The sequence below is a fragment of the Hakea prostrata genome, chromosome 3 (genome assembly GCF_041222555.1).
Source record: "Hakea prostrata isolate BN-2017 chromosome 3, UWA_Hpros_2, whole genome shotgun sequence".
In the NCBI taxonomy this organism is placed as follows: Eukaryota; Viridiplantae; Streptophyta; class Magnoliopsida; order Proteales; family Proteaceae; genus Hakea; species Hakea prostrata.
In genome coordinates, this window is record NC_142602.1 from 22,704,514 (window position 1) to 22,842,833 (window position 138,320).

Consider the following 138,320-nt stretch of genomic DNA (forward strand, 5'->3'; position numbering starts at 1 on the left):
CAGAGCCAAAAGGTCACGAGTTCAAATCTCTCCATTAGTATCAGAGCCAGAAGGTCACGAGTTCGAATCCACCCATTGGTATTAGAGCCAAAAAGTCATGAGTTCAAATCTCTCCATTGATATCAGAGCCAGAAGGTCACGAGTTTAAATCTTTTCATTGATATCAGAGCCAGAATGTCACAAGTTCAAATATTTTCATTGGTATTCGAGCCAGAAGGTCATAATTTTTTTTAGAGAATTTTTGGAATATGAGTAAATTTTCCAAATTTATAGGGTATGGTATTTCCTGGGTTTATTGTGTTTATAAATACTTTCACCCGCTTATACAGTTGTTTGATATTGAATTCTTGGTTTCCTACATAATCTAGCCAGCATTGCGGTGTATGGTGGTTTTGGCACTGATATTCTGGAGATACTGCAGGAGAATGTGAAATCTAGAAGAAAAAGAGAGGTCAAATTTTTGCAAGGATATAGTGAGGTCATCCTCAAAATTAGGGAATGAAGTTCCAGTAATCAAATCTGAGCCCTCTGAAAGTCCATTAGTTCAGTGTGTATAGTTAGTCAATTAATAAACTAGACATCATGGGTCTCACCATTCTGTGTCATACACTGTTCAACATTAATGCATTTAGACCTGGCAAGGAGCTTAGGTTTACTTCAATGTGGAATTTCTAGGTTAGTATGTGGATAGAAGAATTACACGAGGTGGTTTGTTTATCAAGGTGATGTTGATCTAATTGAATTCTTACTCAACTTAAGAATTTAATGGTAATTATTCTTAGTACTCCTGTACGGGGAAACAATACTATGTATAAACATATTTTTCTTTTATTGTATGTTGTGTTCTTTTTCCCCATAAAGCAACACAAAATGGTGTTCACTGAAAAATGAATTCTAGATTAATAATTGGGGTTGGTCCAATCTGAAACTTAGGCAACAGAGTTTGATATTTTCTAGTACCAAGAGCCACCTAAAATACTGTATTAGACCTACTGAGTAGGATGAGAATTGGGTTCAACTCATTTAGATCATCCTTCTTTATCATCATTGGCCCATGGTAACTGGTGACCACAATGTCACCAATCGGATGACTTTTTATTCTTTTTTTTTTTTTTGAAAGAACGACGGATGCAAGCACTTAGCCCTTGTGCACAGTCGGACTACGCAAGCACCATGCAAGCATTAGCCTGCCACCAAAGGCCTAATAGAGGCCACCAAAGGCCTAATGTAGTCCACAGAGGTCGGTAACACTCATGCCTAGGCCAAAGAACACACAACTGTCCAATGCAAGAAAAAGAGGAGCAAAGGGAATTCGAACCAAGGACATGAGGTTTACCAAACCACTTAGAAGTAAGCTTGGGACCACTAGACTACCACCCCGGTGGTGATGACTTTCTGATTCTATATCCAAAGAGTTACATTTGAGAAATCTGTCTTTTTCCAATAGGAAGCACCTCTACCAAAACAACCATTAAGATGCAAATGAATCCAGGTAACTCCATACATACTAATAATAAAACTCACTCTAACTTACAAGATATCAACAATTACACTATGCTAAGATTTTCATTTTTTGGTACGTAAGTGTTTTTAGGCTAGAAAGTGAAAAACAGAGTTCAAATAAAAATATTAAAATATCCAGTGCTGATATCAAACAACTTAAAAAGTATGCAATGTCCATATGAGTTCCAAGATATTCTTTCCAGGGGATTCATTGTTCCAAGGAAAGTAGACGACTCAGGTCAGAATAATTTCACATTTCATTTATTTGGTAATTGAAAAAGGAATCTAAGAAGGAAGAAAATGACGAATCAATGAAATGAAATCTTGATTGATCTTCATGGGAACTCGAGTAAGGAGTAGTTCTTTTGGAGTTTCTAAAACAAAATTGCACCGAGCACCAAAACAACAGAATCTTACGGCAACCAGAGCAAGAACATCATTAAGATAATAAGATGTCAACAAGAGACTTACAAGAACAATCTGATGTTGAAATTTGTGGGTTATTCCGTTCTTCAGAAAAATCTGATATTGTCTTTCTAGAAATGAACATTATCTAACTTCATCCATTTTTGCATTTAAGATGTAACTTATCAATTTCTATCCAGATTTAGACAGTTCAAACCCAAAACTTATGAGTAAAGTCCTTCCTCCACGGATGCTTAATCAAATTGGTGGCATGGGTGGGTTACAAAATCTGATGAAGCAAATGGGTTCTTCAAAAGATATGAAGGGGATGTTTAGGGGGGGAACAAGTAGTACTGTTAGTTAAATGGAATCCAGATTGAAGCTATTACTGAGAACCGAGAAGAGCATACCTGCATAAGGTTTGTACAGGATCAAAGCATTATTACAGGCAGATCAATTGTACCTTTTCAAATATTTAGTGTGTCAACATCAGTAGAAGGAGTTGAAGATCGACTGCTCTTCTTCACTCAATAAGGACACAAAACCCAGAGAATCTGTTTGGATGAGGACTCTCCCTACTTTCATGTCTCGAGCCCACAACATGGCTTCATGAACCGCTAAAGCCTTCCTGCATAACGGTTCCCTGAAAGTCATTGGAATTGATGCAACTTGAATCACCTCTCCCTGTAAATCACGAGCCCCAAAACCAATTCTGCATTTCTGGTTCTCCTGGGCACAATTGCATCTAATTAGCACTTCTAGTCCACCCATTATGGGGACCTCTCCTCCCATCTATCTCTTATCGACCTCCTTCTGTTCTTCCCTAGTGAACCCCTTTGCCTCCATTTTGCAAACGCATAGGTGCTCTTCTGGATCACTTCTAGAGTTCTAGTGTTGTAGGGCCTTTGTCCATGAAGATCAACTCATTTATGGAAAGCCAAAGATTTCAGCTTGTGAAGGCTAGTTTAGATAACACTTCCCTCCCTCTAGCTTTTGAAGAAAACTTGAAAGTTCCCCATCTGTCAATAACACTCTGGAATGGTGCATCTTGTTCCCTGCCAATAAGAATTCCAAATTGCTACCCAACCACACTGATCTTGCAAAAGTACAGTTAAAATTAAAGCACATGATTAGTAATTTCCACTGCTGCTTTACACCTTTTACAAGAATATTCCACCTTGACTTGTCTCTTCCTCAACCCTTTTCCAGAGGCAGCCCCTCAGCACAAGCCCTGCATAGGAAATTGCGAATCTTAGGTAAAGTAAGGCCTGCCCATATCCTTTTCCACACTCGAAAACTGCCTCGACCTTCGATCCCTCAAATTGACTTGCAGGTGATATACTGATTTAGTGTTAAAACTTAAAAGTGCCATTGCTCGTCCCACCGCAGACCACTCTATCATCCCTTGGATATAAGGGTATGTGTATTTTCCTTATAGCTACAGCTTCTCTATGTTCAAGCCACTCAACTTGATGAACTTCTCTTCACCCTCCAGATGTACTGTCAATTAGTTCCTCAACCTTTGTGAGTCATCGAAATCTGAAAGTTTTGTAGTGATAGGATTCACTTTGATGACCACACATCAATTTCACTACCACTCTCTCTACCTTCCACATTAGACCTTTTATTTCGTACTTTTCCATGCCAATAAAGTATTAGCGTGTTGGTGGTAGCTCTCAGTAGTCATTTTGACTGGGTTTCTTACCAATGAAAAAAAAAATTAACTGGGTAAGTTTTGGAATGCTAAAAAAAAAAAAAAAGCCAGGGGGAAAACAAACCCTTGGGGGCGCTTGTGGTTCGAGACTGGGATTTTAAAAAAAAAAAAAATATAAAAACAAAAAACACAAAAAAAAAATTCATAAGATTAAGTGTTTGGTTGTGGAATGAAATCTGTGAATTCATCCTAAAAATTTATTTGATCGACATGATTTCTGTGAATGTACAATTGTATAACTTTTTTGAAATCTCTGGATTTCACCCCTTACCCATAAATCTACAGATTCACCTTTTTACACTAAAAACGTGAATCTGTAGATTTCATGAATCTAGAGATTTTTACAACCAAACGGGTATAATTCTCACATTCATGAATCCAGAGATTTGAAATCTCTAAATTCATGTAACCAAACAGACCCTAAATGTAATTTAATAAGGTACAACCGTACAATTTATTTTTTAATTTTTTTGAGCTGGCGTAGTACAACTTTTACTGCCATATATGGGAAATTTTTTTTTTTTTTTTTCGAGCTGGTGTAGTACAATTTTTACTATCATATTTTTAATCTCTATTGTTAATATCCAGATTAATTCTGATATGAACTTGAATATGCTTTTAATATAGTGGTGGCAGTTTTAGTCGTCATTCCATTAAAAATGTTTTAATGCGCCATCATTCCATCGAAATTGTTTTAGTGCTGCAGTAGCACCGTGCACTTTACGGTTCAAATCGAAATTTGTGGTTGAAATGAAATCTTGTCTATTTGTTTGGTCATGTTTAGCATAAAGGATCTTTTATGGGTAAAGTTAAATTCCACAAATTTTGATGTATTTATTGCCCAACACCCATATAGAGCTCGTCCTTCCACAGCTTCCCTATCCACTCCCCCTCTTAGGCCTATGGACCCCCAATTCTTATGATTGAATTGATGATGACCCAAAAGGAATTTTTTATCTTATCTTAAATCTTAAAACCCTAGCAAAAAAATCAAAATAAGTGGCCCATATGAGAGGTGACTCAAACTGGCCAGAACCACAAAATGAAGCAAAACCCACATTCCAGAATATCTTCCCAATTATCTTAATCACGTTCCAAAATATCTACACAATTATCTTATTCATTACGAATAAAACACGGCAAAATCTTAATCTCACTTTATCACCTTACAATGTTGCCATTATAGTCTGAAAAACATCTCAAGAAGCAAGAACCAGAAAAAATGCCCAATTTACAGAGACTTTGTTCTGAACCTGTCATCCAGATGACACAATCATCAATATCTACAGATGAAAGAAAACTAGTGGATGGAGTAGAAATCAAGATAATCTAATCAAATTCCAATCTCATATGTTCTAAATTAATCTAATCCTTACATTCAGAATTAAAAATATCATTGTCAAAACACAAAACGGGTCAAAGAAGCAGAGTATGGGAAGACATGATTGATTCCGTGAATCTCTTCTAATCCATCCATTCGGTTACTTTTGATTTGAATCCTTATCTGCTACACATGAAATGACAAAGCTTTGAGAAAAGGCCAACCATGTCATCATCTAAGTGGGGATTGACCTTTACAGTTGTATGGCGAACAAGAAGAAGCTGCTTTGCAACGAAACACACGAAAATCACATTTTGGCGAAACAGAGAGCATCAGAAGCCGTGAAGTGCCGTCGTGCACTACAACCGCTCCTTCTTTCTCTACCAAAACACCTGAGACGATCCTTTCGTAACCTCCGCCGCCACCAGCGGCCACGTATGCCACCAGCGCCGCCTGTACGGGCCCCAAACTCGGATTATACGCCGCCGATTCCATGTAGGACCCTCTATAGATATTCCCTTCCGCATCCATTAGCGCCACCCCTGATGGGCACTCGCTGTAGGGAGCATGAGATTGATTCGCTGCCGCCAACGCTGCGGATTTCAATTTCTCGTAATCTGCAACTTCGCCGTTCTCGGTGATGTCGCCATTAACGACGTCGTTGACGAAGGCAAGACCGTTGTTACGTGGTTCTAGGAGCAAAGGAACGTCTCTTTCAAGGAGATCGTCAGGGCCGAATCGTTGAGGGAGAAAGGTGGAGAGTGGCCGGAATGAGAAATCTAATTCTCCATTCTCGATGGAGGTGATGAGGATCTTGATCTCGGAAGCACCGCGAATTTCCTGTAAGAACTGTCGGCAATGGCCGCAGGGAGCGGCTGAGAAGGCAATGTATTTCAGTTGTGTTTCGCCATGGATGGCAGCGTTGGTCACCAAGAATTGCTCTGCGTGCACGGTATGGTGCAAAGGAAGACCAGAGAACTCGAGGTTTACCCCCAAGAAGATCTGACCTTTGGAACCTAATCCGACAACCCCGACATGGAAATTGGATATTGGAGGCCTGGCCAACTTCTGGGCTGATTTCACAAGGCGTGGTAGAAGTTGCAGAACGGTAAGCCCTGATTCTTTCACCATTGATTCCACTTCTTCTGCTTCAATCACGAATTGGTTTCTCCCCATTTCTTCACTTTTTCTCTCTCCTTATCTTTTCCACAAAGGATTCACTAAGAAAGATTGGTAAAATGAATTGGGTGCTTAGCTAATGTGATCTAATGAGTTTCAAGCTTATCTTGGTCTAGCAATGGCGGCTAAGAGAGGAAGGGTGGGAAGGAGAAAATTATAGACTTTGTTGCTTCCCCTTGTAATGGGGAACTGGGGATTTGAGAATTGAAATTTCAGCAAATCCAGTGAAATGTGGTGTGAAGTGAGAAGAACGATCTACAACTTATAAGAGTGGAGGCTGACAGAGATGAGAGAGAAGTTCTAACCGTTAGAAAACCAATCGGTTCGGTCTGAATTCACCGAGATCTCAAATCTTTCTTTCTTTTGGTAAACCGATACCGGTTCAAATTCAAACCGAATGAATAAATTAAATTTGGCCAATTTCCAGTGAGGGGCAAGAGATTACGTGTAATGCTACAGTCCACACCAGTACTTCCTCACACAGAGTCACCGTTTGTGAGATTCATGATGGGCAAATATGTACTTACACATGTTCATGTTTGAAGGTGAAGGAACCACGCCACTAGATGGCGTTTATTTTTTTCTATCCGCCAAATAATATATATAAAACTAGAATAGCGGTGGAGGGAAAAGCCACGAAGCGATAAAATGGCTGTACCTCTCCGCGTAGGATACGCCGTACAATACAGGCGACCAGTTGTGGTGCGTGCCTTTCGTTCTCCTGCAACTGCTGCTGCTCCAAACCCCACTGCGAGAGTGAAGAACTGGAGCCTTGGAACGGCTCGTCGTTTGGTATTAGGTTTTGGTGTCTCATTTTTTAGTCAGTTTATGAGCATGGCAGGTAAAGGTGGAGGACAGTCTTTCTTGGCTTCAGCAAGACAGAAAGGTGCCGTTGAACAGGTGAACTTCGATCGTTGCCTTCTGTATCTAATTAGTCGTCAATTACCTTCTTTTTCACGATTTTAGTATCTGGGTTTCTGTTTAAAATCTAAGTAGATTGTGATAGAATTAACCCACATGAAATTTTCACCTCAAATCATTGGTTTCACGATCGGAGTGACAAATTATGAATAAGTTATGTCTCCATGGCGTTTCTGCTTGCTTGGCTTCCTCCTAATTTTGGTTTTGTGAAAATTGGACTGGTGAATGGATGACAGTCATATCCATTACAACCTGAGCATGTATCAAGTTTCGACTTTTATTAATTCGTGCATGCGTGTGTTTTCTTACTGGCTCCGGGTTTAAGGTTTGCTGGGTTGGCGAGATATGCCATTGGAAGGAGAGTTGAATTCCCATTTTGTGTTCAAGACTGACTAGATGTTATGGATAATGCGTACGTTGCAAGTCTCTGCTATGACGGAGCATGAATTTCTATATTAATGAATAAAACCCAATTTGGTATCTAATTGCAACAGTGTGATTTCCTCTGGGATATCAATTTGTTATCCTCTGTAAGTTCTACTGGTGGGAGAGTTTCTGCTCCTTCGTCTGAATAATATTGATTTATGGGCGAGTAATTAGTCAAAATGGTGTCATAAAACAACCCTAAAGAAAACGGAAGAAGAATAATATGATCTACTTTTGTTTTCTTTTTCGATGTGATGACAGTGAAGTGAATGATTTTGTGATGTAATTATGTGAGTAGTGTATATGCTGCATCTTTAAGATCTCCCGTCATTCACTCCTTATTGGTATTTTGGAAACTTTGCATTCAGTTGTTATGTGTTTCACACCCTTCCAAGCGAAGAGAGAATAAGTTTGCAGCAGTTGCATCTAATATGGGAATTTACCTTTGATTCTGTGTGTGTTCCATGTTATTCATGTACCTGTGATTTGTTCCAATTTTCCTAGATTTCCATTGTTCTGTTTGAGCTTCCACTTGCATCAGAGTTGATATTGTCATGTCTTGAATGTCACTGCTGTTCTTAGAAATCTTTGGACTCCTAATGGATTCCTGATGTACCTTTTCTTTTTCTGGTGTGAAAGGTGCTGACAAACGTGGAATGGCCAGAACAATTTCCTTTCAAAGAGGAAGATTTTCGGCGATTTGATGAGTATCTATTCTAAGCTTATTACTTGTGCTGGATTATCACCTTTGGCTGGTTCCCTGAGTATTTCTGCTTTACCATCCTATGTGATATTCTGGAAGCGCCCCCCCCCAAAAAAAAAAAAAAAATGCTATTCTGCATTTGATGCTCTTATTTTTGTTTTCCTGCATTGTGAACACCCACCTTCCATGATTCTTAGCCAATTACTTTCTTTAAGCTAGTGGCTGAAGTTACTACATTGCACTAAATAAGGGATACCAACAAATAACAACAAAAGGTTGGTGGAGAAAATTTTAATAACAACAATGATCAATGCAATATTTAATATCGAGCAAGTTAAATCAATATGTAAAGGTTTCCATCATGATTTTGTCTCTTGAATAGCACTTATTTCAATAACCTTTATTATATATGTAAATTCTAAAGTTCACGGGTGACTTTGGTAGGTCGCCAGATTCATCGTTTTATGAGACTCCACGCTTTGTGACACACATTGATGATCCAGCCATTGCTGCTCTGACTAATTACTATTCCAAGGTCTTCCCTCCTAGTAATAGTCCAGGAGTAAGTCTTCTGGATTTATGTAGCAGTTGGGTAAGATTCATGATATTCTATATCTTAGGACTTCTTAAAAAAATAAATATGTTGATCTCACTTGGTAACTAAAGTTGGAGGATTTTCTTTTTCTCTTTTTTTTTCCTGGATCTAGGTGAGTCATTTTCCAGCAGGTTACAAACAAGAGAGGATAGTAGGCATGGGTATGAATGAAGAAGAGCTCAAACGGAATCCAGTAAGTTGATACAATTTTTAGATGTGCTGAAGTTTATTTCTCATTTTGTTGGATCTTTATATTAATCATATATGCTAACATATGTTGAAGGCTATTTTCATGGTTTAAAAGAATTGAGTGCAACTCTGAAAGTCTCAGCAATATACCCTAATTATATAGGGGGGCCAGGAATATAATTATCACTAAAATGGGTTTCTATATCATCAATGTATTTAAATGATGAAGTTGGCAATATTTTGTAGCAGCTATTGTCAAAAAACTGTGAACAATTCACTTGGAATTGATAAGAACATTGGAAAAGCAATCACTCTAAATGAATTTCTCCTATCGCCAATAAACACAATTAGAAGTATGACTTTTGAGGAACTCCAAGAAGTTGGAGAAGATTTCTCTGTTATTTTTAAGTCATGTTTTGTATTATGATGCCACTTTTTCGATTTATAGATATCTGTTGTAGAATTTATATGCCATCCTGTGCTTAGATTTAAACTAGTGTAAACATTTAATTGGCATTGATGCAAATATGCAATAAGAATCTGGAAATGCTGTATACCTATATTTCCTTTTTCATGTTTTAGTGGATTTTGTTCTATGGTTACATTTATATGGAAGAAAGGTTAGTGATAATCTCTAAAATGCAGCTTGAGTCTCTATCCCCTGTGTAACTGTTACAGTAGATGATCTGTGTGCTCCTTTGAGTCCCAGACTCCCAATGTGTAATCATGCTTGTTTTAATTCTTTGACTTTTAATTCTGAAAACTTTTTATCTTCCAATATTTCCATTACTTGAAACATTTTGGAATGACTCCACAATTATTTCTATTTCTTTTAGTACATCCAAGGCAAACCATATTAGTCTTGATGTGTTTATTGGTCTCTTTGACATCGACAAACCACTTGGTTTGATGTATTGATTGCCTCATTCCTCTGTCTTCTTTCAGTTTTTTGTTTCCCATCTCATTTCCTATCTGTCTTTTCCGCATCTCTTCTCCCTCTTTTCTGTTTAGATATCTGATTTTGTTACTTTGTTTTGTTTAACCCAATTACTTTGAAAGAATGCTTTGGACACAACACAGGAATTCCTATCCCCTTCATCCACTCAACTTTGTTCTTTGACCAACATCCTCTTCTGTCTTTTAGTTCTTATTAATAATTGAATCTTAACTGAGCTTACTAAGCCTTGTGCCATTTGAAGCATGAGTCTCTAATGTTTTATCTTGTGAGCTAAAGAAACTTTCAAAGAAGTTTTAATATTTTCACTGTTTTTGCAGGTTTTAACAGAGTATATTGTTCAAGATTTAAATATCAATCCCAAACTTCCGTTTGAAGACAAGTCTTTTGATGTTATTACTAATGTGGTATGGACATTTATTTGAATCTTATCTACTCTTATTGTCTCACCTCTGATTTCTCTAATTTTAAAGTTCACTTTTGTAGTTACGAAGTAAAAACCCTCAGAAAAAATCATTATAAACACATCTTGAGTCATTAGTAGAACAAAGGAAAAAGTCAATATCCGTACCACAATAGCACTTGTTATGGAATCCACACTCAGTCGGTGGTATGATTCAACTGAATGTCTGAGCAGAATGCTACGAGTCTAACATTCTTCAGGCTCTGATCATCATTAGGTGGATGGACTTAAGAGTGAAGACTTCATAAAATATCATCATATCTAGATATCGCTCTCTCAATTAGATGGGGGTGGCATTGCCTTCTGTGTCAACCTGTAATGTCTTGCAGGTTAGTGTAGATTACTTGTCAAAGCCAATTGATGTTTTCAAGGAGATGTATCGTGTTCTCAAGCCTGGAGGTCTAGCCATAATGAGGTAAGGATTGACTGTGCTACTTAAATTTTCTTTGGTTATATTTGGAAAGTTCATCACTTGTCAGAGGAATTCTGTTTAGAAGTTATTCCTTGAATTTCCTATAATATGACAGAATTTTGCTTCACTATTATAGCTGTGTATGCTAATCTGTAATTGGAAAAAATATAAAATATATCTGCTTGGATAAACTATTCTAGTTGAGCTGGTATTCGTATTATATTTTCCTTTTTCCTTTTTTGCCCCCCGGGGGGATGGAGGAGGTGGATTTGGAGAAACTTTGATGGATCAAATGGTGCATAACATGCTTATTTTCATTGTATGTCACTGCCAGTTTTAAATAGCGATCACAGTCCTCTAGCCCAAGGTTTGAAAACTCATCTCGTTTTGGTGTTTTGGTCCTACTGAGATGACCTAAATTTCGGTGAGATTTCACTGAAATAACATAGACAATGCCAAGTTTTATTTTCATTTTTATTTTCTTGATACATCTATGGCAGGTGTTCATAACTGAAGCATGGAAATGGCATTTTTTATTTTATCTATAATAAACGTTGTGATATTTATTGTTTCCCTCTTTGTACTCATTCTTTGATGGGTTTTTGTCCCTGTTCTTGTGCTTATCAGCTTTTCTAATCGTTGCTTTTGGACAAAAGCAATCTCTATATGGACATCAACTGGTGATGCTGATCATGTTCTGATTGTCGGGTCTTACTTCCATTATGCTGGAGGCTTTGAACCTCCTCAGGTACTTGATGCCAAATTTTTAATTCAGTACCATCAGAATTTTGAATTTGTGCTTTATTGATATCATATAGTCTAAATGCTCAAGAACTCCTCCACTTGATAATTAATATTATATTAGAAGTGGCATTGATTAACAATTGTAAAAATCATTTTCCTATTGGTAGCGTGAGTCAACATTTTAAGTTATGCTATCCATGGATGACACTTTAGGTTATTTGAGGACCTTTTCTTCCCCCTTCCCTCTTCCTATATGAATCCATCCATAAATAAATCAATCCTTCCTGTCTGCTGCACCCTTTTAATAGCCTTTTATCAATTTGATTTCCAGCATCTCTATCACTTGGAGGCAGTTCTTTTTGCTGTAGACCTGATGTGTAGTTCCCTCAGACATTTCTGCATGGTTGATGCCATTCTTTAGTTTCAGTGCAAAAATTTTCAGTGTCAATCTTGACATGTGCTGGTGATATCTCAACTTTGAGATAGAAGAAGTTCATGATTCTCTTCTTTTATGTTACCTTGTTCTTATGCTGGTCTTTGACTCCATAGCATATGCTGATCCTAGGTTGTTTGGACAAACAATTTTATGCCTTGTTAAATGATTCCTTTTGACTATTTACTTTGTGGAAATGTGAACTAATTAGATAGGGCTTTAATTGAGCTGAGTAGAGTTATATTAAGACCTTGAATGCATCGGGAAATTATCCATTCTAAGTTAGTCTAGAGCCTGTATGTCACAATGATGACTATTGCAAGAATGTGGTTTGCATCTGTCTATTCTTTGGCCACTGATACATTTGAATCCCTTTTTGTTTTCATGAGTCAAGGAAATTTTAGTTGATTAAGATGAGGCCTAGTTTTGGTTGAGTCGAGTCATGTTGTATGAGCCTGAATTTGTATGGAAATCATTTGTCTGTCAAGTCCTTAATGGGTTCAATTTTGAAGTGAGCTTACTACTTCCTGCTGCTAATTGAATTGTTGTTGGCAAATCCATTGGAATTACTCATTGAGGATGTAGATCCTGTGTTGGAAAGTTAAGATGTCTGCCCTAGATTATTGCAAGAGCAAAACATTTGAGTGGTTCCTAATGCAATGAATCCCATCTCCTTGTGTAGATTATATCCATTTGTTGCTGTACTATTCTTACCTTTAAGATAACATTCACACCTATGGTTTCCTTGTGTAGATTATATCCATTTGTTGCTGTACTATTCTTACCTTTAAGATAACTTTCACACCTATGGTTTTCTCTGCCATTACTTGTCAGCACTCAGAAGGCAATTTATATGATCTAATTTTTTGATCTTAGAGAAGTATTTGACTGATACATTTGCAATTTCTTTCAGGCATTGGATATATCTCCGAATCCTGGTCGTTCAGATCCAATGTATATCGTGTATTCTAGGAGAGTTGCTGCAGCCTAGTCATACATGTTCAGTACCTTTATGCACATAGTTTGGAAGTGTCAGAGAAAATTCAGAAGTGGAGCTGAACATTGAGAAATTCATTATTTTTGTATTGTATTTAAATGCATTGAAAATTTTGATTTTTGAGTGAAATTTAAAATTTTCTTGGTAAATATTTTCTGACCTGTAAGTATGGTCTAATTGCACCTTCCCTCACCTGAAAGCTGATTGTGTTAGACTTAGCATGGAAAAGACGTCCTTGCCCCTTGTCTGCTCCTTCCTCAAAACTAATTTTCAAGTTAAGGAGTGCCAGTTTTGCTGATGTGGTGTATGGAAGATCTCTAAGAAGGGAAGAAAATTCATTATCTTTCCACTGTAGTTTCAAATGCTATTACTTCTTTAGTTTTAAACTCTGACCAAGAGTCTTGAAAATCTTTGATCTCCAAATTAGGGGAATTTTCAACCAAACTAGCTTTGAAAGCTTTGTTTTAACTCAAAATTTTTGACTTCAAAAATGAGTTTTTCTTCTTGGTGCAATTTCTTTTGGAAAATCAACATTCATCCTAAATTCAAGATTTTTTTGTGTGTTTGTGTTCAAGAATTCCAATTAATGCTACCTTATCTCGGGGGCTTTAATTTAACCTTTCTTGTGTGTTTATCTGGTGATGGTGCATGTTAAAGCAATCTAGAGGGGATAAGTTTGTTACTAGTGGATTAGCCTAATTTTTTTAATTATTTATAAATTTAATATTAAATTGACAAATTTAAATAAAAATAAACAATTGTAATCAATTCACAACATAAAGAGTTTTATGGTGATTTGACTTTGCAAGTTTGCGTCCCTCCTTTCTTGGCCTCAATAGAGATTTCACTAATAATTTTATTTCACTACGATGGATGGAGAATTAAACCCTTAAAATTTGTGTTCAGTAGGATAAGAGCACATTTTCTACAATTCTAATCAAAATCTAAACTGAAATTATACAACTAACAAACGTATTCAAGAATGAAGATATGAAATTACCTAACAAGCGATCTGACACTTTATCCCTTTTGTGAGAGTGATGCAATGATGGAATGAATGCACAAGATGAATGTATGTGCCATCAAGGAGACCCTAAATGCCTTCAATCACTTCAAGTTTGGCTCTAATGAGTTTGCTTTGACAGCTTAGTATGTTCTTCAAAAGTTAAGAGAGTGTGAGAGGCAAAAATAAGTAAACTTTTAATAACTTGAGAGCTTGAGAGAGTATAGGGAGCTAGTAACCAATGCACAAGGTAAAGGCTATCGAATGGGAGTGGTTGGGCTTATATACGATGACATTCAAATCATTAGTCCAACCCCCCAACGGCTATGTCTTGGCTAGATAGCGCCTTCAACTTAAAAAATAGACGAACCGTAGGCATATAGTTGTTGCTCGGATGTCGTCTTCTCAAACAAATTGATCCATCTAAGCTATTGTGATGCACACAATCTTTAGAGCACTAAGTGGATTTTAAGGGCTTCTTGGTCCTCCTAACCAGCCCTATGTCTACTCACACTCACCCAACATGTCTGAGGTCAATTAATAACATGATGCATATAATTTCGATGAAAATGATTGCAATTACATTAATGTGTGCATGAAAGTGTCCTAGACCGTAGTTTACTAAATATTCTCCTTGAGCTTGAGTTAATTTCCATTATTTATCTTGAGTCTTCTTCTACTCCATTTTTCATGCTCATCTTGACTTTGTCTTTATGTTCATCTTAAATTTGACTTGGTCTTCACTTGACTTGAGCTAAGGCAATTAGTCTTGAGTTGGGCTTGATCCATTTGCTCTCATATTGAATTAGATACTTACAACTTAATATAACCATTAATATATTGTGTTTTATTATTTAAAAAATGGGTAAATATCACTTATCAAACTTCAACGTTTATGGTAGATACACATTAAGTTACACATCATCCCCCTCTGGGAGGTCTTGGAACTTCTCCACGTGCAAAAATCCAACCAAACTTCAACGTTTTTACCATTCCCAAGCTCTCAACCTCCTAGCATAAACAATTCGTGTTTGAGGTGAAAATACTATAAAATAGGGTTTTAGAGTACAAAAGTGTGAAATTTCCCCGAATCTAGGTAGTGGGCGGTTGATCAAACCGGTTAACCGACCCAATCAACCAACCACATATCTTCTTCATATGATTGTCGATTATGACGGCTTCAAAGGGTAGGATCCTCAAAACATGCTTGACTCAATGATATCGTTTATCTTGGGTTTGTCCTCTAAAATAGGTTTCCGTTAATGCCAAAATCTCCTCTTTATACCTTATGGGTTGATTTTCTCTCTCCTCTTGAAATCAATCAATGTTGTTGAGTCTTCTTCTAGTCCTCCTAGGTTCAACTTCCAAACTTCTAGTCTCAATTCAAATGATCCAAAGTTGCTTCCTACTTGTGCTTCAGGTTTGCGGACCTAACACGATGGATTATCATATTAGAATTTTAGGAGATTTCACAAGCACTCTACAGGAAAATCTTGGTAGTGTCATAATTTCTGGCCCCATCATCCTTCCAATCGGAGGATTTGAGAACTTCTATTTCAAATGGATGCAATTCAAATTTATCACTAAAAGGATCTATGGATGCTAACCAGAGGAAGACCTACCCTACCCCACATTTTTCGAAAATTTTGATTAATTTCTTTAATTTTTTCAGTTTTTTCTCTTTCCACAGGTGAAATATTACAATTTAACCTCCCAGAGGCTGATGTCACATGGATGGGGCCATGCGCCCCCCCCCAACCCCCACATTTTCCAACATGACATTGTCCCAACAGTGCAAATTCCAATTGGTACCTCTTTATTTATTGTGAATGGACTAAGCGCATTTCAGTGGCAGGGCCTTTAGGACTCAGACCTCTTTGTTTCATCTATGCTCTTCATTTTTATCTGACTCGTAAACCTATATTCAGACGAATATTTTCCATTATGATGATTACATGTTATTCCATATGGACTATGCATAATGAGGGGGTCCAGACTTGTGAAGCCTTGCAAAATCTCAGTCACCCATCTTGCCCTTTTATCTATATGAGACATGAGTGTGAGATTCACATTGCCTTTCTTCAGCACGAGACCTTTTTATCCTCATGTAAGTTATATGTATGCATAGGGGGAGGAGGCCCAGGAGGGATAGGCTGGGTGGAGTCAGGAGTGGATGTGACTCCGCAAAATAGCGCACGCGTGTCAACCTAGGTGCCTGTCTGGTTAGTTCAGGCTTCTCTTGAGAGAGACCAGAATCAGCAGATCAGCGATCAACTCTCATAGTGACGGCAAGAATGCTCACGCCGTGGTTGGTGTTGTGAAGTACGAACGAATTCGAGCATGAGAGCCCAAAACCTAGCTTCTGCACCTCCCCATCACTACCAGCTACCTCAGAACCCGATCATTCATCCTCCATCTCACTCATCCGTCATGCATCCCCCACCCACTGTCATCCCCGACGTGTCCCCGACGGCGATGCAACATCTTCATCATCAACAACAGCCGCCGCCGCCTTCCTACGATCCCTATTATCTCCATTACCAACAGCCGTTCCAGCAGCCACAGAGCTTGGGCTATGACAACCAAGGAGGCCAAGATATGCAGCACATCCGCACCGTCTTCGTGTCCGGCCTCCCTGACGATGTCAAACCCCGAGAGATCCACAACCTCTTCCGCCGGCGTTCAGGCTTCGACTCCTGCCAACTCAAGTACACCGGCCGCGGCAATCAGGTCCCCCCTTCTCCTTATTACTCTACTTTGCAGATTTTCTTGGCCAAGTTTCTTACCTAGGGTTTTGGTGGAAGCGAAAATTTCAGCTTTTAATTTTTTTAAGTAGTTCAAACATCTTCACCGGATAAATTCCAAATTGGTCAATAGTTATCTGGTTCTCACTTCGTCAATAGGTAAAGTTTGGTTTTGGACTCAGAATTTCTAAATTTTCTCTTGGCTCTGTAAATTTATCTTTTTCAATACCTCATTTCTGAAACTTGCATAACTCCAACCATTCATGTGCGGGTTAGTTTGATATAGTAATCCTGGCAACCTGATTAACATGGCGTGCTGGGTGAGCTTGGTCATCGAACTTATTAGAATTCCTACTGGACGATTTATCGCTCTTCCCCCACCAAAATCAGAAAAAGAAGAGTTCAGTGTGCAGTGGCTGCATTGGAAAACTAAAAAGTTTAGACTTTATCAAAGGTTGTCACTATATTTTGTTTATTTACTTTCTGCTCTTAATCTTTGCCCTGCTCCAACGTATCTTGTGTTCTCCTCTTCATAGCTCAGATTAGGTTTTTGTTGGACAGATGCTGTTTGAATTCAACTTCAATTCTCATCCTGCTTAATCTTCTGGTTGGTATCAATGAGTCAATGACTTTGCTTCCAGAATGCCTCTATGTATGTCTAAGATTATAGTTGTTGCAGGCATAAGGTAGTCTTGCTATTTTGATTTCTTGTGTTACTCCGTCAATCCATTGAATGGTCCAACTAAGATCGGCAATAAATATTTTGACGTTTCACAGCATAATGCCAAAAGTTCCTCCACCTCACCCAATAAAAAGAGAACAGAAAGCAACTCCCCCCGTGGGAGAAAAAAAAAAAAAAAAACAACAACAACAACAACAACAAAAAACCCCTATCTGAAGGATTTTCATGTTTCAAAATTTGAAACTGTTCTTTCTTGTTTGCAGGTTGTTGCTTTTGCTTCCTTTTTCAATCACGAGTCTGCAATGTCAGCGTTGAACGCGTTAAATGTGAGAATTTGCAATAACACATTAACACATGGATCCTAGTTTGATGTTTTGTAGTCTACACTTCTTCTTTTTTGTTCTTTGTCATTTCTTATGTGTTTATGTTAAAATTTTAGATATGTACCTGCATGGAATCTTGTGTGTGGGTATGAATTATACTGTGAAATAGGGGGTCTGAAAATTGAAGATATGCTTTTTAATTTTTTTTTTTTGAAGTAACAAATATGAAACGTTGAATCAGAAAATGTATACATTTGATGCGTTCTGAGTTGTTTGTTCTACCTACTGATCTTAGGGTGTACCTTTTGACCCTCAAACTGGAGCTGTATTACATATTGAGCTGGCAAGGTCAAATTCAAGGCAAAAACGTACAGCAGGTAATGTGATGTATGTCACACTGTTTGTGTCTTCTTTCCCAGAAAACAGTTGTATATTGGAGTGTTGTGTGTTTTTTTTTTTTTTTGGGGGGGGGGGGGGGGCTGCGGATGTGGACTACAATATCTAAGAAATATTGTAGGGAATCAGATTTTAAGGCTTCAAAATGGTTGTCAGCGTATTGGAAGCTAGTTGAATGTGCGAATGGGGGTTTCTTAAGTTTTTGTTGAGTTGCCAATGGACATAGGGTTTTGTCATTTTGGACATGGGTATTGAAAATTGCAGCAGTAGGATGAAATAATAGCGAACAACTTAAGCTATAGTATTATTAACTTTAGTGGACTGGCAAGCATTGACCTCTGAAATGAAGGTGAATTGAGAGTGGTGGAAATTGCTCCCTGAACTCAGTTCAGCCTTCTAGAACTATAACAACAATAAATGTGGCAGTAAATATATTGTGCTGGATCTTGTGGGTTGGGCAACACTAGATGCCAATTGGCAGGCTTTCATTGCAGCCAAATTTGGTGAACATAAATGCCCTACTCTCTCCTATCAATTTGTTGAGATGTTAGACTGCACATAGTTTGCCATTTGCAGGAGAAGTATGATTCAATATGTATTGTGTGGCTAAGATCAACTAAGTGTGACTTGTGACTGGCCCAGGGACAAAGACGTATCTGCTTTTAGGCTTAGATTAGTAGGTTATGTTGACTTTTATATAATTTGTGGAAATGGATTTTTCATTTTCAGGGGGTGGAGCCTATGTTGTTATTGATAAAAGACTGAAAACAGCATCCGATGCTCAAGACAACTGGAGCAATGATGGTAACTAAATATTTCATATCAAGAGGTTTAGTGACAGGAATTGAAAAAGGAGGTCTTTCATAGTTAATCCTAAACTTTCGATTGTGTTCTTACATTTGATTCAGACTCTATCTGCAAATTACCCTTTTTCCTGTCAGAATACCCACATCTCAGTTTTCTCTTCACTGACTAAGTGTTCAGCATTCACTAGAGAACACAGTCACCTTAACTTAATTCTGCAGCTCACTTGCACATGTTTTGGCACATTTTTGCACATTCAGGAGATGGTGGATCGGATGAACCATCTGGCGATAAACTATATTCCGGCAGCAAGGGTGATTTAGCTACTGCAGAGAGGTTCAATTGCATTCATAAGGAGCAGTAGTTTAGTTGGAATGCTGAATGGCTAAATATTCTATATTATAGTCCTGTTACCTAATATCAGATGTTGTAGACTCGTGTTTTTTTTGAACTCTGTCTCTGTGTGAAACCTAATGTCTTCACACATTGCAATTTTCAGTGGTGAGACAAGGGTTGACTCTGGTAATGCTGGAGCTGCTGCAAATGTAAGTATGGTTTATACATTTTCTGTCCTGCTGTTCAAGCACCTTCAGATACATTAGTCTTCTGTAGTACTCACAGTTGTCAAGCTTAAGTTTAATACATGGTTCTGATTTTCTTTTATGACTGGTCAGTTCTTGTTTATATTTTGCTGTTGCAGGAGCAGTCAGAAAAGACTGTTACAGGACAAGTCCAACCATGTTCTACTTTATTTATTGCAAATCTAGGTCCAAATTGCACGGAGGAAGAACTGAACCAAGTTTTAACTCAGTAAGCTTTTCTAGGTCCCATTATATGCATTCATATCTGGGAAAAAAAGTAGTCATTTGTGTACTTATTATTCAATTAGGTTCTCCCCTGGTATTTTCGGGGGCAACCCTGGGACTTGAACTGGTTTATGGTTCCCTTAGATCTTATGACAGTAAAGTCCATTTTTGTTACTCCTAGATACCCTGGATACCATGTAATGAAGATGCGTGCCAAGGGAGGAATGCCAGTTGCCTTTGCTGATTTTGAGGTATTAATGATCTCTTTCGGTAATGTATGTTTTCCTTTTAATTTATTTTGTCCATAACAACAACAAAAGATGATATGAAGTTTTGAAACCTGAAAAGCAAATAGTAACTAAGTGGGGAAAAGATGATTGTACCAAGTTTTTATTTTTCTCTTCCAATTCCCTTTTTGTTTAGTTTATTTGGAACTGACAGTAGGACTGTAGGAGGTCCGCTTGTTGGATCCCCTTGATCCAAGCTAAATCCAATCGGAAAATAGCCCAAGCCAACCTGATATAAATTAAATCTACAATGACTCAATAGTCCAAGAAGAAAACGACCTGATCACATCGCTACTTGTGTAAACGAACAATTACGTAAAATAAAATGCATTGTTAACAAAACAAAGGGTAATCATGAAAAGGTTATGTCCTGTCTACCAAAAAAGATAACAAGTACTAAAGAATTATGTAATTACTGAAGATATATATTAGGAAGGTAGGACAGGATATGGTTGCATCATTTAGTGTGGAAAACCAGATTTTATCTCTTAAGTTATAAGACCATATCAATGCCTTATTGGTAAGTTATGATTTGAAGGGGCTCATATCAAGCTGACAACTCAAGTTGCTGTAGTCAACTCACCTTTTCCTTAATTACAGTGGTGAAAATTTTCAACTGTTTAATGGTCGCAGAGGTTCAAGACATCAATTCAATGACCATCCTAAACCACATAATAATAAATCCTTCTTAACAAACGGAATCCCCAAAAGAAAATAGCACTTTGGCTTCTGTGGATCTCTACACTGAAATTCTAGAAGACTTGGTTAGACTCAAATGGTTTATTTCACCCCTAAAGTCTATAATGTTCCTTACAGTCCCAATGGCCAAGGTCACCAAGTTACATAATCCATTTGGGTTTCCTTCAAGAGTTTTATATTTTTTTTTGAACTCCTGTAGAGGGTATAGGTTATGACTGTGCTTCTGCTGCATTCTAAAATTTGTTAATTATTTACATGGATCTCTTTTGGAGAACCCAATACACTAGTGGCATATGACCTTCTCAACTCCTCAAGAAGTCTATTATTCTCTACCATACCCTGTACAAGACTGTGTGTTCCTTACCTTGTGGGTGAAAAATCCCTTTATTCTGCAGTTGAACCATTTTGGTTAAGAATTTTGGGTAACAGTTAGGACTTCATTAGATGCGACATGTCGTCACTAAATTCGCTTGGCCTTGGATTCCCGCATATAAATTTATTTTGTATGTAATATATTGGTCCAATGCCCAGATATAGTTTTGTGTGAAGGGATTCTCTATTCCCCAACTTCTTTATCCGTGGACCAAACTGTAACAGGGTGCTCTGTTTCAACTGCTATTGAAACAATAGAGCTTGAGTCAAGAAAATGGAGGAAGAAACATCACAATACTGATTTCAAAACTCGAAATTTAGTTTGCTCCAGAACACAAAGAAATCTAGCAGCTTTTGTTTATTATTAAAAGCCAGATGCAAGTCCAGGAGGACCTGAAATTATCTGACATAAAGAACTTGAAAAATTATGGTTGAAACTGGGAACTGTTGTCCAACAATGTAAAGAAATCAAGCAAGAGACAATCTGACCTTGGTGTTGGTGGTGGAGAAAAATAAAAAAGTTGACGACGTACTAGTACTACAATGACTCAAGACAATAGTTAGAACTGAACTAATTCACGTCTATGTGACCATCCATGAATCTGGATTTGCTCCATATTAGGTCAGTGCAAATGGGGGTGTGGTATGCAGACTCCAAACTGAAGCATAAAGAATTTGAACAATGTCATCCTGACCCAAATAATTAGCTTCTGGAATGACAACACTTATTGTTTAATGCTGGAGTGAAGATTTCTCGGAAGAAGAAGGCAGCATAGATCATACTGGACCTACACCTTGATGAAGAATAATAGATCTGCAATGAAACAGTTAGAAAAGCTTCAGGCAGGGTGGCTGTGGTTGCTTCAACCCTGCTTTAGGCTGTAACCTAATTTTCCTCCTTAGATGCAGGTCATGGTGAGAGATGTTCAGTTGCAGGGGCAATAATGGCCAGTAAGGTGGGAGGGCTGCCAGCAGTGGAGGGTGGAGTGAATGCGGTAAGGTGAGGTAGGGGTGGAGTGGTTTAGGTTGCAAGAGGATGGATAAGGTGGATTTTAATAGCAAAAATGAGAGAAAAACATTGTTGCCTATGATAGTCTTTTATGATTTTTGGGCCTTTTTCATTTATTTTACATGAAAACACGTTCAAAAATGGCAAATGGAAAAAAAAATTTCTAGGGAAATGAAATGGAAACTTTTACTCAGATATTATACATATCATAATAGTTGAACTCTAAGACTAGGTTATTATCTTTACTGGTATATGGTTACCTGTGCAACTTGGAGTTCGGATATAGGAAACTTTTCAATCCATATGGTTGGATTCTGGACATGTGTCCAATTTTAAAACAACATCCCTTCTCTTTTTTTCTTCTTCTTCAAATTTGCTAAATAGAGCTTAACACTATTAAAAAAGAGCTTTTTTTTTTTGTAATTGAACACGAGTCAAGAATCCAACCATGTGGTTGGAAGTTTCCTCTTCATGTGGGTAAAGGATCCAGATTCTCTACTTGAGCAAAGATCATGACCACTTTCCAGTTGAATTATGTACGGTCATACGAGCAGAATCACTAATCTTCCTATTCTCATTGGCAGGACACTGAACATGCCACTGAAGCCCTGCAGAGGCTGCAAGGCAGTATGCTACCATCATCTGATCGTGGTGGCTTGCACGTAGAGTATCCTTTCACTTTGTTATCTATCTTTTACTTCATTTCTCTTGAATGCTCATATCCTGTGGTACTTGATATTGGATCTATCTCTTCCAACTGACATGGTTAGCTGGTGATATTTCTTAACTGGGCAATTCAGATATGCAAGGTCTAAGATGAGGAAAACTTAAGGGAAGCACTTGATATTGCTGAATATCAAAATATACCAGGTTTTTTGTTCTCAAGATTTTTCCTGAGTTCCTTTCTGACATAGGAGTTGCAGCTTAGGACTAGCAACACTGCACCTTTGACCTTTACTTCCCAGCAATGCTATGGAAGTCTATTTTAGAAGTTTAGGTGCATTAGCTGATCTTTTGTTTCAACTCCTGTTATTTTCCAAAGCTAGATAACACCCACATTTGATATTGTCTATTGGCCCGTGCTTGTATAATATGAGAAACAGGTCCTTGCTGCCTTGGTGATCCATAGCTGAATTCTGTAAGTGAGGTTGGCAGTTGGTAATTTGTCTTTTGGTGCATTATTGCATACGTAGGTTTGCTGGTGGACTGCTCTGCTGCAACTTCCCGTGCACCCCAACCCCACCATGCGCACGCACACGCCAGCCCCAAACTCCCACCCCACCAAATATCCATAGTCAGGGTTTCTACCTGATTTTACAATCGATATACATTCCCTGGTCCCTCCTTCCTCAAAGAAAGAGAAAAGGAACAATGTTTTCTTGAGTTATTATATTTTCATTTATTACTTAAACCTTTATTATTTTTTTCTTTTTTCATTTTCTTGGTAGTTATTGATCAATTATTAATTCAATCAGAATGTGTCTTTGATGAAGAAGCTAAACCTAACAGCCCCTATAAGGGAAAAGGACGTATTCCTTCAATTATTATCAAGCAATGATGATTTGGGTCATCAACCCTTTGCGTACTGGTAAAAACCTATTTTTACAGTATGTAAATTAAATTCAGATCCATTACCCATGGAAAGTGGAGAGGTTAAACTTGATTCAAATCTCCCCGACACATTACCCTTATCCTGACATATCTTCAATTTTATCATCATACATTTAGGGGGTGGGATCTCGAACTCCACTTGAACTCCATCTAAACGTGTGATGAAGTGATGGAGAAATTTAATGCGGTGATCCAAATCATTAGAGAGAGAGGATTTTGGTCTCATGCTTCAGTGGTCCTATTCAAGTTATGCAATATTGGTTTTGGCGATATATCGCTGAAATTTGGCTATATTTTGCAGCGAACTGGACAAAATTTTGCACTTTGGTCCTATTCGATTAAGTTTATATTTACAAAATTAACCCCCAATTGTTTGACTTGACGAAACTAATCTATGCTGGTTTGGATTTTACAAAATTAGCCAGAAAAGTTGGATTATCCAAGTAATGATTTATTTGGGAAGTTGTATCCCTCGTTCCTCCTCCTCTTGCTGCTCTTCCATCCTCATCTTCTTCAAAAGGCAGAGGTTGAAAATATTCACTCCATCAAATCTCGTTGCTAGTTGTTACTCCAACGAACCATTACTCCATGAGCATCAGCCTTAACTGTAAATATCAAGTTGTTATTTTATCAGTTTCCTCCTGATGCTTCTAAATTTACAGAAAGAACTCCTTGTGTGATATTTTTTTGCAATCGACTTGGACTTCAACGTCAGATCTGAAATTTTGTCTGCAACTGTGATTTTTAGATCTAAGAATTCAAATTTCAAACCACAGATCGAGCCTTTTCTTAAATTTCAGATCAAGTTTGTAACTTTTTGGGTTTTGTTTCTCTGGAAAAGAAATGCAAACCAGAAATCTCAGTAAGAAGCGCAGAACTTCAAAAGCTGAGGAAAACAAACATAAATCAAAAGAAACTCATCTGAAATCTAAAAATGAAACTCAGATTTGAAATATGAAATTTAAGAAAGAGACTCGATCTGAAATATGAAATTTAAGAAAAAGACTCGATATGAAATTTAAGAAAGAAACTTGATCTAGAGTTCGAAATCTGAATTCTTAGATTTGAAAATCAAACAAAGTTGCAGACCAAATTTCAGATCTGACGCCCAAGTCCAAGTCAATTGCAAAGAAAATCACACAGCGAGTTCTTTTTTGTAAATTTAAAAAGATTAGGAGGGGTTTGTAAAATTAAATTTTATATTTACAGTTAAGCCCCATGTCTTCATTCACAAATATCATATTAATTTGAGCAAATTGCACTGGCACCTCAAAATGGAGGCCTTAAAGCATTGACACCCCCCCTCCCCATTTTTATTTAAAAAGCACAGGAACCCCAAAATTAGATTTTTATTGAATATATTTATTTAATTTATCACTGAAAACCTTTCATACACTGTTTATTATTGAGATATTTTTAAAAATAAACAGTTAAATAACTATTTTTAGTGAAAAATTAGACAAACATATCAAATGAAAATCCAATTTTGGGGTCTTTGTGCTTTTTAAACATAAAGTGGGGTGTCAATACTTTAAAACCTCCATTTTGGGGTGCCAGTGCAATTTGCTCTAATAGTTTTTGCGAATGTGAGGTAATATTAATGACTATATGGTCAAAGGCAATTTGGTGATAAAAATGATGATATGTCAATAGTCATTGTTTTGGATACTACAAGTCTACTAGGAGGCAAAGGCAAAGTATTATTATCTTTTGGACTAAAAATTACTTGAGTCAAAACTAAGGGGGGCAAATAAAAATTACCTTTAATTAAATTTTTTCTTCTTTCTACATGCCACTCTGACATATGATTGTAGTGTGGAATCTAGTGTATCAAAATCCCCTTCAAGATTCATTCTCTCAAAGCCCCTGTGCCTTTTTGTTCCCTAAGCTTACTTGCAAATATGTTGTTTTGGCTAATTTGAATTGCGTCCATTTCTTGAATCTCCTTATGTAATAAAGAGTCCATGTGTACCACAATGTTGAAAGATTTGTTTAGGGCCTGTTTGGTTACTTGAGTCTGCAGATTTCAAAAATTTAGAGATTTCAAATCTACAGACTTCAAATCTCTAGAGTCATGGTTCATAAAATTAACCGTCTGGTTAGTTTGAATTTTTGGAATGAAATTTCTAGATTTATCCCAAAAAAATATTTATTGAATTATGGTTTAAATCTTTAACGTTTTGATAGTATGGGTAAAATCTCTGGATTTCACCACATACCCATAAATCTACATTCACGCTAGGAAAGTGAATTTAGATTTCATGAATCTAGAGATTGCACAACCAAACGTAAAAATCCCATTGTGAATCCAGAGATTTCAAATGTGGGAAAAATTACAAAGTTTTCCTTGTTTGAATGTAATTTTAGGATAAATTTCACGTCATAAATTTAAAATTTTATAGGTTCAAAATCAAGTTTATAACTTTCTTTTTCATGTTTTATAAGTTGATTTTTTTAGTGAAAATTCTTGAGGAATCGAAACAATTAAAGTGCTAGGGTGGGAAAATAGACTTTTTTATTTCATGAAAATGAAGAGCTATTGAAAGTTCATTATTTATTACATACTCGTAGGCTTGATGAATCACTAGCCATAGCATGGCTAATGTCTTCTACTTCATCATATTGTTGCCGAGGTTACTGTTCTTCGTGTCGCCCCTCACAATGTCGCTGGCATTGTTGTTGCTGATGTATGTCTTTTTCTTGATGTTGGCAACGCGTCTTGCACACTGTTGATATTCTCTGCGAGGATCTTGTTGGCGTTGGTTATCTACATTATGTTGTATGTCCTCTTCAAATCTCTCCTCACAGTGTCGTTGGCATTGTCGTTGTTGGATTGGATCTCTCACTTGCTGCTGGCACTGCCTCTTGCATTGCTTATACTGTCTATGAAGATCATGCTGATTGTTTTCATCTTGATCCCAACTTCTCCCCTCAGACCTCTCCTCACAACGTCGCTGACATTGTTGTTGTTGACTTGGATCTCTTTCTTGTTGTTGGCAACGTCTCTCACACTGTCCATATTCCCTGCGAGGATCTCGCTCGTGTCGGCTATCTTCATTATGCTGCCTGCTCTCTTCAAATCTCTCCTCACAACGTCTTTGGCATTGTTGATGTTGCATTGGATCTCTCTCTTGGTGCTGGCATTGCCTCTTGCATTGCTTATACTGTCTACGAGGATCATGTTGGTCGTTTTCATCTTTATCCATACTTCTCCCCTCAGACCTCTCCTCGCAGCTTTGCTGGCATTGTTGTTGCTTACGTGGATCTCTTTCTTGTTGTTGACAATATCTCTCACATTGTTGGTATTGTCTATGAGAATCTCGTTGGCATCGGTTATCTTTATTAAGTTGTTTGCTCTCTTCAAATCTCTCCTCACAGCGTCTTTGGCAATGTTGTTGTTGCATTGGATCTCTCTCTTGTTGCTGGCACTGCCTCTTGCATTGCTGATACTGTCTACGAGGATCATGTTGGTTGTCTTCATTTTCTTCCCAACTTCTACCATTAAATTTCTCCTCACAACTTCTCCTGCATTGTTGTTGATGTTGTGGGTCTCTCTCTTGTTGCTGGCAACGTCTTTCACATTGTTGGTATTGTCTTTGAGGATTGTGTTGCTTATCTTCATTATTCTCCCAACTCCCCTCCTCAGATCTCTTGTCGCAGCGTCTTGTACATTGTCGTTGTTGGTGTGAGTCAGCTGCCTGCTGTTGGCAACGCCTTTGGCATTGTTGGTATTCTCTTTGTGAATCGTGCTCATTATTTTCATCCTCATACCAGCCCAGTTGCTCAAATCTCTCCTCACAACGACTTTGACATTGTTGCTGTTGCTGTGGATCCTGCTCCTGTTGTTGGCAATGCCTCTCACATTGTCTTTGTGCACCACGCTGGTTGTCAAGTTCCTCATTGCCCCCACTCTCTTCACAACGCCGTTGGCATTGTTGTAGCTGACTAGGGTCTCGCTCTTGTTGTTGGCAACGGCGTTGGCATTCTTGATGTTCTCTCCTCGGTGTGTCAAGCCTATTTTCTTTCTTAATCCCTCCTTCAACAAAAGACATTGCAGTAGAAAGAAGGAAGAGGGAAAGGAGTAAGAGAAGGGAACATAACTTTGTTGCTTTGATCGTCATGTTCATAATAAAGTAGGCTCCGTTGGGTGAAGAGAAAGGGTGAAGGGTGGCTCTATTTATAATGGCAAGAAGGTTCTTTGCATGTTGACATTTGGCAGTTTTTACGGCACGTAACTCAACTTGTAGTACCGGAATTTCTGTATCTCACATGACCGTGATGCCTCATATTGAAGAACTAGTCATATGACATCAACTATAAAATAGGAAACCTAAGGAATTAGAGCATAGAGTGATGATTGTTAGCACAATAAGGAACCATGTTGGAATGCTTTTTTCTATTTATAAGATAATTGACCAAGAAAATGGCATTGAAAAGGATTTGTATTCAATCGCCAAGTGTCCTATGTATTAACCAAAATAATTCTCTGTTGTTTTTTTTTTCTTTCATTTATTTGTTTATTTATTTTCCAAATTTAATAGGAGCCCATTAATTGTGATTATATGGGATTGTCTTTTCCTCTTTCCTCATTTTATTGAAATCCATTAACTAATTGTGATTATGCGTATTTTCCTTGGGACACTTCAAGTCACACAATCTTGCGATGCCGTTGAAGACCTATATGGAGTTTATCTTGGGATTCCAAGAGGGAAACTTTGTTTACCTTCATATTCATCGCACTTTTATGGCGACTTGGATCGACAACTTCACCAGTTCTTGGGTTCTTGGGTATTGATGTGACTGGAAGTGGATACCAACACGCTGACTTGTTCAAGTTGTTAGGTAATACAAAAAAAAAAAAAAAACTATCTTTTTTTTCTTTTTGGTAACAGTTTTCTCGGTTTCATCTCATCTCTCTTTTTCTTTTTTGGTAAACCTGATTTCATGTCATTACGATTCGGCTCTTTGGAATCTAAAATAATAAGAATTAGGAGGGTAAAATTGGTGTTTAATATGATATTATTTTTTTCCTTCTTAATTTTTGAAAGGCAAAATAGACATCAAACATCCAAACATAATGGTTCATTAAGACAAGTAGAAGTGAGGGGGTCATAGTAATTTTATAAAAATTATGGTCCTTTTAGTGATTAAGCTATATTCTATAGTATGAGGGGTAGTAGTAATTATTCCTTTTTATTTCATCAAAATCCACCAAATCCTTTTACGTTTACAAAAAAAAACTTAGTGTGTAGTTTTCTTTGCAATCGATTTGGACTTGGCATCAAACTTGAAACTTTTGTTTGCAACTTTGTTTGATTTTCAGATCCAAGAATTTAAATTTCAAACTTCCGATTGAGATTGATGTGGAAAGAATAAATAGACCAGAATCAGTTCGGTTTAAACCCAGTTGGGTCAGAACAATTGGACCAGTACGGTCCAAACTTAGTCCGACCAGATCGGACCAAGTTAGACCGACCAAGTTAAGGTCGGTTGGATAAATATAAAGTTGAATACAAAGGTAAATCTGAATAAGATTCTAGCCAAAGAAACAAGATTCAACCAGGACTCTACTACTTGTGTTCGAGTAGGGCACAATGACTAAGAGTCAGATCACAACCAAACTAGGGTTTGAGTCTCACTCGAACTCGTACGTGGGAAATCTATAAAAAGGTAAAGGAGCACAAGAGAAAGGTACGCTGAATAGAATTATCACTATTCGTATTATTATTGTTCATTACTTTCTTGCCTTCCTTAGTCGGATTTCTAACTAGATCGTCGGAGTTGAAAACTCGACCTCCACGGTCGAGCTCATCATGAAGGGACGAACGAGGATTGTGCGGCCGAGAGATCAAACTTGAAATTTTTGTTTGCAACTTTTTTAAGTTCTTGAAGTTACGCGCTTCTTGCTGGGATTTTTGTTTTTGGGAAAAGAAATGCTGCATAGAAATCCCAGTAAGAAGCGTAGAGCTTCAAGAACAAGGGAAAAAAAGGTTTTGGATAAATTTATTTTTCTCTATAAATGGGTTATCTTAGTAGAGCATAAATTAACATTGGTTCTTTTTAGTACAATAAATTACGTCTAAGTCTCAAAGCAACAAACATCATCTCCCAGAGTTAAATTTCTTCGAATTTCAAACTCAAAATGAGCAAAATACCCCTCAAGTTGTTTAATGAACCAAAAATATTTCCCCCCTACATATCTTATTTTGATTATTACTCCAACTATCCTAATACCTAACCAAAACCCAAAAAACACTAAAATCCATTTACATGCTCAGGGCAAAAATATGACAAATGCAACATTTTGAGAGTTAGTGCAATTCAAAGCAGTAAAGATTTTCTCTATCTCTATTCTCTTGGATCCACCTAGCAAACCAAAGAACATCATAAACGACTTCCTTGAAATTGAGTGGCCCAAGCTTTTTGAATCTTTCAAGCACTCTGCCTTAATCATCATCTTTAGTAGCATTAATCTCATTTTGCCTTGTCCTATAGGCAAAATAATTTCCATTGCCACCTGAAACTTTTTGTTGTATGAAGGTCATGAACTAAATAAAACTTTCATAAAATCATTGGGAGCACCATTAAATGTTAGGGGGGGTGGTGGAAATGAGGCATTACTTTTCCCCCGGTGCTATATATTCGGTACTGTGTAGCGAGTTCTTCGAGATCAGTGCCAGGGGCGGACCTATGAAGGGGCCGGAGGGGGCCATGGCCCCCCCCCCGGATTTTTTAAAATTTTATGCATTCCTTAATTCCTTTAGTTTTTCCCATTTTTTCTCTTCCCACATGTGAAATGTCACTATTTGGCCCCCTCCAATATTGTGAACAATTTTTAAAAGTAAAATGATGGGTATAAATGTCGTTCCTAATAAAAAACTAATTCATCAATCCCTATTTATTCTCCCCTCTCTTCTCTCATCTTTTCCTCCTATTTATTCTCTTTTGTTTCTATAAATGTGGGTTAAAGGAAATTTTTGAAAAAACCCTATTTATTCTCCTATCTTCTCTCTCCTCTATCCTCTTTTTTTCCTATTTATTCTCTTCCCTTTCTATAAACATGACTTAAGAAAATTTGGAAAAAAATCTACTCCACAATTAAGGTCTCTTTCTCTTTCTCAATTTATTTATTGTTTCTCTTTCTCTTTTTTTGTTTTTTGTTATCTTTTTATTTTATTTTATATTCTATGTTTCTTTATTTCTCAGCAATTTTTGTTATTTGATTTTGTATTGTGAATAAAATGTTTATAGTTAGTAAGTAACTAACTACTATTGATTTGCATCTCTTTACATAAAAAAAAATTTTGGTTTACATCTCTTACCAAAGAAAATTTTGGTTTGCATCTAACTTTTTAGGGTTGATGTCATGTGTATTTTTTTTTATATTGTTGCTTTAATTTTACCTATATTTTGTCCGAAAAAATATCATTATCAATAATTTATCTTTTTTTTTTCAAATATGTGTGGGTCCCACAAAATATATGTGGGTCTATTCTTTAATTTAATAAAATAGTTTAGAGGTGGGATCCCAAATGGGAAGGTTATCTGGCTTTTATTCTTCGCCCCCCCCCCCCACTATTGCATCCTGGGTCCGCCACTGATCAGTGCTTCCTCTTGCAAGAGTAATTCATTTTCATGATTTTTTGTATTTCTTCCAGTGTCCATTAGTGTCTATTTAATAAGAATACAAATGTCACTCAAAAAGTACTTTATATCTTGTAATAAAACAATATTACCAAAGACTTAAGAAAATAAATTATCAATAAAATAAATTTCATAGAGTAAAGACACATGAAAATATAACATAAATTAACATTTATACAAAAATATAACATATATGTAATAAAAAAAATTTAAAAAGCCTTTTAACTCAAAAAGTCCTAAATGTATGAAGGACTCAAGTTTTAACTAGTCTAAGATTCATTTTTTTTCCTTTGATTATATGATTCCACATTTTTTAGGTTCAATCTAACCTAAGGTTTTGCTCTAATACTATTCTATAATGCCCCGATTTTCAATATGGGAGATGAGGTTGATAATTAGCCTAAGAATTAATTTCCCTTAGGTAGTGAACCGATGAGATAGATTTTTTTAGATCAATTAAATTTTATAACATTAAACTTGAAGAATTCAAAATATTTAATTAGCGGAAGCCTGTTATTAAATTTGTAATAAATTGAAACATTTTCATTATTCTTAGATTTTCAAATAAAGGGTTCGATTATTACATTTATCAAATAAAACATTTATTACCAATTACATAATTATTTAAAAATAAATAAAAGCATATTTTATATCTTTAACAAATAATATATGAGAGAGGTTTATCAGCAAGATGGATTTCTTCTGTCTCACGACTCAATTCCTCAAGCCCTACACATTCATTATCTGTAAAAAAATATTGGTTAAGTTTTTTGAAAAACTTAGCAAAGTCAAATTCAATAAGATATGGACATATTTGAAACAATGTATTGAAATAATACAAGAGATACAACCAATAAATAATGTATTGTTAATGCACAAATTTATTATTTATCTTATTTTGAAACAATAAGAAGCTACAAAACCTTATCAACCAATCCAGTTCATTATCAAACTATGATAATTGGAAAAAAATTATATTTTCACAATGCCAATTTATTTATTTTTTATTTGGATTTAATACGATTCCCCATGCCGTTATATGGCATGGGCACGTTACACAACTCTGACATATGTATGATACCAAATTATGAAATTCAACTCATCATACCCCATACCGTAACATGGTCTACACACGTTATACAACCTTGATAGGTGTGTTGGTCCCTTTAGTGTTATCATAGGTTTTTTCCAATAGGAAGAGATGAAGGGTGATCCACACCTTTATGTGACTTGCATACACAATCTTATCAACCCATCCGATTATCTATCGGACCATGATAAATGGAAAAATTTATGTCTTCTTTTATAATGCAATATGTGATGCAATGCTCAATTTTGATATTCATAGAAATTCATAAACTTTCAATAATCATAGCAAATCATAATATGTAATAAGAGATAGAACACAATGATTTAAAATTCATAGATAACAAGCAATCAAGACCAAGATGATATATAATGCTTTAAACTATAAACAATTTGTAGGATCTTCAATTGCAATCTAGATCAAGATAAAATATAGGGTTTCAAACTTGTAGATGTATCTGCAAGATTCTCACTAGCAATGTAAATTAAATTAAAGACAACAACTCAAATATGTAGATATAATAAAACATTATCACTTGCAATTTAGATAAAATAAAAGACAACAAATCAAATATGTAAATATAGTGTGAGATTATCATTTGCAATATAGATCAAGTTATACAATGGTTTAAATGAATATATATACTTGTAGGATTCCCCTTTAAAATACAAATCAAGATGAAATAGAATGTTTCAAACTGTAGATAATATGATGGATTCTCACTTGCCTTCATGATAGATTTAAAATCACAATATTGCAATGTTTTGAACGATCCAAGAAAACACGAATTTAGGACAAACGGTTAAAGTGAAATAGATTCGTAATGAATTTAAAATCAAAAGAAATTTCAAAATTTAGAAATTTCTATTAATTTTAGTGAGGCCTCTCTCTCAAATGCTTACAGAATAGTATTTTTTAATATATATAAATTATAATAACTTATATTATATTTTAAGTATTTTAACTCTCAACAGCTTTTTTTCTTTATTTTCTTCTTAAGTTTATATCACAAATGAAGTGTTTTACTATTACTTAAAGTATTAATTAATTTATTATAATATTAATTATAAAGTATTAAATGAGTTAAGATTTATTAAACTAATAATAATAAATACTTAAATGATATTATAATTATTAATTTAATATTATGTTTATTTAACTATTATAAATTGAATAAAAAAAACGATTGATTGACTTGTTATTCTGTGATTTGATTTCCTTACTCCCTTTTTATTAATTAATTAATTTATTATTATTATTATTATTTTCTAAAGAAATGGTAATTATCATGATTTAACCTTATAACAAGATAACATATATGACTATATAATAGAATTAATAATTATTTAATGATAAAATTGACCAAAATACTCTTAGTAAAATCTAAGGGTATTACATATGGAGAGGGGGTTATTTTGGTCATTAAATAATTTGAGAGGTATTTCGGTCTCTCTAGGTTTGAAAATTTGAAAAAATTTAATGATGGGAAAGGGTATCAATTACTTTGGGACCTACGGTAATTTATTGCACTAAGAGGACTTAACATTAGTTTATGTTCGACTAAAAGAATCCATGCTTAAAAAACCCTAAAAAAAGAAAAATCTGAAATCCAAGAAAGAAACTTATTCAAACTCTGAAATCTAAGAAAAAGACATCTTAAAAAATATAAAATTGAAGAAAGCAACTGGACCTGGAGTTTTAAGTCTGAATTCTTAGATTTGAAAACTAGACAAAGTTGCTGACAACATTTCAAATTTGACTTAGTTGATTTCAAAGAAACCACTTAGGGATATTTTTTTTTGTAAATTTAAAAAGATTAAGAGGGGCCAAATTTAAAATATATAATATATAGATATTTATACACATGGCATTATCTTAATGACTATGTGGCCAAATGGCGCTTTGGTCATAACAATGATGGTATGTCCTTAATTAGTTTTGGAATACCACATGGGAGGCAAATGCAAAATATTATTATCTCTGGACAAAAAATGATTTGAAACAAACCTCGGGGTCCTTAAAAATATACCCTTTAATTAACAAGAGAGTAAATCAAAATAAAAAAGACTTATCATGAGGGGCAATGTTTGCAATTTAGAGACTACCAACCATTAATATAGGCACTTGATAGTTAATTTTTATCCAAGTTATAAAAAATAAATATGTAAAGGCTTTTGAACAAACAAAGAAATATATGTGTTTTTGAAAAATACTCATAATAACAATTAGTTAATGTATTTGAATAAAAAGAGATCCTATTAAAGGGAATGAAGGGAGAAATAAAAAACATGGAAAAGAAAAAAAGGAGATTTCTTTCAATTATACATAGGACACTTGTCGATTGAATGCAAACCTTTATCAACGTTGTTCTAGAGATCAAAAATCACCATCTCTTTGGTCAATTATCTCCTAAATAGAAAGAAAGGAACACTTGATGTATTTGGATTCCTACATGATTCCTTATTGTACTGAATTCCTCAAGTTTCCTATTCTGTAGTTGATGTCATATGACTAGTTCTTCAAGATGAGGTATCATGGTCGTGTGAGATACATGCATAAATTCCGATATTACAAGTTGAGTTACGTGCCATAAAAAGCTGCCAAATGTTAACATGCGAAGAACCTTCTTGCCATTATAAATAGAGCCACGCCTTCACCCTTTCTCTTCACCCAACGAAGCCTACTTTATTATGAACATGACGATCAAAGCAACAAAGTTATGTTTCCTTTCTCTTACTCCTTTCCTTCTTTCTTCTTTCTACTGCAATGTCTTCTGCTGAAGGAGGGATTAAGAAAGAAAATAGGCTTGACACACCGAGGAGAGAACATCAAGAATGCCAACACCGCTGCCAACAACAAGAGCAAGACCCTAGTCAGCTACAACAATGCCAACGGCGTTGTGAAGAGAGTGGGGGCAATGAGGAACTTGACAAACAGCGTGGTGCACAAAGGCAATGTGAGAGGCATTGTCAACAACATGAGCAAGATCCACGGGAGCAGCAACAATGTCGAAGTCGTTGTGAGGAGAGATTTGAGCAATTGGGCTGGTATGAGGATGAAAACAACAAGCGTGATCCACAAAGAGAATACCAACAATGCCAAAGGCGCTGCCAGCAAGCAGCAGGCAGCTGACTCACACCAACAACGACAGTGTACAAGACGTTGCGACGAGAGATCTGAGGAGGGGAGTTCGGAGAATAATGAAGATAAGCAACACAATCCTCAAAGACAATACCAACAATGTGAAAGACGCTGCCAGCAACAAGAGAGTGACCCACGACATCAGCAACAATGCAGGAGAGGTTGTGAGGAGAGATATAATGGTAGAAGTTGGGAAGAAAATGAAGACAACCAACATGATCCTTATAGACAGTATCACCAATGCAAGAGGCAGTGCCGACAACAAGAGAGAGATCCAATGCAACAACAACAATGCCGAAGACGCTGTGAGGAGAGATTTGAAGAGAGCAGACAACTTAATAAAGATAACCAATGCCAACAAGATTCTCGCAGACAATACCAACAGTGTGAGAGATATTGCCAACAGCAAGAAAGAGATCCACATAAGCAACAACAATGCCAGCAAAGCTGTGAGGAGAGGTCTGAGGGGAGAAGTTTGGATGAAAATGAAAATGAAAATGACCAACATGATCCTCGTAGACAGTATCAACAATGCAGGAGGCAATGCCAATACCAAGAGAGAGATCCAATGCATCAACAATGCCAAAGACGTTGTGAGGAGAGATTTGAAGAGAGCAGGCAACATAATGAAGATAGCCGACGTGAGCGAGATCCTCATAGAGAATATGGACAATGTGAGAGACGTTGCCAGCAACAAGAAAGAGATCCGCGTCAACAACAACAATGTCAGCAACACTGTGAGGAGAGGTCTGAGGGGAAAAGTTGGGATCAGGATGAAGACAACCAGCATGATCCTCGTAGCCAGTATAAGCAATGTAGAAGGCAGTGCCAACAGCAAGTGAGAGATCCAATACAACAACGACAATGCCAACGACATTGTGAGGAGAGATTTGAAGAGGACAAACAACATAATTTAGATAACCGACGCCAACGAGATCCTCGCAAAGAATATCAACAGTGTGCGAGACGTTGCCAACATCAAGAAAGAGATATACGTCAGCAACAACAATGCCAGCGACGCTGTGAGGAGCGACATGAAGAACAGTAACCTCGGCAACAATATGATGAAGTAGAAGATGCTAGCCATGTTGTGGCTAGTGATTCATCAACCCTATGAGTATGCAATAAATAATGAACTTTCAATAGCTCTTCATTTCATGAAATAAAAAGGTCTATTTTCCTTCTTCCCCCCCCCCTCCTCCTTGACTTCAATTGTTTTGGTGTAAAATTTCGCATGAAATTTTCCTCAGGAGTTTTCATTTAAAAAAGTTCAACTTGTAAAACACAAAAAAAGGAGTGAACTTGATTTTACGCATTAAATTTAAAGCTTTTGAAGCGAAATTTATCCTTTAAATTATACTGAAACAAGCGAAACTTTGTAAACAAAATAGAATGAATCTTGAAGGGGATTTGGATACATTAGATTCAACACTACAACCATATGTAAATGCACAAGTGGATGGAGAAAGTGAAATAAAATTTTAATTAAGGGTGATTTTCATTTGGACCCTTGAGGTTTGACTTAAATAATTTTTAGTCCAAAGATAATGATATTTTGCAATTGCATCCCTTGTGATATCTTAAAATTAAAGACATACCATTATTTTTATGACCAAAATACCCTTTGACCAGTTAAGATTGCCCCACATGTGCAAAATTAATCCAAAGGTTGTGAATGAAAAAAAGGGATTTAAGTGTAACTATAAACTTTTTAATTTATCTGACGCCTCTTAATCTTTTTAAATTTACAAAAAGGGTTTGATTTTCAGATCTAAGAATCTATATTTCGAACTCCAAATCGAGTCTCTTTCTTAAATTTCATGTTTCAGATAAGTCTCAGTCTTAGATTTTCGATTTCAGATGAGGTTTTTTTTGTTTGGATTTCAAATTTCTTTTGATTTACGTTTTTATCCTGCTCTTGAAGCTCTGCGTTTCTTACTAAGATTTCTGGTTCGTATTTCTTTTTCGGAAAATGAAATCCTAATAAGAAGCGTTGAGCAAAATATGAAATTTAAGTAAGAAACACCATCTAGACTTTATAAATTCTTAAATCTGAAGAGCAAATAAAGTTGCGGGCGAAATTTTAGACCTGACATCAAGTCAAAGTCAATTTGCAAAGAAAGCTACACTGAGAGTTATTTTTGTAAATTTAAATGTTTTAATAGCAGTTTGATAAAATAAAAAAAATTATATTTACAGTTGAGCCCATGTTTTTATTCACAACTCTCTGATAAGTTTTTGCATTATCGATCCTCATAACTGTATGGTCAAATGGACATTTTGGATATAAAAATAATGGTATATCCTTAATTAGTTTTTTGGATGCTTTGAATTAAAAATAGTTAAATCCCATAAATGAAAATTATTCTTCAAATAAATCTCTACTCAAGGGGTTCCTATGAGTGTTTTTGAGAAGCAACAGGTGAAAAGGAATGGAGAACAACAAGTTCTTGTTTTGAATTAGGGTTTTATGATTATTGTTTTTTATGCCGGAGTTCCTAGCTATTTATAGTAATTTATAATTTCAGGCAATTCCATCTGAAACAAAATTGATGACTTCACCATAAGCTTGACTTCAGCAATACCCAATTAATGCGCAACACTGTGTTGCCAACAGTCTAGATCTTGATCTCGACCGTTCGTTTCATAAAAAATAGATTTCACATTTTTGAAAATGGACGGTGGATATCAAAATTTCAGTTGAGATTTCGATGATTTTGTTGTTGCCCATTCGGATGTCAATCATTCTGTTTAGGTTCAGTAGCTAAGTCGACTAGATTTAATGCGAATTTTTTGATGAATTTCTTTAAAAAGTCAAATTAAATCCACAAATTAATATTATTTTGGTTAATTGTAATTAACAATCGTGTAAATTTTTTCCGAATGGGCCCCTTTTTCAGTAGTGGAGATCTAACGGCTGAGATCATCCTGATCGCATACATCCAGCCGTTGGATGTGTGGTGGAGAGAAGATTCTTTCCTTGGGGAAAGAGTGAGAATCTGAAGAGGAGAAGGGATCAAACATGGAAATATCAAATCAATGGTAGATTGGCAGTTGGGTTAATGCCAAGTTGGGAAGTCTTTTTCTCAAGTGGTGCTTCGCTACACGCGCACACACAAAGAAGCAGTCACTGTCAGGTTGAAGCTGACACATTTCGTGAACAACGACCACTCAACTCATCACTCGCTTTCTTCTCCAAAGTCCGAGACCGGCATCACTATTTCTAGAGAGGTTCACCGTTACTCTGCTCGGCACGGCGGCACCTGAACCTCACTCGGCGGCGGCGGTGACGACGGCGTTGATCTCCTTTGTCGCCTTTGCAATGGGGAACTGTAATTCGTTCCGGTTCCTCATTGTTTTCCTTGTATCTCTTCTTTCTCTCTGCGTTGCTGCTTCTTCTTCTTCTTCTTCTTCTTCTTCTTCTTCTTCTTCTTCTTCTTCTTCTTCTTCTCCTCTGTCCGACTCTCTCCCTCACTCCGACTTTGATGCCTTGGTGGACCTTAACGCCACTGATTCTAATGCCACAATTCCCAGATCCAGGGAGGACAGCTTAGCCGGTATGATCGATCGCGCCCTGGAGAAGGAATTCCCTGATAGTGAACAGTCCGGAGGTTTGCAGATCCGAGCTCTTTTCCATTCTCTTTCAATTTCAGCTTACACCTAAAGAATTTCCATATCTTGAGCAACAGCTATGTCTTAGTCTTGAGGGCTTAATTATACTTCTTTTTTGTTACTTGGTGCTACAAATGGCGGTTATTGGAGTAAGAGTAGGAGACGTTTCAAATTCCGGATTTCTTGATCACGGATGATTCTGTTGTTCTTTTTTAGTAATATATAGCGTGTTAATGCGGGGGTCCTTTTCTTTCGTTCTTTCTCTTTATGGTCTTTATAACTCATTTTCCAAGAAAATCGATCCCCTAGCGTGTACTGGACCCTTTTCTGTTTGCAGGTCTAAGGTCACTCTTGTTGGAGCAAAGCCCCTAGCTTTCGACAATGCATTAAATTTTCACATTTCAAGTTATTCGTTTACCATAACGAATGTAATTGGACATTTATGTATCTTTATGCTTTTCCTTATAGATCTTTAATGGTTGACTACTCCCTTTGGGAACAACCCTAACGTATAACAAAAACATAACTAGTAATGTGTATTTGATGGTACTGGTAGTGAATGTGAGATTTTGGGGCACCTAAATTTTGGTTTGTTTTGCAGAAACTGATGCTGGTAGCTTCAACAACAGTGTTGCCGGGCAACAGGTTTGTAAAGCATTCCTTGAGCATGAATTTCATATTTTTATGGACAACAAGGGAAGTGTAAAAGCGCTTCGGTGTTTATCATTTACCATCACAACTTCATAATGGTATATATTTAGTACATCGCCTATAGCGGAAGCAGTTATCTTGAATTGATTATGAGCACATTCTTCTTGTCTCCTCATCATTGAGGCAGTGGTTCCTAGATGCAATTACCCCTCTTGTGATAGTAATCAACTCGTTATTGCTGTAGAATCCATGGATAGTCTTCGTTGAGATCCAATTCATCTGAATATTTTTCATTAGTTGAGCGTTACAGAATTATGTATGCATGCTAGATCTTCTTTTCTGATCAATGTCTTGTTCTATATTTCAACTGTCTTTACTTGTGATCTTTGACCAGTTGCCTGAGTTCCTGGCATTGGGATTGGTACACTGAGTACTGAATTCTCTTTTCTAATGAATGTTGTGCTATAAATTCACCTATATCTTTGGTTGAATTTTAGTCAATTTTTTCCTGCTGTCTAAATACCCGCCATTGAAATTAGTACACAATGGTATATGCGCATATGCAAAGCTTAGTTGGAGTGTTAGAGTCAATTCCCCAGTCTCATTTGAGAGGGGCTGTGCTTGCATTATTAACTATGATTAACTAACTGGTGTGTTCAGTGAGCTGTTTGTACAGAAAATGGTGGAGTGTCATAAGTTTGTAATTTGATGCAACCAATGAATCAAACCCTAGATCCCTGATTTCATGCAGTACACACTTTCTTATGAAACCAATTCTTTATTCATCTTTTTAAATCTGAGAAAGAAAATAGTACATAAATATTTGTAGATTTTGGGGTAACTTAACAAAGCTATAGAGCTCCAAAAATTCAAAGTAAATTTAATCTTGTAGGGCCCTTTTATGATACTTACTTGGTTAACAAGATTAAATTCAAACAGCTAAAGAATGCGCCCCTCAAGATCTATATGCCATCTTGCTAATTAATATTTAATTTATCTTCCTTATATAGCATACCACTAAGCTCCAACAATAAAGCATAAATAAATTACTTCTAGTATGCTGACGACACTTAAACTAAGGCAAACAAATTTAAAAGCTATCCTGCATACCTAAGCCTCTATTATTACAATTCAACCAAGATATGGACCAAATAGATCATGCCATTGATAGTGACCATGCTGCTGTGTCAACTTATGATTTAAATTTGTAAATCAAGGGCAAATGTTTGTGAATGTTGAGACATATGCTGATTCTGAAATATAAAATGATATGCAAATCAAGGGCTTATTAGTATGGTTTTGAGACTCTGGGTGCATGTAGCATGGAGTCCTCTGGGTGTGTGTGTGTTTCTGTTGCTAAATACTATTTTTGTTTCCATTCATCAGGCAGTTCTGGAAACTGTTGCTAGAGTCAAGCCCAAGAAAAATGAAACCAAGGAAGAGAAGTAATTTTTTTTCTTAGATCACGTGAATAAAAATAATAATGTTACCTGTGTCATTTCTGTTTATTGATTAACATGAGGAAGATTCGAATTAATTTTAAACTTTCCTTTCTTTGTGGTTGATTATCTGCTAGGTCGTTTCAACTTCATGATGTTTTTAATTTGGAGAATGAGAATCATGCGGAAGATATGCCAACATTAATAGATAGAAAGGTATGTTTTGATTTCGCAATTGTAAAAATTTTGCCTATGCAAGCATGTTGGATGTGTCAAGTGACATTGTCTTTGAATGTATTGGTGCATTTATCCATGCTACTTCAATGGCTAACAGATTTTCCGTACATCGTTGTTGAATCTTATCAGGATAATGTGTTTATTATTTCTAATCCCAAATCAAAGTATCCTGTACTCCAAGTGGACTTAAGGTAAGGGTATCAAGTTCGTACTTTTTATTATTGTTGTTACTGTTATTTTCCTTTTGCTGATGTTTATCTTTAAGCTTTTCTGAAATTTCTTTTTCAGATTGATATCAGATCTTGTAGTTGTCATTGTATCTGCAGTCTGTGGTGGCATTGCTTTTGCATGTGCTGGACAACCAGTATGGACATTATTATTTACTTGTATATGCTAGTTTACTCATTATCCCATATGATATGTGTACATATCCATATGGGTGCTTTTCTCATCAATAAAATTAGTTACTGAACAACAAAAAATCTGCAGGTTATTACTGGATATTTGCTAGCTGGATCTGTTATTGGACCAGGTGGTTTAAGTTTTATCAGTGAAATGGTTCAAGTACGTTCCTTTCTCCATTAAAGCTATAACCTAAGCTTCTGAATGTTTCCCTTGCAGCTGTCTCAATTTGTTTTGTTGACTGATGTACTCTGCCATATGTTTGCTTATTCATGTAAAGAACTATGCATGACTATTGCACGAGTTACTAATCTAGTTGTATGCTTATCTATTTGTGGTCAGCATCCAGAGAGATCAGTTATGTATAGAAAGAAAACTTCTTTTTGTGTTATCTATTTATCACTTAAGTTTATTTGTGAATTATTAATTTCTGCCTTTTTTTATTTTTTTATATTTATCATGGCCCCTTTGGAAATTGAGTTTTTTCCTTGGATATAGTTCAACATATGGTTGTGTTAAAATTATGGAGAGAATGAAAAGTTAAATGCTATTTCGATGCCATAAGAAAACAAGCATTATTAAAGTTTGAGGCCTATACATATGCAGTTATTTGTATCTGAAATGGGTTTGGGTCATTCTTAGAACCATGTAAATATATCTATATGTGTGTTAAAGCATGGAAATGCAAATTGTCAAAATGACTGCTACTCCTTTCCATCTTAATGCTGATTTGTCTTTGTAGGTTGAAACGGTAGCTCAGTTTGGGGTGATTTTCCTTCTTTTTGCTTTGGGACTGGAGTTTTCTGCAACAAAGGTTGGTATCTGTTTATGGCTTTATGCTCTGTTTTCATGCACTGTCTCTCATATTTTTGAACTTGTAAGTTATATATCAAGAACTGTGATTTAGATTATTCCCTTCACATTCGCAGCTTCGTGTTGTTCGAGCTGTTTCTGTTTTAGGAGGGCTGCTTCAAATTTTCCTATTTATGTGCTTGTGTGGCATAACTGCATCGGTATGTATTTTTCTATCGATTAGTCAAGGTGTCTTCTAGCTGAATCATACCATTTTTAATTTTCAGCTGCAGGAGTATGTTTATTGTTCATCTCTGACCATAAGTTTGAAACTTAAATGCTGATAAAAACTGAAGTACCACTTAACATTCCATTAGGGTTTTGACTAAAAAGGATAAGAGCTAGCTCTGCTAGGCAATCAAGTACACCTAATCCTAATTTTTAGGCTTGAAGACATCAAGAATGAAAGAATTCATAAAGTATGACTTGGTTGATTCTTGGTTGAGTAGACTTTTCATTGCCTTTTCTTAGAATGCCAAGTCTGAGACATGGCGAATTTATATGAATTCCAGTGTCCCTCAGACTTTGAACCAGGTTTTACTTTTTGCGTGATCTATACCTGCTGAATGGAAAGAGCAGGAACTAGAACATACCAGACTAGGTATTGGATATCACATATCTGCTACTTTATAATCAGAGAAGTGTTCCTTTCCCAGTCACTTTCCCCGATCATATCTTGCTTAGGTGTGATTGCCACTTGTCCAAAGAGAACCTTGCCTCCATGTTGATTAGAAGGATGATAATTTTAAATGCCAGTTCAGAACTTCATTGTCTGTTGCATGGTTATCAAGGTATCACCTTATGTCTGAACTCTCTGATTGCTTAGTCTGGGTGGGTGCCTTGCCACCTCAATTTTTGACCCTCTCCACCATCATGGTCGCTTTGCCGCCTTGATAACTATGGTCTATTGTAAAGTTGTAACTTGAGTATTCTCTTCTGCCCTGTATCTTTTTTGAGCCGGTTCTTTTACCTATAATTAATGTCAATTTTTGAGGACATGCTTTATGCTATAAGAAACATGTTTTCTTCTGATATTTAGTTTAATTTGTTTTTTCTTAACTTTTTTTAGCACCTTGTACTTTGCAACAAATAAGATGACATGTATGCTAATGACTATACCAAACAATTGAGTTGTGCAATCTGTTTAGGTATTTGTATGTTTAACCATTTTCTCTGCCTTTTGAACCCTTAACATTGTTCTTGAAGTCATTAAATGACTTGTATGTAATAATCTATTCTAGTGCCAAGTTTTTAATTGTCTAAGTGACCGAGAACTAAATTCATCTCCAGCTTTGAGTTTCAAATGTTTAAAGATTGTTGAAAGTGCTATTTTTTGCTGTCTCTTTTGATGTTTTTGTTTTTTTTTTCAGTACTGATCTGGGTTTTTGCATGCTTTTTGCAGTTATGTGGTGGTAAAACTTCAGAGGGGGTGTTTGTTGGTGTATTCTTATCAATGTCTTCAACGGCAGTGGTAGCTATCCAGTGCTTTTCCATTTCCATGTGTATTAAATAAAAACAGATCCTCATTTATCAACAAACATAATATAGAACCTCATATGCTATGCAATTCGGCTAACCTTATCCAGACTTAATGGGGGCCTCGTACAAAATTTCTGTCTTGCAATTTCACTCTATATAGTCTTTATTTACCCTACAACATCTACATCTTTTCTCAGTCTCCCCAATTCGTTTTAATTTTACCCCTTCTCCCTCAAGCATTTAGACTTGAGCTACTCATTGAACGAAAGATATATTAGGACGCAGTCCAGCTCTGCAGGTCTTGCTGCCTTCCTCTTCTCTGTTTTCTTTTTTAACTCAAAATCCCATAGCTGGCAGTTCTTCAGACTGTCTATGAAGAGAATTATTACTTCTTTAATGCTTTTGGTGTTTCCCTATGCCACTTCATTCTTTTTCATCTTCTTCTGGATTGAAATTCTATCAAACTAAATGGCAGCAATGTATCTTTCTGATTGATGTAGTGCCGAAAATTTTATGTGGTCCCAATTACCAGAACTTGTGATCCATTGGCAAGGGTGCAAAATTTGCATGGCAAGTAATCTGTTTGTCATATGAAGAATCAAACTCACTTGAAGGTGGATTTTCTTCAGTGATCAATATGGCTAGGTCAATCCTTTGCGAATATTTAGTGTGAAACATAATATATTGTATTATTGTGGCACCTCCTCGTAGGAGGGTTGCAGCAGGTTCATAATCAACTAAAACCTTTGGCCAAAACATGTCTGTAATTGTCACTCACTTTTTGACCTTGTTATAGGTCCTTCCCTAGACTTGATGTGATGCATTGTCACCAAATTTGGTTAGAGACAGGTAATGTTAGCTGGTTGGTCTTCTTGTATCATGACATCAGCCTCCAGTTGCATTTGAAAGTAAACTAGAGCTGGTTTCTCGGTGTTTCAATGGCTTGATTAAATAATTAGTTAGTTCAAGAGAGCAGGATTCACTGTTAACTTGAAATGAGGAAATTATGAGAATATGTAACTAGTTAGGTGAACATCTGATATCATCTTTTTGGTTTTGCAGGTTTTGAAATTTTTGATGGAAAAGAATAGTATGAATGCCCTTCATGGTCAAGTTATCATAGGCACCCTTATCCTGCAGGTATCAAAATACTTTCCCGATATCTTCCAGTAAATTATATTCCTTAAAGTCCTACTGGATTTCATCACCGTTGGTGATGTTTAGGCTTTTAAAGCTTGTGATACAGCAGACATGCATGGGGCCACATTAATTTACCTGCCTTAATGGTCAAGTTTTGGCCCCAAACAACATGGGGAAGTGGCACAAAAAGGAGAGTTCAAAGTGAGAATTAGAGAAGTGCTACTACCTTATTCTGAAATGACTTTAAATGCATCTTTTAGATATTTTAGGTGCTTGTTCCTTGCTGAAAATTGACAATTGAGATTTGTGAAAGGTCCTCCCTCATCAACCCATATGCATCCATGTATGCCATCTTCCAGATTGTTTCTACATGTCACCAAACATGGTGATATTTAGTTCCTCTAAAATTAGTTTAGCCAATGTTTGGAAAAGCATTTTTGAGATTGATACATCCTGAGGAATTTGCTGGCATCTGAAGCATCCTGGATCCATCCAACAAATAAAATGGGAATGCCAGTATAACTGTCAAGCATTTCAGTCATTTGGTACAGATTCCCAGAATTCCCTTTAAAACACTGATTCTAACTGGAATCTGAAGTGTCTAATCGTATTCATTATTTATTTATTTGGGTCACACAACTTAGTTACATTTATGGATCTTCATAAAACTAAACTTGTGTAGAATATGTCAAGCATGAGTTCTAAGCTTTCTCTCTTTGCAGGACTGTGCTGTGGGTATGCTATTTGCATTGCTGCCAATTTTGGGTGGTACTTCTGGGGTTCTTCAAGGAGTAATGTCCATGACTAAATCGTGAGTGGAAGTATTTGTTTATTACATTCCTACTGTATAACATCTCTGTTGTTCAATCACTGAGACATTAACCCTTAGTCACTTGAGTTCATGCGATGGAGTACCTTACATCCATTTTGTGGTAAAAAATTCCATTCAAAAACTCTTTATTGCTTCAACTGCACAGATAATGAATTAGCCTATTCAGCGTTTGAGTATACATTTGTTGTGAGTTAATTCTTGTGAGGAGATGATATAGCAGTTCATCTGTATTTTCTTTTTGCTTTTTCCACCTTGCCGAGTTTTAACTTTCTTTTGGAATGCATCTCAACTCAAAAACTACATTCTCGCCTGTTTCCACTATCCTGGACAATATTTTTATTTTTGTAAGCTTTTTGTCACAGCCTTGGTGCTAAGCTAACTGTGCCAGCAGTTAGCACACTTAAGCATAAGTCGGTCTTTCAGCACTAGCAAGTGAGTTGGGAAGAGAAGCAGAATGGACACAGAATTTGAGAGGATGAAAGCTTGGTTGCTATTAGGAGTTAGAATGCTTTAGCTACAAGACTTGTTTGCTTGCTTAGTAGCTTGGTGGATGGATGCCAAATGTAAGAGCCATAGGATTCTTTATAGAGTTGGGTGCCTACAGTTTTTCCTCATTTGGCAAAGGTACCCATCAACCAAACAAGCTCCAGTGCAATTCAAAAAATTTCCACTCTAAACTCTTTTACGTACACTAGTTTTCTTCCCAAGTCCATCAAAGGAGTCAAGCATGACTTTGTTCTAGTAAGAGTGCTAAGTTCTGGCATGGTTGCTTACTTGCTTAGAAAGGTCTAAGGCTGTGACAACATGCTTTGGAAAGCTCTGGTGGAATGAAAGAAATTTTGAACAAACCCATGATGCAGGTGCACTCACTACCTTGGATCGATCAGAGATGGACGAGGTCCAAATCTGGTATTTAGTCTGTTAGAATATTTAGTTTTCGTAGCTTGGACTCATCTTTGTAGCATTTTTATTCTTTTTCTTAGTCATGCAAGCTGAGTGTGAGTCTTTATGAGTCTTTGTTTTGTGGTTATTGGATTTAATTAGGTGGGAGATGACATTAACACTAATTGAGGAGACAAGTTGGAGTCACTTTAAAAGTCTTTTCAGTTAGATTTCTATAGGATTTTGGATTATTACAGGTTTAGGGTAGGAATCCTTGATCATTTTTTTTTGTATACTAGATTGTAACCAAACAATACTCAGATAATTGAACAATGAGTTTAAGGGGACAGAAAACTGAAGAAGAAAGAAGAAAGATGAGGTTTGGGGTGTGGGTTGGGGGGAAGAAGAGTGCACACCCATACTTCAATTCAATTCATTCTTTTCTATAACTAGTGTTACATATCCTACCCAGATTAAAAACCTGTTTGCATAATTATGCCAGTAAATAAATAATAAAATCCCAAATATCTCTAAAATATCTCCACAGAAAACAGTGGTTCCTCCTTGCAGCTGGGCTTGGGGTCCTTCAGTGGAGAATACTCTACTATTTCCTTCTAAGTAGTGTCACTGTTCATGTTATTGTAGTGTGAATGATCACCAAAGGTGCTTCTTTCAGGTCGGTCTGCTGTATCAGTCCATCTCAACTTCTCAAGTCATGCGGCATCAGAGTTATTGAGTGCCTGCATGGTTGGTTGTGTGCCCCCCCCCCCTCCCAGAACTCTTAAGACTCTTCTCAGAGTGAGCTCTTCCCAACCAGCCCCTTCACTTGCTCCTTCCTTCGATAACTCAGGGCACATTGGAGTCATGTTTTCTGGAGCAGTAAGGTGGCATCTCCATGCTTAGTGGGAGATCTTCTAGGGTGATGTTGCTGGATTTGCAGTGCCCCCCCCCCCCCCCTTCCCACTTTCATTCCCCTTGTGTGGATATTGGAAACTCTTCCTTCATATCAGGTCGAGTGGTGCTCTTGTTTGTCACTTTGTTGGGCATTGAGATTTGACATTTTCATTACCCTTTGAAATTTTCTTTTTAGGGTGTGTCTGATGGTGTTGTGGAAAAAATGGAAGACTGTTCCATGATGGATGGAGGCTTTTTCTCTCGTTAGTTAGTTTTTTTGGTTTCTATTTGCATTAACCTTTAATCTAGCCTTTGTGAATGTAAATCTTGAATAAATATTTTTCTCAATGGCTATTTTTGTTTAGTAAGATCCCCCACATTGTGGAGCAACTTAGCTTCATTTGAGTTTCATATAACAGCAAATGAGTATGTCATCTTATTAGTGTTTTTTCCCCCTTTGGGATTTGGTTCTGGTGCTGCTGTGTTAAATTATTCTCAGATCACCTCTCATGGTTTTGTGGATACTATTTTTCTTTTATTACGAGTGTATGCATGTGCTTTCTTTAGCTTAAAGGCAACAATTTTAGCCTTATATGCTCTTGTATGTCTACGTCTGGGTGGGTAGGGTGAAAACATACCCTTGAGGTAGCCAGAATCAAGTAAATACCATAGAAATATCCCCATTAATATTTTCTGCACATCTAAATGACCTGATACAGCCCAAAGAGATGAACTCAATCTGCATGCATAAGAAGGATTGCTGGTTTGCTACTTTTTTTTTCTAGATTTAATTATTACTTGGAATATGATGTCTTTTTCCCAATAAGAACCTGAACTCCTGATTGGAGATTTTTTTTGTTTGACATAACATTGTGAACAAACAATAATCTAACTGCTTATCCTTCTTTGACTAGGCTTGTTCTCTTGATTACATTTCTGGCGATCTTGTCAATATTGTCTCGTACTTGTGTTCCTTGGTTTCTTAAGCTAATGATAAATCTTTCATCACAGGTATGGGTTCCTGAGATTAAACTTCATGAATTCTGATTCTAAGTTGTTTTGCATATTTAAATGTGTTATCTTAATGTGGATTTTAATGGTAATCTTATATGTGCAGACCAATGAACTCTATCAATTAGCATCAGTTGCATTTTGCTTACTTGTTGCTTGGGTGAGTGTGCATTTCTTAACACTTGGACCAATATCAGTTTTTCTTCAGTCCTGGTGTACTCTTTTACTTTGCCATTACCCCTCCTCTCCCTTTCTCTGCATCCTCATTTTTGGACATTATTGGGTTATTCATGCAACCATAGAAGGTGAAGTTTCCAAAAACCACAGGCATCCAACCATCTATTTTTTGTAATAAAAATCTTACCCAAATAGTCCCAACCAGAGTTGGTTGAGTGCAAGATAATGTCTAGATTACCAGTACGCATGCATGGACTTGCATTAGATGTATGCTGATACAAAGTGGGTATAGCTTCTGTGCAATGGTTAAGTCAAGTTGATTGTGAGTGCACGACTTGGAAACAGCCTCTCCTGAAAAGCAGAGGCAGCAGCAAAGGCTGAGTACGTTTGGCCCTCCCAGACCCCGCAGTTGCAGGAACCTCATCAATCATGCCTATGTTACTTGCTAGCCTAGAGTTTTATTTCACTTCCTTACAACCCAATGTGTAAACTTACAAACAGGGCCTGAAAAATTGGATTAGCTGAGTCTGATGAGGTCACGATTCCACTGATCATGTATGGAAATGAGGCTTTAGGGCTTTTATGTGATTTCAACCGATTCCTGTCTGATCCAGACAGTTATTTTAACTTTGCTTGAAAATTTTATTTTAGAAAACATGATAAAAATGGGAACAAAAAACCAAAAGAATCATGGAGACAGCTGGAATCAAAAGGCTAAACTTAGTAGATCGAAGACAGAATATCTAGTGTAACTAGCATGATCGGGCGATGATGAAGTGGTGAACGACGAAAAGAGATCCTCGAGTGATTGTTAGGACCAGGCAACAAAGTAAAAGAGGGATTAGAAGATGAGGTCCCAAAGAAAAAATAGGGTGGATGAAGTGGAGAGGGCATCCGGGGCATGTGACGGCGATTCCATTAAAGCAAAGGAAAAAAGGACCGGTCCGACCAGCATGAGACGGTGCGAGGTTGGGCGTAAAAGAATCATATAGATAAACCGGAGCAGAAAGAGAATGCAAGATGGATGAGTGGCAAAACAGGATGGATAAGATAAGAAACGACAATTAGAGTGGCGGGAGTGCTCCCATAAGTGAAAGCAAGAAAGTCGGAGGGGCACGGCCACGTCAACGGAGACCTATAAATGCTCCGTCGGAGAAGGAATAATCCATATTGAAGGAACAGAAGAGCAGGGGTAGACCAAGATATCCTTAGGAGAAGTGGTGAGAAAGGATATGTATAGCTTAGGCCTTGTATCTAGCATGGCCTTGAACAGAACTGATTGGAGGGCAAGAATCCATGTAGCCGACCCCATTTAGTTGGGAAAAGGCTTATTGTTGTTGTTGTTGTTGTTGTATAAAATATGTATCATGCTCAATTTTTGCAGGGTTCACTATATCAAAATGGTCTCTGAAGTACTTGGTTTTGGTATGCTGTAAGTGTGGTATACCATATGCTTGAGGAAGGGACTAGGAGGTGTAGTTTGTGATGTTAGCAGGACTTAATTTTTAATTAGGCCACCGTACATAGTGACCTCCCAGACGCTGCAGTGGCAGCAGCCTAGTGCACTGAGTATGCCTTTTCATGGTTGTGCATTCATATCTGTGGATGCAAAAGTTATAGATGATAGATATATGGTTATCAGTGATGAAACTTCTCTAACTAGGATTCATTGCCAATGTCCTGCTGAGTTGGCTTCCTTCATTACAGTTTATCCCTTTCACAATTTGTCATGGATTCCACAAAATATTTTCATCTGTTGTTATTCATGTAACAGAATTTTCTGAGTTGGATACTTTCTATTTTTTCAGTGTAGTGACAAACTTGGCCTAAGCCTTGAACTGGGGTCTTTTGCTGCTGGCGTCATGATATCAACAACTGATCTTGCCCAACATACACTTGAACAAGTAAGACCATTTCCTTCATTTTTTTTTCTCATTAAAAGTGTCAAAGATGTACACCAACTCCTACCACATTCCTTTTTCAGGTTGAACCAATTCGTAACTTCTTCGCTGCCTTTTTCCTTGCCAGTATTGGAATGCTGATTGATGTCCATTTCCTTTGGAACCATGTGGATATTTTACTGGCAGCTGTTATTTTGGTCATCATAGTAAAAACACTTGTGACTGCATTAGTTGTCAAAGGTTTTGGTTATAACAACAAGACATCTCTCCTTGTAAGATACAAGTAGCTATTTTTTGGATACTTGGTTTCCCATGATCCATTTTGCTTTGGACAAAGTATCTCAGATTTCAGCTTCTCATGTCTGTGTAGGTGGGCATGTCTCTGGCTCAGATTGGGGAGTTCTCTTTTGTTCTTCTTAGTCGTGCATCTAATCTTCATTTAGTGGAGGTCTCTCTCTCTCTCTCTCTCTCTCTCACACACACACACACACACGCACACCACACACACACACACACACACCCACACCCACACGCACACCCACACCCACACCCACACACCCACACCCACACCCACACCCACCTGCCCACCCCACACAAACACACACACACACATACAGACGAACAAATGCTCCATAATAAGTGTTCTGTAGTATCAAAGTTGGATTGGGGTGCTCATTGAAAAATACTGACCCTGACCATGTTTATTCAGTTTATTAATTCCTGCATAACAAGGTAATAGTGTAGTTTTAACTCCCTTGTTACACTGTTAAATATAAAAGTAATAAAACAAAAAGTGAAAATATCATGGGCACATGAGATAGAATAATAGTTAACTTTTACTTTATCTTCTGATAAGAATCAACTTGGTTTTATATGGGGTAAAAAGTGCATACCCAGGGCACAAGGCTCCAAGATATATATGCCCGCCTTCAGCCTCATTTTGCACTGAGGTTGTTTTCGGAGTTGAAGCCATGATAACTTGGTCACAATGGAGCAACCTTTCCGTTGCACCAAATCCACCATCAAAGTTGTTTGGTTTCATGTGTAACTTCAACAAAAATGTTTGTATATGTTGAATGTCATAGAATTGTTCAGTCATTTTCTTAGAATGTATTACTGGTTCTTGTTAGTGGATGTACTCAATTGGATTCTCTACACTATAAGTTGATTCATTTTGCAGGGTAAGGTGTATCTGCTACTTCTTGGAACAACAGCCCTTAGTCTGGTATGTAGACCTATTTTGAATTATGTCTCAACTGGGTGCAATATTGTCTGTATGCATGATCTGGGGAAAGCAACATACAGACTTCTAGGGTATTCACAGTGCAAATTGAATACCTTCCATGTGTGTTTGTGTAGGGCAACAAGTAGAAAAAAGTCTTAGTGTCAAACCCTTATTATGCTTTAATTGCCAGAAGGCATGTCACTACTCACCAGTGTACTATGGAAGGAGGAGGAAAAAAGAAGTCACAAGGCTTCCACCATTAGGGGGTTAGGGGACGGTCATAATGTATGCAGCCTTTTACTGCTGCTTTCACTGTCTATCTTAAAGATGTCAATACATAAAATGACTGATTACAGCATGGCCTTGTTAATTTCTGAACGTAACTTAAATTTGGAATGACAAACCATTGAAGTCCTTCTGTTCAATCAATTGAGTGTACTGGATCTCTTCTGAATACAGGTTTCTACTTTACACCCCCCAACCCACCAACAAACACGCGGAAATTAGAAAACAAATAAAAAAAAAGCCTCTAGGTCAGTCAGATAAGCTGCTGAAGCAGTGGCAGTCTCCACACCCTCTCTCCAGTAATTGGATAATTATCAGTGAGATTGTGTAAATAGGTACACCCGTGGAAGAAATGCGTGTGGGGACTAATTGATAGTCTTGGTTGAGCACAAAATGTGCATCTTGAAAATGGTTCTGGACTATATAACATCTTAAAATTAATTGGGAAATGCTCAAAATTAAAATTTTTATAGCAAAACATCAATGATGCGCCATGAGAAATGGCATATTTGCTGGTAAATGAGGCAGTTCCATGTTTGTGTTTGTGACTCATATATTTTAGAGCTGTGTCCCAGAGTGAGTTTGTGGGTCAAAGTGTGGAATGCTTACAAAGCCATTATGCAGGTGACTACCCCATTGCTTTTCAAGTTAATGCCTTATGTTTTACATCTAGGAGTGCTACTGCGATGGTTCTCCTCTGATGGTAGCCAAAGCGAGGTATTTGATCTCTCTGTGCAGTCCCCCCCCCCCCCCCAAAAAGAAAACACCCTCCCTTCTTTCTTTTTGTTTTTTGTTTTTTCTCCTTCCAAGTATAGATTTTTACTTCCGAATATATTTTTTATTTCCAGATTGGGTTTAAGGGAGAAAGCCTTAGTATGAAAGGCATTACATTGATGGAATGATGATTAAGCTCTCCTGTTTCATTAACGAAGAAAGATTAATGAAAAGCTGGAAATAAAATTTCAAGCTTTGATCTGATATGCTTCTAAATACTCTATAGAGAACACAACCAAGTGCCCAAGAGTATGGAAGAGGTAGACTGAATCACAAATTTCTTTTTTACAAGTAAGGTCTCAGTGATGTCTTTACATCTCAAACGAAGTTTGCAACGGAGGCGGCCTTAGTGCTTGTTAAATGAATATTGGAAGGAGAAGTCCACCAGGATCAATCTTCTGAAGCTTTGCCTCTACTTTTGGGCACCTTGCTACTGACCATCTGCAACTTTTGTGGAAAATAGTTTCCATTATGCAATGTAATTCAATTTGATTTTTGATCTCCCCCCCCCCCCCCCCCCTCCCTTGTGTGCCCATTGGAAAGTCACACCTTTTGTGAGTCTCTGACCACAGCAATGTATCAATTCATTTCAGAAACTGTATATAAATATTTTTTTGGTTTTTCTCCTCCTTGATTTGGCTATCGAACTGTTTGTCTGAATTAGGTCGAGCTTATTTAAAGATATAAGTTCTAAATGCAATTATACAGGTGTCACTTAGAAATCTTATGAAGATTGTTTATTTTTCAGTGAAACCCTTCCAGGGTGATTAGGTCGAGCTTATTTAAAGATATAAGTGAGGATATGTACATTTTAGACACAGGTTATGGACCTTCAGGTGTACTATAAATTTTAGCCTTCATTGATCATTAAGTTTGTTTTATTTTTGGTAGAAGATCATTAAGTACGTAAAGATCTAAAAAACAATACAAGAGATTTTTAGTAAAATATCATTTAGAGTTTGTTTCATTTTGCTTGGGCCAAACTTGGTGAACTTGAAAGAGTTCAACGTTTTTCTGTTAACTTTGAATTTAAAATTACCATTTTGTCTATAGGGTGAAGGGAAGAAAAAAATAAAAATAATAATAAAATAGAAAAATAAAATTTTATTTATTTTACAAATTTCATTTAATTTTTTCAAATTTACAAAAGAACTCCCCCTTTCACTCATTCACTTGATAGTTTCATGTTGCTTGGATTAAAAAAACATTGCTACTGCTTCAATTGCCCCCTGTTTAGTGGTCACACTAGGGAGGGAAAACAGGGAACCTTGAAGAATCAGTGCAATAGTCCCCCTTATCAACTATGATGATTAGTGATGCGTTTCAGTTATTATTTTGATGCCGACTAAGCCCCTTTTGGTTTCCAAGACGATGAGTCTTGCAAGAAATGTTAGACGCGGGCCGGCTCGTATACCGGGCAGCTGCCTTCAATGGCTAAGTCAGACAGTGAACATAGTAAGATCCCATGCAAAGGCTACACAGTGTTATGTTCGAAATGTATTGGATGCTTACTAGAGGGGTGAGTCCTTACTTTTATAGTGTATGTATTACCTTTTTTGTATTGGGTGGGTTTCTTGTCGAGAGCTGCCATCTCTCCCTGGGCTACTCTTCCTTGTCGTCCGTCCCGCTTAATCATCCTTGTAGTTGACCTTCTATTTAGGGCGTTGTTGCTATGTAGGTCCAACGTAAATGACGCCCTTCTTTGGTTAGTTGGTAAATGTCCCAACTAAGTGTTTGGTTTAGCCACACCGGGACTAAAGCCGGTCGGGTAGAAAACCACCCGTATCACAAGCCCCCTAAGCCACTTCTGGTTTCCAAGACGATGAGTCCTACAAGAAAGGTTAGACGCGGGCCGGCTTGTATGCTGGGCAACCGCCTCCGATGGCTAAGTCAGACAATGAACAGATTAAGACCCCGTGCAAAGGCTACATAGGGTTATGTTCAGAATGTATTGAATGGTTACTAGAGGGGTGAGTCCTTGCTTTTATAGTGTATGTATTACCTTTTCTGTATTGGGTGGGCTTCTCGTCGAGTGCTACTATCTCTCCATGGGCTACTCTTCCTTATCGTCCGTCTAGCTTAATCATCCTTGTAGTTGACATTCTATCTAAGGCGTTGTTGCCATGTAGGTCCAACGTAAATGACATCCTTCTTTGGTTAGTTGGTAAAGGTCCCAACCAAGTGTCTGGTTTAGCCCCACCCGGGTCTAAAACCGGTCGGGTAGAAAACCACCCGTATCACTTAGCTCGAACCCACGTCAGTTGATGGTTCTAGTGCAAATTCAACTGTGACATCACTGGGTTATCCCGCTAATCCCCCTTATCGCTTGTGCTGCATCGTTTGAAATTCTCGTCTGAAGCCACGGAAATAGGGCACTCGCAACCATTGATCTGAAAACCCATGTAAGAAGCCACAAATGGAGCATGTGACTAGTTCATCTTCACCCTTCCTCCCTGAGTAGCCCAGTCGTCAGCGTTTCATATGGAGTTGTACAACACGCCCATTGCTTGATCCTTTGGAACACCACCCCCTGTTTCTCCTTGTTTCGTAATGTTATGCCAAAACACTTCATAGACTTCTGAATTGATAGGAATCGTTTGAACCAGAGACAACCGGCTCTGGCTTAGTCAATTGACTAGCTTGGCACTTCCTTGAAACTTTTTTGATCACCCTCTATCAATTCTTGGAGCCACGCTCATCGTTTGCCAACTGGCGTAATTCACATGTGGGATAGGACACTTGGTGGACTTATCGGCAAGAGCTTGATTGGATATGAGACAGTCCTTGTAAAGTCGCACGCGTGTCTAAGCATTAAATTCAGCATTTAATGCATCGGACCTAAACATTTAATGAATTACTCTTATCAAGAGATACGCCAACATGTCTAAATCTCTAGGCATTGCTTCCAACCGTTTTGTTAAGAGGATAGGAGACATATCACATCTAAAGTATACATTTGGCAAAGTTCCCTACAAATGCCCCAAACCAAAGGTTTCTCTTGGTTCTGGTCTTGATCTCTTTTCTAAAATTGGATTTGGTGAGCGAACGGTTAAGCATTATCTCCTCCATGGTGTTTCATTCATTTATAAGAATAGTTACGTGAGCCTTCATCTAGTATGCTAAGTTAACCTAGTATTAACTTCTACAACCACCCAAGAGAGCTACATCTCTTCGAGCATTTACTCTTCCTTAGGAGGAATTGTGTTACCCAGAATCTAACTTCACCATTGAAGGCGGCTTCCCATTCACAGAGGCGACCCGCTCTCCCTGGTTTTCTTTGACAATAGATCTCTGGTTTGAAGCATTCTTTGGTTGAAGTGTAGCAAGAAGATTCTGAAGCAACACATAAGCACCTTATTAGTCTTTCGTCCATGAGAAAGACCACTTGACATTGGTTCCAGAGAATGGAATAGGAATGAAAATATTTGTCCGTTTGAATCGGAAAAGACTCCCCTTTTGTGTTCCCAAGAAACTCAAAAGTCGAACTCGTTGTGACTCGGACCCTCTGATGAAATCTGGAATGGATCACAACAGTAGGAAATTATACACTCGGAGGTAGAAAGAATTTCTTGAGAAAACCCAATGTTGAATCCAGTTGTGGTTCTTACATAAAATGCTGTTCCTGTAGAATCTCCCTTAACAAGTTTGATCTGAAGTGTTGTCTTCCCAAACATATACTTGCTCATTGACACAAATCCAACACCTGTGCTACAAAATCACAGGTTTATTTAGGTGAATCTAGTGAATATGGAGTTCTTTGTAAATTTGAACAAAATTCAATAAAGTTTTGTAAAATAAAAATAAAAATATTTCCCTTTACCCATTGGGCAAAATGATAATTTCAAATTCAAAATTTACAGAAAACTAACATTGAGTTTTTTCTAATATTCAAAATTCACAGATTGGGTAACATATAACATTGGCCACTTAGGTAAACAACCTAGATTTTGGGCCCAACTTAAGGAAAAAACCCTATTATTTATTAATGGGATTGTCTTGCGTAGATGGATTTCCAATGCATGAAAGGAACAAGCAAAGTTATGAAACACTTGCTTTTCTTTCGAAAACCTTCACAAGTATCAACTGATTTTTCGAATGGATTATTGGAGCTACCCTATCCATTAGTCTAGGGCTTCTCTTTTTTAACCATTAGGTAATCTATCGGGAGCACTATGAGCAAACCATGATTCTTGGGTGGAAGGGAGACATGCCTCTGAGTAACCAGGAATATCTGTTGGAAAAGAAAAATAAAATCGATTTAATACCAAAATATGCAAAGAGATCTCACAGTTATTCTCTTGAAGCCATAGAAACAATCATTTTTTTTTGGGTGAAAAGAAACAATCAGTTTTAAGCAGAATATAAAAGATCAAAGGCGTTTTGAATGCACGTACAAGTTCTCAATCAGAAATAATAACCAACACAGTTCATACAAGAAGGATGTGATTCTCCCAAACACCCCAACCCTTAATAACCATAATTATCTCCAAGATCCAACATCTTTGTCTATCAAGACATCATTCCACATACAAAAAAAATACAGTAGGTCAAAATAATTAAGTTACCCCTAGAAGTCAACTGTAAATACTACAATAAATAAATAGCTCAGGTTGAAAAACGCAGGCTCAATCTAGAAAACTCCCTCACTTGTGGCCAACCTACAATCTCCTGGAGAAAGCTAGCTTTTAGAATGAAATTTCAGTTAAGAATCCCTAATCTTCAACTTCAACGCATGCAGAGCTCTTGGCATGATTCATTAAAAGACTCATATTTGGCTGTGAGATCAAGTGCCAGGGAGGTACCAAATTCAGGACTAATATAGACTTCAGTCAACTTGTGGAAACCAATATTTGTGAAGGTCAAGATATTCAACAAATCACTTAATTCAACAGTAGAAGTTGGTCTGCAACCAAATATAAACATATAATTATATATAACAGAAAATGAGAAATTTCTGCAAAAATAGGAAGAGAAAAGAAAGGGCACTATGTGAAAAGAGCCGTCAACTGAAAACCATAGCTAAGCACCAAGAGAACAACAAACCATGCTCTAATTGTCTTCAATAAAATTCATTTAAAAGACATTATTCTTTCCTTTTATTGGGTGCCTTACTATTACCCTAAAACCACCATATCTACATGGATTTTTAAGTCAATAAAGTCTAGGTCAAGGGCCTAAAGAGCACTGTCAGGGCTGTCTCTTGGAATAGCTATGTTGGATACAATACAAAGCGGTTTTCAAGCATGGACAGATGGATAAGATTGGGCTGGTCCACAGATATCAAAGGTATTTACTGTCATCAAGGTATGAAGGATAAGATTGGCTTAGAATCTATAGGTTTCATCTCCTTCAAATCTATAGGTTTCATCTACTTTAGAATTGAGTAAAATGGTAAGAGACTCAATCAACATTATTTTCTTTCACAAGTCAGATTTTGGATATTTGAATATATTTACTTGCAATTCTTACTCATAATTGAAGACCCATTCATCTCATCCATGGAACTAGCCGATTCTAATAAGATTCTGTAGTATTCTGTGTTCTTTTATGTATTTACTCTTTTGTGAGATTAATCTTCATCATAATAGGTTATAAGGTGAACATCCTGGCACAACACTGCTCATCACAGTCACCAACATCTCAGACCTTAAGTTGGGGAAAGGATTGATCAAAACCATTGCAGTGACAAACAAACTTGCCATTGATGTCCATTTTTCGGTCCTTTTAAATGTACCTCTGCTCAATACTTAGCTAAATTCTTCAACTTCTATAAGTCAAACATTTCAGAGAAGAAAGAGCCATCAGAACGCAAGATAACAGAAAAATCGTGATAGACTAGTAAATAAAAATAGATCATTTATGGCAATATGAAGCTTGAAAATAATGTTATAGTATATCAAATTCTATAATTTAGGGCCAGTTTGGCCTATATTCATGACCACCGCTATCCAAACAAACAAGCAAATCATAATAATTCTTGGAAAGTCTAAAATAGAAAAAGAAAGGGGCTTTTTTTTTTTTTTTTTTTTTTTGGGGGGGGGGGAGAGAGAGAGAGAGAGAGAGAAATAATACCCTACCAGAATTCTCTTCAAGAGCCACTCCAATGTCTAAACTTGCAAATTCCACGACGATTTTCCACAAAAGAGTCACGGATTGATTGCACCATAGAGTATACAGAAGGGAAGTTAGAAAACTCTTCATTCTGTACCTGCAAAATTAATTTGGTGTTATCCTATATAGTGTATACAGAAGGAAAAGTTGGCCAATTTTTCATTATGTAAATGCAAATTTGTTTTGTTACAGTGCCTCCTGATCCCTAATACCACCTAAAAAAATGAGATGAGAACACTATTACCACTTCTGTAAGACGGTCCTCAATCCCTCCTGATGTCACATCCTTGGGCATGAATATCTTTCGGTAAGCCATCCTCATGCTTTTGATCTAGATTTTCCAAAATGAATATCTCAGCAAATTTATCAGAAATAAATATAACAGGATGGCTAAAACAGATAGCGAAAGAACCAACTAAACTCGTGTCAGAAGAATAATCTTTCTTTGCAGGACCAACGAAAGAAGTAGATGAAGATTTCAGCTTATGCATATAGATAGAAATGTAGAGGAAGTTCAAAAACTCAAACAATACCAACCTCTTCAGCTGAGAAACCACGGCGTCGAAGACCCTCAAAATTTAATCCACGGAGTTCGGCTCTTTCCCCAGCTACCATCATATACTTTGGGACATCTTGTGAAACCTTCTAGCAACAAATACATAAAAGAAGGAACATTAGAAGATGTGCAAAGAATAAACTATAGAAGATGCAGCACCAAAGAAAATCATTATTGTAAGTCTCTTTAATAGTCAAGAAAAATAATTGGAAGCAGACAACAAGTATTTGGTTGAGGAAAAGTAGAGTATATGAAGATAAAAAAGGGTCACACACACATACCACAGAGCCACCACCAATAAAAGAAAAAGAGCCCACTTGACAAAATTGATGAACAACAACTGCCCCTGCAGTGTGGGTATGGTCCTACACTTGGAACAATTGAATCATCTCTGGATCAGAGTTGCATATTAGAGTTAAAACTGAATGGTATGATGTCAACATGACCATTCAAATAATAAATAAAAGAAAACATGAACTTACTTCCACCACAACATGACCAGCTAGAAGAGTACTATTTGCAAAAATATTGTTGTTACCCACTTTGCAATCATGTGCAATATGGCAGGAGCCCATGATCAGATTACCATGTCCAATAACCTAACAAAGGAAGGCCAATCAGAAAAAGAAAGGGTGAAATAGGACCTTAAAAACTTCTGATAGCATTGCCATACCGTTCGGTCACTTGATTTTGAAGATCGATGGATGGATGTATACTCTCGAATTTCATTGTTATCACCAACATCAAGGTAACACTCATCCCCTTGCTAAAATGATGAGGAATAGATGTGAGAACATGCAACATGTTTTTAAACCAAATGCATATTCTTCACCTGAATTGAGTAAAGGGAAACTGTAGTCATGTATTCTAGTATATGCATGGTACTACTTGTGGAATCAAATAAACGAACAGCACTGTCCCTCAAAATGACATCCATACGACAATTCTTTTGTGGCACAATCAAACTAGTCCATCAACAGACTACTCTGACACAAATACAGTGACTGACCACACCCATTTACACCACTCTACCTTCCCAAAGAACTGACACTCTTGCATTAGCATGATAGCATAAGAGAATTACAAAACAAAATGATATTCTTATAACCTGCGTGCTAATAATAAGCATATCAATTATGTACTATTCTTTTCCTGCAGCTTCTCAATTTTCACTGACCTTAAAAGTTTTTCCTTTAACAGTTGGCAGAGTTGCACTTAGGACATTATAATGAGTTGTATAAGGTCTTCCAGCAGCAACCGCTTCCCAAAACAAAAAGTGAAGGATTTGATGTACAGACAAATTATTTATTATGCTAGCCTTTTCGAACAAAATGAGTCAACAACAAAAATAGATACAAAAGGGTGTATGGGCAGTATGTCAACAATGAATTGATTTTCAGATTCTTGGCTAGTTGGTTACCCCTTCAATCAATGATAAAGTTAATCAGTTCTTTGGAAACATGATACACTACAGAACACATTTCTAATCTCATGGAGGAGCATCTCCTTCTGATCTAGTTAAAATGTAATATCTACAAATATTCCAATTAAAAGAGATCCAGCAATAGGTAAATATGACAAAGTACTCCAAAAAAATTGAAAAGAAATTGCAAAGCTTTATGCCTTCCTTAAAGGACAGGCAGACTGGAATTCTCATTGGTTTCTTGTCACAGAATTATGATTGCTAAAAGAAGCTAAACAGAAGCAAAGGGGGAGACACCTAGGGGTTATAAAGATTATATGGCTGCACGTGAAAACTGAGACTTTGGAAGGTGCGTCTAACATAGCTCTTTAGGTGGTTATCAATTAAATGAACTGACCTTGTATTTCATATCCTGGCATTTCACCCCAACAACAGAATGATGTCCAATGATGTTATTGCATCCAATGAACGTACGCCCAGGCAGATCTTCACCGACAATGGCACCACTGCCTGACAAAAATTCACAAAGGACAAGAAAATCACCACAAGAACAACATCAGACTGAGCACAACATAATGTATGATACCGCTAAAGTATCTATGCAAACATCCCCAGAAGAAGTTATGTTTGTGGGTATTATCGAGAAAAGGAACCCAAGAACTTAAAAGCCAAGGATCTTAAACTCACGTCTTTACGATGCAGTTCTCTCCCAACTCGGTATCACCAAAGATATGGCTTCCTGGGTACAGTTTACAAGCATCTCCAAGCTTTGCGGAAGGACCAATGGTACAATAAGGACCGACTGAAACACCCTGCAATGAAAGACTTTGAATTTTACTAAAGTCTGTGAAGAAGAGTAGGAGAATATGAATTGTTTAAAAATTAAACAAAATGCAGAGTACTTGACCGAGGACAGCAGCCGGATGAACAACTGCCGAAGGGTGGATAGAAGCAGAATTTGTATCCGGCGACAAAACGGATTCATTCTCGTCTGAAACTTCTGGATTTGACCAAACTGAACAAGTAGATTTAAAACTGGGAAGCTGATCAAAATTTTGGTTAAAAACCGAAAAAGTAAAACGAATCGGAAGATTACAGAGAGAACAATTGGTACCTGTAAGTGTCTTGGTGAACTGTTGAAGAACAAGTGTGCGCCGTAGTGACGAGGCAGAGAAGGACTTGTTGATGAGAGCGAACATGGCGCCCTGGGGCTTCAAACGCTTCCCCCCGTTCTCTGCTAAAAGCAGAAAAGTTTCAAAAATGTTTATGTTTTACTTCTAACACGTTTTCACTACCGAGGCGTGGTTTGCTGCCTTGCCCGGCTGCGTGGAGCGGCCGGTAATGTTTCTCGGCACCCAAATCGCATCACTTGATCGAGGTTTAAAGTATCCCACTATACTATACGATATTTATCCATATTTGACCCAACCGATACGATACATCTCACTATCGATTGAATTATGCTAAAATACATTAGCTCTCCATTGAATTATGCTAAAATACATTAGCCAGAAAGATATAATACTCGATACAGGACGATACGTTTTTTAAAATCACATAACCGATACGATACTCGATACCGATAATTTAAACCTTGCTCTTGATTATGCAATTCGACAATTGTGTAGGCGGACCAATGAATTATTTCAAATTGGGCTCCAAATTTAGCGGAGATGGCCCAAGCTTGCACAAGGCCCAAATGATGCAAGTGGAAGAATTCTTCAAGACATGCTGAGTGCACCAAAGATTTTGCACTTTTTTTTTTTTAATTTTTGGTTGTCACTAAGTCACAAGGACTGGGGCTTATAGGGTTATATGGTCATATGTAGTACCTTGTTGCCAGGCACCCGAGACTCCTAAATATGGAGCAAAGTAAAAAAGTAAGTTCACTATTAAGACGGCTTACCATCAATGTCTTAAAATGGCAGATGCCCAAGATAATGTAGCTTATTTATCTTTTTTTTTTTTTTATGTATTGGAGTCAAATTTGGAAAATTTCCACACTTTCCAAAATTAAACACTTCTTGTGAAGAACCTCACATGAGGTCATTGCTACTGAGAGCTCCCTCTTTTCTTGAAAGGCTATCTTAGCTCTTATTTGTTTGATATGTGACTATATTAATGAGAATGTCAATCATGTTTTATTTTTTTGTCCTCGTGCAAGAGAAAATTAGAAACTTTCTCTTTACGCGTTGATACATGACAATTTTATGGATGGAATTCATCCAAACAAAGTTCAAAAGTTGTGATAATGTGGTTTTGGTAAATTAGATGTAGAATGTTTTAGTTGGGTGCATAAGGAACATCAGAAATGCGGTATTCTTTAGAGGAGTTGATACCTCAATTTTACATACTATGACTACTTTCTCTTATCTTTGTATAGATATCCAAAATCATATTATGGACATTATGGACTCTCAACAGTTTTTTTTTTTTTTTGGGGGGGGGGGGGGGCACCAAACAAGATTTGGTTATTATCAAAAAGTGATGAGCTAGCTCTCTTTCATATATTTGTAGATGGGTTGTGGGATAACAAATCTAACAAGGGAGGTAGAGGTTGCATTATGTGGGATCTAAATGATGGTTTCGTGGTTGCACAAAGCAAGCATGGGCATGGCACTTCGGCAACAAGGAGATGGATTGCTGCTTGGATCTTCATTAGTAGCTATTGATTTGCGTCATTTGGATTCTTTACCCACTGTCCTTGCTCTACAAGGCGTCCAATCATCTTTGGATTGGATGATTTTGAGTCTAGTTTTGGATGTTTTGAAACTTTGTTCTCTGTTTAGTAAGGATAGTTTTCAATTATATTCCTAGGAAAGGAAACAGTTTTGCAGATTATCTAAATATTGGTAATGGTATCCACCATCCTTATTCATAGTAGATTCATCTCGATTGTAAATGTCTTGACCTTGACTCTCCTTATTTGGCCAAAAATAGGATATAAGGATGAGAAGGTGAGTGATGTGTCAAAATCCAAAACCCGCAACCTCCTTGAATTTACTACCTCTATATAAGAAGCTGCCACCATAACGCTTGGATTGAAATAGTCTGAACTCTGAATATTGTTTGGTGTTCAAAATTTTTGACCCTAAGTCAAGACTCACTAAGGTTGATGCTTAAGTTGTTTTGTTGTGGAATTAGTAGCCTTATATTAGGCCATTAAGGTATGGGGGGACATATAACATATGAAAATCGATAGATTCCCCCCCCCCCCCCCCATTTTGTCCACTCAAATTGGGCCCAAACTATTATTTATACACTGAAGTGGCCAATATTTTATTTTACCCAATCTAATGAACTTGAAATATTACAAAAAACCCAATATTAATTTGTAAAATTCACAACTTCACAAGATTGGGATATTACAAAAATCCAATGTTAGTTGTAAAATTCACAAATTCACAAATTCACAAGATTGGATTTTTTTTTGTAATATCAAATCAAATTCACAAGGGCAAACTGAAATATCCGACACTTAAGTGGACAAACAAGAGTTTGGGCCCAACTTGGGCAAAATGAAAAACACACTATTCTTTATTATCTTCCTCCTGACCCGGCTGCCCAGCCAATGCTTCCGCTCGGCACCTCCCACCTCTCCAAATATCCAGATCTAATGGAACCGAATGCAAAACCATCAACAAAAGCTAATGTGGCCATTTAAGCATCTGACAACGTTGTTGACGTGAGAGAAACCCCTAACCTGATGTTTAAACTTCATTTCCCAAATCCAAGTATTAAGAAATACCTCAAAAGTTAGTCTCTTCCCAACTTATCTGTCAAAATCGTTCTGTAAAAACTGGCTCTCTAAATTCATTCGACAGCATCAATAGAAGTGCAAAATTTGCATCTAATAATAACAATTCCCTTGCTTTCATCCCCCAGTTAAAACGAAATACTGTACAAGCAAAATCTGGGGGTTACCAAGTACCACAAGCTAATGAGGACAGGCAAAAGTAAGGGGAATACAACTCAACCGACGTTTGTAAAGCTTGTATATCCTCTTATAGATCATCACATAAACCCCTCCTCGCCTCATCTCTCTTCCAGGCAGCTGCCATCAATGCTTCACAGGAGAGCTTCGCTCTGTGTCCGTCCGATGCTTCATTCAATAGAGAACTGCGAGGTTGATGTTGTTGCTGTGGACGCTCTGACCACATCCTCCCACTCCTGCTACCAGGATCAAACTCAGGTGTTGACCTGTAATTGGAGTCCATGAACATGTCTCCCTCCAATATTCGAAGTACCTTTTTTCCAATTAACAGTACACAACATAGGAAATGTTAGGGAAAATTCAACCAGTAAGCTTCCAATATTATAAAACACAGTATATAGGGTTCAAAAGAGCATCACTGATTTCTCTTTTTCAAAAAGAGAATTCATGTTCCTGACAATACAAGCAATCCATGTTGATATCCATATCGTTAACAGCATACATAGTGACCAATACAAAAATACCTAGAACCCTGATGAGGTCTGATCCATGAAGGTTTTAGATTACTGAAATGAAAAGAATCCAATTGGGCGAGACCTAGGAATCCACCAGGGAAAGGCAAGCGTTCAAAACCAAAATTTTAAAACACTATATACAAGAAGATATAGTACTCAATGTACCAACCAAAAGCAAAAGATTATATCTGACAATCATAAAACCAATAGTTTACCCTGTCAACCAGCTATTCTATACAAGTCTTTTTCTGGTCTGAACTATTCTATACAAGTGTGTTCTAGATAATTACCCAAGATATTGTAGGTTAGATAGCTGATCGAACTTTACAAGTATTGCTACCGGCAAAAATTTTATAGAATACCAACTGAAGAAGAATTGAAGAAGTGTCATCCTCTCCACCCAGCCAATTGCTTGGCCACATTTTTTTTTTTTTTTTTTTGACAATTTAATATATTAGATAAACTAAAAGGGGCGACACAAAAATTAAAACATAGAAACTCCCCACCACGGACAGAACAAAGTTCTAACAGGTCCAGGTACATTCAAATATAACATCCAGGTACCACCTTAATGCTGTTGAATCAATATGCTAATTTTACATCGAATTCAACATTTCACCTACCTGAGACATGCGAGGCCTGGAATGAGGGTCTTTGCGTATACACAAGGAAGCAGCATGTAGCATGCAGTAGACTTCATGTTCTGAATATTGGTTGCCCAAGCGTGGGTCCACCAGTTCATCAATAGCATATTCTTCTAGTAATGGGCGTGCCTGTTCCAGATAGAAGATTAATCAATACAAAAGGACCATTTCACAAAGCCATTCCATTAAGGGAAGGATTAAAGAAAAAAAATCTTCCCATACCCATTCAGTAAGGCACTGCTGGCCCTTGGGCCGGTCTATATCAACTGCTTTCCGCCCAGTAACAAGCTCCACTAGTACCACTCCAAAGGAATATACATCAGCCTTTTCTGTAATCTCGCCACTGTAGGTATATTCTGGAGCCAAATACCTACATGAAAGCAAGTAGTCAGTTTAACTTACCATTGCAAATCGAAAATATAATTGAATTATAAAGTAAAATCTTTCAACATTACCCAAATGTTCCGATTACTCTTGTTTTCTCACCCATGTCTCCATTTGGTTGCCACCTCGCCAGGCCAAAATCCCCAACCTTCACAAATCAGAAGAGGTTGTTATCAGAAAGGATCTGCTGTCGATTGTTAGAATAAGCATTAAATAGAAGTGAATTTTCATCTTTCCACATTCACACACAGAAAATAGAAATATATTAAGCAATCTCCTACAGAGCATTGAGGATAACAAGTGCTAATCCCCTTTTGTTGTATATTTCAAACCATATGATAGGATTAGGATGTCCAAATATTACTAAAGACAACAATGGCTCAGGCTAAGGGTCTGATAATTTCCTATCTTCTAAAGTCAAATATTTTGATCTCCACTTCGATTTTCATCTATATCTAAGAAACAAACATGTTAATCTCCGTTATATTCTACCAAGGATTACACATGGAGGAACATCAATTGTATTAGCCAGTAGCAGCTGGACAAGTGTTGTATTGGGGACTGCCAGTGCACCAAATCCAATCCTAAGAAATAAATGCTTTTGCTTGGTCTTTAAAATCATTCTGGAGTAAATTATAATCTCTTGCCAGCATGGAATGTTTTCAAAACCAATGGCACACTACTCTACTAATTCGGAAAATTTTCAAGAGTCGAATGGCACAACTTATAACACATGGTTCAGTGGGATCAAACTAAAAACAGTACCAAACAGGAAAAAAAAAAAAAAAAAAAAACCACACCCAAAAAGGAGAAGAAAAGAAGAAAGGAAAAAAAAAAGACCAGAGTCCAAATGGAGAAGTTGCAGATTGGAGTCTAGAAAATCCAAAGACTTGCGATCTTTGTATAGATTTCATATTCTTTTACAAAATCAATGAAAACTTTCAGTCTATCAATTTCAGAAAACAGGCATTCCTCTTTCTCTTCAATAGTAGTTGTGTTTTAAACCACTAAAAGCTTGCATCTCTCCCTGCTTTTCCTTCAAATTCTTCTTCAAAAATTATGGATTTCAACTTTCATCAGATTACATTTTACACTTAATTTTCTACTGAACCAGAAAATTAAATATAAATAAAGTAGAGAATTACATATATCTTTAAACATAGATGACTCCATATGTCATTATAAAACTTGGCCAAATTTTCTCCCTGGTTTCTCCATAGCACCATGAACAAGGTTCATACCATAGCTGTCACGGCGACAATGCAATGCGAGACGGTTTAGGCTAGTTGAGGCGATGAGTCGATGAGGCGCCCTCCGAGGCGCTTTTGAGGTAGTTGAGGCGTTTAAAGTGAAATTTTTAGTGTACATCTCAGTCACTCTAATTCATTATAAATCTACCATATCTTATACAATAAAAAAACTAGTATTAGCCTACCTTAGGGCCTGTTTGGTTACAGAGTCTGGAAATTTCAAATATCTAGAAATTTCAAATCTATAGAGTCATAATTTATAAAATTAAATATTTGGTTGTGGAATGAAATCTGTGGATTCATCCTAAAAAACTATTTGATCGATGTGGTTTTTGTGAATGTGCAAATGTATAGCTTTTTTGAAATCTCTAGATTTCACCCCTTACCCATAAATCTACAGATTCACGTTTTTAGTGTAAAAATGTGAATCTCTAGATTTCATGAATCTAGAGATTTTTACAACCAAACGGGTATAATTCTCAGATTCATGAATCCAAAGATTTCAAATCTCTAGATTCATGTAACCAAATAGGCCCTTAAGTCATCCAACATACTACAAACCACACATAGTAGGTCCTAAATAAAAAGTTGCAAGAACAAAGGAAGAGAAGAAGTCGCATGTCGCTGGCTGCTGCTTGCCAGAGTGTTGTCGCATGAATGGAAGAGAAGAAGAGAGGAAGACAAAAAGAGACTAGGGATTAGAATGAGAGTGTGAGACTCAAGTCAAGAAACTCATTCTCTTTCGATTTTGTTTTTATTTTTTTTTATTTTAACATTTGATCACATGTAGTGTCATTATAAATATGCATATAGGTACAAACAATAGATACTTTACAATTGGAATCTAATAAGTAATTCAATATATGCCTTTGATTTGACATCTTTCATGTGATTAAAAAAAAAACGGACGCCTTGGGGTATAAGGCGTTTGAGGTGACGCCTCATACCTTGCCTGAAATAAGGCGATGCCAATTTGAGGCGCTCCGAAGGCGCCCGGACGCCTTAACAACTATGGTTCATACTATCAATGTCCCAAAGATCATTCATGGCATCGCTCAAAAATCAGTTACCAAGACGACAGAAATCTCTAATACTATTCTTCCCCTTTACTGCAATGGGAACAGAAATCTAGTGTATTTAAGATTCTTATAAGAGTCACAGTAGCCTTGTATCTTTCAAATCCAAGCCTCACATTCTTCTCAAATAAAGAAGAAAGACAGTCTTGACATGCAAAACATAAAAGAAAAATCAACCTATTCTTCTGAAAAAGGAAGAGAAGCGGGAGTGAATACCAGTGGTTCAAAATCATGGGTTATGAGGATATTATTTGGCCGCATATCACGGTGGACTATACAGCCCACCCTGCAGTCTTCATGAAGATACCGTAAACCTCGTGCAGCTCCAACAGCAATCTTTTGTCGTGCAGACCATTCTAATGGATCACGATTGCACCCTACAAAATTCCCAGTCCCTAGTCAAGAAAATTTATGTGCCAATACAAAGTAGAAATATTAGCTCTAAAATGAGTTAATTGTCATAGTAGCATCAAAAAACACCACACATTCTTAACAATGTCAAAAAAGAGATTCCAATGTCATTTTCTAGATGTAATATCAGAGTTCATAATTTGTTTGTATATGATAATCAGCATGGAGAAGTTGGGATTTAGATAGATTTTCAAAAGGATAGCTCGTAATACGCAGTTATGAAATGCCAATGGTTTCAAATGGATTCATTGTAACTAGAAAGATGTTCAGGAGAACAAAACAGGAATCAGATCAAACTCCAGAAATCTACATCACTCTGTAACCTCCATATGAAATATTCCCATGCCCAAACTAATATTTCGAAATTCAAAAGTAATACACTATCATTATTTCTTTCATTCGTTATCATAATGCAAAGTAATTCCACCGTATTGGATTTAAAACTAATTGTCAATCAAATAACTGTACAGCTGATTAATCATGATAATAATTTTTCTATAGAGGTGTAGAGAAATCACCATATAAATGAGTGTCCAGTGATCGATTGCATATGTATTCATAAACCAGTAGCCTTCTTCTGTCCTCAACACAGTACCCAATCAACATCACAACATTCCGGTGCTGTGCACAGCTTAGAACCTCCACTTCTGAGCAGAACTCAAGATCCCCTTGAGAACTAGCTAGTTTGTGCTGCTTAACCGCAATTGCCTGGCCATCTGGAAGTACACCTCTGTGGACAGACCCAAACCCACCTTCAGCCAAAAAATTTGCTTGCGAAAATCCACCTGTAGCAAGTTCCAGTTCTGCAAAGCTAAACCACCTTGGAGGTTTTCCAAACACAGGTGCTTTATGCTGACATATTGAACAAAGCGGAGGTGGGCCAGGAGGTGCATTTCTGGACAGTGAAACAGCTTCTCTCACATTCCCACTGTAGTCAAAATCAGGCCTAAAGTTCACCCCAATTCCAGCATGTTGATCCAGTTTTGAGAATTTCTCAAGTAACGCTTTAGCTGTAGACATCTGTGATTTAACATTGAGCCTCTCTGAGCTCCCTTCAGAATATTTGGAAGATAGGCAGCCAGAACTAAGAATTTCTTCCATCCACGGCTGGAAGTAAAAACTCGTTGAAGGACTCATATTTTCACTTTCAGCGTCTGAGCTAGAACCCTTCTGGTTAAAGCTTTCCTTGGTGGCTATAGACAACTCCTCTTTCTTCGCATCTCCATTTCTTTCAGTAGTGGAAAATGGGGAAGTTCCTGGATCTTCACTTGATAGGGAAGACGTTCCAGCTTCGGTTGTCGTGAGCTCTGGACTGCTAGTCGGAGTTGCTACCAGCCCTTGGATGGAATTCAGAGGCTCATTATTTCTTTTTGAATATTTCTCAGATGCTTCTTCAAATCTGGAAGGCAACTGGCAGACAACCTTAGGTTCTTCAGGAGGAGATCCAACCAAGTTCAGACGAAGAACTTTAGGCTGAGAATGTTTCATAACCACAATGTTGCATTGCAGCTCCTCCATGCAGCATTTCTCCTCATTTTTCAGTTGTCTGTGCAGGTAAAGAAATGTGACTTAAAAACTGCTAGAAAAGAAACTGAAGTAACGGAACTTAGTGATAGCACAAACACACATCTCTTGATAACCCAAAATTCCAAATTGCACAATGAATGAAGCTAGTAACAAGGAGTGGTTTAATTCTACTACTTGTCCAATACTACCCAGCTAACTTTAGCTCTCTTGGCTTCTGCAGCCACAGCTCCGGAAGAAGATCCAGCAACAACTTTTATTTTGACATTTATCTGACAATCAACAATGAGGAAAAATTAAACATTAGTTTGGAAGCTAAACAATAATTACAGTGATACAGAAAACAAGAGAATATTCGTTACTCAACAAGGAGAGAGAAAGAGATGAAGAACACACATTGTTTGGGTCATAAACATCATGCAACCGAAGCATCATTTGGGAACAGGACTCAGTAATATCAGACTTCTGCTCTGAGCCAGTTCCAGAGTGAGATTTTCGGTGGCCACTAGCACAATCTCCTGCAAATCTCGGAAAACTCCATTTTCTCCCTTCAAAAGTAAAAGAAGAAGAAGACAATCCACCACTAATCAGAATCATATCGTCCGAAATTAACAATTTTGGGGCACATGAAGAAAGAAGGAGCTTTCTTAAGGGCAGGAAAACTCCAACCTAGCAAACATTTAAGTCATGTACACATTGATAGTTTTGGATCATCATGCTTTATTCAGCCAAATTACATGGGTAATTAAAAAACTTGTCAATAATGTTGGGAAATTCAAGGGCTTCAAGTCAATTACAACCAAAGCTGACTTAAGGGCAAAATTTTAAATTAGTTCAATAGTAAGAGGAACTTGGCATAACTAGTTCTGCATACACGAAAATTCCTCTTCACTAGATTGGGATATTTAGCATCAACCTGATAATATCAGTTTCAACTCTCAAGCATGCCATTACAACTATGCCTAATAACGAAAAGCATGATAGGCATCAGCAACTTCAGAAGTTACAATGCCACTTTTAACATGAAACATTCCTTCTACAAAACTAAGGAACAGATCCATTTGTCAAATGAAGAATCACAGCATAAATGGTTAAAGAAGGATAACCAGCCTTGATATGCCAGGTATTAACCACAGGAGATCTGGGTATACCCTGCCTTCATGAACAGGGCAAAGTAACAAGAAGAATTAAACAAAAAACCAACGCATATATAACTCAGGAAGGGTGAAGTAGTTTTTAGATAGCAACCACAGGAAGCCTCGTTTTGCCTCAGAAAAGAAGGCTAAAGTAAGCATGTAGGAAAAGTAAGGAACACCATATGTTAGAAAAAGAAAATGAATGCCGACCAGTCCTCCGCTCATCAAGGAAAAGAGAACCATTGAGCTTATAGGCATTAACGGACGTCAAAAGTATCAGAGACATAGTTGAGACATGGAGAGAAGGTTGTACCCGAACTGTGTGCAGGAACCACGACCAGCAGCGTAATACAGTCTCCAGGCTTAACAACGTGAGTCAAAGCCCACACAAGGGCTGTCCTGGGAACTTCCCTGGACGCCTTTACAGCGACGACAACCTTCTCAGCAACATCCGAGCCCTTATCCTGCTTCCCACGTTTCAGCTGAAGACTCATCAGAACTAGTATATTTCAACCAACTCCTCGTTCAACAAGAGCAGCCTCTCAAACGCATCACGAGAGAGATATTTCTGTCACAAGGTCAATTCAGAGCGAGATAATTAAGAAAATGAAGAAGACGAGACACGGGAAGCAGCCAATACTGCTTGAGAACTTCCTCCCTCACCAAACTACCTTAGACATTAAAACATATAGCCCTAACTGAGATGACTGTTCTCTCCAATGATAGAAAGCACGGATGGGTGGATGACGTGACGAGACGCCTTTAACTTGGTAAATAAGATGAAAAGCTGAAGAAGAGGAACGGAAGGGCGTTTACAGCGTTACACTGATCAGAATCCTCTCCCCCTATTTCCTCTCTAAGAATAGAAAAGATATCTGAGACCAGTAGATTACTCCCCGGAGGATGCCGAAAAAGGTTTAATCGACTGTATACTCTTCTGTGTTGATTATCGAGAATTTGGCAAGAGCATTCCGGTTACAGAAATAAAATCTTTAATATCTTTGATAAATGAAGATTTAGAAGAGGGGAAAAATAGCTGGAGCCAGACAAGTCTGAACAAAATTGACGGACTCAACGAAGTACTGCCAGAAGTTAAGCAGTAGCGACAGCAGACACTTTCTCAGAATGCAATTTGCAGAGGTGAATCACACAGTGGATCTCGCCTACTGATCTATAAGCAAAATGTACACGCAAATTGCTTGGTCAATTGTCAGTCAAAAGAAAGTAAAGGAGAATCAGAGACGAGCAAAAATTCCTCCTCACGGGGATCACGTCTCGTGTGTCCAACCAACCTCCAACCAAAATCATCAACTCACTGCTACAAACCGACACCAGAATCTCTGCGAACAAACGGACTTCGTTGTACGGAAAGTTATAAGCGAGGAAAGCACGATGAAATTAAGCAATCGAAAATGTTTATCAATTTGAATGATGCACGGCTCTGTTCAGCAGGAGAAACATATTTCTTCGCGGATCCACAGCATTAGCTTCACATTTACCATTAAAATACTACAGTCCTGATAACATGCAACTCTCTGATCTCAAATCCTCGACCTAGAACAGATGACGAAGAGAAGATATTTCCTCACACCCCTGGAGCTCCAAAAAAGCATTAACCGATGCAAATCCTCTCCAGCTCAAGCACTTTGTCCCTATCTTCCTCTCTGCACTTCAAAGCTTAAACAGAACTTTGGAAGAAACCGCGAACAAGGAAATCAGATCGGTCCGACCAGTCGAAAATTTCTTTTCGTCAGCTTCAACTCCGACTATCAAAAGGTCCAAAAACATAAGAGAAAATAAAACCAGATACAAAATCATCAAAAGTCGAGCTCAGTCCAGAGGCATCACGTGTTGTAACTGCTTCTGTGTCTTTCTATCGCCAGTTCCTTTCACGACAGAGGGAAAGAGAAGCAAGAACAAGCAAGGAACCTGAACACTCAAACCTCCTTCACCTGCTCAAACAAAAGACAATTTACAAAAACCAGGTAGATCAAGATCAACAACACTATTAAGATGAAAACAAATGCAGTAAATCCTTTTAACACTTTTGCAAGTATGATTCACCTGTAATTGCAGAAATCACTGCGAATCCCCGGCGAGAATTCAGATGCAGTTATGCCATGGCAGTCCCCAAGCTTATCATTAAATGCAGTTTCAAACAATTCACCTTAATAGCAGGCTGTGTGGGGCTCTGTGCAGGTTGGCTGGCACCAGGTCTGAAGCGAGCGTTCACGGTGGTCTCTGTGTCGTCTCCTGAGTCCTGATACAGAACAAAAACATGCTTTTCACTATCACGGAAAAAAAAGGTTTTGTTAAAACTGTGCGAACCCGTCGCGGCACCAATTTGATTTTTGAATCGCCCCTTATTAGGGACATAAAGCGCGGTTGGTTGGTTGGCACTTGGCACTTGGCACTTGGTGCGGTGGGATCCACTCTGCCTTATTTGACCTCACAGCCTGACAGGACGATTAACCTATCTTCTCGCTGAACCCGGTTTCATTTTTTTCAAATCTTTTTTGGTTTTTTTCTTCTCTGGTTGAATCTCTAGTTACAAAACAATTTAATCCATTTTGGACCCATTTGATAGCAAGTAATTCGAATTCAAAAAATATCAGAAACAGTTTTTGGGCCTATTTGGTGAGTCTAGAGATTTTAAATGTATGGAATTATGGTTCATAAAATTAACTGTTTGATTAGTTTGAATCTTTGGATTAAAATTCATCCTGAAAAAACAATTCACAAGTTGAGTGTGGAATTCTGATTTCAAAATGTGACTCAAGGAGTTTTACCCTCTCCTAGTTCCGACACCATTGCCTTTGGAAGTGGGCTGAGCCCCTCTTTGCATCCACAAGCGATCCCCCCCGTTGTTTTAGCAACTTATCCGACGATTATCCCCTTGCTTATGAGTTTCGTCCATCCCCGGATCAAGTTGCTTACCACTTTAGACTCCAACCGTCGAGTACGATTTCCTCCGATTTCCCCTTAAAATCATTGAAAACAAAACAATTTTAGCTAACAAACGGTTTTCAGCTATTTTTTTCTATTTCTCAAAGCAAAAGAAAAACACCAATAACGGTTTTTAGGTGAGTGAGTTATCAATGGGGTTCAAATTTATCTTCAAGCCAACAATAGGATCTAATAAAGAATTAAACTGATTCTAAACCAAATTCCCGATTTGTAGCACCCGGTTCAGACAGAATCGGTGGGACTAGGGTTGAGGGTTCTAGGGTTTATCGTTCTAGGTGACCGGGAAACTTCGATTTCGGAAGATCGTCTGTGGGGCCCACAAGCCCCATCGTGAGGAACCTCCGAAACAATTGATTATGAGTATCGATGAGAAGGGTGCGACAATTCAGAGTGAGACATTAATGAATTAATTATTAATTAATGAAAGCTCTAACTTTTTAACAAAAAATCAGATTGATGGTGAGTTATTAATTAATTAACAGTGGGCCTCGTGGGCTTCGAGGGCTGTGCTTCTTAATTTTGAGCTTCACACAAATCTGAAAACTTTGGAGATTAAAATACTAATAAAGGTTTAGATTGCATGGGGTTTTAATTTCTATTATTTTAGGCGACTCCCAAAAGGGTTTTTTTTTTGTTTCTTTCCTCAACAAGCATAGATCTCATCAAATATAGAATTTTATAAATAGAAATTGAAATTGTAGTCCGTAGCTGAAGCTTCTATCTAAGGTTTAAAAAATGTGGGAAGAAATGGTTTTTTTTGGTCGAAGGGAAGAAATGGTTGCATGCATTATATTATTAATGGCAGTAATGTTGTGGGGGTTTTTCTTTTTTGAACATTCGAGTCACTGTGAAAAAACATGTGCATGAATAGATTCATCTATTTGCAGAGCGATGTTAAGTTAAATCATCGTATGTTAAATAGACAAGGTAGAGTTGAAATCCTCTACTTATCAAGATAGAAGACCTGAACTAGACAAAACAATGTGGTAAAGACCTTTGTACCTTAAGTTTTTTAATTTTATAAAAGAAAAAAACATGAAATGTACAAAATTAGAGTCCGATGAACTTTTTTGTTTGCTTGTTGCTAACCCAAGGTTTCAATACTGGAACCGATATCGGAACCTTACTTAAGTGGATCAAGCTGCTTACCACTTGGACCAATCCCCGTTGGTTCCAATGAACTTTTTATGTGAATGAATATGATGCACAAAAGGTAATTATCATGTGTATTTTTTGTGGATTCTAAATTTTGTCCGAAATTCAAAAAAGAAAATAAAAAGAGTTTATTGTAACCAACTAAGAAAGACAATTGAATGGTGATTGTGGTGAAAAATTTATCCAACAATGATATGAACCATGCAGAGCATAAAAGGAAAAACCATTTCACTATTGAGAGAGGTGCTTTAGAAGTTTTAGGTTTTATTGAATAGTATTCATAAAGGAATTAGGATCTTCTAACCTCAAAGGATATCATTTAGCTTGACATTCTTTCTACTTTGTATTCAAGATGATCGAGTACTCAGGAGTAGACCTTTTCTTGTAATATCAAAATAGTATTATCTGGACTCATTAAAATTGGATCCATTACAGGTCAATGTATGTGCTTTGATGACACCTCTCTACCGCATCTTAGGAGGGATTTCTATCTTTGAATTATAGTAAGAAAAATTAGAGACTGATCTCCTCAATAGATTTGTGAGGAGAAGATGAATCCCCAACCATTAGGGTAGAGAATCCAAACTTTGGTTCTTTAGGAGCATTGAAGTTGTACCTGGTGTAACAGTTCCTTACATGTGAAAACCTAATTAATGCATGATCGAGAATGTGAGGAGATGATAAATCTCTATCTGTTAGGGTAGAGGATCCAAATTTTGGCTCTTCAGGAGCATTGAAGTTGTACCTGGTGTAACACTTAATGCATAAAAGAGAATTGTGAGGAGAAGATACATCTCATCTCTATCCATTAGGTAGAGGATCCAAGCTTTGCCTTGGCTGGTTGTTTAGGAAGCATTGAAGTTGAAGGTGGTGTAACAGTTCCTAACATGTGAAAAGGTGTTGATGATGGTGACAATCAACATGGCAAGAGATAACATTCATTACTAAGAGAGAAGAAGAAGCCACAAATCCCGAAGTGATGACCACCGTATTGTTTTTCACAGTCAACAGATTGAAGCCAAAATTGATGGACTTCTTTCAATGCTCTTTCTGTGGTCGCACTCATATTCAAAATGTTAACCCCACAAGAAAGTTTAATTGAAGATGCACATTATTATTTTATTTATTAAAATAAATTATTCGGCACCTAAAATGGGGCCTTAAAACACTGACACCCCACTTTATGTTTTAAAAGCACAGAGATCCCAAACTTGGATTTTCATTGGATATATTTGTTCAATTTGTCACTGAAAATTTTTTAGACACGGTTTATTATAAGAATATTTTTAAAAATAAACAATGATTTAACTATTTTTAGTGACAAATTTAACAAATATATCCAATAAAAATTCAATTTTGGGGTTTTTGTGTTTTTTAAACATAAAGGGGGGTGTCAGTGCATAAAGTCTCCATTTTGGGGTGCCAGTACAATTTTCTCTATTTATTATTACTATCAGAATTAGATGGATTTAGAATGGAATATAGACCATATGTAAATCACTTTTATTTTATTTTATTTTGCTTTATTGGGGGGTCAAAATATTTAAACCACTTGAACAATGTGAAGGGAACTTTAAACTTTTTTCTTTTAATTTAATTTAAATTTTTTTTTTTTAAGAATTGAGGGTTTTTCAAACTAGTTCAAATGCATCTTTGATTGCATTTTTTGGTAAATTAAATCTAAATCGTCGAACAATATTTTTTATTTTTCTCTTTTATTTATGGGCTAGTTTTGTTAACCTTCTATCACCAGTTGTCATTTAAATGACATTAAATTAAAATAAATAAAAAAATAAATATAAAAACAAATAAACAAACAAAGAGCCTTTAACAGTCTAACGTTAAACTTCTATCACCATCTTTTTGGAAACGATCAATGAATATTGGGTTAATCATCAATGAGTTTGTCGTTTTGGTTCTTGAGTTTCTTCACTGCTTCCTGCGAAATTAGTGATGATGGTTTCTAATATTTCTTCGTCCCTTCCGCTGAAACTGGTTCAAACTATTTGTTGTAGATGATTCAATTTTCTTCTCTTCTGAAGGGCAATGATCTCTTCTGCTAACTTTAGGCAGGGGTTAGTTTTCAAAAGATATGAAATTAATAAAGAACCTTCAACTCAAGCTTTCAAAAACCCATTAAATATGTTCAAACCAAATCAAGAACATGCCTGAAACATGTCATCATGCCATCACCCAAAGAACCCTAGAAAACCTCCTTTCCAAGGGGATGGAAGTTTCTCGACTTTATCCAGTAAAATAAAAAAAAAGGCAACAATGAAAATTACCCGTAAGTTGTGGGAAAAATCTTAAACTTTAACGAACAGTTCAAGATAAGATCTCAACGAGTGTTCAGTAAAATCAATCTATACATCCGTTCAGCCCGTTCAACTACAATTTAACCTTTATATATAAAGTAGGCTTCACCCCTGACTCTAAGGGATTTAAACTCCTAAACTCATACTAAGGTATGGTTGTTTTGCCAACTAAGCAACAATTTTTTTTTAAGTACGTTTAAGTTCGCAACAAGTTGAAATGGATTGGACAAAATTTCTTACACTCAATCTTTAGTTGGTAAGTCCAAGTCAAACACCTAACTCCGAGTCAAAAAAACAGAAGAAAAAAAAGAGCCTACCATTGACTAAATTCTTTGAATAAACATAATTAGCCTAAATATTGGTCTTAAGTAAGGGGGAGATGTGTGGGTTTAATCAAATAGGGTTGAAGACGGATAAAAAAAAGAGAAGAACACAAAGACAAGCTAGGCCTTTTTTGAAATTTGTTTTCTGGTAAACTAATCTTTTTGACGAAACACAATTGATCTCTTCTTAAACAGGAGAGAAGTGTTAAAGGAGCTAAAAATTGAAGAATTTTTTTTTTTGGGACACTTCTCTCTCTTCTTTCCTTCTTCTTCTTTTTCTTATTTATTTATTTATTTATTTTTGATAGTGATACTCTATCGTTGGCTGTAACAAAGTTGGATTGCATCATGATAGATTCTTACAAGTCAATGTGTAGTCTCTTTAACTAATGAGGACCACTAAATTCAAGTCCAAGTCTAGACCTAACTCTGAGTCAAGAAAATCCTAACATTGATCCAATCATTTGACTAAGCATAATTCGCCTAAATATTGGTAGGAGAAAGGGAGATGTATGGGTTTAACCTAATGGGGTTGAAGAAGTAAAAGAAAGAAAAACTCAAACATAAACCAAACCATTCCTACATTTCACTCCTCCTAAATAAGTCCTCTTAAGGCTGCGTTTGTTTGCAAAGGTTGGGTAGGGAAAAAAAAATATGTGGGTCCCATGTGTAATGGGGTGAGGGAGAAAGAAAATGAAATGATTTTGTGGAAAAGTGATAGTAGTGAGTCCTACTTTTTACTTTTCTCTACTTTCCCACAAAGTCCCACCAATTCATTTGAGGTATTGAAACGAGAAATGATGAAAGAAAACTAATCAAATAGAGTTGCCATGAAAATGTGTAGTATCTCTTCTTAAAGGTGAAAGCCTCCAAACATTTTGTGCATATTCACAATAGAAAAAGGCATGAACCAATGATTCATGAGCTGAAGCACAAATTAGGCATAATGGAGGAAAGGTGTTCTAACTTCTAAGGAGCTAGAAATTTATGGCCTCTTATATGAATTTACAGAGCCATGGATGAGAGAAGAAAAATGAAGAGTATTCTTTTTTCCAAAATTTTATCTAATAAATAAATATAAACAAAAAGATTTCTTTCCAACAAAGAAAATACCATTAAAATAGAAATTTACAATATGGCCATAGAACATCAAAGGTGAAGTTGGCAATAGAAACATCAGAAGCCAACCCATGAAGAATCTCCACAAAAGAGGGGACTAAAGGGTTTGTAGTAAACTTTATCAGAGACATTACATCATATATGCAGTCTTTGAAACATTGGTTAGAGCCCCAAACCTGTATCACCAGGAGTTGTTCCTTGTTAGTTTTATGAATTCCATTCATTTCCATCAATTGCTATCAAAATGGCTTTTTTATACAAAATGCACAAACTGAGTTCATATCAGAAGCTGGAACTCCTAGGCGGCACCAAATCTCTGTTATCTTCATGACATAAACCAGAGGAAGGAGATAAGCTATTCATCCTTGTGGCACCCCTACCCGTACCCGTTTCCGTCTCCTGCTGGCGTGGGATCAGCCGCCCGCACTCTGTGTTTTCTACATCTACGGCGGTTACATCGGAAGATCCAATGTTGATTCGGAGATCGGAGAGCTGATCATCACCTTCTTCCATTGCTGCGGAGGCCAGAGGCGGCGGCGGCGGCGCAGCCGAATCGACCTTGGCTTCGCCGGGAGGAGAAGGAAAAAGCTGAGTAGAACGGCAGAGAGGACACGAGAGATGACCGGCGAACCACATATCAATGCATTTAGGGTGGAAGAAATGGCCGCAGAAGGGAATCATCTTGACGGTCTCTTTCACTTTGAATTCGCTGAGACAAATAGGGCAATCGAGAGGATCCTTCGATTTGATATCGCCGTCGTAGTTGAAGCGAGGAAGAGATTTAATGATGGATTTCTCAAGGCCAGTAGAAGCGGAATGCCGGCGACTCTGAAGGCGGCGGCGATAGTGAGGGTAGAGCCAGATGAACCACCCGACGAGGAAGAGCGCCCCTGCGGCGAACACCAACGCCGAGAGGTAAATTGACGTTCTGGAATCTATTGGGGAAGAAGAACCGCTCAGAAAGTCGTCGTGTGGTTGCATCACAGATAGAGAGATGGAATTTTTTCAGAGGCATTCGAGAGATATTACCGTTGTCGGTGATATCTCTCTCGGTGATCCTCTCTTAGGCTCAGAAGAATTCAATTAACAGAGAGACAGAGAGAAAAAGATTGAATTTTTCCAGAGGCATTCGAGAGATATTACCGTGGTCGGTGATCTCTCTCGGTGATCCTCTCTTCAAAAAAACTAGTCCCTTTCAATTAAGAGCGGTTTCTCAAATCTGTTCCTTTTAATGGGTAGAATATCTTCTTATCTCTTTACCTTCCTTTCCCAAGCGTAACTGTCTATATTTGTGCCAATTCAATTGTGTTGGTGGGGCCATTATGGCTTGTTGGTTCTATTTCGCTGTTGCCATTGAATGTGGTTCTATAATTTTATTCTAAGGTTCGAAAAATCGCTTTGTGGCTGGTGACATTAGGATGATATATCGCGATATGTCGCGACATTTGGAGGAATGTTGATGAAAATTCGACCTTTAGGCTGCATTTGTTTGCAAAAGTGGGGTGAGAAATAAAAACATGGGGGCCCCATGTATAGTGGGATGTATAGTGGGGTGAGGTAGAATGAAAAGAAAGGAAATGAAAAGAAATGGTTTTATGAAAAAATGATAGTGGTCGGTCCCACTTTTTATTTTTTCCAACTTTCCCACAAAGTCCCACCAAATATATGGGGTTTTAAAATGGCTTGGGGTAGGAAAGTTGGGCTACCACATCACCAGACATGTTTCCTTGAATTTTTCTTGATTCAAGAAAACTTGTCTCTTACTTTCCCACCCCAAGCAACCAAACAATCTACCATTTTTTGATTTAAGGGAAAAGTAAGAAATTTACACTTTTTTCAAGAATTTTCCCACCTCTCTTTTACCACCCCACCTTTATTCCAGCAAACAAACGCAGCCTTAGTTTCGAGGGGTATTTGAGGTAATTTTAGTCTAACTTGAAGCTAATAAACACACTGAGAGTGTTATTTTGACTTAAAACATCACATAAACTAATGTTCTTAATCCATACATGCTCGACTGTACACGAGCAAAATTAAAGTCTGGAAAACTCGCGGATTTGCATGAAATTTCACTTGATCGACAAAAACAATGTAATAATCAGCGATAACGAGAAAGATGTACTTGTAAACATCGTAGATTGTAGCAAAATAGTGTTAAAATGCAAGAAACATGAGAGAGAAACGACATTGGTGACATATCGGCGACATTGGCAATATATCGGCGACATATTGTTGACTTACCGTATAAGTCATTTAACTTGGTGGTTTCATGTCGCCTATGGGGACATGGCGATATTTCACAAAGAAGAACATTGGTTCTATTCTGTATGGATATATGTACAGTCACAAAGAAGAAAACAAGCAAAAACATAATCACAACGAAAAAAAATAAAAATTAGAGCAAATTGCATGGCCACCCTAAAATAGAGGCCTAAAGGGATTGACGCCGCACTTTATGTTTGAAAAACAAAAACACCCCAAAGTTGAATTTGAACACATTAGTCCAATCTGTTAGTGAAAATCGTTAAACAACTATTTATATTTTTTAATTTCAAAAATACCCTTATCAAAATCTAAGAAAAAAAAAGAAAGAACCCAGACGACACAATTGTCTTCCTTCTTCATCGTCTTGGTATGCTTCTTTCCAAAGACACAAGTAGTATCAATTTCTCGTATCTGGTGTATACATGGGTAAGTATAAATGTTAATGAGATAGTGCAATTCGGCCTTCAAACCCTATTGCCCCTAAAAAACCCTGGCAACAATAAGATTAGCAAAGAGGAGTAGAGGACCAGATGTTGTAGCATGAGTCATTAGGTTAATGTATCGAAGGAGTAATAGGGAAGAATGAGAATTGCGGCTAGGGCATAATGGAGAGTAAATTTGATAGAGAAGGGTATAATGGTCTTTTTAGTTGTACAATTAACCATTCTAACGGAATAGAACATGTGTGTTTTTCAAACATAAAGCAGGGTGTCAATGCATTTAGGCCTGCATTTTGGGCTGCCCGTGCAATATGCTCAAAAATTTATCGTTATTTCAGAAAATTACCTTTGTTCATGTAGAGGAACAAAAGATTCAAACTATTTATAGAGAACTGAATACTGAATACCGAATCTGTATATAATCAAAATTCTACCCCTAGACAAATAACTGACTTGAAATCCATTATAGGAAGATATCATAGAATTAAATTAACTAGAATTTAGGATTCTTAAGGGCCTGTTTGGTTACACCAGTCTGGAGATTTCATATATCTAGAGATTTCAAATCTACGGAGTCATAATTTATAAAATTAACTATTTCCAATCCATAGATTTCAAATTTGTGGATTCATCAGTGATTTTTGTGAATACTCAAATGTTTGGTGTTTTTATAGTATGGATGAAATCTCTGGATTTCACCCCATACCCATAAATCTACATATTCACATTTTTAGTATAAAAAGATCTAGAGATTTTCACAACCAAATGGGTATAAATCTCGCATTCATGATTTCAAAAACCTTCAACTTATTACCAAAAAAGGGAATATGGAACCCTCTAGGCTCTGGTCATACAAAATCAACATCCCTAGGTGGTCCATAATAATACATCAGAAAACATAATAAACAATTAGGATTTTGCTTTGAAATTCATAGAAATGGGATTGACTGAACTGGTTCTGATGGCCCCAGTAAAGAATGAGTTGGCTACACCTAATTTTCCTTATGTATACTTGACATTGAAAGTAATTTTATCAGAGAATTAAGAGATTTTACTATCTCGTTTTCTGGAAAAGAAAAAATAAATGATCTGTAAAGTTGAATATGGAAGGCCATCCTACCTGAAATTGTGAAAACTGTTATTGAACTGGAAAAGAAAATGATTTAGTCGCAGAGATTCAAACTGAAACCAGGAAGGAAAACGATTCAAACTGACATGAGTTCTGGTGAATTAACTCGGAAGGCCAGAACCAGTGAAAACTAGCTATATATGAACATGCTTGCATGGAGACCAGTTTATGTCTTCAAACTTCTGACTTGGAGAAGCAAACAAGTCAGAAGACCATATAAGAGCACAAGGAAGTCAAGATATCACAAAAAAACTTCTAACACAAAAAACTTTATATGTGAACACCTTAAATCCTGCCCCAAAAACTAAAGAAGAAATCTGAAATACCCACATTCTGAATTAGTATAATCTGATGTGGTATACCTGGACCAGAAGATCGGGATCGTAAATTTCCCAAGACAGGTCTCCTGAAAACTAAGAGACTACCTAAATACACATTCACATTGCCCTAACTTGATATTGCTATGCACAGAATCTTCAAATCTTCCAAGGCATTGCTTCCTTCCAGTGATCATCAGGTACCCATATCATGCTTTTTCAGATATATTTCATGATTGCTCATCCATCGTTCTGATTCTTGTTCTTGATGGTGTTCTTTTTACTGAAATATTTCTTTTGAATACTTCCTGGATATTTCCCATCTATATGGTTAGTAATTTCAAGTGACTTTGAATCAATCTCCAGCCCTTCCCCAATTCTCTTTTTTTTTTTTCAACTCAATATGGGTCATTTAGGATTCATCAGGTTCTTGAAGTTTTTATCTTCACTATCTTTACTACCATCTAGTGAAACAGCCTCTCAGAAAAAATTGTTGGGGTTAAAGGCTGCATGTGAGAATTGCCCCCACAGACTCTGCTTGTGTAGAAGCCTTCCTGCACTGAGTTCGCAATGTTCTCCTCCAAAATTTTGCATTATTTTGGCAGGATATTGTATTATGCTTGGATTCTCAGGTTCAAGGCCTTGACTTTGTGGTGGAAAATTTGATTTGGGATCTCTTTGTATTCAAAGACTTACAATAGATGGTTTGAATGTGCTATTTGTCTTCATCTTCTTTATGCTTCTCATTCTTGGTTCTGTTAGAAAGAATAACAATAGTGGGGATACAAGAAAGTGTTGGGTTTTTGTAGCTGTTTCAGTCTACTGTGCTGTCATTAGTTCTATATATGTTATTTCTGGTGTGTGGGATGTATTGGATGGAAATGAAGAATCAAGGAAACTGAGTTGAGTGAATGATTTTGTGAGGGGACTGGTTTGTGTATCTTTGGGTATTTCCTTGAATTTTCAGGGGATCAAATGGGTGAGATTTCTTGCTATAGCCTGGGGGACCTCCTTCTCATTATTGGGTACTGCACTGAATGTAGAAATGTTGGTAAAAAGGCAAACCCATTTGGATCTTAGACATTGTATCATGGCCTGCCAAGCTAATGCTTCTCGTTTGTGCTTTCATACACTACCATCAGCTTGCTTCCAGGAAGACCCCAGAACAGAGTTTATCTCAATCACTTCTTGAGAAGTGTCAGACAGAATTATGCCGAGCCAGTTTCTTTAGTCGTTTGGTGTTTTCTTGCCTTCATCCTTTACTGTGCTTAGGTTACTCAAAACCATTAGACCTTGATGATGTTCCAGATTTAACTTCTGAAGATGAAGCCTCTTAGCATACCAAAGCTTTTATAGTGTGTGGGATTGTCATAGGAAAGATAAGAGCACAGCAGATGCTCATACAGATCGATCTGCTTGATGATCCTTTTAGTGCAGTAGATGCTCATACAGCTGCTATTTTATTCCATGTAAGAAAATAAGCTAGTCTTTGAAAGATTGCGTTCCTTCATGCATTATAATGTACATGTATGAATGCAATGGATTTGATTATGCAAGTAATTTCTGTTGCTGCTGACTAGAATGAAGTACCTGCAGGATTGTGTTTTCTTTTGGGTGAACTTATTCTTTTCTGGGTGAATTACTTGCAGGTCTGTGTTATGGATGCTCCGGGAAAGAAAAGTGTCATTCTGGTGATCATCAAATTGAGTTTCTCACTGCATTAGATAGGATACTAGTGACAAAATTAGGAGAAATTTTAAGAATTTATTAGATTTAGTTCTTAACTGGGTTTTAATTTTGACTGTTGAATAATTAACTGACACATGTCACAATTCTATATATGAATTACAGGAAATTGTAGAGGATGTGAATCCTGTTGGATACCCTAAGGAACAGGATTATTATTGTTGTCTTCAGGGCCTTGGCTAGTCACTTTTGCCAACTAGTAGGTTATAATCTTGTTCCCCCACCTTCTCTCTCCCCCTCTTTTCCCTTTGGTTAATGATTTTTTCATTCATCCAAAGATTTAGAAAAAAAGAAAAAGAAAAAAAGAAAAGGAAAAAAAGAAAAGAAAAGAAAGAGAAAGAAAAAGAAAAAAAAAAGAAAGAAAAGAAAAGAAAAAGAAGAAAGAAAGAAAAGGAAAAGAAGAAGCAGAAACAGTACACCCTGCAACAGAAAAAAAAATGAGTTGAGGAATTGAAGTTAAGGATGAAGAAAAATCAGACGAGAAGTCTGTTACTCTATTGTAATTTTGTAAGTGCAAAAAATTCTGACTGAAATGTACAAAGTATAAAACCATTGCCTATGAGAAATCAACCATCTTTGCCAGTAGTCAACCATGTTATGTTTTCTATGGAACCCAGTTCTGGTTCTGAAGGCTCTGTTAATTCATGTGTTACTTGCATGACATAAAAAAGGAACCTGTTAAAAAGCCCATCTTGGTCTTTCCTGTTTAGCCAATACAGTCACCAGTTGATTCCGATCAGCTGGAGGCTCGACACTGATTGTGAAGGGGTGACCTTGTTCTTGAGGCTTCAGCTTCTACCCAGGCAATATTTCAACTTCAACATGAGTTATTGTTTGCTGGAGGACTGAAAGACGGAAGATCGACTGAATCATCTTCTGCCATGATTCAGATTCTTTTAAACCCACAATCTCAACTGAGAAGTCAGATTCTTAACCATTCTACTAACCCTCCATTGGCCTCTACAACTTGTTGACACTTTAATCATATTGATCGGCTAGAGATAAGATGAATTGAGGATAGAGTTAGTTAAGGTAGATTTGAATTTGAATTTGAATTTGAATTCAAGAGACTTATCCTTTACAGAGAACACCATTAACTTTCTACCTCCTGTCATTTTCATGCCTGCATTTTGAGTGTGGCTGGTGGGTTTTGCGGCGATCTGCAATTTTCCGGCAAGGCCAGTTTGAAAAGAATAGAATAACGTGTTCATGGTCTCAGACGCAAAACCCTAACCAGCAGAATTGTCTTGATGCTTGAGAAGCTCCTACCCTGGAAAGTGACGACAGAGCAATTAATAATTAATAACAAAGTTAAAAAGGAAAAACGAATCACAATAAAAGCAGATGGTAACGGTTACCTTCCTCCAGATCTGTCTCTGAATTTCCTTCCTCCAGATCTGTCTCTGAATTTTGGAGATTAGTTCATCTCTGAGCTTACCGGAATGGAACAGTATGGAGAGTAAAGAAGAAAGAACAGCCGTGCTCAGGTTGAAGAGAGAGAAGTGTAGACGCACCAAACACGACTCCGTCTTCTCTAAATGGAAGGTCTGTTGTTTCATCTCTGATCCTCATCGTATCTTTCTATCTTGCAACTTACCATCATTAGTGAATGTCATCATTTTGTCTCCCGTGGCTTCCTTCCTTTCCATTTCTTTAGTTTTTGTCGATTCAGCTCGTGTTTCTGATTTGTTCTTCCAGATTCTGATTGGACCTTCTGATTGGGAAAACTATTCGTTGGGAAAGGAAGGAACAGAGAGGTACAGAACGCACAACCTACCAGTAAATTGTTCATGCCCTGGGCTGTATGAGCTCGGCATAGCTACATCTTTCACGGGCTTCAACGATCATGCCAGAGATGGAGGTGGAGATAGGAGAAATCTTCGCGAGCTGGATCCAGATCGATTAGTGGTTGTGTACCTTGGGCAAGCTGATAATGTGAGGACAAGACTCCAGCATTACGGCCGAGCTGGTTCTCATCTTGGCAATGGTAACTGGGTTGGTCGTTCCGATCAGGAAGATAACAGCTCTTGGCTACCTAGTGGAGGTCCTGGATTGTTTCAGGAAATCTTCTCCAGGGGTTTTCCCATTGTATTTAGATGGGCTCCGGTTAGTACTAACTACTGCTTATTGGTTATCTTGCTCGGAAATCTGGTTATTCTATTAGATTCTTTTTCCTGCATGAAGTTTCATGTTGAGTTTTTCTGGTTCTACCGTTAAAAGAAAACGAATTTGAATTTGCTTATCCTTGTTGATGGATCCAGACAGAGATAAGACTGGTTAGACAGGTACAAGGAACCCTACAATTATTCTAGTTTGACACGTATAAAGGAATATTACCTCTATTTGTTCAGAAAATGGTGTAGCAAGCCGGCTTTGGTTATGGGTTTATGATAATCAGTGGCAGTATGGTGTAGACTGCACAAATTTGAAAAGCATATTCAATTTGTGGGTTCTACAGGAGGTGGATCTTATGAATAAGCTAGCCTTGATTCAGATCTTCCCCAATATGCCAATCTGGAATATCTAAGGTTCCTTTGAAGATGCATTGTTTTCTTGGAGCTGCAGCAAAGGGTTCAAACTGTGGGAATTCTTCATTAAAAGGATGGACGCTACAACTTCTCCTGTGACTGCCATTGACCAGAAAAGGGCTCAAACGATGGGGTCTCTTCATCACAAGGATACACCACAACTTCTCTCCTGTAACTGCTACTGAACCGACTAAGCTACCTATGATTCTATAGTTTCTCCTGCTAAATACTGGTGATGTAAGTGCTGGTGGATAAACTGGGACAAGAAGGCATGTTACTGATGGAAGTCTTAGAATTCATTTAGTTGTTATGTTAGTAGGCCAGATATGTGTTCGCTATCAGTCAGGTGGAATCTGTTGGGCACGATCGTTAACTATCCATTTTCCTACCAATTTAGCTCTCTTTCATGAGGTATCTTGGTATTCTTGCCCATTTACTTGGAATTTAGAAGTAGTATTATCTGGCTGGAAATCTACAGGACTAATAACAACCAGCATCCATCTATGCATGATTCCACTGTCCACATGTTTTTGAATCGGTCTTATGACCAGAAAGAAACAGTAGCATTTAAAGATTGCCAAATGAACAACTTTGGTTCTTCAAGCAAATTTGGGAATTACTACCCTTCCTTTGTCAACAGCTAATGATTTTGAAGGAAGATCTCATCTTTATTTGTTAGAAAGTAGTGATAATTTGTTTCAAGCATGATTTGTGTTGCATTTTTTTGTACAGGCTTCTGCATATTGTACTGTTTTTTGGGGGCACGTGTCTCTTCTTATCCCTCCTTTCTTATTCAAATAGAAACTGAATTTGGATAGAACAAGAAAAGATATACAGACTTGGGTGTCCACAGTACCCTTTTTAAACAAAAAGAAAAAAAGAATCCACTTTAGAGTGTTGCATTTGAAGAGAAGTTAATGGGTCTAGCTGAAGCAGCCCAAGTGAAGAGATCTCTTGATGTACAAACCAAATGAAAGCGCTACTTGTCACCAACTTGATGCAATCTCAACTCAGTTCTTATGCCAATGCCCAATAATTAACATCAGCTGGCTCCATATGAATCACATACTTTGCAAACAATAAGTAAAAGAACCCTGTATTTGTCTTCAAAGATATGCCTGTTGTGTCCATCCTGGTTGTTGATATCTCTCTGGGAATGTTTTCTGAGTAGTAGAACCTCTTCTAACAATCCTAACCCCTTTATCAAAAGAACTAAGTCTTCCACAGAGACTGGGAGTCTCTGAAACTCTTAATCTGGATAAGAAGCACTGCCAACCCATGGTGGAGATTGGAGAATGGATTACACAATGTCCCACTCATGGAAATGACAAGCACCGACAAGACAAAGCTATTTGGTGCTTTAGATACCCATAGAGGTTAGGAAGGAAGCTTGATTTTGTTGGGAAGGAGGAGATATCTGTTTGGATTAGGCATAAAAATACAACGCTGCTGAACTTGATTCTATATTTGACATTGAACCTGGACAATCGGACTGGTATAGTACTATAATTAATGGACCACACTACTGTCAAGTTTTGCTCTAGCTTTATGTCTCTACTATCTTGAGCTCCTTTAATTAGTTCTAATACAATGTATTACATTACCAGTCTCAATGCAAGGTTAATATGAGCGATTCCCTTGGCTATGTCATCTGGTTAACAACCAGAAAATATGCTTTTTCAATTGCATGTAGGGTGTAGGAATTATGATTTAATCAGGGAGTGCAGTCTGCTTGGTTCTTGCTGATGCTGAATAGTGAGCTCAGCCTGCTTGGTTGGTCTGAGAATGTTGTCCTTGTAAAACATGCATCACTATCAGCTTTTATGTGATAATTAATAAAAACATATTTCTTCTTTGTGTTCCTTGGCTTTTATCATCTTTTTGTAAATGACTAATTCTTCTACTGTAAATTTTATTGTTGATGATATAACCATTTCAACCAATTGTATCAACCCCCACTTTTTTAATGAACTGGCATAAATTGAGAGTGAATGCAAAACTTCCAGACTCTGCTTGACATGGTTTTTCATCGGTTCCAAACCCCCCCCCCCCTTTCATCTTGCCATTTTTCCTTTTGTACAGATATTTCTATGTTTATTGTTTTATGCTGATTAATTAAAACCCACATGTCTGCCTCTGTCATTCCTGAATTATACAGATGGAAAACAAGAGGGAAGCTGAGAGAGCAGAAGCACTGTTGCTTGGAGTTTTTGATTATGCATGGAATAAAGGTGGAAATGGTGCTCGGCGTCCTAATGATATCCTTGTGGAACTAGAAAGAAGAACTTCAAAAACTATCTTACTTCCAAAAATTGCCAGAAAGCTTCAAGAATGGAAGAGGCACCACTATTTCCCTCAGAAGCAAATGGGAATCAGGATCAGAGCCAGCCCATCAACTGCTTTAGAAGCTGAACCCATTACCTATACTGACCAGAGGCCTAACAATCTTGTTTCCAGGATTTTCAAGTTTGGCAGATCACAGACAAAATTAGTTATGCAAGAATGCATTGATGAGGACACTACTAGCATTTGTGGAGTGGCTTTAGGTGATGGTTCTGTCTGTAGAAACAAGCCCACCGAAGGAAGAAAAAGATGTCGGCAGCACAAAGGGAAGAGAATTAATGGGTCCATCTCTAAGTCAGTAATTGAGGGAAAATTACAAATGCATGGTACAGACTTGGATGGAGGGCCAATCTGTCCAGAAGCTTCTGTACTTGGGAGTGAAGCTAGAGGTGGTTCTAAGCTTGAGAACCTTCATTCCAAAGTTTTAAAACTTGAGAAACTGCAGGCTCCCTTAATGATGGAAAAATGCAGTTTTAATGAGGACTACACTATATGTGGTGTGATTTTAGGAGATGGATCTGTTTGCAGAGGCAAACCTTTCAAGGGTAGGAAAAGGTGTGAGCAGCACAAAGGAATGAGGATTAGCACATGTATCTCAAAGCCATTACTGAAAGGGAAATCATATGCATCTGATCTGAATCTAGAAATTGGATCTGGCAATACGGAAGCTTCATTGTCTGAATCTAGAAATTGGAATGTCAGTGTTAGTGGAGAATTGGAGCTTGATGGTCTTTGTCCTCAAGTTGTGAAACGTGACAGATTGCGACCTCAACTAGTGACTGAAAGAAGTGCTGTTGTTGAGAACTACTCTACCATTTGTGGTGTGGCTTTAGGTGATGGTCTTGTTTGTAATAATAAGCCAGCACAGGGAAGAAAAAGATGTGCAGAACATAAAGGAAAGAGGATCAACTTGTATGGAAGTTCCAGTATATTGAAGGAAAAGGTGTAAAAAGAGTCCCTAAGGGATGGAGGATTACCCCACCACCATATGTATTCTTGAGAGAGACTTGTTGAGAGATAAGATTACTTCATCAATAAAATTATACTGATTCCAATACTAGATGTATGAGATTCTTTTCTAAGCCTTGTGAATTCTTAAATCCAGTTCTCTGGTTTTCACACCCCTTCGTGGTTTGACCACTATGACTGACTTCCAATCAGTTTAAAATAATGAAGAGCTTTGATTTAGATCAATTTAACCAATCAAAATCTTTTTGTTAAAACTAAGCCACAACTATTGTTTCAGTATTTCATCTGTCATTATCAGTTGATATCAGCTATGAATCTCTGTTGTATCTTTTTCCTCATTAGGAAATTGATGAGGCAATGTTCAGAGTAAATCAATATTAGAAACAAAGATTTGATTGTTCAAATCATTTGATGATGCAAGTATTGGTATTGCTCAAAAGTGTGTTGGTAAGTAAAAGTATCTAATAATAGAGGATGAATGATAAACAAAAGACAAAAACTAGCCTATCATCTACAAAGGAGGGGTGGTTGTCAAACAGAGTTTCTTATTTCTGTTTATAAAAATCATACAAGTTATTCCCAAAAGAAATCATATTTATGTATAGTTGTGGCTTATGGCTTATCTCATTCTCTATGGTGGCCATAGGTTTCTGGGTTAATTACTTGTACAGGATTAAAATTGTAATTACATAGGGATTGGGGTTTTGGGTTTCCTTTTATAAAATCTTTATGGGATAACCTAAGCACGAAGGAAAGGTAAGCAAGAGTAGTACTTTGTAAGGTGTGAAAGTGGTGAGGTTTTCGGGAAATAAAAATTTTTCATTTTCTCTAGTGAACATAAAGAATTTTGCTTAACCATATTAAATCCTTGAGTATTTTTCCTTTGTGTTCTTTTTTGTGGTTGTGCATTTATATCCAACATCCCCCTTCTTCTCATCTTTGAACTTCCATCTCTTCACACATTGGTCCTATCTGACCCTAAAGGAGGAAGCGTTTTTCTTGTAGATAAATTTTAATCACAACTTTTAATTTATTAATTGTTGTATTTTTTTTAGAAAACAATAATATAATATAATATTATATTATATATTAGTTAACCAAAAAAAAAAAAAACACATAAAACCCTATCTCCCTAGTTTTGTTTTTTAAGGACTCGTGTTTGATTCTTACCTTTAGGTTGGAAAGATTCCGATTCAAGGTTTTTGACAATTTGACATAAACATGGTAACACAATTTACCATATTTACTTTAGTCCCACATCAGAGCTGACAATTATGTCATTGTACATATAATAATTGCTCATAAGTGGATTGTGTGCCGGAAGAGAGTAAAGTACGAACTACGCACGCATGCACTCGGCCTAAGTGGGTTGTATGTCGGAAGAGAGTTAAGTACAAACTACGCATGCATTGAGCTGGGCCGAGCTGCACCTGCCGTGGTCCTTGGATTCTAGTCCAATCAAACCAAGGGACATTATAATATTAATTAATTAATACTAAATGTCTATGATGGATAGTGAGTTATGATCTAGAAAACCCATATTCAGGTTTTATTGTGGGGATGTGATTATAGGATCAATCACAATTCTTTTATCTTTCAAATGTAACCTTATGAACAAATGCCCCCTCCTCTATAAGTGTCCATATATACTAGTGTAGGAGTCTATAATAAAAATTCAAACAAGAGTTTTGCTCTCTATTTTTTTGGTAGAAAATTTGTGTTTTAAAAAGTGGAAAAATTCATGTTTTGCTTTCGACCCTTCCTATGTGAATCCGGATCTTCTCCCCGTCGGCCCGACCACCATCGGGCCCGGAAAAAACTTTTTTTTCAAGTGTTTTTCACGGAGGGGGAGGAGCGGGGGGAGCACTTTGTGCTCCCCATATGAGTCGCTGATCCGGACTCTTCCTATGTTGTGTACTACCTTCGTATCTCATCTGCAAGTAGAATCAATTGGAATGCTAGACTTCAGATCTAAAAGAATTGTTGTATTTTGAAGGTGATGACGCCAAGATCAAATTCAGTTTGTAGTATAGGGGGCATTCAAATACGTTAAGAAAAAGTATTATTCGCATAAGGGCGGACCGACGCCGGACGACCGCCGGCCGCAAGACCAAGTCCAAAAATAGAGAAGGCATCGACCAAACAACATCGGATATCGAAATAACCGACCAATAAAATATGATTATTGATTGATAATTTCTTTTACATTATTAATTTAATTCGCCGGATCAGCCGATCCATTCAAATTTAAAGAAAAAGAATACTACCATCGGATAAAATACCGGATATTCCGATCCGATAAGCAATATCCGAATCCGAGAGAACGATCCAGAAAACCGGATACGGAACCCTTAAACGAATCGAGTGCGGATTTCGACTATCCATTTATAGGTCTATTCGCATACCTCAACTCAACTCATTCAAGTTTATTTTGTTATATTTTTGTTTTTTCTATTTATTATGGGTAAGTGCTTTTGACATAAGAATATCTTACCTTGTGATTTTCTATCTTATTGTTTAATATTAGTCTGTCTTATACGGTGCCTTTGGTATTCTTATTCTTATTGTGACCCACTCTTTCTTTTTATTTATTTATTTATTTATTTATTGGTAAACATTTTAAAATTTTTTAAATAATAATAATAGTTCCTGTTGTCAGAAAAGAGAAATAAATAATAAAATATAAAAGATCTTTTCACTTCTCAGTCCTTAAACAAGTTAAGAGGCTTCCCTAATTTAAAGTAGTGTTCCCCCCTCTTTTGGCAAATCGGACAAACCTACTACTGACTACATTCTTAAATTATATAAAATTTACAGGGCATATCTGTCAAATTGACCGACCAATCAAATTCTCGGTTCAGTATTGGTGCAGCCAAAACCGACAGCGAATAAAACAAAAATAAAATAAATCAGATTCAATGTAATTCTATATTTTAAATTGCAAATATATTAACGCGGTTAAAGTAAGTGTAATTATATCATCTTATAACAGTTCAGTTTGGTTAATTTATTAGTGATGCATCCAAAATCTGCTTAGCCTCTAGATTCTTGAGAAATGACCTGCAAAATAGTGTTAGATGTAGCTTGACTGTGGGGTTAAGAGGCTACCTCCGAAGGTTAAGTCAGTAATGGAACTGATCCACAATGCTCTAATCAATTACAGAGTTTGAATTGAATATATTAATGGAGGGAAACGATTCAGATACCTTCACTGTGCATAACTTCCTTGTTTATATAGGTTTTACCTTTGATTCCCAACTGTTGGATTCGTTTGTGCCTCTTTCTGATGGCCGTTCGATCTTTAGGTTTTACCCCTTTTTTAGAGATGAAGGCAATTACCTTCCTCGGCACGATCATCCACTTTGTATAATGGTAGTTGTCGTTTATTACTCGATCATGTATCTCGAAATCTTCGGGATAACGCTTTATCCTTCACCGCAACATTCCTTCCTCCTTACGTTAAGATTTGGTTTGAACTCCATACCGATCCCTGACTGGATTTTTGGACCCGACCATGGTTGAGTCGTATTCAACCGGAGTTAATGACCAAACCAAGAGTAGACCCAGTTTGATATAATTCTTCCCTTATCTTTTGGTCTAACAGGTCACTAATGGGTTGCATCGAACCAGCCCAGAACTGTTCGGTTTTTTACCCTCAAGGCCTCAACCCCGTTCTATAAATCTTGGTTTGGCTTGGTTTTGATAATAACGGGCTGGTTCGGTTCGATCTTAAAAGGTTAGGCCTGAAAATTGACACCCTTATTTATTCACCCCGAACCATCAAACCGGTCAAAAGTGACCGATTGACACCTCTCTCTCTCTCTGGCTTATATAGAGAGAAGCCATCCTTAGTTTGTCCATGCTTCTCCTACAATAACATAGACAAAGAAAGTATTAAGAAGAATCCATGGAGTCTAACCAGAAAGCTATTCCATATGGTCTAAGCCCACAAGAATTCTCAGAGCTGGAGCCACTCATTCATAGCTACCACACCTTCCCAGCAAGCTCCCCCAACATCTGCAACTCCTTGATCATCCAACGTATTGATGCTCCCCTGAGCATGGTGTGGCCTCTGGTTCGAAGATTCGACAGCCCTCAAAAGTACAAACACTTCATCAAAAGCTGCAATATGAAGAAAGGAGATGGTGGTGTTGGAAGCATCAGAGAAGTCACAGTGATTTCTGGGTTACCTGCATCGACAAGCACAGAAAGGCTAGAGATTCTGGACGATGAGAAACACATACTGAGCTTCAGTGTGGTGGGTGGTGAACATAGACTCAAGAATTATAGGTCTGTTACTACTGTTAATGAGTTTCAACACAAGGAAGCTAATAAGGTATATACAATTGTTTTGGAGTCTTATGTTGTTGACATTCCTGAAGGAAACACAGGAGAAGATACAAAGATGTTTGTGGACACTGTTGTAAAGCTGAACCTGCAAAAGCTTGCAGTTGTTGCCACATCTTCTGTTCATGGTGGACATGATCATCTTGGTTCTAGATGATGGGTTTTTGTTTTTTGGATTTAAAAACACCTTTTAATTATCAATTAGTGGATACTGGTTGCAGCTTTATAGTTTGTTTGATCTTTACAAATTGCTTATTAATTATATATACTTAAATATTGCATGCTTTTGCTTTAACTAATCTCTTAATTAATTAACTTTCAAAGCAGCCATGATCCATGCTTTAAGTACAGCAAATTTATTTCTCTCCGTTTTTCCTGCAAATTGCATTGAAAGTCAGCTATTTCTCCTTGGTTCCTTCTGAGCCGTGAGTTTTACTTTAAAGCAGGGAAATGGGTCTGTGATTTTCAGTGGAAGCTCTAAATATCAACCATAAGGGACAAAGGGAAAGTAAAGCTCTGGGAAACATGTGATCAAAACTTGGGGGACTTGTGATCAAAAGAAGCTTCATCATCTTCAAAAGTTATTTGAAATGACAACCCATCACTTATTAGAAGCCAACGAAGCTCTCATTCATTTTTGATATGTCAAGTCAAACTTGGCACATGTAAGAGCTAAAGAATATCTCCCAATGTGGGTTTTTTTTGTTGGATATGATGGCTTCCATAAATGGGATGGTTTTTTCTTGATAAAGTGAAGAAAATATTTCATTCCTGAAAACAGCAAGCGTTGGAAATTTGAATACACATATCAATGATCCAAGAAGTGAATAATGGCCACATTGTTCAACTACCCATGGACAAGGCCTCTTGGGCTAGAGAGTGGGCTAAGCCATTGTTCTCTTTAGGAACAAACAGAAATTTATAAAGTGGGAACACAAAGGAACCATCAAGAATATCTTGTAGGAAAACGCGAGAGAGAATGGCCCCGAAGGAGCTCATGAAGTCCTAGATAGTCAGTATGAACATCAATGGTCCTAAAACCTTGACTTTGGGCCTATAAAACACCCTCCCTCCACAGCTAAGGTTTCACCAACCAAAGCTGAGCTCAAAATTCTTGGTTCAGAACAGGCAAACAGCAGCTGCCCATCCACCATTGCTGCAAATCCAATGCCCCCAAAGTCAGAATCCAGCGGGCAAGCAGCATGGCACCAGATCTTAACTTCGACCACTATTCCTCATCTTCGGGAATGTTTTTCACCTCCACAACATTTTCCATTCCTTTTTATCGATATTCTCCCATGCATGTCTTTGTGAGAAAGATGGTTGTGCATTCTGGATCATATCATTTTGATTAAGTAGAAGATGGTAGACAGTTTTGGTTGAGAATGATCCATTCGATTGACAATAAATGGGTTGGTTCTGATTGACCATAAAGAAGTCCTGTGAGTATTCAACGGTGGAAGTCTCAAAATTATTTTTAAGAATTCTAGGTAAACTATTTGCTTGAGAAATCATTATAAATTTGTAGGAAGGGTTCAATGTATTTGCATGTATAAATAATTTAGTAGAATTGTGAGAGCGGGACACTAATAAATCTGTTGTGAGGGACTGATCCAACAAATCATTTGGATGATGATAATTGAGTAATTGGTTTTGGAGCAAATTATATATATTTACATCTTCTTTCTTCTGCAAACTTTTATGAAATTATTAATAGCGTGGATGTTTTATGTTCTAATTTTTCATGTTTCACCCTCTAACTTTCTATTTTTCTTCTTGTTGTATTTTCTCTATTAATGATAAGAAATGTAACATCTTTAGACCTTCCATCTGAATAACATTTCATTTACTCTTCTTTAACTAGTAAATATATATAGGTTACTCTAGACTTGTAAGTGATAGATGAGAGGAGATTGATACGACTATTGGGTAGAAGATTGAAGTAATAACATTCTTTATATACTCCCATTTCTCTAACTCTCTTTTCTCCCTATACCTTCATTTCATTCTATATTATTGCATGTAATCAATTTTACAATACAAACAATCTATTTACACCCCTCAAAAATGAAAATTTTGTCTACTTTTCACTTTAAAGGATTAAGTGGAGGAGTCCTTGAAGAGATCAGATCCTCTCCCTAATTGGATTATTCTAGCAAAAACACTTTAAACGGTTGGAACAACAAAGATAAAAACTATCAATCACATGAAGCTGGGTGTGAACTAAAAACTCTTACTCGAGAGATGGATCTGCAGGGATTTTAATTTGCAGCGGCTGCCGCCAACTGCTAAGCATAATCCATTTTGGATTGAACGGTTCAGATTCCAAAATGATGGGGTTAAATGTAAATATAAAATTCTTATTTTACAATACTTATTTTTAAGTTTTTAAATTTACAAAATTATACATTCTGGATAAACGAAATACTATCTCTATGGTTTCCAAACCTGTCTCTATGGTTGTTACTGGATAACTTATTATTCTATGTCAGTTACTAATGTACTTCTTTTTCTTGCTCACTTTTGTCAAATATCTGTGTAAATAGAGGTGAAAATGAATATGTTAATTGCCTACTTTAAACTCTCGCTGTTGTATATGAATATATAACTGTACTGAAATAGAGATGATATTCAAAGTTGAAATTATGGGGGTTAAGGAAGCATGTCTGAGACAAGAAACCAATGTTTTGGATGATCTTTTTGGTTTTATGCTAGGGAGATTAGCCACAGAAGCTATCTATCTGCTTATAGGAGATTAATATAAAGATTTAAAGCACATAAGAAACATCGTCATATGGTCCTTATTGATTTAGAAAAACCTATGGTAAGAGTTTCTACTGAGTTAATTCGCCAAGTTTTAGAGGAAAATGTTCTAAGTAAATCTCTGGTCATAATTAAAGATACATATCAAGACATAGTTTAGCATATATAAGAATTGAGAGTGGATAAGGTAGTGAATTTCTGAAAATGGTTGCATTGAACAAAAACTCAGATTCTCAGAAGCCTAGCTATATTGTTTGCACCATAGTTGTCATTGCGTCTTTGCAATCCAAGGCATTGGAGATGGCAACACCTTGACAATTATGGTTTTAGATATTCAAATTATGGAAGGCATTATTACCTCATAGTTACATATGGATGCTATTCAGTCTTATTTTTCTCTGAGGTTGGTTAGTAACAATGCAGACTATAATCTTAGTGACTAGAGCACAGAAGCTCTTAGGAAGAGAAGGCATAAGTGAACTACAATTTTCTTATCTATTCTCTCTGTCAGGAGATCCCCTGGAATAATTATAAACTTTTCAATATGAAATACAATGGACAGTGTGCCTCTTTGTGTTCCCTTTCCTTTTGATTTGCTTTGCATACTCTTCCTTTTATAATTTTAATTTACAGAAATCATATGGTTATAGATGGGATTCCATCGCCCATGTTCTCAGATTCATTTGTTTTTAACAGCCAAACCCAGATGATGGCTGGTTATCCTTTGCTTCAAACATTACAGGGAGAACAAATTAATAATATCCAGTATGATTTGCCTGAAGCAAATCGTGGTGAGACTGTTGGTTCAGATGCTACAGCTTCTAGAGCTGTGTGCTCAATGGACGAGCTACTAGAAATGCCCCAGTCAGCACCTTGCATCCTGTCAACAATGGTTTTCTTAAGCAATTCAGTAAAGAAACATTTCTTTTTGCTATATGTCTTCCCAACACTTTGGAAACGACCAACACTGTCACACCCCACCCAGCCAGATCCGGTCATAGTTGAATATCCATGGAGGTAAATACACTACATGATCTAGGTTCACAGTCAAATGCATAACAAAACACAATATAGTATAATCAAAGAGCAAGAAAAGATTAAAATGACTAGTATCAAAATTATAATATCAAAGTTATTACACCAAATGTTAATCAAAATTATCTACAGTGAATTCATGATCAGAGTTTAATAAAAAGATTGTACATCAGCGGAAGTCTATGTTTCTAAAGAGGCTCAAAAGGCTAAGTAACGCCACTATCTATTAGATCTATAAGAATAATATAACAAATGGTTACAAGGGCAACTACATTCTCATAGGTGATCGTCGTGGCCTCAATGGTACTCCCCTTTGTAAGAGCAATCCAAATATGGGCACGAGTCTCCATGTGCCTCCGCATCTTCACCTGTCAGTCCTTCATAGAATTCAAGCAGCGTCGTGATCTTCACTTGAATGGAGTCCTCATAACCTGTAAGAAGATATAAAAGTATATATAAAAATGAATGAGTTTAACAGAACTTAGTGAGGTCAATATGACCATATACATGCATCCATCATACACTTTAATAAACAATTTATGTATATATGTAAATGAGATGAATAAATGAATGAGTATGCAAATTAATATGCTCTTAACTATAACAATGGAGTCTTTATGGTAGATATACATTAAGTTACACATCATCCCCCTCTGGGAGGTCTTGGCACTTCTCCTCGTGCAAGAATCCCACCAAACTTCAAGGTTTTTACCATTCCCAAGCTCTCAGCCTCCTAACATAAACAATTCGTGTTTGAGTCCTCTAGCATAGGTTTCCGCGCGTTAATGCCAAAATCTCCTTTTTATACCTTCTGGGTTTATTTTCTCTCTCCTCTTGAAATCAATCAATGTTGTTGAGTCTTCTTCTAGTCCTTCTAGGTCCATAGGTTCAACTTCCAAACTTCTAGTCTCAATTCGAATGATCCAGAGTTGCTTCCTACTTGTGCTCCGGGTTCGCGGACCTGACAGGCTGACATGATAGATTATCAGGTTAGAATTTTAGAAAATTTCACAAGCACTCTACAGGAAAATCTTGGTAGTGTCATAATTTCTGCCCCATCATCCTTCCAATCGGAGGATTTGAGTACTTCTATTTCAAATGGATGCAATTCAAATTTATCAGTAAAAGGATCTATGGATGCTGACCAGAGGAAGACCTACCCCACCCCACATTTTTTGAAAATTTTGATTAATTTCTTTAATTTTTTCAATTTTTTCTCTTTCCACGGGTGAAATATCACTATTTAGCCTCCCATACCTAAGTTGGGGCCGGAGGGGGCCATGCCCCCCCCCCCCCCCACCCCCACCCCCACATTTTTTGAAATTTTTGATTAATTTCTTTAAGTTTTTTAGTTTTTTCTCTTCTAATATCACTATTTGGCCCCTCAATATTGGAAATAATTCTCTCCTCTCTCCTTTTTTTTTCTTATTTGTTCTTTTCTCTTTCTACAAACGTGGACTATGGGAATTTGGAAAAAAAATCTTTTCCATAATTAATTATTCAAAAAATCATTCCTAATTAAAAAATAACTCCTCATTCCATATTTATTCTCTCCTCTCTCCTCTTTTCTTCCTATTTATTCTCTTCACTTTATAAAATGTGGGTCAATGAAAGTTTGAAAAAGATCTTCTTCATAGTTAGGTATTCTTTCTCTTTCTCAATTTATTTATTTATTTATTTTGCTAAGAAAAATTTGAAAAAAAAAATATTCTCCATAGCTAGTTATTCAAAATGTCATTCCTAATAGAAACTAACTCCTCAATCTCTATTTATTATCTCTTCTCTCCTTTCTCTCATTTTTTTCTTCATATTTATTATTTCTTTTTATACAAACTTGATGAAAGAAAATTTGAAAAAAAATCTTCTCTACAATTAGTATTCTTTGTCTTTCTCAATTTATTTATTTTTTGTCTTTTTCTCATTTTTTTTTTTTTGTTTTTATTCTTTGCTACGGAAAATTTGAAAAGAAAATTTCTCCCTACTTAACTATTCAAAACGTCATTCCTAATTAAAAACTAACTCCACAATTATTATTCTTTCTTTTTCTCTTTCTCTTTCTCTTTTTTTTTGTTTTTCTTCTTATTTTATTATATAATCTCTAATTTTTTGTTTCTTCTATCATTTTTATTATCTAAATTTATATTCTAAATAAAAAATGGGATAATTACTGTTGCCCCCTGTACTTTGATTTTATTACTAATAAAACCCTGTTCTTTACAAAATTATTGTTGCCTCCTTCCTTATAACGGTGTTAAGTAGCCGTTAAGTTTGAATATGTAATATCTAATTTGTCCTTCATTAAAATTAAAAAATAAAAAGATGATGCTACCCTATTTATAAAAACCAAACTAAATGTCAATTTTACCCTAAACTTCATTTATTTTGAATTAAAGAAATGGGCAAAATCTAATTCCGATTTGACTTCCCGCCTTCACTAAACTTCATTTATTTTGAATTAAAGAAATGGGCAAAATCCAAATCCGATTTGGTTTCCCACCTTCACTAAACTTCATTTATTTTGAATTTAAAAAATGAGAAAAAATCCAAATCCAATTTGGTTTCCCACTTTCACTAAACTTCATTTATTTTGAAAATATTTTAGATGATATTCAGTTTCCAATTTGAGTTGAATTTGATTTTCCTTCATCTTCAATTTTTATTTGAGTTTTATTCAATCATTCTTTCTTTATTTGGTGGTTTGTTTTTTGAGAATAAAACATATTATAATTATTTTTTTCTCCACAGTTAATTAAGGGTACTACTGTAACTTGACAAAAGGGTAAATAAGTAAAAAGATATGTATAAGGGTATTTTGGGGTTTTTGAAAAATATAAAGGTGCCACATCATCAGTAAACTAACGGAACTAACGGTAGGGGGCATTAGTAATTGTAGACAAAGTTAAAAGGTTGGATTAGTAATTTTGAAAAGTATAGGGGATACAGTAGTAATAAAATCAAAATACAGGGGGACAATAGTAATTATCCCATGAAATATCTATAGTTTTTTTTTTTAAATTTGCGCCTACCACGAATTACTTCCTCAAGGGGGAGCTTTATATTAACGCCGCCGAGTGGGTGTGAACCCAAGACCTCTCCTAGGGAAGTTTAGTCTTTAACTGCTTTAATATACCACCTTTGGCAAATATTTATAGTTAGTAAGGTAACTAAGTACCATTGATTTATATTTCTCACTAAAAGAACCTTTTTAGGGTTGAAATCATATGTCACTTTTTTTTTTCTTTCTTTTTTTCCCTTTAATTTATCTGATTTTGTAAAGGAAAAAATATCATTATCAATAATTTACTTCTTTTTTTTAAATATGTATGGGTCCCACAAAATATATGGGGGTTGTTACAAAATAATTTAGAGGTGGGACCCTAGTGGGTCTTATATGAGCCAACACAACATGTGGTAAAAAAACATTAATGTTTCACCAACCGAAAGTTGATATGAACTCTCATTTTTTGCCCTACCCCCAATGTTGATTCTTGGTTCCACCTTTGATGGTAAATATTATGGTATAGAGTTTATGACACCTAAGGAGGACTCTTGTTCTCGAGTACGGATCAGTAGCACAAAGTGCTCCCCGACGGCTTTACCACCATAAAAATAGGGGGGACCCAGGGGTGGGTGATGGGAGGGTTTTTTTATTTTTTACAGGTAGGTCCCACCAAATTTGTGGTGGAAAAGCTGCCGGGGAGCACTTGTGCTGTGCTCCTCGTCAGGGGTGATGATCTGAATCCTTGTTCTCCTGGGGAATTGGATGGTAAATTGGACCATATCTCAAAATATGGTCTGATTCATTCCTTCTATGACCAAATGATTTTGGAAACAACCTCTTTATGAAAGCAGGGATAAGATTATGGGGGCGGGCCCAACATTCATCGAGCCCAGAACGCTGACTATGGCCTCCCCCTGCGCGCGCTAGCGGCCAAAAAAAAAAAAGATTATGTTGATAATGACTCTCCCTAGACCCTGTAGTGGCAGGAGCATCATGCACTGGCTTTATCATGCTGGTTTTTGACTTTATGTTATTGGTCCATTGTACAACCATCAAGATGCGTTTGTTTGCTGAAATAAAGGTGGGGTGGGAAAATTCTTGAAAAAATTGTAGATTTCTTACTTTTCCCTTAGATCAAAAAATTGTAGATTGTTTAGTTGTTTGGAGTGGGAAAGTGAGAAACAAGTTTACTTGATTCAAGTAAACTTGTCTGGGTGATGTGGCACCCTAACTTTTCCGCCCCATGCCATTTTAAAACCCCACAAATATGGTTGAACTTTGTGGGAAAGTTTGGAAAAATAAAAAATGGGACCCATCACTATCACTTTTCTACAAAATCATTTACTTTCCTTTCCTTCTCTCTCACCTCACTACACATGAGACTCACATGTTTTTTTTTTCAACCCCTTTTTTCCCACCCCACCGTTGTAAACAAACACAGCCTCAATGAATTATTGTATATCGTTTCATTCAAAAACATTCTAGATTTCTAGGTACCCAAAAGATGCAGAGAAACATTTACTTGCAATAAAAAGTGGATTGACAAGAAACTAGGTATTTCTTTCTTAAAAGGAGCTAGTTAGTCTCTTATATTCGGTTTTACAAGCAAAGGGGTTACTGAGTTACCCCTTGTTTTGTGGGATTTGTCTGCGTTCGTCTCTGGAAACCAATGATAGAAGAAATGTACTGAGAAATGAACCAAGACAAAGGGATTTTGGACTGGAGAAGGAACTGAAATTGTCCACGGGAATCATGTGAGCATGGAAGGTCAGAGAACACGAATGAACTGATGCTCATAGCTTCATGATTCATTCCTAACATGAATTCCATATGTATCTAGTTTGCTCATTGAGCCCAAAACGGTAGCAAATTAGTCATCATCCATCTTTAACCTGTTCATGGTACTAATCAGCCTATTAACTGGGTTTACTGAAAATTTCTCTTTAGTTGAATTCAGGTTTATTAGCAGATCTTCAAAATCTACCTCGATACTATTGCTTGTGGAGCAAATCTATTTGCTCTTTCTAGGTTTTGGTAATTTATCTCACCTCGTTTTATGTGTGTAAACAATTACTTTTTCTTCCAGGTTTATTACCAAGAAAATATTAATATAAAATTGATAGTTGCTAGGCCAAAAAAAAAAAACACATGGAGAACTTTGTGAGCTTTAATCATCTTGCTATTGGAGTAGGAGTAGCATTACGTGCTCTTTTGATAATTTTTCCACATCGGAGTATTGATAAAATAATAAAAGTAAGAATCTTTTGCCGCATGTCTTCCTCGGTATATGTGCTGTCAAATTTGTGCTGAAAAAGCGTTGACAGGGTTACGACAAGAAGGTGATCCCGACTCGTGAGGTCCATAATTTATTAATAATTATTTTTTATTGTGTTTTTTTTGTATTTTTTTGTTTTTGTTTTTGTTTTGTTTTCCTTTTTTTTTAAAACATTTTTCGATTGTTACTTCGCCTAATCTAGACGTTAATGCATCTACATTCACGTTTTTTTGATTGGTACTTCACTTACTCTAGACTTTAACAGGGATCAATAGAGAAATCTCAAGAAAGGCAAAGTTGATGATGAAGATTGAGATGCACGGTGCACCACAAAAGTCCATAGCGTGCCTGCGTGGGCGCTTGTACACGCAAGCAACCTGCACTGCATGAGACACCATTTTTCTTCTCTTTTAAGAAAGACTTGGGAGTTATTTATACTACTTTGGAGATCCGAACGTCAGCAAAGGTGAGTCACGATCACCTCCCTGTGGGGCCCGGGGAGCATTATGTGCTCTACTGATAAATTTTTGTTTAAATATTCTCTGCGTGATCTACGTGGGATATATTGGAGAATTTATTTTTGAATTATTTTATTATTTTGATTTTTTTTGTTTGAATATTCTATGTGTGATCTACGTGGGATATATTGGAGAATTTTTTTTTTGAATTATTTTATTAGTTTTAGATGGATTGTACACAAATTGTGTGGTGAGCATGTGTACAAGGAGGTGATTCAAACTCTCCGAAATTACCTTAGTGAAAAATTACATTACTTATTTTTAAGTTTTATTTTACAAAAATAGTCATTCTTTCAACTAACAAAACTAACTAAAATTAATTTAATACTTACAAAATTAATCATAACAATAATTTTTCAGTTGCTTTAATCATAGACGACATTTGGGGCGACTTTTTGAGAAAAAAATCAAACAAAATCGATGATTTATATGTGTGGCCGTGTGGGAGAGAGATGAAGTAAAAGTTTGAAAGGATTCATTAGAGATTTTTGCAGAAAGAGAGAGAAGACGGTGTAGAGTCAACATGTGTAGAGAGAGATTTGCAGTGGGAGAGACCGAGAGAGATCATCAGAGATGGATGACAGAGAGCACGAGATTAACGGCTTCTTCAGGTCACCCCATGGTTTCCGTCGTGGCTTCCCGTTCTGCAGAGAAAGAGAAGGAAATAAATAAAAGAGATTGCACTCATCGGCCACTGCAGAGATATTTTCATTTAGTGAGTGAGGAGAGAGTGCGTTTTTCAAATTTTATTTTAATTTTTTTGATATTTAAGATTATCGCGATACGCCTATATGACCTTGCGTATATCGCGATATTCAACGTTATCTCAATTTTAGAAAAACGTACGCAGGGTTTCTTGCGCCCACACCTCGATTCGCCAACAAGAATACCATGCTTACAACCCTATCTTCTCTGTTCTTTTTTTTTTATTATTATTGCTTTTGTGGTTGTTTAATGTATACCAAAGGAAAGGATATAAAAAATTCATTGTTATATATTATTATTATTATTATTAACCTAAAACTAGTTTTGAGCAGTTTTGGTTAATTGCAATATTAGTGGTTTTTTTTTTTTTCATATAATTCTTGAAAACTAAGGTTTGTCTGACCAACTTACACATGTCTTGACTATACCTAAGGGTGGTAGCTGCTACATATAATTTATATATAAGACTGGCTTCACCCTTGCCATTGGAAAAATTCAAACTCACGTCCTACTTTGACTGGCTATTTTGTAGATGAGAACTTAAAAGTAGAGAAACGTGAAACCTAGTTTGAAGGGCTATTTTGTAGAAGCAATTTTTAAAATTAAAAAAAAAATGATTAATTCTTTAATTTTCTCTTGTTTTTTTCTTTCTCAATGTGAAATATTAATATTTGTTTTCCTATGGTGGAAACATTTTTATAAGTAAAAATAAAAAATATATGTCATTCTTATTTTCTATTTAACTGTTATAATTAAAATCTAACTTTTAAGGAGAAAACAATTAATTCACAATTAAAAATTAACTCACCTAAATTTCTCCTTATTTATTCAAACCAACGAAATACAAACCCTATCATATAATTCAAAACAACAAAAAATATAAGAGAATTTGTAATATATCTAGTGTTCTAGACTCTATCACGTATAACATTAGATTAAATTATGTGTTTTGTGACTTACAAAATGAGAGAGTTTGTATTATATCTAGTGTTCCAGACTCTAACACGTATAACATTAGATTAAATTATGTGTTTTTGTGATATTTCACTTATTTTTATTTTTCTAAAAATTCAATATAAATTTTAAATTATTGTCGATATAATTTTCTTCTTAAAGATTAATACTAAAAATTTTATAATTATTGTTTTGCTCCTTGAATCTTGGATCACCCGTGGTCCCTCTTTTCATTTTTTTTTTAATTTTAATTTTAAGAACGTGGAAGTAACTTAACGTTAATCGAGCCCTCCAATACTACAGCAAAATGGAGAGTTCGGATCAGCTCCCCAAAGCACAAAGTGCTCCCCGACAGTTCTCGACCACACAAAACAGTGGAGCCATAGTAAAAAACACTTTTTGAAAAAAAAAAAAAAAATTAAAATTTCATCTGTGGGCCCCACTGTTTTGTGTGATCGGTAATCCGTGCTACCTCGACGGGTGAGGATCCGGATTCCAAAATGGATACCTACCACAACCGTGTCTAGTGCCCACCCGCAGCATTTTCTAGAAACTGTAATTTTGCTTCAACTATGAGGGTATTTTTCGACATTTTACTGCATCGCTCCGGTCCCACCTAATCCTATCATTTAAAGCTCTTACGAGAACTGATAAAATTCCATCAGTTTGGCAGTGCGAAGTGCAGTGTCCGACGCAAACGGGGCAGAGCTGATCATCTGCCACCTGATTCTCCGCCACCGTGTCTGGGAGAGACTCTATGCCAACGGCGACCTCGATGCATTCGGGTGAATCAAACAACCACACGCCGGCGGCGGCGCCGCTGGCATCATTACCAGTGGTTAACGGCGCTGTCGAAGACGAAGCCTGGGTTTGGACCCAAATCAAAGCAGAAGCGCGCAGAGACGCCGAATCGGAACCGGCACTCGCCAGTTACCTCTACTCCACCATTCTCTCTCACGCTTCTCTCGGCCGTTCTCTCTCTTTCCACTTGGGTAACAAACTCTCCTCCCCTACTCTCCTTTCCACCCTTCTCTACGACCTATTCCTCAACTCCTTCACTTCCGATCCCGTCCTTCTTTCCGCCACCGTCGCCGACCTCCGCGCCGCCCGTGTTCGTGACCCTGCTTGCGTCTCCTTCTCCCACTGCCTCCTCAATTACAAAGGATTCCTCGCCTGCCAAGCCCAGCGCGTCGCCCACAAGCTTTGGAACCAATCTCGCCGACCTCTTGCCCTAGCCCTTCATTCTCGAATCGCCGACGTTTTCGCCGTTGATATTCACCCCGCTGCCAAGTTGGGTAAGGCAATTCTGCTCGATCACGCGACTGGGGTTGTCATCGGAGAAACTGCTGTGATTGGGAATAATGTTTCAATCTTGCATCACGTCACGCTTGGTGGAACTGGAAAGGCTGGTGGTGATCGACATCCCAAGATCGGTGATGGAGTTCTGATAGGTGCCGGAGCGACAATTTTGGGAAATGTGAAGATTGGAGAAGGAGCGAAGGTTGGAGCAGGAGCGGTGGTTCTGATTGATGTTCCACCGAGGACCACCGCTGTGGGAAATCCGGCCAGACTTGTTGGTGGAAAGGAGAAGCCCTCGAAGCTTGAAGACATTCCTGGGGAGTCCATGGATCATACTTCTTTCATCTCTGAGTGGTCTGATTACATTATCTAAGAAACTTGAATAATAAAAATTCCTTCAACGTGTTCTTGGCTTTACTCATTGATAATCATAAAGGTGTATTAGGCATCTATTTCTACTTTAGATTCCATGTTGTTGTAAACCAAAATTTTCAGAATCCTTTATGTTCGGGTACAATGCAATTTCTTAATCATTACAAAGGGAAACTCTGTTTCTAGACATCCAACTCTGTTTCTAGGCATCCAATTTCAAATGTGAGCTCTGAAAATTATGGGAAGGTGAGCAGTGATTTTAGTTAGAGACTTGTTAGAACTTCTGATAAACTTGAAACACAGAAATTTAGCCTTTCAGTTATGGAATACAGAAATTTAAGCTTTTAGTTATGGAATGATCCTTGATGTAGTCAACTAAGGGGCTTTTCCTGCTTCTTGGCTCTGACGTAGGGAAACTTTTTTGAGTAACTGAAAACGATACTATTTGTGAAAATGTATTTCTTAGTGATGTTGGAAAAGGTTTCTTTCCATTTTAATGGTAGAAAGCTCGGAAAATAATATGTTGCTCATTCATCCTTTGAATGTTATAATGCAAGAAAACAAAGGAACCAAGTCATAAAGCTATGAACTAACACTAAATTTCAACTTTTTTTCTAGTGATCCCCGTCATGCCCCGTGCAGATCATAACACTGCGTGTTTCTTTCAAACTAAGCTTCCTTTTAAAAAGAAATCAAAGAGATTACAAGCAATGGCATCGCAACGATCCAGACAAATCAGAGTTCGAGGATTATGGAATTGATTAAACAAGTGATTCAAAAGCATTATTGGGATGAAAAGAAATTTAAGAAAATTGCTTTGAATGCAAACTCAAGGCAAGTAGAAAAATTAACTGGTTGAATAGCCTTAGAGGAGACCACGAAAGAATAAATAATGATGGGGCTTTCTTTATTGAAATATATCGAGAGTGACAAGAGACTTTCAACAAAATAGATTTAATAAGGAATCTGGCAAGGCTAGTTTTTAAGTGAAAGAGACCCATTTTAACCAAAATCCCACCATTTTCCCCTGCCTTTTCAACTCAATTTTCTTTCCTCTCACTCTGGTTCTTCCATGGGTTCTCTTCCTCATCTATTCTTTGTTCTACATTGATCCCCTCAAGATGGAGAACTACAAGGCCAACTTTTAATCAGAAATTTACTCTTCTGGGATCTTCTTTGCAGAATTCCCTTACTTACTTCATCTATTCTTTACAGTTGAACCCACCACTGGAAAATGCCTTCTCAGTTTCCAGTTGTTTTACTTTTGATCCTACTGCACAAATGTCGATCTTGTGACTACCTTTTTTCCATTCATTCTCTAAATGCTACAAGTTTTTCGACTTCCTCTTGCAGTTTGCATCATCTATTAATTATAATGGAAGACTCTCAAACTTCTTCCAATTAACCAATTCCTTGAGGGGAACAAGGAGAATCCGGCAAGGCCTTGTTTTGAAGAATATAGTTGAGATTGTAAGCTAAAGGTAAGGTCTTCAATGAAGTAAACTGAAAGGAGTATGAGATTATAAATAATGGTGTATTTTTTGGCTTGTAAAACACAAGGGCCTTTTGTTTATTGCAATCACCAGAAGGTTGTGATTTTGTTTTTGAAACTCCGACCTTGGTACCCTGTAGCTGAAGCTGACTGATCCAAACCTAGGTACTATCTTTCCTCTTCTTCCATGATCGGAGTTGCCTCCCCATCCTTCAACATTCCCAATTGATAATTGACTTACACTAATCATATTATTCAAATAAACAAATTCAAAATCTTCTAAGTTCTAACTGAGAAATATGGCTGATCTCTGTAGCTAGAGAAGAGTCTCCCAATCTTTTTAGCCGGAGAAGACAAGAGAGAAATCTGATAACTAGGTTTCTCATATCTAGAATCCGGTTTGACAAACAAATGGGTTTTGCTTAAAATGGGTACAAAAATAGGTTTCTTTCACTTAAAAACCAATGTTCTAATTTGAACCATCAATTAAGAATATCACATGTGTCAAATTGTGGTACTGCACTACTACACAACGGACGATTTTTTTTCAATTACAGACATCTCTTAGTGAAAAGGTCATGGATTTGACTCTCATTATCCCTATCTTCTTATTTTTTGGTTGCCAACCCGGTTTCTCAAGGCTTTGCCTTGACTAATCCGGTGTTCGACCCTAGTGGCCGGGTCCCACACCTGGCTGTGGTGGGTGAGTCTCCCCAAGGGATTTTTTGCATCTTCAAGGTTTCGATCGAAACCTTGCTTAAGCGTACCAAGCTGCTTACCACTTGGACCCACCCTCGTTGGTCCCTAATCTTCTATATGTATAAAAAGCATATTTTATTCCCCCAACCCGCGAACAAATATATATATACATTAAAAATCACGTGAAGATCCAACCTGATAGATTGAAAATTTTTGTCTCCACACGGGGGGAGAGGATCCATAATCTACGGTCATTACCTTCTCAGTTCTTCTGATCAAAGGTGTTGATAATTGGATAAGAAACTACGGGACATGAACTCTGTCTCTCAAAAGCCCTTGATAAACCGTTTAGCGAAGTTTTCAATCGTTTGTTCGAGCTCTCTTTGCTCGCAAGACGAAATGGCGTCTCTCATCACGATCCAGCGAGCAGGGAACTCAATGGTTGGTGCTGCTTTCTTTAACGTTCGAGTTCCCGACACTTCTCAGATGATGATCGAACACCACGGATCCCTGAGACTTAAAATTGTATCCTCCAATGCCAGGAATCTCTCCTTGAAATCCTTCAGCACTTCTACTGTACCCAATGATTATCAGTACAACAGATCCCATCCATCTGATTCTAAGGTCTTCCGGCGCGGGCAACCGAATCAGTGGAATTCTCCTGATCAGAACACCTTTCAGCGAGGAAGACATAATAATTTGAACCCTCCAGCTCAGGATTTCCCTCAGCATGGAAACCCTGGCCAGCGGGACCTGAATCAGCAGAAGCAGGTTGTTGATAATGGAACCCCTGAAGCGCCGACTCCTGCCAACGTTGATTTGATGGGGTTGTGCCAGGAGGGAAAGATTAACGACGCCATTGAGTTCATGAGTCAAGGTATTCGAGCTGATCCTCATACCTTTTATGCGATGTTGACTGCTTGCGGGAATTCTAAGTTGTTCGAAGAAGGCAAAAAGGTTCATGATTTCCTGTTGCGGTCTGCGTTCAAGGGGGATGTTCAGTTAAGTAATAAAGTGATGGAGTTGTATTGCAAATGTGGAAGTATGGTAGACGCCCGCAGGGTGTTTGATCATACTCCTGCAAGAAATATGGAATCCTGGCATTTGATAATAAATGGGTATGCGATCAATGGACTAGGAGATGATGGGTTGCAGTTGTTTGAACAGATGAGGCAGATGGGATTGAGGCCTGATGGGCAAACCTTCCTAGCTGTTTTGGCAGCGTGTTCTAGTGCAGAAGCTGTAGAAGAAAGTTTCATACATTTTGAAGCAATGAAGAATGAGTATGGTATTGTCCCAGGAATGGAGCATTACTTGGGCCTTATTGACGTTCTTGGAAAATCCGGGCATGTTATTGAAACTGAAGAGTTCATTGAGAAATTACCCATGGAGCCAACTGCTGAGGTTTGGGAGGCTCTAATGAATTATGCTCGAATCCATGGAGAAATTGAAATTGAAGACCGTGCTGAGGAATTGTTGGTTAGTCTTGACCCTTCCAAAGCTGCTGCAAACAAGATGCCGTTACCACCTCCAAAGAAACGCACAGCAATCAACATGCTTGATGGGAAGAACAAGATAAGCGAGTTTCGCAGTACTAATCCCTACAAGGATGAAGCTAAATTGAAGGCCTTGGTACAGAAAGAAGCTGGTTATGTCCCTGATACAAGATATGTGCTTCATGACATTGATCAGGAAGCTAAAGAGCAGGCTTTGCTCTATCACAGTGAGCGGTTGGCCATAGCATATGGTCTTATCAGCACTCCAGCAAGGACTTCTCTTAGGATTATTAAGAACCTACGTATCTGTGGAGACTGTCATAATGCAATCAAAATCATGTCTAGGATTGTTGGAAGGGAGCTTATTGTTAGGGATAACAAACGATTTCATCATTTCAAGGATGGCAAATGCTCCTGTGGGGATTACTGGTGAAAGTGTTTTTTAGTTTGTCCATTGCAATGGACAGAGAGTTCTTCCCTATGCATTTTTTTATTGTATAAAGGGAGTTGATATGGTTGGGGTTGGGAAGGAAAACACTAGTTGCTGCTCTGTTAGATAAACTGGTGCATGTTACTGTAAGGCTGTATATTTTGTCCCTCTCTAACCTTCTAGTAGCGAATTAGAGATAGCCTTGTGTGCTTGTGCCATGTTTGGCTTCGACTGTATGTTAAACACCTTCTGATGTCTATTGCTTTTCTCCTTCTTATTAAATGACATTTGTGCTCGGCAAAAAAAACTTCTGCTGAGAACGAGCAGAGCAGTGCAGCACTACAGTTTGACATGTGTCATAACTTTAATAAATGGCTGAAATTTGAAGGCTTGGCTTCTAACTACAAGAGAGCCATTTTTATGATTCATTTTAGTCAAAACCCACACATTTTTAAGACCTGGTTCTAGAAATGAGAAACCCACCATTTTCCCTTTGTTTTCCATCTCACTCCCTTTCCTCCATCTCTTGTTCTCTCGCTCCATCTCCCTTTCCTTAAGCTAAGAAATGGTTACTAGGAGCAGCTATAGGTAGAAGAAGGAAGCTTACAGGAAAAGGGTAGACTACTAGACTCGTTCATGCTATTTCATGTGTTTAGAAATTGATTTTCTACTTCTACAATACAAATTTAGTCAAACAAGAATACTTTAGTAATTTTTAATATTGTATTTTATTTTATTTTATTTCATGGATAATATTTTGATCATTTAACATTGGGATTTGATTGGCCACTAATTCCAACAATTAAGTTGTGGGTTAAACATAAGTTATGCCACATAAGGGAGGCAACTAAGGTTTTGGTCCATTTTAAGTAGGTCAAACATAAAAAATGCTATTTACAAAAGATCAAATTGGTGATCATAAACGGGGTTAAAGTAATGCCTCTTAGATTATTCGGTTTAGAGATTTTCCTTTTGGGTAAGGGTGTTAATTTCCAACCCGGACTGTTAAAACTGAATCGAGCCGCTCATTATTGCCTGAACTGGCTAGAATTGAACCTAAATGAGTCGTGTTTGGGCTGAGGAGCCCAAGCTTGAATGATTTCGGGCTGGTTTGGGCCAACCTGTTTGCAACCCGCTAGCCCAAACCAACCCAAAACCGAACACAACCCGTTAAGCCCGTTAGGTTTTTATGAATCCCTAATTTTTTACGGTTTCACGCTTTCATAGTTTCACTCTTTCAAATTTCAGTTTACTTTGAACTAAACCCATGATGATTTCTTCATAATTGGAGTCTAACTTTAATTCACTTACCAAGATAGATTAGTTGGAGTAAGGGACCAAAACAGTCAAACAGATAACCATATCACCTCAATTTCAGTTTATAACCCTCTTAAATTTTATTCCATATCTCTACATGGAATTTCTTATTATAGGAACCATAAATTGTGGGAACTTCACCCATTGCCATTTCTTTCTGAAAAGAATTCCAAGAACTGTGATACTTCTCTAAAAGTACGTGTCTTCCCTACAAACAATTCAGATTTATTGCACATAAATTTATTTAATGCGATGTGTTGTTTGGTATTAATTTCTCTGTCTCTATCTTAAATGATAGAGCATCTTGTTCTATTCCATGAACAATGTATTAGGTTTACCACTTATGTTGGACAAGAACCTGATATGGTCAATAATGTGAAACATGCAAAGATTTTTCATTTTCCCTTGTATTTCGGTGCATGGCTAGAATAAATAACCCATACAATTAGTCAGCCTAAACACAAACCATTAACCCAAACGGTTAGTCAGCCTGAACCCAAACCAACCTGAAATTGTTATTTTGCTAACGAGCCGTATTTGTTCTGAGTGTTTTTCAGCTCGAACTGTTGACACCCCTACTTTTAGGTGGATTCAACTCTTTTTTTGGTAACTAGGTGGATTGGATTTAGAGATTTTCGATTTTGCAATGTGTTGCTCCAAAAACTTAGCAACGTTGACAATTTGGATCTTGCAAATCTGCATGTCCGACTAAGGATGGCTGGGAGGACGTCTCTGATGATCAAGTCAGTGGATGCAAGTAGTTTTAGAGAAGACTCCGAGCATGTTAAAACACAAAGCTTTAATGCCAAAAGTGAAGTAATGAATGCATACCCTGTTAATTAAAGGCAATAGATTCTTGGTCACTAGATGTGTTTGAGAGATTGTGTCTTTTTTCATAAGCCAAATTTACTAAACAAAACCAACAAAAACCACATAAAAGCAAAGACTCCAAAGTTAGAAACTAGGCATAATGATAACGAATCCCATATCTACTTACAAATAAGCAACATCCAATGCTAACCCTTTTTTTTTTGGTAAACATCCAATGCCGCATACAAGTATATAACTATCTCAAGAGAACATCAAGAAACATAAAGGAAAAAAAGAAGACCAAATTGAATAGAAACCAAGGAAAGGAGAGAAGGAATCGTCAGTGAAGCCTGCATGTTGTCGATTCTAAGTCAAACATGATTTGGATGTGGTTGCAGGGTATGAGAAGAAAGATAGGAGAATGGAGTTTAAAGTTGGATATGAACCGGGTAGGGGTGCAAGTTTGGCCCTGGCGGCCCTGACCCGCCCTAAGCCCTCCTGAGCCCGAATAGGGCTTGAGCTAAAGATTTTGGCCCTAAGGGCGGGTTAGGGCCAAAATATTCGGCCCGAACTAGGGCCAGGGCGGGCCGGTCCCCCGCCCCCCCGATTTTTAGCCCCGACCCAAGCCCCGATTTTGGCCCCGATCTTGACCCCGACCCGGCCCCGATTTTGGCCCCGATTTTGGCCCCGATCTTAGCCCCGATTTTGGCCCCGATCTTGACCCCGACCCGGCCCCGATTTTGCCCCGACCCAGGCCCGATCCTAGCCCCGATTTTGGCCCCGATCTTGCCCCCGATTCCGGCCCCGATCCCGGCCCTGATCTTGGCCTTGATATTAGCCCTGATATTAGCCCTGACCCTGATCCTGGCCCTGATTTGAGTCTAAAGACTCTGGACCCTCCACCCACATTGAGAGGAATTAATTGTAATACATATAGGTGGATACTTGACACGTGTCAAATTTTAAAAACATGATCATGTTTTATAGAAAATTAATAAAAATAAACTATAACCTCATTACCAATGTAATAAGCATCTATTTGATTTTGGCCTTGATCCTGACCCTAATTTTGGCTCTAATATTAATATTAATTTGACGATGATCATGTACTACAGTACTAGATACCCTGATCTTCATACTAACATTGATATGAGTCTTGATTTTGATATTTAGTCACTTTGATCATATTAGACTATAAATTCACTTTTTATATTATTTTTAAGGTAATTTTTATTTTTCCAACAAAGTCATTTTTAGTTCAATAAAATATGGATTTTGTTTTTTGACTAAGGCGAGATAATATATTATAAATAATAAAAACTATTACATAAAGAATTAATATCTAACAAATCTATACCCTAACTTCTCATCATGAATATCTAACAAATCTCTTTGTGATATTTCAAAAAAAATTATTAAAAACATATAGCAATGTTTGTAACTAAAACATCATTTTCTTTAACTATGAAAAAAATACTTTTTTTTTTGTTGAATACTAAATTATTGTCGATTTACTTGTTAATAATGTTTTGAATATGATTTTTTTGGTATTGAATAAAGATATCAATTTATTGAACAGTTGTGAATGAAAACATACCTACCTACGGCTTAAATTCTTGACTATGAAGATAAAATTTTCATTTATCAGATTCCTTTTGAATTATGAATCTCGATGTTTCTAAGTTTACAAAAGAGTTTGTGTGACATTCTCTATAATTGACTTGACTTTCAAATATGCCTAAATTTAATTACAATTCTTCTCTCTACTTATTCTATTTCATGAATAATTTTAACTCTTTGCTGCTGGAGGAAAACCAAAGGAAAAAACAGAATAAGAGAGAGAGAGAGAGCAAATTAAAAAACCCTAGAAATTTGAATTTCTCTATTTCTCTAAAATCTAAATGAGTATAAATAGTTAAATACATATTGAATCTAAGTTTTGGATTATTTGTTGACATCTTTAATATTTTATTTTCCAAAATTGAGTTTCGAATTTAAGTATTTAATTACTTTAATATGTATTTTAATTACTACCTATCTTACATTTGATATTTACGACCAAAGATATTAAGATATGGCCAATTAAAGCTAGGGACAAGGCCAATTAGGGCTTGGGCCAATCGGCGGGGCCATCGGGGGGATAGGGCCAATTAGGGCCAGGGCCGGGCATCGGGCCAATCAGGCCAACCCGCCCAATTAGGCCAATTGGATTAGGGCCGGGACAATAATTATTGGTCTGAACTGGCGGGAATGGGCAAATTATACCATAAAGGCGGGATTGAAACCGGGGGCTTCCTTTTTGCAAATTTTAAAAAATTAAAACCCTTGAATATAAAAAATAAAAATTATATTTATCAACCCACATTTTAACTTTTGATTCTGACCGTTAGATTCAACATAGTACACGTGGTGAAAGCATGGCCGCTCCGTAGGCTGCTGGCTGTCGCAAATAAAAATCTCAATGGTCCATGTCCGGTCCGACCAAATCGCAATGCTAATTGAAACCGAATCAAGAAAGAATCCTTTCAAAGAATGGAACCGGATCAATGCTCTTCCCTCACGAGTTCTCCTAATCAGAGACGTCGAAGATGAGGAGTCTGTAGGAGGTTAGTTCCACTCACAAGAACCCTAGATAAACCCTAACACCACCTCCGAATTGCCCTGTTACCTGCTTCTCTTCTCTCAGTCTCCATTCCCAACCCAATCCTCCCCGCAGGATTCAATCTTATTCTCGGGCACTGTTGGCTCGCAAGACGAAATGGCTTCTCTCACGACGATCCATCGAGCAGGGAACTCCATGTTTGCTGCTCTTCTGAAGGTACGAGTTCTCTCCACATCTCAGTTAATTTTCGAGAACACCCTCTCCCAGAGACTTAAATTCGAATCATCGACCGCCAGAAATCTTCCCCTGAAATCCTTCTGCACCTCTACTGCCCCCAATGATTATCAGTATGAGAGACCCCATCCATCTGATTCTAGGGACTTCGAGCGTGGACATCCTAATCAGTGGAGTTCTCCCGATCAGAACAACTTTCAGCGCGGAAGATCTAATCCTTTGAACTCTCCCGATCAGAACTATGCTCAACAAGGTAACCCTAATCAATGGAACTCACAGCAAGTTCAGAATTTCCCTCAGCGTGGGGGGCCTAATCAATTGAACAATCCAAATCAGAACTACGTTCAACGAGGTAACCCTAACCAATGGAACTCACAACAAGCTCAGAATTTGCCACAACGTGGAGTACCAAATCAATTGAACCATCCGGATCAAAACTATGCTCAACGAGGTAACCCTAACCAGTGGAACTCACAACCTACTCAGAATTTCTCTCAGCGGGGAAACCCTGGCCAGTGGAACCAGAATCAGCAGAACCCACAAGGGCTGAATCACCCCCAAGGTCAGAATACCAGACAGGTAGTTGATAATGGAGTCGCGAATGCACCGCCTCCAGCCAACGTCGATTTGATGGGGTTGTGCCAAGAGGGAAAGATTAAAGAAGCCATTGAGTTTATGAGTCAAGGTATTCGTGCTGATCCTCATACCTTCTACGCGATGTTGACTGCCTTTGGTAATTCAAAGTTGCTTGAAGAAGGCAAAAGGGTTCATGATTTCTTGTTGCGTTCTTCTTTTAAGGGAGATATTCAGTTAAGTAATAAAGTGATGGAGATGTATTGCAAATGTGGAAGTATGGTGGATGCCCGCAGAGTGTTCGATCATACTCCTGCAAGAAATATGGATTCCTGGCACTTGATGATAAATGGGTATGCGACTAATGGACAAGGAGATGATGGGTTGCAGTTGTTTGAACAGATGAGGCAGGAGGGATTGAAGCCTGATGAACAGACCTTTGTAGCAGTTTTGGCAGCATGTGCTAGTGCGGAAGCTGTTGAAGAAGGCTTCATACATTTTGAATTAATGAAGAATGAGTACGGAATTGCCCCAGGTATGGTGCATTACTTGGGTCTTGTTGATGTTCTTGGAAAATCTGGGCATGTCATTGAAACTGAAGAGTTCATTGAGAAATTACCCATGGAGCCAACTACTGAGGTTTGGGAGGCTTTGATGAATTATGCTCGAATCCATGGAGACATTGAAATTGAAGACCGTGCTGAGGAGTTGTTGGTTAGCTTAGACCCGTCCAAGGCTGTTGCAAACAAGATACCGACTCCACTTCCAAAGAAACGCACAGCAATCAACATGCTTGATGGAAAGAACAAGATTAGCGAGTATCGCTGTACTAGTCCCTACAAGGCTGAGGCTAAATTGAAGGCCTCAGTACAGAAGGAAGCTGGTTATGTCCCTGATACAAGATATGTGCTTCATGACATTGATCAGGAAGCAAAAGAGCAAGCTTTGCTCTATCACAGTGAGCGTTTGGCCATAGCATATGGTCTTATCAGTACTCCAGCAAGGACTCCTCTTAGGATTATTAAAAACCTACGTATCTGTGGTGACTGTCACAATGCAATCAAAATCATGTCTAAAATTGTTGGGAGGGAGCTCATTGTTAGGGATAACAAACGATTTCATCATTTCAAGGATGGCAAATGCTCTTGTGGGGATTATTGGTGAAGGTATTTCTGCTTTGTCTGTTCAGCTGGTAACAAACGGATTCATCTTCCCTTTGCAGTTTGTACTGCATAAGGGAGCTAATATTGTTGGGTTCAGTTTGTATTGTACAAGGGAGCAAATATTTGTTGGGTTTTGAAAGAAATACACTGGTACTGCTAGCGTTAGATGAACTGGTGCTTGTAATGAAATTCCATTATAAGTTTATGAATGCTCAATTAAATTGCTTAAGCATGTTTTGTCTTTTGTCATTTCTGCCTTTATTTGGATTTGCAGTTGAGTGTTGACAAAGATTTCGCAAATTATAATTGGATGAACCGTCTTCTTTCCATGGTTTACTTTAATCAAGTTGCAAACTCCAAGTTGAGGATCTAATGACAAATCTATCTATCTATCTATTGTCTATCTATATATTGTATAAAAGTACGTATTTTGATTTGTGGCAAATATTTCATTGGACAAAATAGTCCTATTTTTTCTCCTACAAAGACTTCTCATATAGTAAAGTTGTCTATTAATTTTTTGGTAATTTTTTCATTAGTCCATGCTGTCATATTCCCCATCTGCAAGACTTATCGTACAAGTATTAGAAAATAGGTATTCTGATTTTTCTAAAATTACAAAGATGTCCATCAACTTTAAATTCTCAAACTATTCTTTAGCCTCCACGATGTTAGCGAATTCCCCAACTGCCATGGCAAGCAACCCAATTTACAACTCCTGCTACTTCTGCCATTACCCTCTCCCTGAATCTTGAAACTACCAAACGGAATTCTTTCAATCTCTCACCTTTTGAAATGCAATGGAGAGTTCAGCTACAAAGACATGGAGAGGTAGTAGAACACACTGATTTCCCTCTTCCACATTGGTACTCAATTTTTCCTCTCGCATTTAGTGGATTTCTGTTTTCTGCTTCTTCTATCTCATGTGCTTTAGATTCTTTCTATTTTCCTAACGAACACAGTTAAATTTCTTTTGTTGATTTCAGTTTTATGTATATACATTGGCAATCGTGGGCATCCGATGTGTCTGTTTGTTAAAGAGGAATGGGAAAAAGGGGAAGTTGGTTCATGAGTGTGAAGAAAGTATTCAGGCTGTCTTCTAGATATTTGGATGAGAAGATACTCATCTCAAATACTCTGCACTTCCAATCTCCTCAAATCCTTTTTTCCTGCATTTCTTTATTATATAAATTTCTAAGCTCACTTCACGAAAATACAATGGTCATCTTCATCATCATTCAAATTGACAAGGAAACTCTTAGAACAGGTTTTGTGGTTGTCTAATCCCGTTTAGGTAGGGACTGTTTGAATGCAGATGGAATGATTTTCAAAGCAGGGTTATCTTTCATTGATTCATTATTGGATATGGACAGCCCTAATTTGTTTTGTTGGTTACAGTTTTATAAATATTGGGAATTGTTTATGGACTCTCATTCGCTCTATTCTCCAATCGTCCTACCTCTATTGGTGTGGAATCTTCTCCATTCCTAAATCTACCATTCACGCCATGGAGTCCCTTTTCGCTGCCTTCCTCTGGTAGGGTCGGGAAGCCTCACACTTTATCCACCCTGTTAGTTGGCGGCCACTTGTCGACCAATCTCCAAGGGGGTTTGGGTATTTGCCGGATCCATGATGTCAACTTAACTTGCCTCCTCAAATTGATTTGGAAAATTGCTTACAAGCAAGAATCCATCTAGGTTCATGGGTCTACTCTTATCTCCTTTGCTCTAATTTCTTTTGGATTGTCCCCTCACCTTCCAACCCTTCTTGGGTCTGGAGAAAGCTTCTCCTTTTGAAACCGTGGGCCCTTGTTGCAATCTCTTCCTCTATTTCGTCAAGTTCATCCATCTTCTTTTGGCTTGCCCCTTGGCATCCGTTGGACATTCTTTTCACCTTGCTAGGTAGGTCCCCGTACAGTTTATGACACCTGCATCCCCAAACCACCCCTTTATCTACCTTCATCACTAATGGCTCTTGGGATCCTTCCCCCATCCTAGTCTACTACCGGTTTGGGACTCTCTCCCTCCTCTCTTTAACACCCCTACTGATACCACTGTTTGGCTCCCATCCCCTTTAAAACTGTTCCCACTTCATCCACTTGGAACTTTCTTCATACCCACTCTCCTAAGCCCCCTTGGCCCCCCTGGTCTGGTTCAAAGGCCACATCCCCCATCACTCCCTAACCCTTTGGAGGGCCCTCCACCTTGCCCTCCCCACCCAATCCTTCCTCATTGGCTGACACATCCAAACTAACCCCAGTTACATCCTAATGGTTCAAAAGACTTAGAGCACCTTTTCTTTCTTTGCCATTTCTCTAGTTCCCTCTGGAGAAAAACCCTTGCTACCATCTGGCCCCGGTCACGGTGTTCCTTAGGCTGCGTTTGTTTGTTGGAATAAAAGTGGGGTGGGAAAATTCTTGGAAAAAGTGTAGATTTCTTACTTTTGCCTTAAACCCCAAAATTGTAGATTGTTTGTTGCTTGGGGTGGGAAAGTGAGAGACAAACTTCCTTGAATCAAGGAAACTTGTCTGGTGATGTGGCAGCCCAACTTTCCCACCCCAAGCTATTTTAAAACCCCACAAATTTGGTGGGATTTTGTGGAAAAATTTGGAAAAGTAAAAAGTGAGACCCACCACTATCACTTTTCCACAAAACCCTTTCCTTTCCTTTCCTTTCTCCCTCACCCCACTACACATGGGGCCCACGTTTTTCTTTTCCCCACCCCACCTTTGCAAACAAACGCAGCTTTAGGTTTTGCTCGAGATTGGTCCTGGATCTTGGGAAAATTCTCTGGCTCCTCCATTTGTGACCAAATTGGTAGACTAGTCTTTAGTGCCACTATCCATCACCTATGGTGGGAGCGCAATCTCAGGCGATGGACTTCCAAATCCCCCTCTCTTGACTCGATTTGGAACGCCATCCATTTTGATGTTTCGGCTAGACTTTCTTTCTCCCCCCACCCCCCGGTTGCTGACTCCCCAAGAAATAGGCTCATTGTTGTCTCCTGGGGTCTCAATTCTCCATTTCATCCTTCCCTTTGAAGGCTGGTTTTTTCTTGTTCCCCTTGTTTTAATATAATTATGTATTCATCTAAAAAAAATATATTGGGAATTGTGGGATCGGGCATGTCTGTGTGTTAAAGAGGAATGGGGAAAAAGGGAAGCTGGTTCACAACTATGAAGGAAGTATTAAGGTCGTCATCTAAAGATTCGGGTAAGAAGGAATTCATCTCAAAGACTCTGCACTTCCAATCTCAAATCTTTTTTTTTCCCCCTGCATTTGTCTGTTATATAAATTTCTTAATTCTCATAAAAATGTGTTAACAGCTAATTCTCATTCCATTGCCTGTAGATATGACAAGACAGAATCTCATGAGTTTTTGACTGTGATGGTTCTCCTACTCATTCTGAAGCATGTGGACCTGCATATGTAATGCCTGTTGTAGATATCAAGAACGAATCAAAATGGCCGAGTGGTTTAGATTCTGAGAACTTGGAGGGAGATGATGATTTAGTTCAAACTGCTGGTATGTCTGAATTACCTGAAAGTCATGAGAAAGGAGTTGTCTTCATAATACAAGGAGAGCAATTATTTGAGAAGGCATTCATATTGATCCAGGGATGTAAAGGAGAAGGATTCCTACACTTCTACTAGGTTATTGAGATTAACTCAATCTTCAGATGCATGTTACTTTCAATTTGAAAAGTATCAAGCTTGAGATTTGCTGCTCTTGGGAATCATTACAGAGAGCTGGCTATTAGTCTATTGTCGAATTCATGTTTTTAACATTTCAATTCTAGCTCAGGGCTTTTAATTAGTTGAGTCAGAGGAGGTGGGCAGATGTGATTTTGTTTTCTTAGGGTTTGTGAAGGACAATGGCTTTGTGTTGTTGAGTCTGGAGCTATTCACTGTTGCTGGTGTTTGTGAAAAAACTAATTGTAACATATATTAGATCCAAACTGAGAACCAATGAAATATTCATAACTTTTTTAGCTTTTGCCTTCTTGGTACACACGTCTAATTTATGGTTTCATTGAGTTTATAAAACCTCAAGATTTATATCCCCAAGTTTTATCTAATTTTTACTAAATGTCATGTATCTTAGAGCTACTTTGCTTTGTTATGTTTGGTTGAGTACCGAGGTTAAGTGAATTTTAAGAGGCTGTAGACATCGTTAACCCAGCTGATCCCTCCAATGTTTAGTAAGGAATTCCATTGTTGGTAATGAAAGAATATGTATATGTAATCTGTAGATTTATACATTCAGTTTTACTTGCTTTTATATAGTTAATTGAAACCTGTTATCTTTTTATCTGAGGAGAGAAAAAAGTCATGTGCATCTCTGTGCATTTGAAGCATTCCAACAATGAATTTATGCTCCTTCTGATTTTTATGCCATAATGTGGTCAAGTGTAACCAATTATTTACTAAGCAGAACTTGAAACAGTTGCACTGTGATACATGGCGTAGTTTTCACTTTACACATGAGGAACTTGCTGCATTGAAATTGCCTACTGAATCTGGAATCCTACATTATCGATGCCTTGATATTGGGAATTGCCCATTTTATCATGGTTTATCTGATTATCTCACAAGGTCAAATTCTTCATTGAATTTCCTAATATGCCATTCCTGTATATCTAGACTAGTATATTTTCATTCTTTACAGGCAGTTCAGACACCATTTAGGTACTATCTTCAAGATGTGCTGGCTCTTGTAAGTGCTTCTTACAATTGAAGTTATATTTATGCCTTTGAACCCCCCCCCTGCCTGCCTGCCGGGGTTCACGAGCTGCATTATGTGTTTCTTTAGATTTTGTTTTTCGTGGCCTAGAAGTTGATTATTGAGGCAAAATTTGTTAGTTGATACTTTGCTTCTGTTTTTATCATTGAAGAGAAAGATACATCATATGTGATCCACACTTATTTTGTAGTCTTTCAATGGAGAGATGCTGTCTACTGCCGTGGTTCTTGAGGACCCAGTCATGGAGATTAAAGCAGTTCAGGGGAAAACAGAATCTTTCAGTAGGTATTAGGGTTTATGGTAGTGCTGACATATATAGTCTTAGAAGGCCCAATTGGACAATCTTAATTGCATCTCTTGGAGATTTGATCCTAGGCTAGAAGTACTTCTGTATTATGATCACCTTCTTAATGAATGATGCAGAAAGGTTCAGTGACATTGATCTACAAAAAGTCCTAACTTGCAGAGTCATGGACAATTGCTGTTAGATCCTTTTGGGTTTTTTTGGGGAGGAGTGGTGGATTAACTGCTGATTCTTTGTTATCTATTTTCTATGTTTAGATCTATGTAATTGGGGGTTAACATATAAACCATTTCATGTTGTTTCTTCCATGTGTAGTCATGTTGGCTCCACAGTGGTGTAGATCCTTGCTGGACGGAGAACTCTTCCCTGAGGATCTTACTTTGAAATGTTGCAGAAAACAATTGGATTTGTCTTGTTTTATTGTTAGTTGTTCTAGTAGAAATGGCGACTAATTGTTGAAAGATTTGAATATTTTGCTTGATTATTATCCTGGGGGAAAAGCTCTTTGACACTGTCACTTGTGTGGTTCATATAAGCTAATTATAGTGCTGTTGATCCACGTGGGCCTCAAGGAATATATTGAGATGAAGGTTTGCATAGTTCAGGGAAAAGAAAAAAAAAGAGAAATTTGAGACTCATCTTCAAATAAACGTGTCAAGTATTAAAGATATGGAAATTGATTTTATGATTTAGAATCATTTATCATTGTGATATAATGAAAAGGTGAATCAATTTTCAGATTGCTGCATTCATGCAGAAGGACATAGATGCATGCACATCCCAAACTACCCTAATCTACCTTCAAAGCTGATATGTCGGCTGCATAATGTCACATTTCACGTATGGAACTAGATACCATCGCAGAAGATCAATCTGTTGGCATAAAAATGTTGGTATGTGAATTCCCCTTTCAAAATTATAGAAGTTAGATGAAGAATGGTGGGTGAAGGATTTGTTATCTCCTCTGATTTGACATATGCGAGTGCAGTTTGTGCCTCTGCAGCAACAAGTGAGAGTGTTGTGTTATTATCAGTTGCAAACTTTTGGATGATTTACATGTGGCCAAGCCACTCAAGGCACAACCATAAGCCAATCACCATAGCAGATGCTTCAGGTTCCACACAATCAAGAAGATCATCCAACGGAAGATCTGACGTTCAACATTGTAAGTTCCTTTTAGTGTTATAAGTTTAGACTTTCTTCTGTGCACTAAGCAAGGAACGGAAGATCTTTCCCATTTTTTATCTCTTTCTCTCTCTCGCGCACCCCTCCCCCCCCCCCCCCGGGCAAAAAATAAATAAATAAATAAAAAGAACACCCCCGTCATCTACTAAATTTCTGTTACAGTCCTGCAGGTGCATTCTATTTAGCCGAGTTAGTTCTTACTGCAAGTTCATTGTTTTTTTAATGTGCATTGTATCTTGACTTATTGGTTTGGTATTGATTGAATCACTTAATAGTATATGGGTTGTTTAAGTGCTTTACCAGTTGCTACTTTGCTGCTAGTGTTCACCACATTTGGTGGGAGCGCAACATGAGAAGATGGACCTCCAAATCTCGCTCCCAAAGTTTGATTTGAAAGGCCATCTATTTTGATTTTTTTCTAGGCTCATTTCTATGCCCCATCCCCTGTTGTTGATATTCCAAGGAATAGGTTGATTGTTAGTTCTTGGAGTCTCAGCTCTTCTCTCCAGTCTCCCTCTTGATTGGTTCCCCCCCCCTCTCAATCTCTTTCCTCTCTTTTCTCTTTATATTCTCCTTCGTGGTGCGGTTCTTTTATATAATTATTTATTCATCCAAAAAAAAAAAGTGCTTTACCAATTGGAAGTTAGAGAGAGAGAGAGAAGGCTGAAAGAGGAGAATAAGACAACACGAAAGGAGATGGTGGTATAATGTTGAAAAAGAATAATTAGAGAAGATGGGAGATGATGGTAGAATGTTGTCTGTTAGAGAAATGATTTCTTCATGCCTATATTGCTTTATCAAGATAGTATACAGAATTACGCACAACTTTCTAATGAGGTGAAAAAATCAAATTAAGAAGGAGAAACCTAGTCTATCTTTTGGAGTAGCTAAATGTGGTCCGTCCCAGATTGGAACTACTTTGCTCACTACCACAAACTAATGCTTCTCAAAATTCAGTTTCGTTGCCATCTTTTCCCAGTAGAGAACGTCTAGTAGACCAAGAGAACAGTATGGATCCCCAAATCCATTTTCTTTTGGGGGTCAATATGGATTCCTCCTTTCTTCTAATGCAAAATGGAATGTCAAGTCTAGGAGGCATTGGTAATGAAACTGATTCCGTGTCACTGGATTTGCTGCTTCAAATTTTATGAATGCTGTAAGAACTGATATTCCGTTAGTTCAGCTATTACAACTTAACAGTTGCTTAGATGAATCTAGTTTCTTACGGTCCCCAGAAAACGCAGGCCAAGTGAATCCCCCCAGCAGAACCTTTGTCAAGGTGAGAGGACTTATCTCTGATTTTAACTGTTGGTTCATCCATAAGATCTCTTCCTGTTTCATGGAATTCAGATTATTTTTACTTGCTACTCTTATGATGGTTTCGCCTCTTTCACCCTGTATTTGCCAAGATTACTTAAGACATTCCATTGTACTACATTTTTATGCTTTCCTTACTGTCTCTTCATCTCCTTTTGATAGGGATTTCAAAACATTAGACTGGTCGTCTTCTCTTTTTTGGAGGAAATATTTTATGTGGTTCAAGTGTAGACTTAGTTGGACTTTTGAGTTCAGATATGTTTGTTGCAAAGTGTTTGTATGTGCACCATGTTTGTGGTGTCTGTTGGGGGGGGGGGGGGTTAACTCATTTCCTTTGCAATGGTTGAACACCAGCTGGTACATCTTTTCACAAGTTCTCTTATAATTTATTTTACTTTAGCTTCAACGACCATGTTGATTTCATTTTGATTTGAGAGAGTTTACTAAGCTGGGTTATGTATTGGTTGACAGGTTCACAAGGCAGGGTCCTCTGGGCAGCGGATGGACATCACCAGGTTCAGTGTCTCCAGAGATCTTGCACCAGATGTTTGGCCTTGCAGGTCAGTTGGAAGACCCTGTGAGATCAGGCTGGCAGCTTGTATTTGTGGATCTGGAGAATGATGTTCTCCTTGGCAGTTAGTCCCAACCTTCCCATGTAGTGGTTTTTTTTCATTTAGGCTGATACTAAAAGAAACAACATTCCAAAAATTGACTGGTTCATTTGAATCATTTCTGAATCAACTTGTAGAGTCGTTGTGCCTACTGCTAGTATTTGATTGAATGATTGTCACATTTGAAGCAAACAACATATGTGATGTTTGTTGATGTCTGGCCTATAGGATAGGAATGTGCATTCCTCGCTTGGTAATTCCAAACGTTTTGTTTGATTAGGTGCGAAACATTTACTGTGTAAAACTGTTTGAATCAGTTCATTGATGTTTGTAATTGACTCTGCTACTGCTTTGAATTCTGAATTCTCATAATTTTTTATTTGAATGTGTACCTACATTTGTACATCGAATAATGAGCTGTGCACCTAGGAGACACAATACCAGTACTAATGATGGTATATTACTGTTTGAATGTTCTTCTGGTGTGCATTTTACCACATGTTATATTGGTGGTCTTTTCTCGTATCCGGCCATAATATAAGCCTATAGTTTAGTGTTGTTATTTCTTTAAAGCTTCTGGAGCATGGTTGACATTTCATGCATTTATGCTACTTTGCTTCCAGGGAGTTTGTGAACCAATGAAAGACAGTAGATAAGCTAGTTCGCAAAAGACCCATAATATGTAACTAAATGTAACTCTTAATGTTCCCCCTCAAGCTGGACAATAAATGTCATGTGTCTCCGGGAGCGCATCCTGAAGCTTCTCTGCTGCTTCTTCTCTGTTGAAGCTTCTTGCCTTTCACATCCCCCAAACTTCTGTTGCCCTCCACAGAATTCACTACAAAGCAAATCTCACCTGAAAAATGCTAGCTTTTGTGTGTCATGCTCTTCAATTGGATCCGTATCAGTGAGAATTCTCCATTGTTATGACTTTGCATTCTATCAGTCAGTTTTTCAATTAAATTTGGCTCACACCTCCTTCATTGCTTTCTAGGGTAAGGCCACAGCCACATTTTTGAAACTGAATACAAACTTGGTGTTGTCAATAACTTGCTTCTTAATCTTTTCGGAGAAAGATGGTGGAGGTGCTTTGATGCCATCTCGATGGCTGTTTTAATTACTTTCCTCATATTTTTCTGTTTCCTTTATTATATAAGATGCTGTTGGGAATTTACTGTGTTTTTTCTTGCTTGCAAGGGCTATACAGGAGGTTTAGTGGGACTCCAAGAAGCCTGGATATGATGGACTCATGGAAGTGGTGAACCGTCTTATGGTGAAAGGAGAAACAAATTCTAAAACTCAGGAAGAAGTGGTATTAGTAGTTGCTAATTAATTATTTTCTAACTCTAGAACCAACAGTCAGTGATCAGCTTTTGCAGAGTGATCCAAGTATGACATCAATTGTTACTGAGGTTCAAAATATTGTTGGTTAAGATATCTATTCTTGTGGCTTGGATTTTATTCCAAATCAAAGGGTCTTGACTCACTATTCATGCTAACGTTGGCAGGTGCGAATGTTGAGATCACTATTTCCTCCATTGTTGTTACAACTTTTTAAAATGCTAATAGCACCTTTTGGGAGTGGGAAAATTGCTGCCCTAAAGGTTGGTGACTTAATCTTTCCTATCTTGCATCTTCAGAGCTCTTTTTTTTTTTTGGGGGGGGGGGGGTGTTGATGTTATTATTTGTGTCTCCCGACTAGTGATTGCTCAATTGTCTCTTTCTTTCCGTCTCCAAGGGTGGTGATCATCAAAATTTGTGTTTTGAATCAATGGTAACTGCACTCTCTAGCCAATGGTCATGGGTACATGCAAGGTTAAGGTCATTGATCTTCCTAGTGGATCATCTTGTAGAATTGTGATAGTAATTAGCAGTTTTGCAGCTTTTCATCTAAATCAAATTGAAGCTCGTTTATTTCATTTTATATGGCTGTTCTTAATTCAGTGAAGCTTAACATTGCTATTAATGGGATTATGCATGTAGGTGTTGGTAGAAAGATACAAATATTTGGAAGAAAGCAAATGTGTGTCGAATTGCATAAATGCATGTAAGCTGCCTACATGGGTTAGTATTTATTCTATTTTTTTGGGATGAAGGTTCTAGCATCTATACCAAGTATTAAGAGATACCCTCATATTTGATCCCTTGGTTGTTTTCACATGTTTTTGTCTCTGAAGACTTTCTTCAAGGATTATATGGGTGTTCCTTTGTTGTTGAAACCTAGCTTCATTGAGCATAGCTATCGGTAAAATGGTATACTGGTCAGTTATGAAGTTTTAGATTTAGTGTGTTTGGTGTTGTCTGTTAAACTCCTGAAGAAGTTGCAGACGAATTGAGACTGTAGGGACGGTAGGTTCCTGATGTCAGTGCAAAGTTGATTGTTGTATTTTTTGGAAGCTCTTAGCATCTCTCTCTTGCATGTTGTATTTTGTCAGTTAGAAGCCATTGAAGGAGGTTTTCTAGTTGAAAGCTTTGAGATCTTTCAGGAGTCTTGGTCAAGCTCACTAGATCTGTCTCTGAGCAGTGAAGTAGCTGAGGAGCTCTTTTACTATGGCCATTCAGGTAGGCAATCACAATACAACTTGCGCTGATTATTTTCTTTGAAATTATAATTAAGGCTTGCTTCAATGAATTTAAATTCTGAATATATCAGCATATCCTCAACTGTGATCCATTTGAGCACACAATTAACTTAATTTTGAAGTGTTACTCCTGCTTCGTGAACGATTACCACTTTCTGAGGTTGCATTAGGTAGATATTGAAATGGGCTTAATCCGATATTAGTTCACTATTTCTTCCTGTCTGGTTGAGGGTATTTACCAGTTTGCTTTCATTTGCTGCAACTGTGGTTAATTTTAATGGCTGTTTTGAAGCCTTGGTTCTCTACTTTGAGTTCGGTGGAATACTTTGTAATTACGGTGACCTGCCAACTTTTTTCTCGTTATTATCCTCGTATTGATTTTAGGATGGTAACGGAGGAAATTTAAACATTCTGGTAACATCAATGGCAATCCACGGTTGTAGCCTCGAGGTATAGGCATCAAAGCACAGCTTCTCAGCAAAAATTGCTCCCCCCCCCCCCCTCTGACTGTTTCTGCAAAAGCCTTCAGCACCGGGTTTGCCCTTGTAGGAAGATCTTATTATGGTGATGCTTTCACTTCCGAAACAATATACTCATAAGTGCTTTGCATCATATCTTAAGGGCATGGTTTCATACTCAAAATGCATTTCTATGGTTTGACAGAGATTGACATGGCCATCGTGTGTTTATTTGTTCCATGGCCGTGGTCTTCTATGTTACCAACTTTTGCTTTTGGGTTCCCATAGCAGAAGTTTTGCTGGAGGATGTTGTATTATCATTTAAATTGAGTAGTCTGTATGCAGAAGTTTACTGCAATGAATCTTCCGTGGTACTGCTGATTTCATATCTGTTACTGTAAATATTGCTGCCATGTTGTAATGAAGCTTCCAGTTGTACTCCTTGGACCTCCCATCTGCAACCATTGCAAAAACTTTTGGGTGATGCCTTGCTTTTATGCACATATCTTCCACAAGTATGATTAGTGTCCAATGAGTTGGCATGGGAGATTCCAAAACATGTGAACATAAATCCCCTTCTCCCTGATTATATCAAATTTGCAATCAGATTCTAGAGCAAATTACTTTGACATACATCCCAAAAAAGAGGACTTTAGATAATGACAGTCCATTTTTATGTTTCATAAGCACACGGCTCCAGTTCTGTTAACAATTGTTAGTGTTAAAATTGTAAAGACCATTATACCTTTATATATAATAGTGGTGAAAAGCCTTTATTTATCCTTGTTTTTCAGACTTACTCTTGAACTCTTCATAATTTCCTCTCACCATTCTATCTTGCGGTTATTGTAGACTGCCCATTTGCTCAACTCTACCTCTTCCTCCCTCCACCTGCTGCATTTTTCTATGTACTAAATTTTCTACCTCACCCTCCTTTCAGTATCTCAGAGGTGAGTGTTGTGTGGGTATTTTTCATTTGGATCCCTGAGGGTTGATCTAAGTCTTCTTAAAAACTCCAACTAAGGACAAATCATCACTTTTATGGCAAAATACCCTTATGCCTTGGATTTCATATATGCAGTTATATTGTGTCACGTATGGTGCATATTAAAAAGGTGGGGTGTACTTGTAATTTTTATTTCTTATTTTATATTCAAGGATTTTCAATATTATAAAATTAACAATATCACTCCCTTTGTGGTGAGACGAAGAGACAAATGATGGTGTGGATGGCCTCTGGAGTTCTGGATCCAAGCCTGTGGACAGCATATACTTCCATACTTACTTTCACCTGTCTCTTCTTCCCCCTCATTGTCATCCTCTTGATGGTAGGATGCTCTCTGCAAGCTTAGACATGGAATTTTAACCATTCCCACCCTTAAATATCAAATGCTGCTTTAATTGGGACATAATCTGCCAGGGCTTTTCTCAGTATTGTCCTTGCACTGATCTTAGGATGGTATAAGGAGGAAGATTTACACATGCTAGTATTAATACAAGGACAATAATGAGAAAAGCGCCGGCATATTCTGTCCCAATTAAAGGAGCATTTGATATTGGCTTTAGGATAGAGCTTCAGTGCTGCGCAATTAATGCGCCGCACTGAACTGTGTACGGTGAGGATGGAATGAGTGGTCGAGGTTGAAATCTCGACCATTCATTTCGGGGTTTTTTTTTTTAACTTTTTCAACCATACGTACCTGCAACAAAAAAATATATGCAAAATGAGTGGTCGAGATTTTGACCTCAACCACTTGGTTCGATCGTGGCCATACGTGCTCAATGCTGCACAAGTTGAACCCTTGGCTTTAAGGGTGGGAATGGCCGAAATCCCCTGTTTAAGCTGGATGAGAGCATCAAAGAGGATGACAGCGAGGGGGAAGAAGAGCCAGGTGAAGAATCTTTAAGGATGGAGGTATTTGCTGTCCACAGGCTCGGACCTAGCAGAGACAAATGCAAAAGAACCTTTCTTTTGGAGAAAAAATGACTTGGATCAAACTTAGGGGGGTCTAAATGAAAATTATCCTATTGTTGTTCCTGAAACTGATGAGGCTGTTGCTAGAACATCTGCATTTGTTGATAGAGATTGTAACAAATTTTCCCTACCAAGTGGTGAGAGTGAAAATTAACCTTTGATGATTGATCTGTGCTGCCTGTAAAGCCTGCAAATTAGGTTGAGATGCCTTATAAGAGTTGGATTTTATTTTAACCTGCAAGCTGGCTGTGTTTGGCTCTGGTCATTTTTTTAGCCTATCCAACAGAAATTGGGGGCACAGCCAGCAGAGACGCGCCCAGGTTCCATAACCTCCAGATGGAATCAGGAGTACCGAGCCTTTCAGTTTTGTAAATCCATGTTCTGTTCCAGATTTTATAACCATGAAATGTCATTCATTATTCATAATTAAAAATTCATTGTTTGACTCTTTTCACTCATTTATTTTAAGTTGGAATTTAGTAATTAAATCTGGTACAATATCCTCTATCATATGGATGTAACTCCATGCCCTGTTTCCTGCACATGGAATCGGTGAAAACCCCAAGAAGCCTGGGATGTAGAAACACCCAAATTTCAATTTTCATTTCTGTAAGACTTCCTTTCTTTCTTACATGTATGAGAACTAGAATACATGTCCAGAGAAGCAGCTTTCACCAGTACAAGAGAGAGTATACATCCTATAAAAAGGAAAATATTTATAGATGTTGACTTCACCATATAGGTCTACTTTCAATTGGTTTGGTTAATGAGAAAACTAGAGAGGAACTTGAAGAGCTTTTGGAAAGGCCTCATGGGCAGAGACAGGCATGGTCTCAAGCTTGCAATCACCTGGAATCAACTGTGCAGAGTTAGAGTTGCTGCTTTCCTCCATGGTGATCATGCTGATCAAGTGCAGAAGTACCCTTTCAAGCTCCTCTCCATCACTCCATTCATGTATCTCTGCCTTGATGAGCAAGGGGTTACTGCAAATCAGCTCCCAGACTGGAAAGTTCTTCCTTGGCATTACTTTGTCTCCTTCACCAAGCTTCAAACTGGGGCAGTAATCACCCTTACCATCTCCTAGGTAGATGAATTTCTTCCCTTCTGCAAATGTAGAAGCTTGTATCCTCTCCATCACCAAACCCTATTAACAAAGGATTGTTAAACAAGTACAGCGACGGATAAATATTTCCAGTTTCCACAAAGGGAAAAAAATGAATCTCCAAGGCCTAGTATAAAATTCTTAATTTCTTCATCTTTACTAAAATCCAACAAAAACAGAGGGTGAAATTTTATACCTTGCACATGTTTGGGGGGCAGAGATTGCAGCCATGAGAAAAGGAGGTGAAATCATGGTAAGGAATGATCCTGAGCCTTCCTTCTTCATCAACAAATCCTGGGTTTGTGTTAATCTCTGAGAAATACTCCATCAGCCCAAGATGTTTCAGGATTGTCTCAATAAAGAAGAGATTCGCGTCACTCACAATCCTCAATTCACACCTAAAACAGGAGAAAAATCAATATAATTCTTTACAATGATGTAAGCAGCCTAGAAATTTTGGCTGGAAATAAAACCTACCCAAGAGAATGTGCAGATTTAATGGCTGGAATGACCCGAGGATGCAATGGAACTCGTTTCAGAACCTCCTCAATCTGTTGGATTGTTATACCCTGAGTGTGAAGCTCTTGCATCATCCTATCCTGTAAATTTTAGCATTCCAGGTATAAAGTTAAGACCCATTTTAGCATTCCAGGATAAAGTTAAGACCCATTAAAAAGATTGAATAAAAAACACAAACAACAACAACAGTGCGTGAAACTAACCATGAGAGTGTTCCAAGGCATTGTAGGCAAAAGCTCATTGAACAAATCAGTGAAACCCAATTCATCCACTACCCAATTATCGCTATCACAATCAATAATGGTCTTGTCAAAATCGAAAACAACCACAATTCCTGCCATTGTTGAGAACAGACACTGATTTCAGAGAGAATGCCAAAGAGGGTTATTGACGATTCAGGTTGATAAATTCGTTATACAAGTTTCGTCAGGAACCATCACTGAAGAGGTATTTATAGAGGCTTGCGAATCGTAACAGAGAGGAACGGAGAGAGTAAAAGGAGGGAAAAGGAAGGTTTCAAAGACAGATTCCAAAGGAATATTCCAATTCAGTTGCGGTTCTAATCGATTCCCATTTCCATTCAGTTCTAAACACTTTTCTTTTTCTGTTCTTTTCTTTCTTTCTTTTTTTTCTTGAAAATTTTGAAGTTCTATAATCCTTGGGTTTCCTAATTCTTACATGTAAAATATTCCTTTTTTTTTTTTTTTTCTTTCTTGGGGAGTAAGAGTAAATATTCCTGCTCAGGATTGGATTTTCAGGGCCAACCTCCATTTGTCAAATCTCTTTCAGAGACTACAATCCGGAATTTGTTCTTGATAAGGCTCTGGTTTCAATTGATTTGAACAGGTTTTAATCTATCAAATATCAGACCAACCAACCCAATTCAATCCAATCGGTACATAGCAACCAATGTCATCATCAATAATTCAATACCATTAGCCATTAGGGGTGTCAATTGGCCTGGTATGGTTGGGTTAGTCTAGATTCAACCCTACTTAGAGACATAAACCCTCAAACCAAAGCCTACTTAACGAACTAGGGCTTGAGAATCTTGAACCCGAACTTGACCCTGACCCTGTCAGGGTTTTCCTAAGTCCAAACCGTCCTGATTTACATTGATGGTGACGAGTTAGTCATGTTTTACCTTGACTCATCCCTGATTTTTAACCCTAAAAACAAAACACGACAAACCTGCCTTTCAGGTTAAACAAATCATGCCGAGCTCAAGTCAAGCGTAGGGTTTTATTGACACCCTCCGACCATGAACTGAATCCATAGTTGAATGGAAACGAAATCATCGATTCGGTCGTTCAAATGGGTATGGTTTGGGTTCGATTTTGCCAAATGAAATTAGTTTATACTAAAATCAAGCTGCCACATTTTTTTCATTTACTAACCGAAGGGAAAAAAATAATAATAATAATGATAAATAAACAAAAACCCTTCTTGAAAACATGGGTGAAGAAAAGAATATTCTCACCTTTACCTTACCCACTATTAAGGAGTATATTATTTTGAGACATTCAAGTCCTTTGATTGGATGGATGGATGCCTTTGGCTGATACTTCTCTTTTGAAGTAGTGGATGGTAATGGTGGTTTTGGGGGAGAAGAAGCATATTGGGTTCAAGTGGCCCACGTAAGAGGTTACGTGATCAAAATCAAACAAAGGGGAGAGCTCTGATTATGATCGGACGGTTGGGATTGGATGGATATGTGATGTGATGTAATAATGTAGAATACGTTAGAATGAGTGCATGACATGTAGGTAAAGGGGGAACATTATCTTGAAAGTAAAGTGAAGTGGGCAAGAGACTACTCTATTAGTGTGAAGAGCACCTTGAATTGGAAAACAAAAGCGATTTTGATTCTTGAGTTTTAAAAGATTGATTGAATGTTGGATGATTTGGTTAGGTTTGCATGGTTGTTTGTTGCTTTGTGATAATGCAATAAAGGAATTCCATAAAAACGATTATGGATTTTTGCTTTTCATCAGTGCATTAACGTGTCACTCTATATGTTTTGATTTCTTTGATAAGAATATGATCTGATTCGTGTTTCCAAAAAAAAATGCTATATTCTTCTTCTTTTTTTGTAAAAATTATTTATTTAGATTGCATAGAGCTCAAGCAAAGGAACTCAAGAAGATCAAGTCAGTTCCTCATGCTCGCCTTAGGGTTTGTTGGAGATATTCCTGCAACCAACCTCTTGTTCTATTAGTTCCATACACCTTAGGGTTCTGGCTGCTTGGAGTATTTGTTGCAATTCTATGGAAGTTCTATTGGTTTGTGCTCTTTGTTTTGCTGTTGTGATTATTGGGTACTAATGTTATATCATGCAATATAATTCTTTGTTAGTGGTGAGAATCAAAAGTTGAAGTGTGTATATAATCCTTAATGGTCGACGTAAACTCCACTTCCTGTCATGTCAAAGCAGAGGCTTTGCTTTCCCTCTTTGGATTTCTTTGTTTTGTCTGCTACTTGCTAATTTGTAATTTTCAAAATTGTAGAAAAATTATATAAATAATTAGAACAGTAATTGCTAGAAATTGATGTCACAATTAGAAGATCAGGGGTGGGGAGTTTTAGTGAGCTAGATCTTCCACACAAAGATGTTGTTGCTGAATTCTCTGGTTAGCACCTGAAAAGAGATTATAAGGTGAAGAGACTGAATTCTCTATTGGAAGTCTGAACCCAGATAATATGATCAGATGAACCTGAAATGGCCCTGATAAGGTCTTCATTCCATGAATGTGATTCTGCTAGTATGAAAGATGCTCTAGGTGGGAGGGGTTAGGGAGCTTGAAGAGGATTGCTGCCCCATGGATTAATCAGTTGGCCATCTCCAACTTGATTGTAGGTATCTTTCAAAATATGTTCTTTAACCATGATCAGGGATTTCCAACCCCATGAGGAGAAACTGAGAATTTTTAAAATATTTTTGTTTCATGGTCTTGCTACACACTGTTGCCTTACCAGAAATCAATTCCCATGCTTTCTTGGCTGTCAATGCTTAATTCATGAATTCCAAATTTCTAATGTTTGAACCACCATACCTCACTTAAAGGAGAGGCAAATGGTTTTCCAATTAATCGTATGCACCATAGACTTCTCTCCATTTGACCAGAAGAATCTTTTATTGGCTGCTTCAAGTTCACTCAACACATTTTTGGGTAGAATAAAACAGGGCATACAGTTACTTGGTCACGGATTTGATCAAAACTGTCTTGCCCAGCAGAGCTCAGAAGTTTAGACTTCCACCCCTGAAGGCTGAAATTAATTCTCTGGATGAGAGAGTGGCAATGCTTTTGTTTGATTAGTAATATCCAAATAAATCTAATTCTGAAATAAGGGTAATGTTGAACTGATCTAATAGTTGTCTCCTTGTGTGGTTGGGAGTGCTCTTACTGTAGTGAGGTATAGTTTTTTTGGGCATTGAGCAACTGACCAGATGAGTCTGCTTCTTCAAGAGCATCTACAAATGTTAGGTGTGATATGCTT

At 37.4% G+C, this 138,320-nt stretch overlaps 10 protein-coding genes and 2 pseudogenes across 16 annotated transcripts; 8 read left to right on the forward strand and 4 right to left on the reverse strand.

Moving 5' to 3' along the window:
- Positions 1 to 4,757: 4,757 nt before the first annotated feature.
- Positions 4,758 to 6,341, reverse strand: LOC149021642 (cytidine deaminase 1 pseudogene; annotated as a pseudogene).
- Positions 6,323 to 13,148, forward strand: LOC149021643 (S-adenosyl-L-methionine-dependent methyltransferases superfamily protein). Of its 2 annotated transcripts, none has more exons than XM_089149865.1 (8): positions 6,323 to 7,022; positions 8,109 to 8,176; positions 8,617 to 8,734; positions 8,880 to 8,960; positions 10,232 to 10,318; positions 10,704 to 10,789; positions 11,414 to 11,534; positions 12,877 to 13,148. In XM_089149865.1, exons 1-8 carry the CDS (start codon positions 6,771 to 6,773, stop codon positions 12,952 to 12,954), a joined length of 891 nt encoding a protein of 296 aa, XP_089005991.1. In that variant the 5' UTR covers positions 6,323 to 6,770; the 3' UTR covers positions 12,955 to 13,148. The 2 variants fall into 2 exon arrangements, with proteins under 2 accessions (XP_089005991.1, XP_089005990.1); XM_089149864.1 differs by having other exon boundaries at positions 8,617 to 8,764; positions 12,877 to 13,142.
- A 2,977-nt stretch (positions 13,149 to 16,125) lies between these two features.
- Positions 16,126 to 23,580, forward strand: LOC149021644 (RNA-binding (RRM/RBD/RNP motifs) family protein). Of its 3 annotated transcripts, XM_089149867.1 has the most exons (11): positions 16,126 to 16,693; positions 17,653 to 17,715; positions 18,008 to 18,089; positions 18,838 to 18,912; positions 19,173 to 19,248; positions 19,412 to 19,457; positions 19,613 to 19,722; positions 19,900 to 19,969; positions 22,670 to 22,752; positions 22,886 to 22,955; positions 23,279 to 23,580. In XM_089149867.1, the coding sequence occupies exons 1-10, from the start codon at positions 16,304 to 16,306 to the stop codon at positions 22,914 to 22,916; spliced, it is 1,026 nt and encodes a 341-aa protein (XP_089005993.1). In that variant the 5' UTR covers positions 16,126 to 16,303; the 3' UTR covers positions 22,917 to 22,955; positions 23,279 to 23,580. The 3 variants fall into 3 exon arrangements, with proteins under 3 accessions (XP_089005993.1, XP_089005992.1, XP_089005995.1); XM_089149866.1 differs by having other exon boundaries at positions 22,886 to 23,580; XM_089149869.1 differs by having other exon boundaries at positions 19,619 to 19,722; positions 22,886 to 23,580.
- Positions 23,581 to 38,683: 15,103 nt separating this feature from the next.
- On the forward strand, positions 38,684 to 53,534 carry LOC149021645 (K(+) efflux antiporter 4-like). 2 transcript variants are annotated; one of them, XM_089149871.1, is made up of 20 exons: positions 38,686 to 39,179; positions 39,782 to 39,825; positions 41,218 to 41,276; positions 41,408 to 41,486; positions 41,637 to 41,698; positions 41,796 to 41,871; positions 41,997 to 42,071; positions 42,652 to 42,723; positions 42,839 to 42,922; positions 44,164 to 44,232; positions 45,303 to 45,380; positions 46,103 to 46,191; positions 48,903 to 48,999; positions 49,106 to 49,159; positions 50,985 to 51,080; positions 51,161 to 51,349; positions 51,448 to 51,525; positions 52,258 to 52,302; positions 53,212 to 53,304; positions 53,436 to 53,534. In XM_089149871.1, the coding sequence occupies exons 1-20, from the start codon at positions 38,891 to 38,893 to the stop codon at positions 53,487 to 53,489; spliced, it is 1,782 nt and encodes a 593-aa protein (XP_089005997.1). In that variant the 5' UTR covers positions 38,686 to 38,890; the 3' UTR covers positions 53,490 to 53,534. The 2 variants fall into 2 exon arrangements, with proteins under 2 accessions (XP_089005996.1, XP_089005997.1); XM_089149870.1 differs by lacking the exons at positions 53,212 to 53,304; positions 53,436 to 53,534 and having other exon boundaries at positions 38,684 to 39,179; positions 52,258 to 53,205.
- A 3,988-nt stretch (positions 53,535 to 57,522) lies between these two features.
- On the reverse strand, positions 57,523 to 62,714 carry LPXA (bacterial transferase hexapeptide repeat-containing protein). Of its 3 annotated transcripts, none has more exons than XM_089149874.1 (11): positions 62,566 to 62,714; positions 62,354 to 62,466; positions 62,139 to 62,263; positions 61,849 to 61,957; positions 60,702 to 60,794; positions 60,511 to 60,627; positions 60,310 to 60,393; positions 60,010 to 60,114; positions 59,717 to 59,803; positions 59,439 to 59,569; positions 57,523 to 57,592 (listed from the first exon to the last, which is right to left on the reverse strand). In XM_089149874.1, the coding sequence occupies exons 1-10, from the start codon at positions 62,648 to 62,650 to the stop codon at positions 59,450 to 59,452; spliced, it is 1,038 nt and encodes a 345-aa protein (XP_089006000.1). In that variant the 5' UTR covers positions 62,651 to 62,714; the 3' UTR covers positions 57,523 to 57,592; positions 59,439 to 59,449. The 3 variants fall into 3 exon arrangements, with proteins under 3 accessions (XP_089006000.1, XP_089005998.1, XP_089005999.1); XM_089149872.1 differs by having other exon boundaries at positions 60,010 to 60,117; XM_089149873.1 differs by lacking the exon at positions 57,523 to 57,592 and adding an exon at positions 57,613 to 58,264 and having other exon boundaries at positions 60,010 to 60,117.
- A 2,274-nt stretch (positions 62,715 to 64,988) lies between these two features.
- Positions 64,989 to 74,650, reverse strand: LOC149021647 (kinase with adenine nucleotide alpha hydrolases-like domain-containing protein). The gene is made up of 11 exons (XM_089149875.1): positions 74,390 to 74,650; positions 72,997 to 74,277; positions 72,639 to 72,893; positions 71,586 to 71,737; positions 71,367 to 71,461; positions 70,184 to 71,211; positions 69,471 to 69,631; positions 67,000 to 67,076; positions 66,767 to 66,914; positions 66,524 to 66,673; positions 64,989 to 65,698 (listed from the first exon to the last, which is right to left on the reverse strand). Exons 3-11 carry the CDS (start codon positions 72,817 to 72,819, stop codon positions 65,456 to 65,458), a joined length of 2,235 nt encoding a protein of 744 aa, XP_089006001.1. The 5' UTR covers positions 72,820 to 72,893; positions 72,997 to 74,277; positions 74,390 to 74,650; the 3' UTR covers positions 64,989 to 65,455.
- An 11,886-nt stretch (positions 74,651 to 86,536) lies between these two features.
- On the forward strand, positions 86,537 to 92,062 carry LOC149021648 (protein EFFECTOR OF TRANSCRIPTION 2-like). The gene is made up of 3 exons (XM_089149876.1): positions 86,537 to 87,646; positions 87,800 to 88,207; positions 90,788 to 92,062. The coding sequence occupies exons 1-3, from the start codon at positions 87,554 to 87,556 to the stop codon at positions 91,919 to 91,921; spliced, it is 1,635 nt and encodes a 544-aa protein (XP_089006002.1). The 5' UTR covers positions 86,537 to 87,553; the 3' UTR covers positions 91,922 to 92,062.
- A 3,760-nt stretch (positions 92,063 to 95,822) lies between these two features.
- On the forward strand, positions 95,823 to 96,445 carry LOC149021649 (abscisic acid receptor PYL2-like). Its single transcript, XM_089147473.1, has one exon. The coding sequence runs from the start codon at positions 95,849 to 95,851 to the stop codon at positions 96,443 to 96,445; it is 597 nt and encodes a 198-aa protein (XP_089003599.1). The 5' UTR covers positions 95,823 to 95,848.
- Positions 96,446 to 108,215: 11,770 nt separating this feature from the next.
- On the forward strand, positions 108,216 to 109,514 carry SERAT1;1 (serine acetyltransferase 1;1). Its single transcript, XM_089147154.1, has one exon. It carries the CDS (start codon positions 108,297 to 108,299, stop codon positions 109,209 to 109,211), a length of 915 nt encoding a protein of 304 aa, XP_089003280.1. The 5' UTR covers positions 108,216 to 108,296; the 3' UTR covers positions 109,212 to 109,514.
- A 2,186-nt stretch (positions 109,515 to 111,700) lies between these two features.
- Positions 111,701 to 113,625, forward strand: LOC149021651 (pentatricopeptide repeat-containing protein At2g15690, mitochondrial-like). Its single transcript, XM_089147155.1, has one exon. It carries the CDS (start codon positions 111,714 to 111,716, stop codon positions 113,328 to 113,330), a length of 1,617 nt encoding a protein of 538 aa, XP_089003281.1. The 5' UTR covers positions 111,701 to 111,713; the 3' UTR covers positions 113,331 to 113,625.
- A 4,378-nt stretch (positions 113,626 to 118,003) lies between these two features.
- On the forward strand, positions 118,004 to 120,289 carry LOC149021652 (pentatricopeptide repeat-containing protein At2g15690, mitochondrial pseudogene; annotated as a pseudogene).
- A 13,359-nt stretch (positions 120,290 to 133,648) lies between these two features.
- On the reverse strand, positions 133,649 to 135,254 carry LOC149021653 (Pyridoxal phosphate phosphatase-related protein). Its single transcript, XM_089147156.1, has 4 exons — positions 135,026 to 135,254; positions 134,781 to 134,902; positions 134,500 to 134,701; positions 133,649 to 134,345 (listed from the first exon to the last, which is right to left on the reverse strand). The coding sequence occupies exons 1-4, from the start codon at positions 135,161 to 135,163 to the stop codon at positions 133,977 to 133,979; spliced, it is 831 nt and encodes a 276-aa protein (XP_089003282.1). The 5' UTR covers positions 135,164 to 135,254; the 3' UTR covers positions 133,649 to 133,976.
- Between the last annotated feature and the right edge of the window lie 3,066 nt (positions 135,255 to 138,320).

What these genes read in the sequence shown, in the direction of transcription:
- LOC149021643 (XM_089149864.1), top strand. Translation starts at nt 6,771, where the DNA reads ATGGCTGTACCTCTCCGCGTAGGATACGCCGTACAATACAGGCGACCA. An exon ending in AAGAGCTCAAACGGAATCCA is followed by an intron (nt 8,961 to 10,231) that starts GTAAGTTGATAC and finishes CTGTTTTTGCAG; the next exon opens with GTTTTAACAGAGTATATTGT. An exon ending in TTGATGTTATTACTAATGTG is followed by an intron (nt 10,319 to 10,703) that starts GTATGGACATTT and finishes AATGTCTTGCAG; the next exon opens with GTTAGTGTAGATTACTTGTC.
- LOC149021644 (XM_089149866.1), top strand. Translation starts at nt 16,304, where the DNA reads ATGAGAGCCCAAAACCTAGCTTCTGCACCTCCCCATCACTACCAGCTA. An exon ending in CAGCGTTGAACGCGTTAAAT is followed by an intron (nt 17,716 to 18,007) that starts GTGAGAATTTGC and finishes TACTGATCTTAG; the next exon opens with GGTGTACCTTTTGACCCTCA. An exon ending in GATTTAGCTACTGCAGAGAG is followed by an intron (nt 19,249 to 19,411) that starts GTTCAATTGCAT and finishes TGCAATTTTCAG; the next exon opens with TGGTGAGACAAGGGTTGACT.
- LOC149021645 (XM_089149870.1), top strand. Translation starts at nt 38,891, where the DNA reads ATGGGGAACTGTAATTCGTTCCGGTTCCTCATTGTTTTCCTTGTATCT. An exon ending in TTATCAGTGAAATGGTTCAA is followed by an intron (nt 42,072 to 42,651) that starts GTACGTTCCTTT and finishes TTGTCTTTGTAG; the next exon opens with GTTGAAACGGTAGCTCAGTT. An exon ending in CAATGTCTTCAACGGCAGTG is followed by an intron (nt 44,233 to 45,302) that starts GTAGCTATCCAG and finishes TTGGTTTTGCAG; the next exon opens with GTTTTGAAATTTTTGATGGA.
- LPXA (XM_089149872.1), bottom strand. Translation starts at nt 62,650, where the DNA reads ATGTTCGCTCTCATCAACAAGTCCTTCTCTGCCTCGTCACTACGGCGC. An exon ending in GTTCACCAAGACACTTACAG is followed by an intron (nt 62,467 to 62,565) that starts GTACCAATTGTT and finishes CTACTTGTTCAG; the next exon opens with TTTGGTCAAATCCAGAAGTT. An exon ending in AGGACCGTCTTACAGAAGTG is followed by an intron (nt 59,570 to 59,716) that starts GTAATAGTGTTC and finishes TTAATTTTGCAG; the next exon opens with GTACAGAATGAAGAGTTTTC.
- LOC149021647 (XM_089149875.1), bottom strand. Translation starts at nt 72,819, where the DNA reads ATGAGTCTTCAGCTGAAACGTGGGAAGCAGGATAAGGGCTCGGATGTT. An exon ending in ACTGGACACTCATTTATATG is followed by an intron (nt 69,632 to 70,183) that starts GTGATTTCTCTA and finishes GGAATTTTGTAG; the next exon opens with GGTGCAATCGTGATCCATTA. An exon ending in CCCATGATTTTGAACCACTG is followed by an intron (nt 67,077 to 69,470) that starts GTATTCACTCCC and finishes TGATTTGTGAAG; the next exon opens with GTTGGGGATTTTGGCCTGGC.
- LOC149021648 (XM_089149876.1), top strand. Translation starts at nt 87,554, where the DNA reads ATGGAGAGTAAAGAAGAAAGAACAGCCGTGCTCAGGTTGAAGAGAGAG. An exon ending in CCGTCTTCTCTAAATGGAAG is followed by an intron (nt 87,647 to 87,799) that starts GTCTGTTGTTTC and finishes TTGTTCTTCCAG; the next exon opens with ATTCTGATTGGACCTTCTGA. An exon ending in TTGTATTTAGATGGGCTCCG is followed by an intron (nt 88,208 to 90,787) that starts GTTAGTACTAAC and finishes TGAATTATACAG; the next exon opens with ATGGAAAACAAGAGGGAAGC.
- LOC149021649 (XM_089147473.1), top strand. Translation starts at nt 95,849, where the DNA reads ATGGAGTCTAACCAGAAAGCTATTCCATATGGTCTAAGCCCACAAGAA.
- LOC149021651 (XM_089147155.1), top strand. Translation starts at nt 111,714, where the DNA reads ATGAACTCTGTCTCTCAAAAGCCCTTGATAAACCGTTTAGCGAAGTTT.
- LOC149021653 (XM_089147156.1), bottom strand. Translation starts at nt 135,163, where the DNA reads ATGGCAGGAATTGTGGTTGTTTTCGATTTTGACAAGACCATTATTGAT. An exon ending in TGCCTTGGAACACTCTCATG is followed by an intron (nt 134,903 to 135,025) that starts GTTAGTTTCACG and finishes TAAAATTTACAG; the next exon opens with GATAGGATGATGCAAGAGCT. An exon ending in AAATCTGCACATTCTCTTGG is followed by an intron (nt 134,702 to 134,780) that starts GTAGGTTTTATT and finishes CTCCTGTTTTAG; the next exon opens with GTGTGAATTGAGGATTGTGA.